General features: G+C 40.7%; 2 protein-coding genes, 1 non-coding gene and 1 pseudogene across 4 annotated transcripts; 1 reads left to right on the top strand and 3 right to left on the bottom strand.

The window, feature by feature from the left end:
• The first annotated feature begins 369 nt into the window (after nt 1–369).
• NIPSNAP2 (nipsnap homolog 2) lies at nt 370–31,241 on the top strand. Of its 2 annotated transcripts, XM_033110258.1 has the most exons (10): nt 377–550; nt 8,855–8,994; nt 9,077–9,122; nt 15,226–15,320; nt 15,662–15,732; nt 16,488–16,628; nt 17,556–17,587; nt 24,325–24,419; nt 28,827–28,910; nt 30,128–31,241. In XM_033110258.1, exons 1-10 carry the CDS (start codon nt 459–461, stop codon nt 30,190–30,192), a joined length of 861 nt encoding a protein of 286 aa, XP_032966149.1. In that variant the 5' UTR covers nt 377–458; the 3' UTR covers nt 30,193–31,241. The 2 variants fall into 2 exon arrangements, with proteins under 2 accessions (XP_032966150.1, XP_032966149.1); XM_033110259.1 differs by lacking the exons at nt 9,077–9,122; nt 15,662–15,732 and having other exon boundaries at nt 370–550.
• On the bottom strand, nt 11,466–14,084 carry LOC117025084 (potassium/sodium hyperpolarization-activated cyclic nucleotide-gated channel 2-like; annotated as a pseudogene).
• Nucleotides 29,637–29,740, bottom strand: LOC117025378 (small nucleolar RNA U13). Its single transcript, XR_004423591.1, has one exon. It is a non-coding gene; the product is annotated as a small nucleolar RNA U13 (small nucleolar RNA).
• A 3,997-nt stretch (nt 31,242–35,238) lies between the features above and the next one.
• PSPH (phosphoserine phosphatase) lies at nt 35,239–62,908 on the bottom strand. Its single transcript, XM_033109771.1, has 6 exons — nt 62,647–62,908; nt 40,650–40,808; nt 39,809–39,943; nt 39,208–39,353; nt 38,066–38,214; nt 35,239–35,715 (listed from the first exon to the last, which is right to left on the bottom strand). Exons 2-6 carry the CDS (start codon nt 40,787–40,789, stop codon nt 35,608–35,610), a joined length of 678 nt encoding a protein of 225 aa, XP_032965662.1. The 5' UTR covers nt 40,790–40,808; nt 62,647–62,908; the 3' UTR covers nt 35,239–35,607.
• Nucleotides 62,909–109,298: the final 46,390 nt, after the last annotated feature.

Below are 109,298 nucleotides of genomic sequence, written 5' to 3'. Positions count from 1 at the left end.
TGAAAAGGCACTATGTTTACAAAATTCGTAAGGTATTCGGGGAGAAGCCTGCCTCCCAGCTTTGCCCCCAAGGCCCTGGATTCCCCTAGCAACATTATTACTCTTTTCTTGTGGATCTTTCCACGTACGTTCAAGCCTTGTCCATGTTCCTTTTGCGCACCCTGTTCGGGGCACCCCCTCCTTTCGCTGGAGGTTATCGTCTGGAAACCCTTTTCCGGCTTCCAGCTCCTTTCTCGCGGCTGCCCGGCCTCCCTCGGGACGCGCTGCGCACTCTGCCGCCGCGGCGTCGCCCTGCTCCCCCTGGCGGCGGCGCCCAACACAGCGGCCGCGCGCCCCGCCCCGCCCCGCCCCGCCCCGCCCGGCCCCAGCCTTGGCCCGCGCGGCCGGGGGAGGGGTCGCGGAGACAGCGGCGGCGTCAGCGGCGGCCCAGGCGGTGGGAACCGAGGCGCCGGAGCAAGATGGCGGCGCGAGTCCTTCGCGCCGGCGGAGCGGCCTCGGCCGGCTGCGTCCTGCGGCGGGCCGCCCCCTGCAGCCTCCTGCCCGGGCTCCGGTGAGCAGCGCCGCCCTTTCGGGGAGGGGCCGCCGCGGGGCGGAGGGTGCGGGGTCCTCGGCATGGGTCCCCGCCCCGGTCCCGTTCCCATGGGGCAGGGCGCCCGCGCCGAGGCCGCGGTCTGCAGGGCCGAGGCCGGCGGGAGCCTCGGCGGGGTCGGAGTGCCTTTCCGGCTGGCTCAAGGTCACGGCGCGGACGGCGGTCAGCGCCGAGGCCACGTCCGCCAGCCATGCTGGCCGGGCCTGCGGGACCTTGACCCGCAGCCGTGGCCAAGCATCGGCGCGCAGTGGAGACCGCAGGCCCTGGATTCGGCCTGCCGGCTTCCGGCCGGGCGTGCTGAGAAAGCTGCTTGCCCGCGCAAAGCTTCGGTGTCGGCATAAGCAGTAGCAGTAGAGATACCACTTACCTCTTAGGTTTTTGTGAGGATGAATAACGCACAGTCCCGGGTGAGCCCTCATTGAAGGGGTGGCGGGGGTCAATGAGGACATCCCAGTACTAGGATGCTTTTGACGTGCATTTAAAAGTGGGTAGTGGATCAACAAGTATTTACAAGTAGGCGTTGGATTCATGTTTTAACTTTTTTTCTAACCTCAACAGATTAAACGTTCGATTTTCAGAATCCATCACTTTGACATAACCATGTTCCATTTTCAACATTAAAAAAAAAAAAAACCCAAAGTCCTTACTAACTTACAGATTTGCTTCCTTGTTTTCTTTAGATTGGGTAATTTAAATGTTATTTTTGGTTTTTAATTAAATAATGAGCCTCTAGAAAGTGCAGTTGACAATAATGAAAAAGTGAAGAAAACTACCTGTTTGTTAAACTTTTACTATGGGCCAGGGAGCTTTATATAATATGGCTTATTTAATTAAATCCTAGTAGTAGTAATCTCAGGTAAGTAATGGGATTCTGCCTTGTAGAGATGAGGTAGAACCTCAAAGGGTGAGAGATACATAGCTAGAAAGGGCATTTGAGGTCAATTTTGTCAGGCTTCAGACCCAGCACCCTTCCTAGGACTGATGCTCAACTTGTATTTCTAAATTTGATGTTTATGTTTTCAAGTTGATTAACAAATCAACCTTTTATTTTTATTGTTTTTTGAGCATCTACTGTGAGTCTTATTTTTTTCACACAGGTGATAATGAGCCCATGAAATTCATAGTTTTTTCTTTGAGCTGAGACTGAAGGTGTTCACCCAACATGATTACCTAAAGTGCCCAAGGTCACAAAACTAGGAAACTGGAGAATGAGACCTGGGTCTGCCCAGTACCCCAACTTCCTGCTGGCTCCAAATGCTCCTGACCTTGGAATTCATATCTCTGTCCAACCTATTGGCTCTTTGATTACTCTCTCAGGTCCCCTGTACCTTTTGACTAAAACTGCCTGGGCTCTAGTCTGCCTTAACTGTAGGTGTTCTTTAGGATTCAGTCTAGACCCAGTTAGTTATCTGATTTTATCAACTGTTGAATACAATGTCTTGGAAGCTCTGTGGAGCTGAGCGTAATAGCTATGGTCACTATCCCCAGGATGTCATGGCAGAGGTAAAAACCCAGACAGACTCACAGATTGAAGTAGGTACTGTGAGAGAAAATCCAGGACCCCACAACATGACATGGTGGAAGGTCTCTCCAAGAAGGTGATGTAAAGCTGACATCTGAAGGGACAGAGTGAATGAAAAGCCCGAGTGGGAAGGAATAAGACATGCTGGGAAACCCCAGAAAAGTCTAGGAGGCTGGAGCGCAGAGGTGAAGGGAAGACTGGCTAGAGGACAGGTGGCAAGGAGGCGGTGCCGATAATTACAAGGCTTGCAAGCCGTCCTAGAGAGTTTGGATTTTATTCTGGGAGCCATGGAAAACATTTAAACGTATAAACTCTCATGTGACATGATCTGAGCTACGTTTTTAAAAGATAAGTCTGACTTGTGAAAGGGGATAGAATCAAGGGTAATGACCAACTGGGTGGGCTGGGTGGATGGCCATGCCATTTACTGAGAGTCATCTGTTCCATAGGTATATGAGTGCCCACCATACGCTGGGTGCTGTTGGAAACAGTGAATAAGGCACACAAGGTCCTCACCACTGCCTGCTTACTCATAATTCAGAGGAGGAGGAACAGGTGTGGTGTGGGGGGACCAGTTTTGAACTGGGTAAAGTTTGAGATGGCTATGAGTTATTCACATGGAAAGGCCAAGTAGGCAGTTGACCTGTTTAACCTATGACTCCTCAAAGGACAAGTAACATTTGGGAGTTGTCAGCACATAGGAGTACAAAATGTTGGTAATAGATACATGAGTTTTAGTACACTGTTTTGTATTTGATTGGGATTTTTCATAATAAAATGTTTTTTAAAACCATAGGAGTGAGTGAGATTGCTGGAGGAGAGTGTGGCTAGAGATGGGGTACAGAAACAGACCCTGGGATGTGTCATTTACAGGCTGGATATAGGAAGAAGAAAGAGCTGCTAGTGAGGTCATTGTTGTATGACGTTGCCCAGGGAGAGGTATTTCAAGGAGGAGTGGTCAACTGTGCCAGCTGCTGCTTTAAGGTTAAGATGACAGAAGAAAACTGGATTTGCCAACAGGTATTGTGGGTAACCTTGTAAGAGCGATTTCAGAAGGACAGGAAGAAGTCTTGCTGGGAGACTTACTTGCCAGCACTAATTACTTAGCTCTGCCCAGTGCCAGGCCCAGAGTTCAAACTACTTAGTGGACATTAAGTGTCCCACAGCTGCTTGAGATGTTTATGTACCCAGAATTTAATTAATCTTCCTCCTCCAAAGCCTGCATACTCCTACTGGGTTCTCTCTCCCCAATGATGGAATATCTTTCATTTATTTAGTGACTCAGGCCAGAAACCTGAAGGTCTTCCCTAAGCCCATCCCCTCCCATTCCCGCCCAGCTCCCTCCAGCATGCCTTCTGTGGCTACCCCCCTAGCTCAGCTCTGGGCAGCATGCTCCCTGCCTTATTGCTGCAGTCCATCTGCCATGGCACCGCCGGGCTGCTTTTCACACCTAGAATTTTTTTGAAAACTTGCTAGCATTGCTCCGTGTACAGGGTAAAGCCCCACTGATAGGCCCGGTACACAAGAGCCTGACCACCCTGCCCCTTGCCCTCAGTCACCTCTCGCCATCCTCCCATACCCTGCTCTGCTTCACTGAACTCTGCTATTCCAGAAATGTGCCATGCAGTGTCGTGACTCCACGCCCCAGACATGTTCCCTGTGACTGGTATTACAACCTGCTTTGTCCGTCTTTCTTCTCCTCCAAAACAGCCAGAATGCCTCCACTGGAGTCCCTCTTGCTTCTCTCGGGCCAGGCTAACGGTTCATTCCCTTGAGCTCCCACGGTGTGTGTGTGAGTCTGCAGTGTCCATGGTCACTCTAGCTGTTTACTAATAGGTTTTTCCCCTGAGTCTGCACACACTAGGCGTCTGATTCATCTTTATAGCCACAGAGCCTGGCGCATAATGCTTATGCTATTTAAAGTATAGTGCTTTATGGAATGTGCTGCCCACACCTCACCCTCTGTAAAATGCCACATAACATGTATATGAATTGATAAAGACAGCTGATTATGGTGTTTGTCATTGTCATTAAAGACCCCCAGCCCCAATCTTACCACCCTGTCAGCTATTGCTATAGCTGCTTCTACCCCCTTCCATGATTCAACTTGGACAGCTAGATGACCGGGGCACATTAGGCAGTTTTGGTTACCTGACACTGGAAAGATTTCAGAGTTTGACAGTCAGTTGGGGGTAATGCTGGGCCAGACTGTTTTTCATTTGTCAGTTGCTACCCAAATTCACAAGCAAACACCAATCAGGGTCTTAATGTGTGGCCTGTAGTATTGACTACTTCTTAGGCTTATCTTTAGTTTACAAAACATTTCCATATCTCTGACCTCGTTTTACCCATTCTAAAGTACATCTCTTTGGTATTATTAAAACCTGGAACAAATGCTCAGATGGGGAGATTTGTGTTTGGAAGGCATCCCTTATTAGTAAAAATATTTTGAACTTCATAGATCTAGGTTTATATATTTATTTTACCACTTCTTAACTCAGGTCATAAATTGCCTCTCTGAGCCAATCTTTAACATTCGATAATACTTACCTTGCTAGATTGTTCTGAGGGCTACATGAGGTGACATGGACAAACTGTTTAGTCCAATGCCTAGCAGGGAATATGTACTTATTAACGTGTAATCCCCTTAAATTCTAAAAAAGAGAAAAATTATTTTGGAATTTTTCCCCCTCCAGGTTTTAATCTGCCGGTAATTGTTTATACGCTCTCATTTTATAAAGTATTAAATGCCATAGAAATTAAATATCAACATATGTGCGTATGCTTGTGTATGCATTTCTGGAAGGATACAGTAAAAACCATTAGTAGTACTTGCTTTGGTAAGTATTTCATATTTTAAATTCCCTAGAACTGATATTTTTAGAAACTTTCATGGTACCCCTTCCTTAATTGCTTCTAATTGTTATTCCTAAGCTCTCACAATTTATTTAACCAAAAATTTTAAACACAATTTCTGTTTAGTGAACTTAAAATCTAAAATAAAGAAAAACAAGAATTATACAAAGTTCCTCTAACAAATATTAAAACTTTCTACTTTGTAGAAATTTTATACACTAATTTTATATACTTGCCATTTTGCTTCATGCAAATTCTCCAAATGAATCGTGGTGAAATTTATTTAAGAATTTATTGACAAAATGTTTTTATTTTTATTGAAATGAATTTTAGCATGATTCATTTGGATAATTGCCTTCTTCCGAATGAGTTTATTTACATAATCAAAGAGTGAATTGAAAACAGAAATAAATACCATATGATTTTGGGTTTTGTAAAGGGCTAATAGTTTTTATATATAATTTATTTTAATTGTAAAAGTTTATTTATTGAAAAAGTAGTTTTAAAGACTTAATTTTTTAACTCCTTCTCTCAGGGATACCACCGTTAACACTTTCTTAATTCTATGAAATTTTAACATGGTAAAAGAAAAATAGAAGAATTTCCAACTTCTTTATACAAATGCCATTTAAGATTATATATTTGTCTCCACTTATTATAAGAAAAATTGCATGGCTCATATTAACTTATTTTGCTTGTTTTCTGTGAGCTTGCTGCTTTTTAATCTTTGAAGGATTTGAAAAAATACTTTATATTTCTTGATCATTATTTATAGAAATTATTAATTTTATATTTATATATTTTTTGTTTGTTTATTTGTAAGCTTACATCATTCAAAAGCCTTTTTATCTGATTTCTAGCTGTTTATGATGATATTCTATGATTTAGTTTTAATCAGAGAACCTCTTAGAGGGAGAAAATTGTAATGTTTGTTCATTAAAGCAGCAAGTCAATTTTTTTCCAGCAAAAAAAGAAAAAGGCTGCTATTCACTATTAGCAGTTCACCTTGTGTGTGTATTTATGGTACTGTTATGTGCCTGCTTTTACAACATAATATCTCTCTGAAATATGTGCGTATAGATCTACCTCAATCTTTTTGTTGTTGTTATTCATTAGTTTCAGGTGTACAAAACAGCATAATAGACATTTACACCCCTCACAAAGTGATAACCCCACCAAGTCTACTACCCATCTGGCACCATACACAGCTATTACAATACCATTGACTATATTCCCTAGGCTGTACTGTACATCCCGTGACTATATACGAGGTCTGACAATTAAGTTCACGAACTCATCCTAGAAAAAGTGCTCCACACCTCATTGCTAAATATCACTATAATCACCTTCGAAGCACTCCCCTTGGGAAGCTATGCACTGACACCAGTGCCTAGTCCACCCTTCAAAGCAATTTTGGAACTCTTTCTGGAATGGCCGTCAGAGCTGTCATTGTATTACCCTTGATGTCCTGGATATCATTAAAATGTCTTGCTTTCAATATTTCGTTTATCTTCTGGTAAAGCAGTCATTGGGAACTAGATCAAGTGAGTAGGGAGGGTGTTCCAATACAGTTATTTGTTTACTGGCTAAAAACTCCCTCACAGACAGTGTCGTGTGAGCTGGTGAATTGTCGTGATACAAGAACCATGAATTGTTGGCGAAAAGTTAAAGTTGTCTAACTTTTTCACGCAGCCTTTTCAGCACTTCCAAATAATAAATTTGGTTAACTGTCCAGTTGGTACAAATTCATAATGAATATTCCCTCTGATATCAAAAAAGTTTAGCAACATTGTTGCAACAAGTTCGCAAACTTAATTGTCATACCTTCATATATACTATATATATTTTTTAGTTATAGTTGACATTCAATATTATTTTATATGAGTTTCAGGTTTACAGTGCAGTGGTTACGCATTTATATAATCTATGAAGTGAACCCACGGGTAAGTCCAGCACCCATCTGACACCCTACGAAGTCTTTACAACATATTCCCCATACTTGTGTTTCACATCCCCATTACTATTTTGTAACTACCAATTTGTACTTCCTAATCCCTTCACCTTTCTCACCCAGTCCCCCAATCCCCCTACTATTAACCATAAGTTCTCTGTATCTATGAGTCTGTTTCTGTTTTGTTTGTTTATTGTCCTTTAGATTGTATGCATAAGTGAGATCATACAGTATTTGTCTTTCTCAATCTGATGTATTTCACTTAGCATAATATACTCTAGGTCCATCCATGTTTTTGCAAATGGTAGGATTCCATTTTTTTTTTTTATGGCAGAGTAATACTCCATTGTATAAATGTAACACAATTTCTTTATCCAATTGTCTGTTGATGGATATTTCAGTTGTTTCCATATCTTGGCTATTGTGAATAGAACTTCAGTAAATAGGGGTGCTTATATTTTTTTGAATTAGTGTTTTGGATTTCTTTGGATAAATAACCCAGGAGTGGAACTGCTGGATCATCATAAGGTAGTTCTATTTTTAATTTTTTGAGGAACCTCCATACTGTTTTCCAATTTGCAATCCCATCTACCTCATTTTTTTAAATAACTGCATTCTATTCTGATTTGCGATATTCCCTAATTCATTTGACCAGTCCCTTTAATAGATATCCAAATTGCCTGTACCGGGAACAAACTGGAAACAAGGCAGTAATGAATGTTCTTGTGCATTCAACTTTGTGTACTTAATCTAAATATAGCTGCCTGTAGACATAACTGCAAGTGCAATTATTGGGCCAAAGGCCTAACAGTTTTAATTTTCATAGGACCACACTGCTGTCTAGGGAGGTTACGCAAATGTGTAATCCCACTCACCAGCATATGGAGGTATGCACTGAAAAATAAACTCAGAGACACAGACAATAGAATGGTGATTCCAAGAGGGAAAAGTGGGCAGGAGGGGAATATGGTAATGGAAGGAAAGGAGACTTTGGGTGATGAGCACAGAATAGAGTACACACGAAAATAAAAAAATAAAAAAAAATTTTTAAAGGAAAACAAATCAGAGTACACAGATGTGAGATTAAAATTTTGTACACTTGAAAATTACATAATGTTAACTAATGTGACCTCAATAAATTTCATTTTTAGAGAAGAAAGAAAAAGTTTGTGGTTTAAAGTATAGTTTGTTACTTAAGTCAAATTTATCTTCACTTTCTGAAAGCATGTATAATAGAAATTGTTATGAGATAAAAATTAGCAAATTATGTGTTAATGAAGTTTGTATTCTTAGAGGTTTTATTTTTAGACATTTAAAAATCTGGATTTTAAGATTAATTTAGTTAAGGGTAAAATAAAATATTTTTAAACACAGAATTCATTTCCCTATATATTGCTTTCCACATTTTTTTATTCTGGTAAAGTATAGATAACATAAAATTTGCAGTTTTAGTCATTTTTAAGTGTACAGTTCAGTAATGGTATTACAATATTCACATTATTGTGCAACCATTCATCTCCAAAAAATTTTCATCTTCCCAAAATGAAACTCTGCCCTCAACCCCTGATAACCACCTTACTACTTCCTTTCTCTGTGAGTTTGGCTACTCTAGATTTCCATGTGTATATTTTCTAAGTCAAAAATTGCTTTGCAGGAGGGAAAACACAGCGGAAATTGCAAAGATAAACATGAGAACTCTGTTAGAAGAGCCACTTCTTTTACACTTCGCACCTGCTGTTGAGAGCACACATAATGGAAAGCAGAGGTTTTGTGGTATCCCAGGTTCTAGAACAGTGTCTAGAAGAGGTGCTCAAGGCATGTTTGCTAAATGGATTGATGACTTTATGAAAACAGTGTACTATGTGATACTACCTAAAGACACTGAAATGTTTGTACCTCTATTGAGACTCAGATTTTTGTATGTGTTATACCATAGGAGATTGACGTCTTCCAATAACAGACCTCGAGAAGACAGCTGGTTAAAATCCTTATTTGTCCGGAAAGTTGATCCAAGAAAAGATGCTCATTCTAATCTTCTAGCCAAAAAGGAAACAAGCAGTCTATACAAATTACAGTGTGAGTGATAGGTCTGCTGTCTTCATAGTTGACTTTTCTCCCTTTGTTCATAAGTTTATCATTGACTTTTCTTTTGTTTCAGTTCACAACGTTAAGCCGGAATGCCTAGAAGCATACAACAAAATTTGGTGTGTATACCAAACTGTCCTTTCCTTGGGGAAAAATAATGATTTTAGTATTTGTTGGTTCAGCTAACACTTGATAGCAGAGTGAGATCTTTGTTCTCTCTTATTAAGGCTGAATGTTCAGAGGCTGTTAAATTGAGCTCTGTGTGGGATTACCAATGGCATTTTGACGTTAGCACTCATACAGCTAAATCATTACATAAACTGTCAAACTCTAGAATGTTTCTAGACCCTTAAGGTTGGAAGGAACCTTGCAAGGCTGTCTAATCCATTAAGTCACCCAGTGCCTGACTCCTTTCTGTAGACCCTCCTGTCTCTGCTTCAATACATTCGTATATGTCCCATCTCTAGAGAGCTGTAGTGTTAGGAATTAGAACTCATGTCCCATGACCTCCATTGTTTCCAGTTTTACTTCTAAGTGGAACTGCCACATGGAAGTCCTGTGTGTATTTGAATTTTTCTGCCATTTCTTCCCAAATCTTCCATTTGCCAGATTCTCATGATTTGAGATCTATATGCTCTTATAGAATTCCTAAATTTTAAGGCTAAAGAGAAAATTAAGTGTATCAGTTCTTAATAGAAATAGTATTTTAATGATTAATTCAGAGCAAATATAATTTAAAAGCATTTATTTGCCTTTAACATCTGCTACTTGCATGGGAAAAATGATTTTTGTCACCAGAATCTGCGTCATTTTCAGAAGCAAAAAATCTGTTGTTTATTTTTGGAGGTGGTTTGTGAACTATTAACTCTCACTGCAGCACATTTCTCTTTATGAAAACATGCCCTAAAACAAAACAGGTGCTATTTCTAAATCTTCTCTCATAAAATGAAAGTATTTCTCTGTGCTGGTGTTGCCCTGGATTACCTTCCTGTCCTGTTGTTATTGCTTCATCTGCTGTCTCAGATTTCTGTCTGTTCATGTCTATTTGGATGTCTTGCTCTCCCTTCACACCCAACAGGTGGAGTTACCTTGCTCCTGGAGCTTCCTGTGTGTGTCACTCACCATGGTTTTATCTCACCCTTGCCTTAGTTCTTTGTGATCAGTTAGTTAGAAGGGCTATGCATTCCTCATTTGACAGGTACCTAGTTGTCTTTGCTTGTTTCCTCCATCTCCCTCTCCCGGCCTGTTGACCCCATTTCTAAGTAGCCTCCTTTCTTACTTCCTCCTGGGCTCCTAACCGCACCTGTACTCCACCCATCCTGCAGTCCTTTACCCCAAAATTTGCCAACTCTATCTGCTTGAGTTGTTTTTTCCTTCATCGTGGATTTTTTTTTCTCTGAAACTTTCAGCAACTCCCTGTTTCCAGTTCATAAAATCTTAACTCCTGCCTGGTTTGTAGGGGCCCCAATAATGAGATTCTCCCCAACCCATCAATTTCTGGGTACAGGTACTACCTATCTTACAACTTCCATTCAGGTCAGGCCAGGACTTCCAAGAGCATGTTTGGAGCCCCAAACAAAGAGGATTGGCTACAAGTCCATGTATGACTTCTGTATTGGTGAAAACCCCATGTCCCATTGTCAGGCCTCGGTCCCTTCCTGGAGCCCACCTGGATGGTTTGTACTATCTTCTTTCTTCCACATTGACTGACTCATTTCCTGCTCATGTCATATGGCAAAAAGGAAGCCCATTTTCATTTCCCAACCAACCATCTTTCCCCACCCCTATTTCCATGAATCCCTTAATTCTGAACATAAGACTTCATGAGCCAGTACAGTGACCACACCATGTGTATTTTTTGAGGAGTGGCATTTACTTTTATGGGTTTTTAGTGAGACAAAAGACCAATCTGACCTTTTCTCTGTTCACTATTTTTTTGGGGGTATGGGGGCGTCAGTGCTGTCGTTTATTGCACGGAATGGGGATGTGGGGTTAGTGGGGCGTGGGGGGCGTAGTGGGGAGTGCTGCTGCCTCGACTTGTCAGTACTTCCATAACGAAGGCAGGGACCCCCAGCCTCGCCCCCACACCCATGTGCAGCCGGAACTGCGAGCCCCTGGGTGCCAGGCACTGGAGGGCGCTGTGTGTGCCGGCTCCAGGGAGGTCACCGTGGGGGCGCATGGGTAGTGGCTCGGTAGGTTATGGCTTGAGCGTGATGAAGGAGTGGGAAGCCGGCAGGCCACGTATTGCACTTACACAGACTCTTCATCGGACGGAGGGCCACTAAGAGGATGGGGGCGGGCAGGACTCCACAGCCATCTTCTCCACAGCCATCTCCTCACCTCGATGCCTCTTAGGCATCGAGGTGAAGGAGCCCCCTCGCACGCTTGCGAGGCCACCGCTGGGGGTAGGGGTGATGTGGGTGGGCGCAGGGTGATGAGGGGGGACGGCGGGGGCTCGGAAGGGGCTGCCCCGCTGGCCGGTCCGCCTATCCAACTACAACTACGTACGGTATGACGACTCTGTGGCTTATGGGGCGGGTGGCCAGGGCAGCGCATAGCTTTGGTCTGAATGAAGGCCACGCCCCTGGCCCACCCGGCCGTGCAGCGAGAGTCACAAGTTGGACAAGAGGCGCGAGCGCGCAGAGTCCAGCAGGTCGAGACCTCTAGCGGCGCCAGGCGAGGCCAAGTTCCTGTGGTCCCGGCTGGGCGCAGCGGCCCCGGCGCAGGCCCCAGGCCTAGCGTGAAGCTGCTGACCGGATGCGCTGAGGCTGCGGGGCCAGGCCCAGGGGCACCATGGGGCAGTGAAGGCTGCGAGGCAGAAAGCGGGCGCCAGGAGCAGCTCAGGCAACACGCTGGCAGTGCGGGCCCTGCGCAGGGCGCAGCTGGAGAGCTAGGCGCGCCACCGAAGGGTGAAGTCCACGGCATTCAGGCAGTGGCAGGCGCACAGGAGGGGCGGGGGCTGGCAGTAGATGCAGGCCCCAGCGGGGCGGTGGCCGAATGGGGCTTCGGGGGCAGGCGGCGCACAAGGCGCAGCGAGCCGAGCTCCAGCGGCCCCACTAGCGGGCTCGCCACCTGCGGGCAGAAGCTCATGGCCATGGCTTGCTGAAATGTGGCAATGGCTCAGGTGACCTGCAGCAGTAGCAGCAGCAGAAAGACGCCGACGGGCTGGCCCAGTTCAGCCTGCTGCACCATCTTGCGGTCGTACTTGACAATCTGGATGATGGCATTCTCCTGGTTGTTGAACACCCCTAAGTGGAGGTCATGCTGGACCTTGTGCAGCAGGATGGAGTTCTTGCCGATGCGGTCCAAGCAGTTGATAGCCACGGTCTCGAACGCCCGCCACATCATGGAGTACTCCACCAGCACCTTGTTGAAGTCCACGCTGAAAGAGTACAGACGGCAGTAGGTGTTGGCTCGAGCCCTCGCTGTGCATCAGCCCGGCGTCAGCAGGCAGATCTCCCCAAAAGAGCCATCGGACAGCTTCATCTCCTTGTTGCCCTTGGTGAGCACGCTGACCACGCCGTGCTAAATGAAATACATCTTCTTGCCAGTGCTGTCCTCATGGATGATGATGTCACACGGCTGGAATACCTCGAATTTGAGTTTGGTCAGCATGGCCGTGAAAACGTTGGCATCAGCATTGGCAGACAATGGCATCAAGGCCACCTGCTTCCCGCAGGGGCCCATTGAGCTCACCCAGGACGCTGTCCTTGTCGAACATCTTGCCCTGGTAGCGGTGCTCGTAGTAGTCATGAATCTTCTGGCGGAAGTCGGTAGGCAGCTTGTGGAAGGACATGTACTGCTCCACCTGCTTGTACTTCTCTTGGTACTGGCGCCTCGAAGAGCCCAGCGACTGGATGAGGGCGGTGGTATGGCCGATGAACATGGCGTAGCAGGTGGCGCCCACGATCATACTCAGTGTCGTCAGCCAGATGTCAGTCATGCTCTCCAGCACCTGCCGCCCATTCCCGATGCACAGCATGTGGCTCATGGCATTGAACAGCATGGAGGAGAGCTCGCTCCACGAGTGGTTCACCATGCCGTTGGCGGACACCCAGCAGTTGCGCGATAAGTCCCAGGAACTGTGGGCAGCCGTCCCAGTGGCACAGCCGCAGCATCACACTGATGAGGTTGCAGATGCGCATGACCGCGTTCTCCAGGTCATAGGTCATGTGGAAGATGTCCTCCCATTGGTGGGTGTAGCGGATGAGGCGCAGCGGGCGGAGCAGGCTGAGGATCTTCGTGAAGCGCACGGTGCGCAGGGTGCGCGCCGTCTTGTAGACCTCGGAGTCGATGCCTTTCTCCTCGAGGAGGAAGATGTAGTCCACGGGGATGGAGGGCACAAAGTCCACCACAAACCACGTGCGCACGTACTTCTTGATCTTCTCGGGGTCCAGGATGATTTCGGCGTTGTCCTAGGTCACGATGCCCGTGCGGAAGTTCAGCACCAGGTCCACGAGGAAGAACGTGTCCGAGACCACATGGATCACGATCCAGGGGGTCGTGGTCTCGTCCTTGAAGAAGGTGATGCCCACCGGGATGACGAGGCTTCGCACCGTGAGCAGCATGGTGAAGTCCCAGTAGAACCTGAAGTCGCTGTCCGGGTGGATGAGCCGGGCCCCCGCCGACTTGACGTGCTCCTTCCTCCTCGCGGTCTGCGGCCTTGTGGCTGCCGAACAACCGCAGCGAGAGCTTGTTGACGCCCGGCTGCCGGAGCGCGCTGACCTGGCGCTGCGTGAAGCTGGCCTGGCTGCCGTGCGGCTCCCCCACCGGGCCCGCCTCCTCGCTGCTGGCCTCGTCCGCCCCACGGCACGAGAACTACACCTTGGGCCTCCAAGCCGGGCCCTCGGGGCTGCACTGAGGCTCTCCGCACCCACACTCGCAATTAGGGCTGCCCTTGGCCGTGCTTGCCACTCCCGGGGTGCCAGGGCTGCCGCACTGCTGTCGCGACTGCAGAGCCGGGCCAGGGGCGCCCCCCTCGGCTCAGGAGGACTGCTGGAGCTGCGCAGGCCCGGGAGGGGGTCGCGCCGGGGCTCTCCGGAGACCTCTTGCGCCCCGCCCTCCTCCCCGCGCGCGTCCATTGGGAGGCGGCCCCAGGCAGTGAGGAGGAGAGCCACAGCCGCTGGCCGAAGCCCCTCTGTTCACTATTAATACACACCCAGTCCTGGTACCCCGGCATCTGGTGGTGGTCACTAGCTTACTACCATTCAGTGTCAGCAAATAATTTGAACAGATTTCATTTCTGATCTTTGATATCCTTTCACACCAAGTCTGTATTGTACTTTTTCATCATAGTTTTCCTATTCAAAAGTATGCAGGCTTTAGCTTTTCTCTTGATGTGGCATAGTTATGTCTCTTCCCTTTGCTTTTCCCTGTAGATTAGAATCTGTGCTACAGGACGGTTTCCATGGAACCAAGCCCTGACACCTCTGTTAAATACATTGCCCTGACGTGTCAGTGCTTTATCTCTACTCCTGTACAGTTAATGGTGATGGACTAGGTGGTGTGTTCAGTGTGGGGTTATGTGATACCTCTCAAATCCCCTCGGTTGGTTGAATTGAATAGAATTTAATGTATGCTTTATGTTATATCTTTAACTTGGATTCTTCTGTCACGTTGGTGCCCTTTGGATCAATCAGGGTGGGGTCGCTTCCAGACTGTTGTGTTCTGGATCTGGCTTCTCCCCCTTAAGGCCACTGCGTTCTCTGTTCCTCTCACTTCTGCCTGGTTTTGCACTTTTGTTGTCTCCCCTGTCTTAAACTTACTTTCTTCGCTTTCTTATTTTTTCCATGTACTTTTTCTATTTTTCTAGTTCCATTTCCCTCATTCTTCCTATCTTTGAAACCAGCAGAACTTAGCTTTTATAAATATCACCATTCTTAAGTACTTATTTTCTTTCTGGAATGGCAAATAGTAGACCCATAGTATCTGGAATCTTAGAACCTTTGGCTCTTCTTTATCACTTTCATCACTGTACTTGAGTTGCTTATAAATGTTCTGGATAGTTGGGTGTATCAGAAACCTAAGCTTTTGATAAGTGGGATATCAGAACAGAATTCATTCAACTAAAAGGTTAATTCTTCATGTTTTATCATAAATATATTCTGAAGTCAGTTGTCAGAACACAGAGTAGATGGTCTTTTTCCTGTTACTATCTATCATGTGTTGTCCACCTGCTATAATTTTGTTGGCTGATTAGTGTTGCTCTTTCTTCTCTTTAAGTCAAGAGGTGTTGCCAAAGATTCATGAAGATAAACATTACCCTTGTACTTTGGTGGGGACTTGGAACACGTGGTATGGCGAGCAGGATCAAGCTGGTAGGAAGCCGAAGTCTTTGGAATAAACACTTATTCCCTTAAGCCTTTACTGTAACGACTTAAATAATATTTAACTTAAAGCTTGTTTTTATAATCAAGGCTTTCCAAGTTTCGGTCTAGTTTTATAGTTGAAGAAATTTCTCCAGTAATTCATTTCAAAGCCTCCTATTTTTATTGTTTTTAATGTTTCAATCTGTTATTGAAACTTTATCATGTAACTCATAGGCCAACACATGGCACATTTCAGTTTTGTACTGTGTTAACATTATGCATATCTAGACTATTTTCAAGGTAAGAGTATGAAGCTCTAAATTTATGTTATCTTTTAAAATATATTCCAGTCCACCTCTGGAGGTATGAAGGAGGCTATCCTGCCCTCACGGAGGTCATGAATAAACTCAGAGAAAATCAGGTAATGATTTTGCAAAATGTTTACTTATACTAATGATATAGTAAATATTAGTAAAGAATTAAGTGACTATTCTGTCATCAATTTTTTAAGCATTAGTAAGCTGTTTTTCGTAGGAAAACTTATTATTTGAACTCTTGACATTGTATTCAAATATGAAGTAACCAGTTGTAATACTATTAAAATAACAATTCTTATTGTAAAAGTCAGTTGTACTTTGAAATTGATAAGCTGGTACTTTGAAACTGGCAGGTCAGCATGATGGACACAGCCAGCCCTGGGTTAGCTAACACATCCCTGCTTTAGAAACCTTGGGCTAACTTTGCTATCCTGCCCCTCTCTTCACTAATAGGTGCATGTCAAACAACCACACCTGGTTAGGAAAGAAAACCTTTTGTATAGCTTCCCAGTCCAAATATAAATGGCTTTTGAATTATTTGACGTTTTGTAGTCTCTACCTCTATTATGCTGTCGAACACTGTTAGGAGAACCTAAAACGTGGGAAATTAAATTTGTTTATATTGTCATATAAATAAGTAGGATGACCCATGTAGTTCATCATCTAAACCCGCACACTTGAGAGTGAAAAGGAATGTAATAGTCATTACGCCAGCTTAACAAGATGTAAACTGGGATTGTCTCAGGCCACGTGGGGCCCTCTTGATAATAGTATTCTATCATAGAAGGGGCAGAAATGTTACTAAAGTGCGCTTATGTATAAATATTAGATTTCATCAGCACGTTTTTTTCTCTCAAAGGAATTTATAGAATTCCGGAAGGCAAGAAGCAACATGCTTCTCTCTAGGAAGAATCAGCTGCTGTTAGAATTTAGCTTCTGGAATGAGCCTGTTCCACGGTCAGGACCTAATATATATGAACTCAGATCGTACCAACTCCGAGTAAGTACTGAAATACAAGTTAACTGTCCCTCATTCTTCTGTGAAGAAGCATGAGCACCCCTTAGTGCTGACCAAAAAAGTTGAGTGTGCATTCTGTGATATATGAGGATGTATCTGGCATATTTTCACAGGCTTGTTTTCTCCCCTATCCAGTCCTTAACCTTGCTTCCTTTTTTTAAAATCTTAATTTCTCATTCCTTCTCTTCTGCTAAGCTCTCTCATCTTTTATAATCTTATACATAATTTGTATTATTTGACATTTTTCCATGTGGCATTTCTGTTTTTAAGAGGAAAGATCTAAAATGCAGGACTAAGTACAATATGTAGCATCTACGGTATTGTAATTGAACTAAAGCAACTAATAAATGTGTGATTGTTGAGTAAATTGTACAGCACCATAAGATTAAAAGGGAATAAATAATATTTTGTGAGACTTTTTAGATATTTGCCCACTAAGTGACTACTAGAACGAAAGCCCCAGATAGCAACATTATTAAAAGGAATACATATCAGTAGATCTCAGTGGTGTAACATTCACCATTATACTGGAAAAAAGAAAGTGATGTCCTTATTAAGTATAGTTAAATTAAACTTTTTTTTTTTTATTATTTCACAGTAAAGTCTGAATGGGTACCAAGAGTTTAATCATGACTTAAGTCATGGGCCTAACTGTGGTTATGATAACTATAATTTGAATGACTTACTATATATGTAGTCTGCCTATAGGAAGCCATAGAATATTACTCTCACTGTGGGATAGGTATGAACACAGTGAATAATATTTTTTTGTTATATTTTTTAATTTGTTACATCTCACATTATTAAAAGTTAAATTTTAAGTTAGTTTTGTCATTTGATATTTTTACACTGCTATTCCATATTTCTTCACAAAAGAACTAACAAACCAAAATCCAAATTTCTTTTCAGCCAGGAACTATGATTGAGTGGGGCAATTACTGGTGAGTATATTACTAAACGGTGAGTTTGTAAGTCTTGTTAATAGATTATATTAGGGCATAGTGTTAATTCTAGGAATAAAATCTGGGGATAATGCCATGATTTGATGCTCGACTGTTACTTTGTTTGACATTTGTATTATGAACATTTTAAAACATACAAAACTAGAGAGAATAATCCAATGGATCTCCCCCTTACTTAGCTTCAATAATTATCAACACATAGCCAATCCTGCTTAGGTCTAACTCCCCCAACCCAGATGATTGGGAAGTAAATCCCAGACAACATACCATTTCATCCATAAGTATGTTAGTATATCTCTGTAGGAGATACGGACTTTTTTTTAACAAAACCCAGTGTTGCATGAGGTTATTTCACATTCTTCTTCTTCACATTATGTTTTCTGAAATGTTGCTTTTGTCATGTAAACAAAGCAACACCATGATACCGTAGCTGCTTTTTTTGTTGTCTTAGTTTAAGTAACAAAATACCAGTTTTTCCCCCAACCAATCTACAGATTCAACACAATCCCAATCAAAATCCCAGAAGGCTTTGGAAATACAAAGGACCCCAAATAGGTAAAACAACCTTTAAAAAGAAGCACTAAGTTGGAGAACTTGAACTTCTCAATTTCAAAATTGACTACAGAACTAAGCTAATCAAAACAGCATGGAACTGGCATAAGGACAGGCATACAGATCAAAGGAATCGAATTGAAAGTCCAGAAATAAACTCACATATATGAGCAGTTAGTTTTCAACAAATGTAGCAAAGCAGTTCTATGGGAACAGGTAGTCTTTTCAACAAAGGGTGTGGAGACAACTGGTACCTTTGGAAAAAGATGAATTTAGACCCCTACCTCACTTTCTATACAAAAATTAATCAAAAATGAATTGTAGACTTAAGTGTAAGAGCTAAATATAAAACTTTTAGAAGAAACATAGGAGAAAATCTTTGTCACGTAAGGTTAGGTAATGAATCCTTACCTATATAACACCAAATCATGATCCACAAAAGAAAAAAACTGACAAAATGCAATTCACCAAAATTAAAAACTTTTGTAATTCTTGGTATATATTCAAAAGAATTCAAAGCAGCATCTCAAAAAGACATTTGCACACCCATGTTCATGGCAGTATTATTCACAGTAACCAAAATATGGAAACAACCCAAATACCCATAGACAGATAAAGAAAATGTGGTATTTACATATAATGGAATGTTATGCAGCCACTACAAAGAAAGAAATCCTGCCACATGCTACAATATGGATGAACCTTGAGGACATTATGCGAAGTGAAATAAGCTAGACACAAAGAAGAATACTGTATGATTCCACTAATACAAAGTATGTAAAATAATCAAAATCTTAGAAACAGAAAATGAAAATGTGGTTGCCAGGGGCTGGGTGGAGGAGAGTTAATGTTTAGTAGGTATAAAGTTTCAGTTTTACAAGATGAAAAAGTTTTAGAGATCTATTGCACAGCAATGTGAATATATTTGGCACTATTGAACTGTACAGTTGAAAATAACTGAGGTAAATTTAATGTTATGTTCTTTTACCACAATAAAAATAAAAATCATAAGTTAAAAATAATTTTTAAATGGGCAAAGGATTTGAATAGCTGCTTCACCAAAGGTGATATAGGAATGTCTAATGAGCACATGAAAAGGTGCCAAACATCCTTAGTTATTATGGAAATGCAAAGTAAAACCACAGTGAGACACCACTTCAGTCGGGTGGCTGTAACTAAAAAGACATGCAAAAGCATATGTTGGTGAGGTCGTGGATAAATTGTTACCCTCATACATTGCTGGTAAGAACATAAAATGGTGCCGCCACTTTGGAAAACAGCCTGGCAGTTCCTCAAAATATTAAGCATTGAGTTACCATATGACCCAGTCATGATTACGTACTCCTAGGTATATATACCTAAGAAAATGGAAGCATACAGCGATACAAACTCAGGCACAATGATGGTAGCATTTTTCATAATAGACAAAAAGTAGAAACAAGTTAAATGCTCATTAGCAGATGAATGGATAAATTTGCATATCCATATAATGGAATATTATTCAGCAATAAAAAGGAATAAAGTACTAATACATACTACAATGTACATGAACCTGAAAAACGTGCTATATGACAGAGTCCAGTACAAAGGAGCACATATTCTATGGTTCCATTTGTATGAAATCTCCAGAAAAGGCAAAGCTGTAGAAACAGAAAGCTTAGGGGTTGCCAGGGGCTGGGTGGGGACAGAAGATGACTTCAGATGGGCACAGGGATCTTTCAGCACAATGAGATTGTGGTGATGGCTGCACAAGTCTGTAAGTATGGTTAAAAAGCAGGGAATTGTACACTAAGGTGGATTGAATGGTGTATAAAATATACCTCTATAAAGCTGCTAGTGATATACCTCACTAAAGAAAATTTATATAAGAATCCAGGAATGATTCAAAATTAGGAAATGGGTTCATGTAACCCAGTCGAAGCTGGAAGAGATGCCCACACATGCTCGGGCACGTTTCCTCATGCCTTTGTTAAAGCATTTATCACCCCCGGCAGAATCTTCGCTTTCCAGTTGTATAACTGTACCAGGCCTGGTACACCCTCGGTGATCAGGGAATGTTGAATGGGTGGCAGGAACGAGTGGTTACATGAGGGAAAAAACAGGTCAATCACAGTTGCCAAAATAGTAAACAATCTGTATGCCTTAGTGGAAAAGATTATAGTATATTCATGCAGTGGAAGCTTACACAGCAGTTAAAGTAAATCTGGTCTGTTCCTGTCAATGGATAAATCTTGAAAACACCAAGCTAAGAGTTAGTTAAAGAACAATATGTACAACATGATGCCTTTTATGTAAATTTTTAGAAAGATATAACAAAAAAGTTATATAGGTAAGCTATTTAACAAGAGCTGTATAAAAAGATATAACTTATTTATGGATACATGTATATGAAGTAGAAATATAAAACCATGGGGGAAGACTCTTATCTTCAAAAGAGAGGTAACTACCCCCAAAGAGTTAACTGATGGGGGAAGGAAGAAGAGGACTGGTGTGAGGAGGAGTACAAAGGAAGCTGCAGTGTTCATCTCCTTTTGAAAAGATCTGAAGCAAATATAATAAAACATAAAGTATTAATGTTTTAAAACCTAGGTGATTGGAATGGTTGAAATATTTCTTAATTAAACGAAAAAAATCATCTTAATGTATGTTCAGAAGGCATTTGGTAAGGATTGACACCAGATTTATTAGGTACTAATTCCTAATTAAACACCTTAAAATTAGGAATACAGAATATTTTATTTAAATCGGGGGTTGGCAGACTTTTCTGTAAGGGACCAGATAGTAAATACTGTAGGCTTTATGGACCCTCCTGTGTTGGTCACAGTTACTTAACTCTGCTGTTTCAGTGCGAAAGCAACCATGGGCAATTTGTAAATGAGTAAGTGTGACTATGTCCCAACAAAATTTGATTTATGGACACTGAAATTTGAATTTCATAATTTTCATGTGTCATGAACTATTCTTTTGATTTGATTTTTCTTCAAACATTTAAAAATGTAAAAACTATTCCTAGCTCCTGGACCATAAAAACTAATTGCAGAGGGTGGGATTTAGCCCAAGGGCTGTAGTTTGCTGGCCCTGATGTAAATGATAAAACTATCCATCTCCATTTTAACAGCGTTAAACTTAATGAGGAAACACAGGAAGCATGCTCATTACCATTAAAACAATACTACCAACTTTCACCATTAGAGTTTTATGTTGTTTTTGGAAATCCTGACTATTGTAATAAGAGAAAAGACAAACAAGATATAATATAAAGCCTCAATAATTAAGAGAGATACAAGAATACATTATCGCCCATTAGTCAGCTGTTGACCCTTCGTTTCTTTATCTTTAAGTGAGAAACTGTGACTTACTTTCAACTTACATATGTTCTTTTTTCTGTTATGAAATTTCTCGCATTGGACTAGATAATTTTTAAGATCACTCTAGCTCCAAAAAAATGGTCCTGTGATCTTTATTTCTAATTAATTTTTTCTTGGGTCATCAAAGGTGAAAGCTAGAGTTTCTTTTAATTTGAAAACTAGTAAATAGATATTTGAAAACTAATAAATAGATATTTGATTGTATATGTGGGGAAGGAAAAATCATTTTCCTCTTACCCTTCTAAGTTCTGGCTGGACTCATAATCTAATGAACAAGAGAAAATGACCAAATTTATTATGTATGTATGTACCTAGGGGGGTCCATAAGAATATAAGACCCGAGGACAGATTGGGCAGTTAAGGCTTCTCTGCCTTCTTGAGCCAGGGAGAAGGATTGTGGTTTGGGATTTCAAAGGGCAGGAAGGCAATTCCCATGGAGATGAAAACAAATGTTTGGTAAATGTTTGCTGGACCATCTTTACCGACGATGACGGACACAGATGGCTTTGAACAGATGGGCCTTGCTAGGTTCCTCCCCATCTATTGCAGTTCATATTGCACTATACCGTGTTTCCCCGAAAATAAGACCGAGTCTTATATTAATTTTTACTCCAAAAGACGCATTAGGGCTTATTGTCAGGGGATGTCATCCTGAAAAATCATGCTAGGGCTTATTTTCCAGTTAGGTATTATTTTCAGGGAAACATGGTAGTTATCTGTGATGAGAGCTCCCTTCCTGGAGCAGGTCCTCTGTCTGAATTCCTTTACGCAGTTAGGGGGATGGTCAAAGATTTCTCCTGAGCCTTTCATTTCTTAAAAATAATCCACTTAAAATGTCCCAAAAGGCATATTTTGGGGTTGCAAACTCTGCTTTCATACACTCCTATTATAGGTATATCTTATTAAGGAGAGAGGGCTTACATATATAATTTAGTTGCCCATAGAGTAGGATCATCACTCAGTAGTTCTATTTTTGCGAATTAAAACTTGCCCACCATGGAATCCACGAGGAGGTTATTCTTCAGTTATTTTAAAAATTAGAAAGTCAGTTCAGCATTGAATTTATATTTTGGCACATAGGTAACTATTGTAAGATGGTGATCTCTTCAGCACATGCTTCTGATTACTACGTGCTAAGGCAAGTATGTTTTCTTTGCCTACTGTAACTGAATTAGAAAAATTCAGAATGAAATGAATAATCCTGATATTTGTCACTATCAGTGAAAGGTTTTTTCCTTCTGAGTAGAATTATAATGCACGTTAATGTGATTTGTTTAATTTCAGTAATTTACCAATCAGATTTGTAATTTTTGTGAAGATATTGATCATTCTAAATGCAAAGGTTAAGGAATTTAATATAATTTGGGGGTGACCCATGCGGACAATAGCAAAAGATCCCTCCTTGCCCAGAAAAGAACCTGACTGGGGGCCTGAAGCTGGGCCAAGGTGTGCAGAGTGGCCTTAGGGAAATGGCTTCATCACTCTCACCCAGGGGACCTGGGAGACGTTCTGATTCAGTTGCTGTGAAGATCACCTCCAGGAAGAGGACGCACTGGAGACTGGGACACTCGGACATCTTGTCCCTAGAGAGTGGAGACTTTATAGACACTAGTAGATTAGTATACTCGTTCATATGCTCCATCTCTTTTTTATTTATTTTTTGTGTGGCAGCCCAGCTCCAGGCTCTCACAGTCTTAGCTGTAGAGGGCGCAGTTCACTGGCCCATGTGGGGATTGAACCAGCGGCCTTCGGCATTAGGAGCACGGCGCTCCAACCGCCTGAACCACTGGGCCACCCCAGCTCTTAATTTTAAATGAGTTAGAATGAATTCATCTTCCCAAGTGCTGTCAAGTCGGACCCCGATGTGACAGACTTCAGGCCAAAGCCTGGGCAGCGATGATACAGATTTTTTCAACTTTGATTATAGAGAACTGCTTTCAGGAAGATAAACATTTTAAACATTTTTAGGGTTTCAGATGCATCACTAAATATAAAGTACCTGGAACAAATATGAAAGAAGATGTCCAAATTGAAGAGCTGAAACCTTTTGCAACAGGAAGTCTTAAAAAGGAAAGTTTAAGACAAATAACCAATTTTTAAGCAATGTAATCACAATTTCATGTTACACATGTAGACACAACATGTATACACACTTTCTTCTACCCATAGTACATAATGAATGAATGTCATTTGATACTCATTTTCCTAATGGTTTGCTCTGGTAAGAAAAAAAAGGCAGCTTCAGTTTGGTAGTGATGGTGTATTGCCAAAAAGCTCCACTTTGATGGCTCTGTGTTTCACAGAGGTTACAAAGCCCCTTTGTAGTTCAGAGAGTTTGTGTGTTTCTCAGATGTCACTGGCTGCTTTGAAGGTGTGCTGCCTTCATCTCTTAAACCCCATTCTCCAGGGGTGGTCCCTGTTTGCCTGTCACATTTTGATATCCTCCTATCCAGATTCCCTCACTTTCTCACAGCATGTTCTTGGAAAAGCAATTTTTAAGTTTACTGGTTTTGTCCTCTCCCAGTTTTCTTGATTGTATGTGAAGAATCAGCATTGCAACCCTGTATCCTCACGTTTTTATTTTAATAGTCACTAATTACTGTCCACTTCTCACAGAAATGGTTGGCATAGCTACAGAAAGGTCCATTTACATTTTACATACATTCAAATAATTATTGCATCTGATAATTAAAAACGATTAGTCATATTCTCAAAAACTTGCTCAGTATGGAGGAAATTTTCTGATTCTTTTTCACATACCTAATTCTATATGTGAACATTTTTTTTTTCTTACAGGGCTCGTGCCGTTCGCTTCAGACAGGACAATAATGAAGCTGTTGGAGGATTCTTCTCTCAGATTGGGCAGTTATATATGGTGCATCATCTTTGGGGTACTTGTATTTGTCCTTCATTTTTGCGTTACTGGAATTTCACGGTTCATCACTAAAGTTGTACCATACAGTAAAATGTATCTCAAGTCAGTAGTCTTAAACACAACTGCACTGTCTAGAACGGGAGGTCAGCAGCAAAAGTCCATAGACTCGTGGAACGTGGTAAGCTGATCATCCAAGTGGGGATAATGGTGAAAGAAATGAAAGAGGTGAAGTTAAGAGAGGGAAGATGCTAAAGCTACTGAGTGCCTTTCGCAGAGTGGTCCCTAACCTCCCTTTCTAAGTGCTTCCCGTTGTTCCCTCAAAGACAGTCCTGCATTTTACCCTGAGAGACAGCTCCCTGCACATGAACTTGTTGCCTGCCTGGGTCTAGTTCCATGGTCCCAATGGCCCTTCTCCTGCATTTTTCATCTCTGGTGTCCTTCAGGCCTGACTCAGATGGTCCCCATCCCACCCAGTGAATGTCACTCTCCTGAGCCAAGTTATCACAGCTGTGGCTATTTGTTTTTCTCTCCCTGCTAGAACAGGAACTGGGTCTCAGTAACAGCTTGCTGTAAATACTGCCTGAACATTATGGCCACATTTGTAAATGGTTATTAGAGTTTAAAAAGCATAACTTATTTCCGGACCATATCAGTTAACTAAGGTGTTAGTCTGACTTGTTTGGTCCCACCAAGCACCACACCCTGTCTGCCTGGCGTGTCAGCCTGTGAGGGTTACAAAGATAAGGTGATCTGTCTAATGAGGGATAGAGCAAACATGAATGGCAGGCCACAAGGCAGTGTGTGATCAGTACACAGGGAGTTATATTCAAGGTACTCCTAACACAGAAAGGGATATAAAGTTACCTATATTGGGGGGACATCAATAAAAGGTGGAATATTGGCAAGACGTCAGGATATAGATGGGATTGACACGTAAAGGTGGGAAGGAAAGCCTGGAACAGTGATGGAGACAAGGGAAATTACAAAAAAGTGCTCAGAAAACTACAAACATTTCAGACTGGCTGAGTGGTAGAATATCTTCCAGGGGTCTAAATCTGGGTAAGTTTGACACAAGAAAAGTAGTTTTTACATTGTGTTGCTGGAACACAGCACCCCAAACCTTCAAGGTGTGGCGAGGAGACCCCCCTACCACTCACTGCTTGGACCAGCTGCTCACATCAGCTGCACACACAGGGCTAACCTGGCATGTGGCGCCTGTGTCTTCTGAGGCAGAGGTTGAAGATCCCGCACCAGAGGATAGAGCTGCAAAGGAAGTGAGGGCAGCATTGACCTCGGGTTTTCTCACTAGCTGCCAGCTGACCTAAGTGTCAGTTGTAGGAAACAAATCTTTAAGAAATGTGTCCTGTGTCCCTGCCTTTTAAAATTATACTAAATCTAATTTAACCTTTATAGGTTTGAGGTAAGGGCATAGTTTTTATTTTTTAAATAGTGGATGTTCTGTCCAGAGGATATAGACTGAAAAGTCATACCTTTTCCCACTCCCTCCCTCTGAGCCTGGTGAGGCCTGAGCGTGGCTCCTGCACACACCCCCAGGCATGTTCTGTCCAAGAGTAAGCACAGGGATTGATGTGTCCGGCTCTGGGCAGAGGTCATGCGTGCATACGCTCCTTCCCATCAGTGCCACAGCTAGTCTGGGTAGGGACGCAGTGAAGGAGGCTGCGATGGCAGACAGGCCGAGACGAGCGCAGGGCAGAGTCCTTAGTTCAGCCCATGGGGCGACTCAAGACTTCACCGCAGAGGCAGGATAAGCCCACCAGGGTCCTCCACAACGCAGGTGCAGAAGCCGGGACAGCGTGGTACGTCAGTGTCCCAGAGTGGCCATGTGGCAGCACCTGTGTCTTCTCAGTGTACCAAATGTTCACTTTCCATTTCATACATTGTAGAAAAAAGTATGTAGAGTATGTAGACATGTAGAGATAGATTCTCAGTGCCTGCCTCTGAAACTTACCTCACTTTCCCACATTTTCTTAAACTACCAGCATTTAATATTAAAGCAAAATGAATAAAAATGATGAAAAAACTTCTGTAGAAAAGATCAGGATGGCAATATTTATCTAAGGCAAATGGAAAGTTCATAGAGCATAAAATGGACTAAAAAATGATTTTAAATGATGCATGTACAGTATTTTCTAATAACATCAGTAACTTATTAAATATTTTTAAAATTATGTAACCTTCTCCAACAAATTTAATGTACAGATACAGCCATTTTATAATTTCAATTAAATGCTTAAGCACTGAAAAAAAACAAAAGAAAGAAAAATAACCAGCATTTGCCAGGCACCTCTAGTCTGTTGATTACTTTACGCATCATTCTCTGAATCCTCGGAACCACCCACCACAGATGAGATACCGTGATTCGTAGCTGGTAATAAACCAAGCAGAACCCGCAGCTATTCCGCAGCTGAGATAGGCGCAGACCTTGGCATGTCTGCTTTCCAAGCACTTGGTGTCATCCGTCCTCGGGGCCTGACTCCATTCATACGTTTGCTCCACCACCGCGTTTGGGGCCTCCTGCCTTCAGTTTATGAACAAACTCAGGTGCCTGCCATCTTTAAAAGCCTCCTCAACCCAAGAGTCCATTGATGGATGAACTGATAAATAAAATGAGCTGTATACATATAATAGAATTAGAATCTTAATCAGCCATGAAAGGAATGAAATTCTAGTACATGCTAAATACAACATGGACGAATCTCAAAAACATGCTAAGTGAAATAAGCCAGACACAAAACGATAAATACTGTATGATTCCTCTTATATTAGGTACTGTGTTTCCCCGAAAATAAGACCTAGCCGGACAATGAGCTCTAATGTGTTTTTTTGGAGCAAATATTTATATAAGACCCGGTCTTATAGTAAAATAAGACCGGGACTTATATAATTAATATACTATAATACCGGGTCTTACTATAATATATATAAGACCGGGTATAATATAATATAATGTAATACCGGATCTTATAGTAATTTTTGCTCCAAAAGACACATTAGAGCTCATTGTCCGGCTAGGTCTTATTTTCGGGGAAACACAGTACCTAGAATAGGCAATTTCATAGAGACAGAAGGTAGAATAGAGGTGAGCAAGGGACGGGGGACATGGGGATTTTTTTTCAATGGATACAGAGTTTTAATTTGAGTTGATGAAAATGTTTTAGAGATAGATGCAATGATGGTGGCACAATGTGAATGTACTTAATGCCACTGAATTGTATATTTTAAAATGGTTAAAATAGTAAATTTTATGTATATTTGACCACAATAAGAATTTTTTTAATTAAGAAAACTAGCAAGGCCTCCCCAGCCTGTGCAAGGGGCAGCTCAGCACACAGTGCACCTGTCATCTGTCTGACCTCAATGACAACACTGGTGCTTGTCACAGGAATTGTAGTGGTGTTTTCCTTCTGGGGTTAAGAGGCAAAACATTTATTTTTCCTTCTATTTATCAGCACCTTCAAAACTTTATGTAATAAATTATACTCTGTTACTATTAGAGGGAAATTTTGTCTTTAGATGGTTAAATTGCTAGGCCTCCAAGAGTAGGTTTTATCCCAGGGAGAAGGAAGTCCCAAGGGGAAAACGTGTATCCCAAAACAGAAAGTAGAACTGAGGGAGGGAGCCCTGGGTGACCTTTCAGTCTTGACTGCGACAGACACTGACACTGTTGAGATGCCTAGCAAGCATCTCCCAGGGGAGTAGTTGAAAAGGTCTTGCCCAGTTTGGGATTCAGAAATCAAGGCAGCCAGGTGAGATACCTGTGAATTCTACCATATGACACGAAGGACTGATGGCTTTCACCATGCTCTCCCCATCACCCAGAGCACCTTTCTCTTCCATTCCTAAATATTGATGATACCCTTTTCAACCTTCAAGACCCACCTGGTCAAATCATACCTCCCAGCAGTTCTCCCAGGCTCCTCTCTGTTCTTATGTACTCTGTTCTTGACACCACAGGACTCAGTAGGGGCTGACATTTCTTTTACTTGTCTTTGTTTTCCACTGCATTGAACATTCTCTCACCCGGATCTTTGTAGTGCTTTGTAAATGTGGAACAGAATCTAATCTAATGTTACTCATCTGTGGTCTGGCAGTTTCTGGTTATGAATTTAACATGTTATTGAAGAAGTGCACTTGTTTTCTAAATGTATGTCTGGGATCCACTAGACTATAAAACTTAAGAGCTCCTTGTTTTTCAAGAGTGGATTGTTTTGCTTCTCCCAAAGGGCGTAACAATTTTGCTTAGAATAACTAGTTCACAGTTATCCCAACTTAGTACTAAATTCCCAAAGTAGTCTCTGAGAAAACTAGATGAGCAGCTGAGTCAGTATTAATAGATGTTCTAGTGAGAGGTAGGGCATTGTGTTTGGTGTAAATCTTTTTTCTTCTGTGTGGCTATTTTTAGCTTACAAGGATCTTCAGACGAGGGAAGACATTCGGAATGCAGCATGGCATAAACACGGCTGGGAAGAATTGGTGTATTACACAGGTAACATTGTAATAGGCATAAAATACTTTATTATTCTTGTCTTACTCTTTTATGATCTTTCCCCGTGCAGCTAATATGTATTTTTTTTAAAAAGTATGCTGCTCTAGATGGTAAATTACAACTTTGTGGGGAAGGAGGAAGTCAAATTTTTCTTTAATAGTTACATGACTTTATTCCAGTAAAGAAGAGTATTAATTCTTCTAAATATTTATGTTGGCTGGTACAGTTTTCAAACCCTTGTATGTTGTAAATTTGATGTCATTGCTTCTGTACATTGCTGCATTCTCTGAAAATTTATAACAAATTTTTTTTAAGCTTTCCCTGTCTCATCAGGATTGTTCACTCACAAAAACATTACAATACAGCAATTAAAAAGTAATTTTGAAAGCTGATGTGTTTAGACTTCCTGTGAGTTTGTATATACAACATACCTACACATGCATGTATAACCATGTACTTTTGTTAAAAAAAATCAGCTGATCACCCAGCAATACCAATACAGTAATAAATACCAACCATGTTGCATGTCACGTACATTTAAGCCCATGTACTACCAAGAAAAATCAAAGAGTAATTTGTTCTAGAAAATAGGTATTTTCATTCAAAAATGTCATAATTGTATGTGACTTTGTTGCTTATTCTTACACTTTCATCAGTTCCCAGAGGATAGTTTTACTCAGCAGTGAGTTTTTTTTGTTTTTTTGTTTTTTTTTTTTTTTCTTTTCACGTCAGACGGGTAATGTGCCGTTGTCGTAACAAGGTTTGTGGGAGGCACATCTCACACAAAAGCGTGAACACCCAATCATCACACTTATGAACTACAAAAGGATCGCAGCAGTGAGTTTTAAAGTACAGTATATCTGTTCATTTGTGTAGGACACAGTCAAATGCAATATTACTTGTTTTATATAAATTTTAGTTAGTTCAAAGAACCTTTTGAGAAAGCACCATTTTTCTCATAATATGGATTTTCCTAATTTCCTACAAGTGAAACACATCTGCAGACAGAATTTGTTTTAATAACATCTAAAAGGATGCTAACTATCATTATCTTGTCTGTTTCTGCCCCTGAAGTCAGTCCTACATATTCCAACATTCTGTTCTGTGCTTTCGAGCTCCACAGCTTCTGAACATTCTCAGCAACCTCTTTGCTAATGTGTATTTACCGTAATCTGTTTAGAAAAGAGCAAGCACAGTAATCTTGATCTTGTTTTCAGTTCCACTTATTCAGGAAATGGAATCCAGAATCATGATCCCACTGAAGACCTCGCCTCTCCAGTAAAGCTACAGAATTTAGATGTGCCTACTGTCACATAAATTTATGTGACAAGTATTTGTGATAAATTAATTTTAATTGTATATCAAGTGAAAAACACTGAAATGTAAACTGCTGTATATAGCTTATGAGAGACCTCTTTTCTTTAAAATTTACATAATTAGAAGAAAGGAAAACTATTCGTTTGACTGATTATAACCATACTCTGTAGTCCTCTTTGAAACATCCCTGTGTTTGTTGAATATACCTAAACCACCCTCTGAAAAAAGAGGGCTCAAATTAAAATTTGAAAAAGCTCTAAATAAGAATCTGGATATCCATGAAAAAAGTTAGGCATTTCGTTATAAAAAATCTGTTTTATAATTACAGATTTTTAGACAAATTTCTTGTATAAGGAAGAAATACAGATTTTATCATGTTTCTCTAGCAGATTTTTGGTTCTCAGACTAGGAACAAATTATGAGTATACCCAGTACCTGAATATGTTTTAATTCTACTCTCATTTTCAATCAGTCAGCCTGGTAAACAATGTGCGTTACTAAGCTGGTAGTGGCTGCCAGGGTCCATTTAATCAATAATTCAGTCTTCACTTAAAGAGGGTTGTGATGCCTCTGTACGAGAAAGGAAATGGCTTGAACCTGTGTATCATGTGATTGTGAGATGAACACCATGAATAGCACTAATTTTTGTTTGTAATATTTTTCTATAACAAAATGAGAGGCACTAGAAAAAGAGGTTTTATTTTGTGAAAATCACTCATGACCTCAGACATTCTCCAGGTCTCCACGATCATGTATGGGGGGTAGTGCATGTTCAGATTTAAATTGGCATCACCTGCATACTTTGTATAACTGTTTGACTTAGTTTTTTGAGTGTGCCTATTTTGTGACTGTAATCATATAAACATCCTGTTGAAATGAAAAATTATGTCTGACCCTTAAATAATTCATGTGTAAAAGTGTGAATAAATCTCATATCAAATGTCAGACTTTTACATGTGAATGGTTTTCTCCAAGAACATATAAAAGTCAATAAAATCCTCTTTTCACATTTTACGTGTTTGCAATCTTTTTTATGAACTTGTGCTGAGAATGACCCTGCTGCTCTTGAAAAATAGCTTGTCTCAATTCAAGTGTGCATACGCAAGTCAATGGAGTAAAACACTAATAGGCTCACAGCCTCTCCCTTGGGCCACGGAAGGTGTTTGGGGAACGGGCCCTGGTCACCAGCGCGCAGTGTCATGGTGTTTGGGGGTATGGCTGTCTGCATAACAGGCTCTTTTAAGCCCAGGCTCCTTGCCTGGAAGGCAAGTTTTTAAAGCATGTTCTGGAATTGCCCTTTCTTGGCACTGCTCAAAACAATCATAAATCTGGCTTCCAGGTCTTTCAAGTAATTTAAGAAAAAATGGTTTGTGTATACTATTAGGAGTTACTTCTTAATCATTGAGTACTTACCCTCTTTGGGGTTGATTCCTTAATCTATAAAATGGGGAGGTTGAATCCCATGATCTTTAAGATTCCTTCAGCTCTGAACTTCTATAACTGGTTCCTCTTGGTGCCCCGAGAAGTAGTACGTGAGGAGGAACCAGGAAGGGATAGTGAGAAACCACCAGGGAAATAGGAAGAAACTGAAGAAAGTGGGATGTCATGAAAGCCAAGTGAGGAAAGTCCATCAAGGATGCGCCTGCCTGTGTCACATGCTTCTGCGAGGCTGGATTAGATGAGGTCTGGAAACTGATCATTAATCTAGCTGCCGGGGGACTTTTGACAAGAACATTCTATTATTAAGCTAATTTATCAAATTATCACTTTATTTTAGCATTTTCTGCCAATTTGTCAAATCCTTTTATTAAACTCGGGTAGGAGAATGAATTATTTTATCCCACTATTAATTTTCACTGGCAATATTCAAAACTTCCAAATTCATTTTCCATTCACTGGGTATAACTCTGGTGAATATAGTCACCAGAATATATTCTTATATAAGCCAACTCACTTTTAATTATCCTTCATGTGATACCATCCTATCACGTGGGGCGGCCTGTGGGGTCTCTGGTCCCGCTCCCCACACAAGAACACAGGATGTGGTGAGGCCAAAAAGGAACACCCACGGAGCCATAGGTAGGGGAGTCATACCAGTATAGTCTCACTGGAGGCTGGATTCACACGACGTGTGACCTGCTGTCCGCTTTTCTGCCAACCAACCGATGACTCGACTCGACTCCCCAACGTAGCCGCCGCAGTTATATTAGTGGCCAATGGCTCAATGTTTACAGCTGACGGCCAACTACCCACAGCTGACGGCCACCTACTACCTGAGCCAGCACCTTTCCACATGAGGCCAAGAGCCTGGAAACTGCTCTCTGGGGCTCTGTCCCCACACATCCCTAGTACTTTTCAAAAGCCCTCTTAGAAACATACACTGTTCTCCTCTAAACGAACACTTGACAAAACCTGTTTCATTTCTCTTATTCTCAATTGCCTGTGAAAGATCCTTTTTCAGGTCTACATTATACTTTTTTATTTATTAAATTTATACTTTCAGTTTCTGGCTGGGATGTAGTAGATGTTCAATAATCGTGAGATGCCTCATGAATAGATGGAAGGAAGGAGGGGGAAAGTAAAAGAAGGAGAGAGGGAGAAAGGGAAAGAAGGAAAAGAAAGTATGGAGACTGTCAGTTCTAGTTAGAAAATACATGGGACTCAGAAAGCAAGGCAGTGTCTTTATTCATACCATTTTTGATTCAAGTTCTAGAAATCCTTGGAATAAGCTCAGTAAAAACAATTCAAAAGGAAGACAATAAACAGAAATATGTTCAGAATTGGAAACTTATCAGCAAAGTACTGAACCAATCCTCTAATACTAAAGCCCATCTTTTGTCCAGAATTCAGTGATCATTAAAAATGAAACCACTTGAATTTTTTGCAAAATGGACTTGTATCCTAGGAAGTAAAATTTCACCTACTGTATTAATATATTCTAACACTTGTGATCACAGTGTTAATAATAAGTTAATAATAATAAGCTTAGGATAGATTCTCCTGGCTCTATTAATGCAAATAAAGAACGTTGTGGAAATCATTCACCTGAGTTCCAGCTCTGAATGTGACCCGGTAGCAGTCATTAAAGTTTGTAAACTTGTTTCCCATCTGTTAAAAAGAGGACAGCAATATCTATTGCAACTACTGACCTCAGGGTTGGAGAATTACATGAGGAAACATGAAAATACATTGGAAAATGTGAAAATAAGCAGTGTGACTTGTGGTCAGTTCACTCCCCACGTTTTCTGAACCAGTCGTAAAGACGCTGAGGGTCACTTACTGAGGCGGACCACTTAAATCTCCGGCTACACTCCTGCCCGGGGTCTGGAATGGTACCCCTGCTTTGGAGTGGTAGCTGGGCGGGGCTCCCTAGAGGTCATGGAGAAACACTTGTAACCAGTAGAAGAGAGAGAATCATTACAGCAGCAAACAAAAGGAGATGGGGGTGGGGGTGGGAAATGAAGGCCATAGGGCTATCTTTTTTTTTAAGCATATACAAATTTTGAGGGACTTCTGTTTCAACTTAATGCCATGACAAATTTCAATTCTTAACTTTATGGCTCCCATTCTTAACTTTTTTCTTTACATAAGCGATGTTCACGATCAGCATGAAAAAATGGTGTCACAAGGATAGGAAACCATGTAAAACTGTCAACACTTTCTGAATCCTGTCCTATTGTAGCTGCATACATAACTCTTGGGTGAGTGGCTGTTTACAAGTGAGTCCAGAATTAGAAAAGCATAAAAGAGATGAGTGCAGTTGCTGCATCATTTCAAGCTCACCACTCCAACACAACAAAGGAGGGATTGTGAATGCTGCTTCTATGCAGCTTGCTAGGAGCTGGGGAGCCTGTGGACCAGAGGAGGGGTTGTATAACGGGTAACAAAGGCTATATGTGAGTATCAAGATTTCTCAGCAGATCAGACTCCTCGGAGCCAAATTGAGTGCACAGGCTCTGATGGGCTGTCAGCTTTTCAGTCCTCTGCCCGCCTACCCACCCGCCCGAGGAAGTCTTGCCCCAGCTCATGCACACTGCAAGGTGGCGAAGGCTGACGCAGTACGCAGGGTGCCTTACAGACCTGGCATGCCTGGTCCTGCCCGGAGCGTCGCAGTGCTGAAAGTACAAATGTCATAAAACAGCCTCTCGGAGAGCTGCCAGGAAGCATTCACAATTAGGAAACAAGTGCCTCGTTGTTTGTGATCTCATTTAAATGTTGCCAAACTTATTTCATATCTCGCCTAGAGAAATTATGATTTTGAAGGAAATTTGATTCATCTGATTTGATTATTGGCTAAATAATTTATCTGATTTGACCACATTTGATTATTTGGTTAAATCATAAATTTTTCAAATGTCCAGCCTCTTCTACTTAATTATCCATCAGCGTCCACTGCATGCCTCTTCCTAAACACGTGTCTTTATCTTCCCCGAGTTTTCCACAAGGGAGGATATATAATCTCATAATTTTATAGCATGTTCTGGAATTTCCCTTTCTTGGCACTGCTCAGAACAAATATGAACCTGGCTTCCAGGTCTTTCCAAGTCATCTGTAAGAAAGAAATGGTTCATTATGCTATTAGGAGTTACTGCTTAATTCATTTAGGGGAGAGAGCTCCCTGTGAGCCCCCTCCTTAATTCGAGAAGAGTAAAACTTGTTTTCAGTTATTTTACTTCATGTGATTATCAAATACCCTTTTTTTTTTTTTATGATCAGAACTTTTGTTTAAGGCTCTATTGTTATTTTTTTAAACGCTTTTGTAACAATTCCCTATAGGACAAATTCCAAGAGGTCATAAAAGCACTGCCATCTTTCTGGCCCAGAGCTTCACTCAGTAGGCACCAAGGAGCGGGTGTATTGTGATAAGCACTCCGCCCTGTGCTCAGAGGGGTCTCCACTTCACCTTGGTTCTTTGCCTCGAGGTTGTTTCTACACAAACACATTTGTATTTGACATACTGGATACTGAAATGCAGGATAGGCAGAATTGAAAGTTCCACAAATCTGTTCTGATACATGGATAAACTTTTATTTATATACCAAAGGGAAAACATATTCATTTAAAATTGCCTAATCCATATTTCCATTAGTGAGGTGTTTATTATTCACCTTTAAAAAGCTTCAAATAAAATAAAGCTAGGAAAATACATAAAGAATTCAAATTATAAAACTCTCCAGGTAATTAATTGTCATAATAATACTGAAACTACAGTATAGAAAAGTAATTTTCTAGAAGGCCTAACTGTAGTTTATTTATAAGTACAGATAATCAGTACCAAATTTATCCATTCAGTTGTAATACACAATTGGAAGCAAACAGTATCAAACTGTATAACTTTTAAAAATTAACCTGAAGTTGTTATGAACTATATAAAAATTGATTATTCTTCCAGCTCTCCCAAAAGCTCTACAAAATCAGTAATGTACCATTCCGCATTGTCCTTTACTTGTTGCCTGATCACATTTCCTCCAAATCCGATGAAAGCATCCTAAGGCGGGAGGGGAGAAGAGAAATAGATTAAAAAAAAAAAAAAAAAAAGATACAGCAGCAGCCAAGGGCATTAAGTTGTGTGCAGAAGAATAAACTGTGCAAACAGGTGAGCCCCACCTCACCGGGGAGCTCCCGAGGGTGAATGAGTAAAGTGTGCCACCTGCACATCCATTCACCTGGACATGTGGGAGTCAGAAGCATCGGAAGCCCTCTTAAAACAAAGACAATTTCTTACAAAATCACCAGGTGGTAAATGTCTACATTCTAAACTGTACAGCATTCACATCCAGTCCAGGAACTTCTAGAGGGAAGCTCAGAGAAGCCGGTGGGGCAGCAGAGGCCGGCGGGCCTGGGATCAGGGCTGAGCGGCACCCCCTGTGGTGCCCTGCATGGACCTGGGCCTCTCTCCCGGGGGCTGTTATCGGGGCTGAAGAGAGCACCACTCCAGTATCTGTTGACAGCACTCTACTTCTCACCATGGAGATTGTTTAAAGTTACATTCTTTCCTTAATTTCTATTAAATGATACCTTCTTTTACTCAGTAATTTTTTTGTTTTTGTTTTTGTTTATAAACAACAAATTTATTTCTCACAGATCACAAAGGCTGGAAGACTGAGATCAGGGTGCCAGTATGATCGGGTAAGGGCCCTTTTCCAAGTCTTTTAAAATGGTATTTTCTCTTTTTCTGCCAGGATATAGACACGATATACACTAATTTGGAAGTACAAAATTCTCTTATGTGCCCTTTGTCTTAATTTTTTCATACCACACAAGGGGAAAACATATAACTAGATTCTTATCTTCCAGGTAAATTTAGCCTCATAACTGAGCTACCTGCCTCCGTGGCAGCCCTTTCTACAGGCCAGCACCAACTCAGCTGTCCTGACATACTGACTCATTCCCTCTCTCTCCAGAAGATGACCTAATGGTAACACCAAAGTGCCTGGGGAAATGTGGGGTCTTCAGCAGTTGCTTCTGCCCACTCCCGCTGGCCCTGCCCACTGACCAGCCCAGGACTATGCCTAATACATCAAAATGCCCTCCCTCTGGAAACTGCCCCCATAAACCCTGCCAGGCCTTCATGGGGTGGCTGCTAAACTTCTTTTAGGTCACAGGTTCCTCTGACAACATTCCAAGGGCTATACACCTGCATGCATGGCACTGTCTCTTGATTTAGTCAGGCTATTTAAAATTTTGGAATATATATAAAATTATAAATTATATTTTGGAATTTATAACTTTGTCATATCTCGGCACTGAGATTGGGAGCTCCCTAAGAGAACTCCACATTTTGGGTCTATGTACTTCTCATTATATGAGCCCAATGCTCGTTACTTAGTCAACCCCAGTGTTGGCTGTGAATCATCTAAGAATAAGAATGCGTTATCTTAAACTGATTCAAATAATGTTAAAAGGATCCCAAAGGGGTCTTTAACCACTTTTGATTAATCATTTACAAAGGCAGTTGCTATTTCTGGATCGCAGGAAGCTAGTAGTAAAAAAGTTCACCACTATATATTTGGTTCAGTTTTTCTTAAGTTAGAAGGAGATGACAGAGGCAAAGTCCTATGTGAAGTGGACACATTTGATATTTAGGACACTTGCTGTATAGCATTTGTGTCTGCTAGTTGCAGAAAACAACATTCATTCAGAAGAATAAAAAAAATTTTTTTTAACTTTTATTTATTTTAAATGTGTTTTTCCAAGACCCATCAGCTCCAAGTCAAGTAGTTGTTTCAATCTAGTTGTGGAGGGTGCAGCTCACAGTGGCCCATGCGGGGATCGAACCGGCAACCTTGTTGTTAAGAGTACCGTGCTCTAACCAACTCAGCTAACTGGCTGTCCCCTAACATGTTTTAATATAGACATGTTATTGAACCTCCACGAGCCTCAGTTCCCCAGTCAGTAAAAAGGAGATAATACTTTACTCTATCAAGGCTGTTAGGAGGATTAAATGAGATAATGTATGAGGAAATGGTTTTGCAAATACAAAATGACATTAAAATTCTGATTAGTTATAAGAGCTGTATTATCATTATTTGAGGTAGTATTTGAGGAAATGAAGCCAAACCTTGTGAGTACACAGTTGGGCTAAGAGGTGGCCATACTTCAGGAACAAGGGGTTGTTGAAACTTTTAAAAGGTTTTTAGTTCCTTGCTTGCAAATTGTCGGGTTTCTAAAAAGTTAACTGATATATTGAGATTGAATTGGTTTTATTAATTGGTTTTTTTAATCTTACAGTGATATTTAGATTTTTGTGTTTAATTCTTCATAAATCTTACTGAATTCTAAAACAGCTGTCTAAAACAAAAGTATAACTGGAAAAAATTAGTACGTCTAATACATACAGCAGGAGGACAGGCTTCCATGTCTGTGGCTCCATCTCCAATCATGACTATTTTCTTAAAATGAAATTTTTCCTTTAAAAGTTTAATAACTTTTCCTTTCCCACCAGATTCAGCTGTTGGCTGCATCTCATCAAAACCCGCATATTCACCTTAAAAGAGTAGTTAAAGCAGTGTTAAAGATCCACAGAATTAGAACAATCAGGTCAGCTTTTTGTATAGATGATATCTTCACTTAAATGTCACTGAGAAAACTAAAAATGGCCCTCAGTGAAGTGACCAAGCCTGGACTTCCACACATATTCCTCAGAATAAACAAGCTTTGCTTTTAAATTACAACTTCAAGGTTACTCCTTTAAGTCATAAACATCTTGGGGGTAACCTAGTTTTATCCTCTAAACTTCCAGTGTAGTAATTCTCAAACATTGTTAAGGAGGCAGAAAACCATTAAACAGTAATATATGAAACTTAATATGTTAATATATAATGTCACCTAAGAGGAGATTCCAACTGATATTTGATCAATTATTTCCATTCTTACAGTAATTACCACACTCATTCTTTACTTCCTTTTTTAATGATCTTTATCTATAGACCATTCAAAAGTGTCTATTAACACATTTAAAAATTTTAAATTAATATTACTTGGTTTGAAGAATGTCAGCCATGCATTGACATAACTGATGACACCTTGAGATAATAGAAAACAACAGGTGTGGTTCTGTGATGGTCGTGAAAGGGGCCAGGAGGCATCTCCAAAGGCAGCTACAGTGCAATGACTTGCTAACAAATTAATTCTCCTTCCTGAGTCTAAATTGGTTCAAATACACAAGAGCTCTCATAAAACTGAAATATAATGCATAACAAAATAAGTAATGTAAGTTATGTAGAAACTAACATTTTACTAAGTGCAGAATTTACATACAGATAGATTATATAGATACTAAAGCTAGAAGAAATGATGACTTAAGTCTATTTTTTGGAGCAAAGGATACCAAGGCACAAAAGACATGAGTCAAAAGAATCCTTATCTCAATATTTGACCCTGATGCCTCCTTGCTTAACTTGCATTCCAAGAGACATTACTTAGGATACTGAAAACTAAAACTGATATGAAAGGGAAAATATTATCATTAAAGTCTTACCATTAAAGTAGAATTTCAGCCTATTAGCAAATACATTGGTTGATGGGATATTGAGCTTTGAAGCGACATGCTCTACAATGCTTCTAAAGCCACCAGATATTAGGAAAACTTGAACATTTCGCTCTTGTAGGCGACTTACTAGCTCCCTGCCAAAAAGAAATATAAAATACCACTGATTAATACAAAAGAGAACACATGAAACATGAAAAGGAAACTAAATATAAATACATTTTTTCTCTTGAATGCATTTGCCCAAGGTACATTGGACAAGGTATTGTCCTGGTGAATTAATGTTTTGTTTATGTTTTACTAAATGCACTTATAAATTAATGGATGGGGCTTGAGCACTTCAGGAAACCATTCCACAACTCTGTTCTGCCTTTAGACCTAGAAACACAGATGAAGAGGAGGCTTCAGCTGTTTCCTAGGGAGAGAGGGAAGGCAGACATGAACAGGATCAACCAGCCAGACAAGAACTTATGTAAGTGCCAAAAGAACCACACAGAAGGCAGTGTGAAAGTAATGGTGAGATACTCTCGGGAAAACATCCCCCAAAGTGCAGGTGCTAATAGGGAAACAACAGACCCGGGGCTCCTCTTACCTTATGCCAGGCGTCAGGTGTGGCGGGTGTTCTGCTATGAGCCTCTGCACCTGTTCTCTGGAAGGCCGGATCAGAGCTAAGCGCTCTGTGAGGGCAGCCTTGAATGGCACTGCCCCGCCCATGGCTCGGCGTGTCCTAGGAGAAAGACCTAACAATCAGGCCAGAACGTCAGCTGTTCTCCAATTCTACATGCCTAACCTCCCCAGCTCCTCACAGCATCCACCCATGAGGAAGGTACTGCCTAGAGCCCCATGTACAAAAGACAAGCTATGATGCCAGGGGAGCGAGGCCTAAGAATAAACTATTAAAGGTTTGCTTGAGAATCACATTAATGTTTTAGGGCTGTGTCAGTATCCAATGTAGCTGAACATGAAATGGCCTGTGAGCTGGTGATTGCCACATAGCACGAAGGAGGGCAGGAAGGCAGGAGAAGCTCTCATCCAGGCATCCATGGACTCGAAACCAAAACTAGCTTTCCAGCACACCACTAAGGCTAACTTTTATCCATGACACAAAGCACTGGACACTTGGAGAACCCACACAGGTCATCCTCTTCGGTTAGTGACAGTCATTGTTCCCCTGATGAAGCTAAGAGACTGTCTTATCCATATTTGTTTGTCAGAGCAACTTTTTTTTTTTGCCATAAATATTTGTGTAAATGATTAGATATTGTACACTACCAAATTCTGCTCTAAGTGATGAAAGAAAAAGCCTAGTGCCCATGTTTCATAACCAGAGACTAAAATCAGGGAATTATGGCTCTGATTCTGCGTGTCATCCAAAAGTCACTCTCTTTTGCAATTCTTTATCATTTCATAAAGTGAATATATACTGTCCCTACATTTCTGACACAGTATCTTCAACTCCACAGACTTTGGCCAGCTCGTCAATTCCTTCTTCTCTGATGACTGTGCTGTCAACATCAAAGCATACTGCGTCCGCTGAATAGAAGAGTTTCCTCAACTCTGAGTGGGAGACCATCCTTTGAAGAATTTTCCTCCTACAACAAAAAAGATAAGTATATTTAAAGACATAAAATATAATCATAACAAGCTCTAATTTTGCCTGCTAATACCAAAGCACTTTGATTTGTATCAAAGTCAGTGCAGCCCATATAAGCAAGCACTCATGGACTCATTCCCTTTTCAACACAAATTAAGCACCTTCTAAGTGTCAGGCTCTGGGGTTACAAAGATGAGTGAGACACAAACTCAGTCTAGTGAAGGTAACAATTTGTAAATATATTTGATGTTCAACCAGTATGCAAATGTTTTTGACCTAATAATACTAGCAATAAGGCTAGTACTAAAATAGAAATGTACATAAGATACTATGGGCACACAAAGAAAATGCTTAATCTTGTCCATGAAACAGGCCTTCCAGGAGGCAAAGGCATTTAAGCTAAATATTGAAGGGCATATGGCCCTTAGCTGGTTCTCAAAGGGCAGGGTATCAATTTGGTATCTGCTGGGAGTGGGAAGGAGGGAGATGGAGGCCAGGAGAGAGGGTGGTGACGGCAGAGGGAAGGCATGGACAAAGCCAAGGAGGGAGAATGATGGAAAACAGGCTGGAAGCTGCCAAATGGCTCAGCCCAGCCACCGGACAGTGCACAAGGAGTTCAGGTCAAGCGGGTCTCGGGCCAGGCTAAGGAGTTTGGATTTTAACTTCTAGGTAAGGGGAATCCTTGAAAGTCTTTATGCCTCAGAAGAGGCATAAAGAGAGGTCAGAGTTGAAAGTACACACTTGTTAGTCACCAGTGTTGAGGTGGTAACTGAAGGCATGGCCGGATGAAAGTCACTAGAGTGGAGAGGTTGGGGGGGGAAAGAGGGCTGAGGACAGAGCCCGAAGGAATGGAAGCTTCAAGTTAGGAGCCTGGGAAGTAAAATGAAAATAAGAGGTCACAGGAATACACTCCGGGAGGCCATGTCATCTTCTGAAACATCGTAATAATATACTAAATGCGTCCATCTGGCTGAGATCATAACTGGGGCTTATTTTTGGGGTAGGTCTTATTTTTGGGGCAACACAGTAAATGTAGGATCCCCTTACAAAGGCCAGGAGCTTTCCCTTTGGCCCCGCCTGTGCAGTCAGGCTCAGAGGCACTGGAGGTGTGTCCCTTTCTTCATTTTAATGCTAAAAATCATGCCCAGGGGTGAAGATTTAACATGCTAATGAGACATGGGATGCAAGAAGTATATAGCCACACAGGTGCCAGGAAACCTGCCTCTACATGCCTAGACAGTTCTTTTCCTGCCTAGCTCCCTTTAAAAACTCTGCCTCAGCCTCCCTCAGGAAACCGCCCGTTTATTCCTTTTCCTGGTGCTGGTTTCCTTGTGCACAAGCTTAATAAAACTTCCTATTTGCCTACATTGGTATCTGGCGATCTCTCTTGATTTCCATCCTGGAAGACTGCAGGGAGCCAAGGGCTCCAGTAACAGTCCCCAATCCCAGTATTTATTCTCAACATAACAGCCAGAGTAATCGCTGTAAACTGTAACACAAATCGTGTCACTGGTAGAACAAAATCCTCCAATGGCTCCTCATTTTACTAAAAGTAAAATCGCAAGTTTTCATAGTTACCTATAAGGTCTGCCCCCAACTCTGGCACAATCACCACCGCCACCACCATGCTCTTGAAACAGGGCCCGATTGGGACCCCCCAGAAAAGAGCACTTGCAATATCCCTGGCCTAGCCTCTCCCTGCCGTAGAGCTTAACAACTGAAAAACCTCCTCCTTGTGGTTTGAGCTTGAAAGGTCCCCTGTCCAGCTCCTTGCTTTTGATAATTACCCGGAAACTTGTGCTTGCTTATGATCACAATACACCTTGCTTAGGTTCACAATACCCCATGCTTACTGATCACAATCTCTATGGCCTCGCATTCTTTCCAGGTTACTGTCATCACTGCACCTGGGTTGACGACCACCACATCACCTGAGGGAAGAACCATCATGTAGCCTCTGAAGGAATGTCCAGATTTTCCCTTAAATATCCCAGGCTGGCCAGAGAAAGTTAAGGCAGTTTTTGAAAGTGTTAATCCGCTGCCTTCTCAGGCCACCGGTGCTCTGATAATAAACACATTCTGTGACCCAACTCCTGTGTCAATGTATTGGCTGAGCAGCACAGGGAGCACGAGTCCCGGACTCGTTTGGCCTCCATTACATGTGCAGACAGAAAACGGGCCACATGTTAAACCTAACAAGCTCAGGAGACTGAAAATAACCACGCAGGATGGCGTGAATATAAAAATTCCTAACTAAGGTGGGCCATTGTAGGAAGTCACATCCTTGGCCTGTAGCTTTCTTGACAAAGGTCAGTCTTCACCTTAAGTGAGGCTGTCTGTCCTTTTCTTGCATCTAAGATAACATACCCTTTGGAATGTCAGAGTAATCCCTTTTTTCAGAACCCCCAGGGGGCACAACCCACCACACCAGAGCAGGAAACTACAAAATTTCTCATTGTTATCTTGTTCCCCAAATACCATCTCTATGTGCTGTAAAATGCTATTACCTACCCTGTACCCACCAATGTAAAAGAAGTGTGTGTCTCTCCATTTTGCTTTTTATTCAATCCCAGAGATTTCCCCACTTTGCTTTCTCCCACCCCCTTAATCTACAACCAATGGATTTCATGTAACCTTCTTCCTTTGATTCTAATGCATGAAATAAGTTGCAAAACGGCCATTTTCCGGAGCATTTTCTCAATCCGTTGAGACTTTGCTTCCCGGCAACTGTCGTCCGTTTGGTTCAAATAAACTCCTATAAGCTTTCTCTTAAGCTGGATGGTTTTTCGTTGACACGTCTGACCTTATTTCCTACTCCTCGCCAATCTGCTCACACGGCCCCAATATTGCTGATATTCTTGCTGCTCTGCCAAACACACCAGGCAGCTGGTGTGCCCTCAGTGGGGATGCTCTTCACTCCAATAGCCACTCGGCCAACAACTCTCTCAACCAGAATTTGCCCAAATATCACTTCCTTCAGTGAGCCGAACCTGACGCCCCTGTTTATCACTGCAATATCCCCTCTCTATCATTACCCCAAACATTATTAATCTCCCTCTTTATGCTGTACTTTTCATTTTTTCTGGAATATCTATTATCTCCCAATGTCGACGAAAAAACATCCAGCCTAAGAGAAAGCTTACAAGAGTTTATTTGAGCCAAACTGACCGGCAATTGCTGGGAAGCAGCCACAACGGATTGAGAAAATGGTCTGGAAAATGGCCATTTTGCAACGTATACATTAGAATCAAAAGAGAAAATTTCCATTGGTTGTAGATTAAGGGAGTGGGAGAAAGCAAAGAGGGGAAATCTCTGGGATTGGGAAAAAAGCAAAATGGAGAGACACACTCTTCTTTTACATTGGTGGGTACAGGATAGTAAATAGCATTTTACAGCACATAGAGATGGTATTTGGGGAACAAGAATGACAGATTCTGTAGTTTCCTGCTCTGGTGTGGTGGGTTGTGCCCCCTGGGGTTTGGGAAAGGGATTATTCTTACATTCCAAGGGTATGTTATCTTAGATGCAAAAAGATGACAGACAGGCTCACTTAAGGTAAAGATTGACCTTTGTCAAGGAAGCTACAGGCCAAGGATGTGACTTCTGGCCATGGCCCACCCTTGTGAGGAATTTTTATGTTCACACCATCCTATGCGGTTATTTTCAGTCTCCAGAGCTTGTCAGGTTTAACATGTGGCCCCTTTTCCGTCCGCACTACTATATGATAAAATGTACTTATGTTTATTATGTATTGTCTATCTGTCGTCATTAGGATGTAAATGTCATAAGAGTATCTTTTATCAGCTTTCTTCACTGCTGGATCCTTAAGACTGAGAACACTACCTGGCACACAATAGGGCTCAATATTTGTTGAATTAAGGGAATAAATAAAGCTCAAATGCCATTTTCACTATCTCTCCCCGGAACTCCCACAGTACTTTATGTAGACTGTTTTCAATATATGGAATTCATCATATTCCAACCTATCTTAAACTTATTTATGTGCATGTCACCTCCAATCCTGGATTGCAAACTGTTGTGGATGGAAAAGGGGCCACATATTAAACCTGACAAGCTCAGGAGACTGAAAATAACCACATAATTTGGCGTGAACATAAAAAATTTCATAACTAAGTGGGCCATGGCAGGAAGTCACATCTTTAGCTTCCTTCATAAAGTTAATCTGTGCCTGTAAGTGGGCCTGTCTGTTGTCTTTTTGCACTTAGGTAACATCTTTGGAATGTCAGTAATCCTTTTTCCAGACCAGAGCTGGAAACTGCAAAATTCCTCATTATTATGCTGTCTCCTAATTACCATCTCTATGTGCTGTAAAAAGTGAACTGTTAACTATCCTGCACCCACCTATGTAAAAGAAGTCCCCATCTCTCCAATTTACTTTCATCCAATCCCAGAGAATTCCCAGCTTGCTTTCTCCCACCCCCTTAATCTATCACCAGTGGATTTCATGTAACCTTCCCTCCTTTGATTTTTATGTATAAAATAAACTGCAAACTGCCAATTCGTGGAGCATTTTCTCAATCCGTTGAGATTTTGCTTCCCGGTAATTGTTGTCAGTTTGGCTCAAATAAACTTTTATAAGCTTTCTCTTAGGCTGGATGTTTTTCATCGACATTTTTTAAGATCCAAAATTTTCCAAAATGCCTATTTTGAGCCTCTTTTGAGTGGAGGCTCAATTATTTTCTGAGGGTTGAATTAATAAACAAAATGATGTAACTGTTAATTACATACCCACAACTAATCATTTTTTAACTTTTCACTGCGGAAAATTTCAAATACATACAAAAATAATACATGAGAACTCCATATATTCATCATCCTGCTTCAACAATCGTAACAAATCCTGCTTCATCAACAACTCCACTAAAAAGGGTTCTGTACCCAATTACAACATGGGGGGAGGGGTGGTTCCCACACGTCCAAGAATTGCTTGGATGTCCTAAAATTCAACTCAATTCTGACACTATCCGCCCAGAGACAGCATCAGATTCCATAGGTTTGGGGTTCAGTCCCACAAGGCTGACCCCTTACCCCTACACACACACACACACACACACACACACACACACACACACACACAGACACACACACTTCAAGTGCCAATTGCAAGTCCAGGTTGTCACCTGTTCTGACAGACTGGCTATAGACTGGAGGTCCCAATGACCCCCTCCTTGGGTTTGATTAATTTGTTAGAGTTGATAAAAGTGAACTTTAAGATTTTAAGATTCTTAACCATAGAGATGGGAGGACTGTGGGTGGAGCTGGGCCCTTTGTTGGCTCTCTGGTCATGACTTCCTATTGAACTCTGTGGTGACTTCCGGGAGAGGGATGGGAATAAAGCGAGAAACCATGTTGGGTGCTTGCTTCCTTGTTCCACGTGGGTAGCCAGCGGGCAGTCCAGCTACGAGTGTGCTTGTACTCCTTAGTGATTCCCTTTCTTTTTCTTTTCCCAAATAAACTGTTTTCTTTTGGTCGGTTACCTGGAGAATTATTTTGCCAGTCGACAGAGTACACACAACTCAGAGATACATTTTATTTACTAGATTACCAGTTTATTATAAAAGGATACAACTCAGGAACAGCCAGGTGGAAGAGATGCACACGGCAAGGTATGTGGGAAGGGCAGGGAGCTCCCATGCCCTCTCCAGGGACAGCACTGTCCAACCCCAAGCTCTCTGAACCTGCCCTTTTGGGGTTTTATGGAGGCTTCATTATTACAAAGGCATGACTGATTAAATCATTGGCCACTGAAGACCAAACTCAACTTCCAGACCCTCTCCCTTCCCCAGAGGTTGGGGGTCAGGGACTGAAAGCTCCAAACTTCTAATCACACAGTTTGCTCTCCAGGCAAACAGCCCCTGTCCTTAAGTACAGTCCAAAAGTCACCTCATTTACATAACAAGAAACACCTTTATCAGTCCCATCACAGGAAATTCCAAGGGTAGTAGGAGCTCTGTGCCAGAAATGAGGACAAAGACCAAATATTTGTTTCTTATTATAAATCTAAATCACAATCTCACACCCACAAATGTCCACCTTCCTTCATTATCTCAAAGCAAATCATATCATCTCATACAAAAATATTTCAGTGTATATTTCTAAAAGGTAAAGACTTTTTAACATGGCCGTTTGCATTTTAACTACACTACTGTACCTGCCTGCACTCAGGTTTGGCTGCTGAGGATTCTAGAAACAAATCAGGTTAAGATTTATTCAATTATTTTATGTCCTTCATGATTTGGAGCCTCTCTGTTCACCAACCTGTTCCCCACTGCTCGTCTCCCCCAACAAATACACTGTGGATGAAAAGGGGGCCATATACGTGTAGGGCACAGCAGGTCCTACAAACTCAGAGACCAAAATTAACCACATAGGATGGTCTGAACATAAAAATTCCTAACTAAAAGCAGGTCATAACCAGTAGTCACATCCTTGGCCTGTAGCTTCCTTGACAAAGGTCAATCTTTACCTTAAGTGAGCCTGTCTATTGTCTTTTTGCATCTAGAACAACATGCCCTTGGAATGTCAGTAATCCCTTTTTCCGGTCCAGAGCAGGAAACTATAGAATTCCTCATTATTATTTATGGCCATGATTAGTATCTCTATGTGAACTATTAACTATCCTGCACCCACCTATGTGAAAGAAGTACCTGTTTCTGCAATTTACTTTTATCCAATCCCAGCAATTCCCGGCTTTGCTTTCTCCCATCCCCTTAATCTACCACCAGTGGATTTCATGCAACCTTCCTCCTTTGATTCTATGTATAAAATAAGCTGCAAACCACCATTTTGTGGAGCATTTTCTCAACCCTTTGAGATTTTGCAATTGTTGTCAGTTTGGTTCAAATAAATTCTTATAGGCTTTCTCTTAAGCCAGATGTTTTTTCTTCGACATCGGGAAGGTGCCAACTCGATAAATAAACCTTTCCTTATTCCAAACTCTGATCTATTGAATATTAAGTATTTGATGCACCGAGCACACAGGCCTTTAGACTACAACAACTATACAGAATCAGCATCATATATTCTCAAGTTGGAAGAAACCTCAAAGCCATCAGCTAGGTCTGGTCCCATGCCTTTTTCTGCAGGAACAATATCAATGTGTCCATTTCACAGATTAATTAATAAAGGTATACGGAAGTTAAATGCTTTACCCAAAGTCACACAGCTCCTAAGCGATGGCTAAAGAACTAAAATTTGGATCTCAAATGCACAGAGACAACATAAAAGAGGTAGATAAATTAATCAGAACTAAATAAGGTTAAACCCTGACAACAATATAATGTGGATCCAAAAAATGTCAAAGATTTTCATCAAGAATTCAGACCAAAGTTCTGCTAGCTAGACAACACAATGGATGATGAGTCACTAACAGTAAAAAAAGAAAGTCTGCACATTCTGAGACAGGTTAGTTAGCATGTTGTTAGGTAGACAGGGAGGTCCCTGGTGAAGTAAGCAAAAGGCAGCCATATCCTGAAACTCCAGGTTCTGGAATGTCTCCTTCACTCCAGGACAAAGATATAAGAATGCGCCTTGAGGTTAATAAGTTATCTCATAAATCTCTTTTGGCCACAAAGGAGCAGATCTGATAGATCGGGATGGGTTGTTAATCCCTTCAGGATGGGCAAACAGGACAAACCTGATGGATGAATTCCATTAGAAGGCACCAGCCCCCTTCTCCAAGCAGGCAAGGGAAGGTATAAAAGTAAGAACTTTTGCCTCAGTCACTGGGCAACCCGGTCAGGACCCCCTCTCGTTCTGAGAGCTGTGACTCTTTTAATAAACTATCCTCTTTTACAACTCTTCGCCTCTCCTTGGTCTGTGCTTCCATTCTTCGGTTTCACGAGACATAATCCCGACACTAAGAAAATATTCTACATCAATTCTTTGGGAGACGAGCAAACAGGTTTCATAAACTGTCAGACTCCCACCAAGCAAGGAACTCCAAGGAGCTCCATATCTCACACCCTCTATGGCTCATAAATTGTCCACTTGGCTCTTCTCTGCTTAGAATGCAGAGCAAACCCGGCCTCTGCTTCCTTTCGCACTTCCCATCCTGAACTGAAAAATGCTCAGCCTCCTTGTTCACTTCTGGGTCCCTCTTTTTTCATTGTCTCCACCAGGAGTAACACAATTCATACACACTGTTACCGGGAAATGATATTGAACCTCTACTCTTCTTCTTCTTGAAGGAATGAATTCAATCAAGGGACGGAATTTTGTTCAGAATAAAACAGCCAGAAGTTTATTAGTAAAAGAGAGTACACTTCGAGACATGGAGCGGGCTGACCCAAAAGAGGGAAGCAGCCTCTCCTTACACCGCTTGAAGGTTTTTATTTCTATGGATACAATTGCCCCCCACCCCTTCTTTTATCTCTCTTTCTCCCCCTGAGGTGCCTGGTCCTCTGGCATTTAGCAGGTATTTATTTGCTTTAGGGGAATGTGTAAACTCATCCCTTTGATTTAGGGACCTGTGTAAACACACCCCTTTGATTTAGGGGCATGTGTAAACAAATCCCTTTAGAGTATGTAAAAACCTGGAATCCTATTGGGCAGATGCCAGGGGTCTTGACCCAAGTAGGAGCTGCAGCAAGGGGCTTTCTAACCAGGGCTAAATTTCTCCTTCTGCTCATTTCTATCTATCTACCTACCCTGTCCATTCAAAATTCTCATAGCTTCAGGGGAAAGAAATCTACTGAGCTAAATTAAGTTGCTTCAAAGAAAACTGTGTTCATTAGAATTTCACACAAAAGAAAAATTGTTGCTGGAGAATGGACTCTGGTTCCCTCACATCTGGCCCTTGGGGGGCGAGAGGACAGGACTGGGGGTGAAAGAAATCCTGGTTTAGATATGGCAGCTCCAAGGCCCAGTACTGCCACTAAACACCTGCCTTCTGCAGCTCAGAACAGAACACCAGCCCGCCTGGCCATCTTGGAAAAGCAGAGCGCCAAATGATAAAGAAACCACCAATGACAACTCCTTCTCCAAAAGCAAGTTTTCTTTCAGGGCGAGCCTGAGAAAGTCTGACTTTGGAGAAGAAGATAAAAACTTCCTCAGCCAAACAAACTTTCTCCCAACTTCTCTATCCATGAGGTTTACAAGCGGCATCTCAGATCACTTTCACTGACTTCCCCTTTTGTTAGGATTGATCTTTTGCCTTCACCCGTGTAAGAACAAATACAAGCTGGTATAGAAATTGTGGAGGTCAAGCACAGCTGAGAGAACAAAGCTTACTAGACTTAGATGGACGTCACCTTAGCAGATTTGGTAGTGGTGAGACAGGTTAGCTAGCATGTTGTTAGGTAAACAGGGAAGTCCCTGGTAGAATAAACACAGGCAGCCATATCTTGGAACTCCAGCTTCTGAAATGACTCATTGGCTCCATGGCAAAAATGTAATTGCGCTCTGGGGGTAAATGGGTTCTTTTGTAAATCCGTTCCGGCTAGGCAACAGAGCAAATCCGACAGACAAAATCCATTACAAGGTGCCAACTCCCTTGCCCAAGCATGCAAGAGAAAGTATAAAAGAGCTTTTTGCCTTAGCCAGTGGGCATCCCAGTTTCGGGTACCCCTCTCGTAAGAGAGCTGTACTTTCATTTTAATAAAAATCTTTACTCCTCTACCTCTCCTTCCGAGTTCATATTCTCATTCTTCAGGTACATGAGACCACGATCTCTGGGCACCAGACACCAGAATCCTGTAATAATAGTGGCGAGTCTGTTTCAGACCCTCTAGGCAGTTGAAACAATGCACAATGGAGTCTGAAAAGCTTCTAGATCTGAGAGTCAAAATTACTCTCTGTAACTAGGACTAAGGTTCCTGGGCAATGTACTTATAGTACATTTTGTGACAAAAAGAACAACCATTCTTTGAAGAACCTGAGATTTTACGCATACTGCATAGGTTACAGAAGACAATTTTTTAAATTTAAGTGAGGAGTAAATGGCTAACTTATAGACAAACATATAACAATAACGACAACAACAAAAGATAAATCTAACTAACGTTTCTCTAGTGCTGGATTCCTAGGAGACACTCTTCTCTTCCAGCTTCTTTCCTCAATAAAAATGAAGCATCAAGTTCTGACTACAAAATTTTGTAAGAGAAATCATGTGAGTTTTGCAAGAGCAAGAAGAGCCTAGAAATAAAGTACAAGGAAATGAACATCAAGCTCCAGACACAGGAGAAGAAAGAGGAAGATGATCTGGCTTCACTCTCCCTCTTACTAGGACTGGAACAAAGAAGGGTCAGTGTTTCCTAAGACTGTTTCTTTTAGGACACAGTTAACTTCTGCCTCCTTCAAGCATTTCAGAGGAGTTGAACACATTATTTTCTGTGGCTTTGACTCTGTAAAAGCTTCAGGTCTGACTAGAAATCACCTACACCTGATTAACAGGGCACAAGAAGAGGAAAAGGGAAAAAGGATCTACTAGGAGAACAAAATGCAAATATGGAGAAGCAGACATAGGTACATTACAGACTCTACAAAACAGCCCCTGCTGTCTTCGAAATGAGGAGACAAAGGTGACAGCATTCTAAGATCAGAGAAGAGTACTGCTGCCCAATAACAAGGGAACAAAGCCAACAACTTTGAATTACAATCCTCAATTAAAACTGATAAAGATGCAAGATCTAGGAAGAAAAACAAAAGATAAAAGGAAATAGTTAAGGAGGATCTAAGATGGCAGAGTAGATAAACGCTGTGATTGCCTCCTTCAGTGACCACATTACAATTAGAACTAAATTATAGAACAGTCAATCTAGCTGAACAGAAGTTTTATAAGTATATAACGAAGAAGCCACATCAAGACTTGCAAAAAGAGAAAGAAAGAATTAAGAACACAAGGCAAGAAAAAGTCAAGGCGAGGTTGAAAAGGAAGGGAGCCAGAATGGAAATAAATAATTCACAAGGTTCAAATACAGTCCTTACAGAACTCAGAAAGGGCTCAGTGTACCCTTCCTCTCACCAGAGTCACATTGGATTAATAGTCCTGTGAAGAAGGACGAGTACAAGGTGTACCCAAAGCCCTGGGTCTAGCATTACTTTTCCCATTCTGCTGAGCATAACTGGCCTCTGCAAGTGTTCTGAATCCCACTTCCCTGTAGGCCAGGGAAAGTTGAAGCCAACAGAGCCTCCCCTAACGCTGCGATCCCAAGAAAGGACCTACTGCCTGGATTAGTAGGACAGCAAAAGTAATACTTCCAATTTGCTTCTTTACTATAGTTTACTCCTTCTCTTTTGATACCATTTACATCTAAAAGGGAATTTTTTTCATTATAAAGGCCTGCCCTGTTTCTCTTCTAATTTGGAATTCATACATTGCAACTTAACTTTTTTTTTAATTGGACATGTATTAAATCATTTGAAAATTTAAGAAGTCTCTTCTATTTTGTTTCATGAATATGAAAATAGCAGGACTATGATCATTATTATATTGAAATCCTACCTACTAGTTATAATAGAGAAATCTTATAATTCATATTCTTCCCTGACCTACAGTCTAATGCCAAAAATTAACTCAAAATGAATCCAGACCTAAACATAAAAGCAACGCAATAAAACATCTAAAACATAGGAGAAAAATTTCACGAATGTGATAGGCAGCCTCTAAAATGGCCCCCAGTGAACTCACTTCCTGATGTTCTAAACGCTTCTGTGAACCCCTGCCCTTGATTATGAGCCGGATTCAGTGACTCTCTTCCAGTGAATAGAATGAGGCAGAGGTGAAAGGATATCACTTGTAAGATTAGACTGTGACACAAATAAGTGCATGTATAACTGTGATATCTGGATAAGCACTGTGGACTGTGCCAGGGTCAGTTCCTTTGGGACATGGGGAAGAAGGAGTGCATAAGACTTCCCTGTATATTTCTTTGCAAACTCCTGTGAATCCAGAATTATTTCAAAGTATTTCTTAATAAAAATGGTTTGTTTGTTTACTTGTTTTTGAGATTAACTTTGAATTAATTTCAAAAACAAAGCAAAAGAATGTGGCTTCCATCTTGCCCCCATGCCCACTGTGCTCTAAGGGAAAGCAGATGCCATGTTGGTCACTGCCCTATGGAGAGGCACATGTGGCAGAACTGATGGGGCCTCCAAAAACCCTCAAGGAACTGAATCCTGCCAAAGACCATGTGAGTGGACTAGGAAGCAGATCCTGCCCCAATAAAGCTTTTAAATAAGTTGACTTTGACCAAGTACAACCTCTTAAGAGACCCTAAGCCAGAACCACCCAGCTAAGCTGCTCTCAGATGTTACACCCACAGAAACTGTGAGAAAATAAATGTCTGTTGTTTTAAGTTGCTGAGTTTTGGGGTAATTTGTTATATAGCAATAGATAGACTCTGGTGAAGGTGGCAGAGTAGGTAAACGCTGTGCTTGCCTCCTCTCACGACCACATCAAAATTGCAACTAAATTACAGAACAACCATCATAGAGAACCACCTGAAGACCAGCTGAACAGAAGTCCCACAACTAAGGATATAAAGAAACAGCCACAGTAAGACTGGGAGAGTGGTAGAGACACGAAATAGGATGGCGGTTAAGAATCAGGAGGGATATCTCAGCTACAGAGGTCCCCCGTGAAGAGGAAGGGGTCCCAGCCCCACACAGGGCTGTCTAGCCCAGGGCTCCAGTGCCAAGGAATAAAAGTTACCATACCATTGGCTGTGAAACCCAGCAGGAATTGCAGCTGAGTGAAATGGAGGGCTGCTAGAAACCTAGGTACTGCCGGTTTTAAAGGGACCACACACAACTCACTCACAAACTCACTCTCTGGGCTCCAACACTGGGGCAGCAGCTTGAATATCGCCAAGGACTACAAGGAGGAACATAATTGACTAACTTCAGGGTGAGGAATAGAGGCTCAGGGCAGCTCTCTCAGGAGACAGAAGTGCTGGCAGATGCCATTGTTCCATATTGAGCCCTTCCCTAAGCCAGCTGGCAGGCATAGGTGGGCACCAAACTGGAGCTCTCCATTAACTTGGATAGCACTGTTCGCCCCACCCTGGTGATTTTATGAGATTCCGCCCAACCGAATTTGCACACCCAAATTGAACCTCTTCAGCAGTTTTTCCACACAGGTGGCATTCCTTTCCTCATGCCATGGATCTTCCTAAAATCTCTCAAAGTTCTACAAACCACAAACAAACAGCACCTGGGCTCAGCATGCCCTGTACGTCTCTTGCTCAGTGGCCCCAACCCCGGCATTCCTGAAAGCCACCTCAGTTCATAGCCTAGCCTCTCCAAGGTGCCACCAAGCCAAGCACAGGCAGCAACCAACTTCATATCACTTTGTAACTCCTACCAAGTGTCCCTGGGCCAAGCACAGGCAGTGGCTGACCTGGGCCTGCACCAAAGACCCTCACAAGGGATCCCAGAATCAACAAATGTAGTGACCAGCTTTGGACCCCACCAGAGCACCACCCAACCAGCTGCATAAACAGCGCACCTGAAGGGTGGATGTGGCTGGAACCAGAGCCCTGCTAAAGCGAACTCCACTCAGTGGGGGCAGCCCCTGCACAACAGCTCGTCCACTGTAGTCACTGCCATTCCTTACAACCAGTCAGCCTGAGGGTCAATCCCACCCACTGACATGCCAACAGAAATCAAGGCTCAATGACAAAAGGAGGGTACACACAACCCACTAGAGCACCCAGATCAGGTAACCAAGAAGACTGCACCGCTGGGCCCCACAGGACACCTACTACATAAGGCCACCCTGCCAAGACCAGGAGGCATAGCAAATATATCTAACACATAGAAATAAACACAGGGAGTCAGCCAAAAAAAGGAAACAAAGAAACATCCCTAATGAAAGAACAAGACAAAACTCCAGAAAAAAACCTAAACAAAGTGGAGGCAAGCAGTCTACCAGATGCAAATTCAAAACACTGGGTATAGATATTCAATAATCTTAGAGGAAGAATAGATAAACTCAGTGAGAACTTCAACAAAGAGCTAGGAAACATAAAAATGATATACAAAACATTAAAAAAAAAACAATAAGAAGTGAAAATACAATAACTGAATGAAGAATATGTTAGAGGGAATCAACAGTAGATTAGATGAAACAGAGGATGGAATCAGCTATCTGGAGTAAAAGGTAGCAGAAAAAACCCAATTAGAACAGCAAAAAGAAAAAAGAATCCAAATAATGAGAACAATTCAAGGGGCCTCCTGGACAAATTCAAGCGTATTAACATTTGCATCATGGGGTTCCAGAAGGAGAAGAGAGACAGCAAGGAATTAAAAACGTATTTGAAGAAATAATGATGGAAAACTTCCATAACCTGGTGAAGGAAAGAGATATACAAGCCCAGAAAGTGCAGAGAGTCCCAAACAAGATGAACCCAAGAGACCCACACCAAGACACATTATAATTAAAATGCCAAAGGTTAAAGACAAAGAGAGAATCTTAAAGGCAGCAAGAGAAAAGTAGTTAGTTACCTAAAAGGGAGCTTCCATAAGACTGTCAACTGATTTCTCAACAGAAACTTTGCAGGCTAGAAGGGATTGGCACAAAATATTCCAAGTAATGAAAAGGAAGGATTTACAACTAGCAAGGTTATCATTTAGAATCAAAGGAGAGATAGTTTCCCAGACCAGAAAAAAACTTAAGGAGTTCACCACCACACAACTAATATTACAAGAAATATTAAAGGGATTTCTTTAACAATAAAATAAAAAATATGAATAAGAAAATATAGGAAAAGAAAAAATCCTCACTGACAAAGGCAAATACTTAGTAAAATCAGTGGTCAACCAAATGTAAAGATAGTACAAAGATTAAAAGGCAAAAGTAGGAGGATCATATGTAATTACAACAATAAATTAAGGGATATACACAAACACACATGCACAAAATAAGTAAAAAATATAATGACAAAAACATAAATGTGGAGGGAGTGAGGAAAAACTAGTGATTTTTGAATGTGTTTAAACTTAAGTGACCATCAATTTGAAATAGACTGCTATAAACATAGCGTGGTATATAGGAAACATGAAGTAACCACAAACCAAAAATCTAAAACAGATATACAAGAAATAAAGAGAAAGGAATCCAAACACAACACTATAGAAAGTCATCAATATACAAGAGAAGAGAGCAAGAGAATAAGAAAGGAACAAAGAATTACAACAACAACAACAAAAGTCAAAAAACAATAAAGTGGCAATAACTACATACTTATCAATAATTATTTTAAATGTCAATGGATTAAATATTCCAGTCAAAAGACACAGGGAGGCTAAATGGATACAAAAACAAGACCTGTACATATGCTGCCAACAAAAAACCCACTTCAGATCGAAAGACACACACAGACTGAAAGTAAAAGGATGGAAAAGATATTTCATATAAATGGAAATGAAAAAAAAAGCTGTGGTAGCAATATTCATATCAGAGAAAATACACTTTAAAACAAGGACTATAACAAAAGACAAAGAAGGGCATTTCATAATGATAAAAGGATCAATCCAACAAGAGGATATAAATCTCATAAACATCTATCCACTGATGTAACAGCACCTAAATATATAAAGCAAATACTGACAGACATAAAAGGAGAGATCAACAGTAAACAGTTATAGTAAGGCATTTTAACACCCTATTGACATTAATGGATAGATCATCCAGACAGAAAATCACAAAGCCTTAATTGATACATTTGACCAAATAGACTTAATTTACATTTTTAGGACATTTTATCCAAACATAGCAGAATGTACGTTTTTCTCAAAATCACATGGAACATTTTCCAGGATAGACTATATATTAGGTCACAAAACAAGTCTCAATAAATTTAAAAAGATTGAAATCATATCAAGCATTTTCACTGATTACTATGGTATGAAACTGGAAATCAATTACAAGAAGAAAACTGAAAAACACACAAGCACTTGGAAACTAAATAACTAAACAATAAATGGTTTAATAATGAGATCAAGGAAACAATCAAAAGATTCCTTGAGACAAAATGAAAACACAGTAATCCAAAACCTATAAGACACAGCCAAAGCAGTTCCAAGAGGAAAATTCACAGCAGTACAGGGCTCCCTCAAGAAACATGTAAAATCTCAAATACACAACCTAACTCTACATCTAAAGGAACTAGAAAAAGAACAACAAACACAGTCCAAACTGAGTAGAAGGAAGGAAATATAAAGATCAGAGCAGAAATAAATGAAATAGTCTAGAAAACATTAATGAAACAAACAGCTGGCACTTTAAAAAGGTAAACAAAATTGATACAACTTTATCAAGACTCATCAATAAAAAAAGAGAGATGGGCCAAATAAACTCAAACATGAGAGAAAAGTGACAACCAACACCACAGAAATACAAAGCATTATAAGGAATTCTATGAAAAATTAAATGTCAACAAATAATACAACCTGGGAAAAATGTATAAATTCCTAGAACTATATAATCTTCCAAGGCTGAATCAACAAGAAACAGAAAATCTGAAGAGACCAATAATGATTAATGAAATTAGATCAATTTTCAAAGAACACCCACAAAACAAAATCCCTGGACTAGACAACTTCACAAATGAATTTTACTAAACATTGAAAGAACTAATAACTATTTATCAAACTATTACAAAAAAATTGAACAAGAGGGGGGAAGGCTCTCAAACTCATTTTATGAGGCTAGCATTACCCTGATAGTAAAACTAAATAAAAATACTACAAAAAAAGAAAATTATAGGCCAATATCCTTGATGAACACAGATGCAAAATTCCTCAACAAAATAATAGTAAACTGAACTCAGGCATACATTTAAAAAAGTCATACACCATGATCAAGTGGGATTTATTCCTGGGATGCAAGTTTGGTTCAGTATCAGCAAATCAATTAACTTAAAACACCACATAAACAAAATGAAGGGTAAAAATCATATGGTCATATCAATAGATGCAGAAAAAGTATTTGACAAAATTCACCAACCATTTATGATAAAAGGTAAAGTGGGAATAGAGGAAACATATTACCTCAACATAATAAAGGCAATATAACAAACCCACAGCTAACATCATATTCACCAGTGAAAAGCTCAAAGTGTTTTCCTGTAAGATAAGGAACAAGATAAGGGTGTCCTTTTCACCACTTTTATTCAAAAAACATTTGTTTTTATTTAGTTTTACTATCAGGGTAATGCTAGCCTTGTAAAATGAGTTTGAGAGCCTTCCCTTCTGTCCAATTTTTTTTGTAATAGTTTGAGAACTAAGTATTAGTACTGGAAGTCCTAACGACAGCAGTAAGACAAGAGAAATAAATAAAATGTATCCAAATTGGAAAGTAAGAAGAAAAACTGTCATTATTTGCAGATGACATGATACTATATGTAGAGAACCCTAAAGATTCCACCAAAAAACTATTAAAACTGATAAATGAATTCAGTAAAGTAGCAGGATACAAAATTAATATTCAGAAATCAGTTGCATTTTTATACACCAATAATGAACTATCAGAAAGAGAAATTAGGAAAACAATCCCACTTATAATTACGTCAAAAAATAAAATACCTAGGAATAAATTCAACCAAGGAGGAAGTAAAACATTTGTACTCAGAAAATTATAAAAAGTTGAGGACAGACATTGAAAAAGATACAAATAAATGGAAGCATATACTGTGCTCCTGGATAGGAAGAATCAACATTATTAAAATGTCCATACTATCCAAAGCAATCAATAAATTTAATGTAATGCCTAGCAAAATACCAATGGCATTTGAATTAGAATACATAATTTCTAAAAGGTATATGGAGCCACAAAAGAAGCTGAATAGCTACAGCAATCTTGAGAAAGAAGAACAAAGTTGGAAGTATCATGCTACCTGAAATTAAACTATACTGTAAGACTACAGTAATCAAAAGAGCATGGCATAAAAAGAGATGCATAGATCAATGGTGCAGAATAGAGAGCCTAGAAATAAACCCATGCTCATTTGGTCAATTAATTTATGACAAAGGAGGCAAGAATATACAATAGGGTAAAGACAGTCTCTTCAATAAATGAAGTTGGGAAAACTGGACAGGTACATGCAAAAAAATGAAACTGGACCACCTTCTTACACCATATACAAGAATAAATTCAAAATGGACTAAAGACTTAAACATATGACCTAAAACTATAAAACTCCTAGAAGTAAACATAGGCAGTAAACTCTGACATTGCTCTTAGTAATATTTTTCTGATGTACTTCCTCACAAGGGAAACAAAAGAAAAAAATAAACAAGACTACATCAAACTAAAAAGATTTTGCATGGCAAAGGAAACTATCAACAAAACACAAAGATAACCTACCAATTGGGCGAAGATATTCACCAATGATACATCCGATAAGGGGTTATATCCAAAATTTATAAAGAACTCATACAACTTAACACCAAATTAACAAACAATCCAATTTAAAAAAAAAAATGGGCAGAGGACCTGAATAGACATTTCTCCAAAGAGGACATACAGAGACCAACAGACATATGTCACTAATCATCAGAGAAATGCAAATTAAAACCACAATGAGGTATCACCTCACACTTGTCAGAATGGCTATCATCAATAAATCAACAAACAACAAATGGTAGCAAGGATTTGGAGAAAAGAGAACCCTCCTTCATTGTTGGTGGGAATGTAAATTGGTACAGCCACTATGGAAAACATTATAGAGGTTCCTCAAAAAAATTAAAAATAGAACAATCATATGACCCAGCAATTCCACTTCTGGGTATTTATCCAAAAAAAATGAAAACATTAATTCGAAAAGATATACGCACCCCCATGTTCACTACAGTATTGTTTACAATAGCTAAGATATGGAAGCAATCTAAGAGTCCATCTATACATGAATGGATAAGGAAGATGTACATATATACAATGGATTATTACTCAGCCATAAAATAAGAATGAAATCTTACCATTTTGCAACTATCTTACCAATTACCCAACATAGGTCAGACAATTAAGTTCGTGAGCCCATTCTAGAAAAAGTGCTATATACCTCATTGCTGAATATCACTATGGTCACCTTCGAAGTACTCCCCTTTGGGAAGCTTTGCACCTATGCCAGCACCTAGTCTACCCTTCAAAGCAATTTTGGAACTCTTTTTCTGGAATGGCCAGAGCTGTTGTCATATTACCCTTGATGTCCTGAATGTTATCGAAATGTCTTCCTTTCGATATTTCCTTTATCTTCGGGTAAAGAAAGAAGTCATTGGGGGCCAGATCAGGTGAGTAGGCAGAGTGTTCCAATACAGCTATTTGTTTAATGGCTAAAAACTCCCTCACAGACAGTGCTGTGTGAACTGGTGCATTGTCGTGATGCAAGAGCCATGAATTGTTGGCGAAAAGTCCATGTCGTCTAACTTTTTCACACATCCTTTTCAGCACTTCCAAATAGTAAACTTGGTTAATTGTTTGTCCAGTTGGTACAAATTCATAATAAATAATCCCTCTGATATCAAAAAAGGTTAGCAACGTCGTTGCAACAAGTTTGCAGTTAATTGTCAGACCCTGTACATGGACCTATAGATATTATGCTAAGTGAAATAACTCAGACAGAGAAAGATACTGTACGATTTCATTTATATGTGGAATCTAAAAAGCAAAATAAACAAAACAGAAACAAATTCATAGATATAGAGAACAAATTGGTCACTGCCAGATGGGAGGGGGGCTGGTAGGATGGGTGAAAAAGGGGAAGGGATTAGGAAACACAAATTCCAATTATAAAGTCACGGTGATGTAAAGTAAAGCATAGGGAATATAGTCAATAATATTATATATTACTAATATATAATAATATTATATTATATAAAATATAGTTATATATAATAATGACTATGTATGATATCAGGTGGATACTATATTTAACAGGGTGATCATTCCTAAGTTATATAAATGTCTAATCAGAATGCTGTGCTGAAACTGTGCTGAAACTATTATAGTACTGTATGTCAACCGGAATTGAAAAAAAAATTTTTTAACTTAAAAAAGAAGAAGAAGCGGGCAATTCCTTGTAGGTAAGGGCAGCATAATGGCCCAAGAACTACATCATCTCTGGGCAGAAGGGAGGCATATACATATGAAACGCCAAGAGATTTCCCAAAACAAAATGTAATGCATTGTTTCATTTTCTGGTGGGAGTAATACTGACCCCATACAACTAAAAAATAAAAATAAATAGATAGTTAATATAAGAACCTTAAGGTAGGCAAAATTTTCTTACAAAACCAAAAAAGCATGAATAAGAAAAGGAAAAGGTGATAGATACAACTTGATCAAAATTAAACACTTCTGCCCTGAAAAGATACCATTATGGAATAAAAAGAAAAAGGCAAGCCACAAAATGGGAGAAAATATTCCCAATACATATATTTAACAATGTACTTGTATTCAAAATAAAGAAGTCTTACAACTCAATAGTAAGACAAACAACACATTAAAATATGATCAAAAGATTTGAATAGACATTTCTAAAAAGAAGATATGCAAATAAACTAAAAAGAAGAATGACTGAAATAAAAAAGATTGAAAATACCAAGTATTGAAGACATGAAACAATTGGAACTGATATCTTATACATCACTGGTGGGTTGTAAAATTATATAACCACTTTAAAAAACAGTTTGGTAATTTCTTACAAAGTTAAACATATAATTACCACAAGACTCAGCAACCTCACTCCTGGAGATTTATCCAAGAGAAATGAAAACATATTCATAGCAGCATTTTTCATGATAGCCCAAAACTGTAAGTTCCATCAACAGATAAATAGATAAACAAATAACTACTCAGCAATAAAAAGGAATAAATTACTGATACATGTTAAACATGGATAAATATAGAAAACATTATACTGACCAAAAGAAGCCAAACACAAAACAGTACATACAACATGATTCCATTCATATGAAACCTTAGAAAATGCACACAAAACATCTTAGAAAATAGCATTTTTTGTCAAATGCTCTAATGACAAAAATCAGATCAGCAGGGCTAGGAGTAGGGGGACCTGACTGCAAAGAGACCCTAAGAAACTTCTATAGGGGTAATGGAAGTGTTCTATTTTGGTGGTGATTAGGTGTTTATAAAATTGTCAAAATTCATCAAAATGTACACTTAAAATGGATGAATATTACTGCATTAAATTATGCATCAATAAAACGCTATCTTTAAAAAGTTACTAGGCATGTATCAAATCATTTGAAAACTGTAAACGTCCCGACTACTTTGTTTCACCAACACGAAAGTGACAGGACTACGGTCATTATGATGTTGAAAACCTACCAGGCAGTTGTAGTAAAATACAGAGATCTTGGATTTCATTATTTTCTTCCCTGATCCTCATTCCAATTCCGATCAACTATTTATGCAAGTAACATATAAAGAAAATAGAGTAAATAAATTTAATGAATGAAAGAATTATTTATTTAATTCCCAACTTGAAGCTGTATCTCCAGAACAATGTATCTGCTAAGTAAGTACTTATTTGAAATTCTAATGGGAAAGAAGACGACAAAGGCACACACTGCAACTCCAAATTTTGGAGATGTTCCTAACCTTGTATGGATTCCCTTATGCAGGATTGCATCATTCATTCATGTTGTCTGGTAATTGGCAGCAGTGGAATAAAACAAGTAAAAACTACACAAAAGTAAATCGATGAGAAGAAAGCCTTGAAATCCCACGAAATATTCTACCTATTCCGATTAAGAAAAATAAATGTAGAGTCACGAGGCCCTGGATGTGGAAAAGGCAGACCGGTAAATCAGAAAGTCAGGCACACGGAGAGATAAACACACGCGGGACTCACCCGGCGCTGCTCCTTCCGGGGCCGCCGCCACCCACTGCAGGGCCCGCGGCTGCGACTGCAGGCCGACCGCTGGCTCCCACGCTCAGGCGCGCAGCTCTGGGGGAGGCGACCAGTGCAGACCCGCAGAACCTTTCCTCACCGAACAATCCTATGAGATCTGCTGATAAGTCCCGGTCTGTTTTGCGAGTGTTTCATCTAAACTGGAGACTGCAGAGTGGAACTGGGAAGAAGCCCTTAGCCACGCCCCGGGGAGGGGCTTCCTGAGCCCGCCCTCCTGCTCCCTAGGCCTGGCGCCGGCGGACCCAGGCGGGGGCGGAGGCTTTCCTGCAAAGCCCGGAGCGCCACCATCTCCGCGTTGCAGAGGCACGCAGGAGCTACCGACCTCCAGAAGCGCTCCCCACCATCAGTACTCGGGGTTAGGGTACGTGAGAGAAAGGAGGTACCTCTGCACTGATTTTGCAACTAACGAAAACCCCTTGGGGCCTTTTTTGGCATTATGCTCTTGTAGAATATAGGTCTCGAGAACTTCAAAATCCACTCACATTCTCAACTATTAATAAAACGCAGAAAACCATGAATGATAAAGTGAGTCTTCGCACCCACCCTTTTTCTTTTTTCTCTTTGTCATTTTTTCTTCTAGGTGTCACATGCCCAGCTACTTTTATGTTGACTGCAGTAAATAAGAACTGATTTCCCCCAAACATTTACCTTTGGACACAGCTGGCTGGAGCTGGGCGGTGAGGCTCCACCCTAAACACAACCCGAAACCTCAGATGCTGACGGCTCTGCATGCTCCCTCCAAGCTGGTCACTCAGGCACAGGCGATGCAATTGCTGGAGCAGGACACGTGGTCACAGATTCCCTGCCCTTTGCTATAGAACCCTTCAAAAACACAATTCTATCCAGAAACAAGAGTCGTGGTGCTCCTTGGCCAGATGTGCTTTTGAAGTTCAATCTTGTTGGATTTCATTATTAAGAAAATGATTGCAGTTTTGGGGCACACCCAGTTTAATTTCTCTCAGATATGCCGGAAATGGTTCTGATTAAGGATAGAGAGGAAGAATTTTGATGTTTTGAAATATGAGGTAAAAGATTATACAATTAATGGGGGCGGGCAAACTAAGGGGCTCTAAAATAACAGTCTAGTCAAGAACCTGCTTATATTTTGTAGTAATTTAGAAACACGTCTAATAAAAGCATGTTAAACACCAAATATTTGTATGTAAGTATTAAAGGTAATTGAAAGTGTATTTAAACTGAAAAAGAAACCCAAGTACAATAAATGTGAAAGAGTAAAGTTCATTTCTGCTATTATTTATATTTCATAGATGTTTAACATTAAATAGATTTCAAATATATTTATACTGAATAAAATCTGTGAGCTACTCATGGCCCCTGTACTCACCTCACATTCATACCTGTATTAACACTTGTGGGCATGAGATGGCTGTAATTAGCTAGAGCACATACCACATTTAAAAAAAAAAAAAAAGTCCAGAGGAAGTTAAGGGGTGGTCACAAGATACCTGTAGCAATCAGGAAGTAATCTTTCGAGACAAGGCATAAAATATAAACAGATTATAATATGCTTTATTGTTGTTCTTCTGGAATAATGTCAAATAGCAAACATGAACCAAATACAATACAATATAACGAAGTCATAATAAAAACATTAGTAAATTATTTTGCAAAGCTTAATCATAATTGGTGAGTAAAAAGTAATATAAATAACACTAGTGTTCCTGAAAGGTTTTCTATAGATCACATTTTTATAAGCTAACAAGTTTTCTAATGAACAACTGTTAGAATCAAGTACTGTTTTTCTTTAAAAAGTAATTCAATGCTAATAAAATGGCCTTCTAAAATACAGGAGTACCCAGTTTTCGAATGTCTCCGTTGACGAACATTTCGGATTACAAACACCATAAACCCGTAAATAAATGCTTTGGTTTTCAAACACGTGAGGGGAGCTAATGCAGTGCTGATACATAAAGAGTTAAAATAAATAGAAGAAGTCTAAGCAGGGACTTGGTTAATCAGGAGGCACAAATAGAGAATTCCCAAGGGGAACTTATCTAAACTAAAGAAACAAGTAGAAGCCATCTGTCCTGGGAACAGGGATTTATCTGAAGCTTGGAGGACAGTCGAGGCCTAACATTAGACACTACAAGGTTACTTTACATTTGCTGTCTCAGTCTTCTGATGTAACCTCCCTGTCTTTGTACACATAACAGAGAACTGTAAAATAAAGCAGGGGCAGCCGTCTGATGAGAACTGCTTGCCCTCCCGATCCCATCTTTGTCTCTTGTCTTCTTTTTTCTCAATCCTCGCTCCCCACTTCAGGACCGTTCGTCTCGTCGGCAGGCTCCGACAAGTGGCGCCCGAACAGGGACCTGAATACTGGGGATAAAGTGAAGGACACCGCACGGAATTGAGACGCGCGTCGAAACAGGTAAGGGGTGCGGTGAGATACCATAGTCGGGAGTAATAAATTATGGGACAGGGAAACAGTAAACGGCTGTTTACCCATATGTTGAAGAGCATGCTAAAAGCTAGAGGAGTAAAAACCAGTGAAGCACAGTTGCTTAGATTTTTAGAATTTGTAGAACAAGTATGTCCTTGGTTTCCTGAGGAAGGGACTTTAGATATAGAAACTTGGGAAAAGGTGAGGGATCGTTTACAGGGATATTATGACGTTCTTGGGCCCTCTAAGGTACCAGTGGATCTCTCCACCTTACTTTTTTATTTTTTGTATTTGCTTTAATTTTTTTACTTTGATGCCTTTTTAAATTGGCATGTCTTTAAAGTATTTTTTTTCCCTTGAGTAAAAATGGGTGTGTGTGTGTGTGTGTGTAAACATATATATATATATATATATATATATATATATATATATATATATATATATATTTTAAATCATATTAACTTTACCAAGTAAAACCAAGCCATATTGTTTTTGAGCCAATTAAGAAAATTGCCATTTTTAAAGTGTAATATTTCAGGATGGTTAAACACACATGAAATGACTCAATATACTCTGGATTACTGAAAGAAAACCACCTTAAAGATTGTGTTGAAAGTTTTAGTGTTGCCTAAAAAGCAAGAGGACAGAGAAAAGGCAGTTGACTGGTAATAAGTAAGGAAAAAAAAAAAAAAAAGAAAAAGAAAAAGAAAAAAAAAAAAAAAGATGGAAAGAGAGTAGTTTTGTCTTAAAGTAAAAATGTCTGGTTGTGCCAAAACATGAAAGGAGATAGTAAAAGCTAAACTTGAGAGTATGTAGTAAGTTGTAGAAGGTTTGGGGGAAGTGAACTTTATTTGTCTTGGTTTATAATACCTGCAAATAATGGGTTTGATAAGAAATAATGAGGTATGTTGAAAATTTAACAATATTATATCAATTTTGGTGGACTTATTCATAATAGGAAAAAATATATGAATTTTTTACTGTAAAGTGTTTCTGTTCATATGAAATTATAGTCTCTCAGGGGGGAGGAAATAAAGCCCTCTGTCATGGCAGATTTAAAATGGCAATCACTTCAAGTAAATGTTAACTGTTATATGAACTATATTTGGCCAATAAAAAGATCCACTAGATAATCAGTGGCACGGGCCAGATCCAGTCCTAATTTGGGGACGAGGGCATGTTTGTGTTTATTCACAGAGTGATGGAGGAGCGCGATGGCTACCGGAGAGCCTGGTGCGTTTTGCTACAGACCCTGCTCAGAGCTTCAATGATCCTGAGCTCAGCTGATGGAACCACATATTGGACCTACGTCCCTGATCCTCCACTCCTGCATCCCACGGTGTGGGAAGGACCTGAGGTGCTCGTCGGAACCAATGATACTGCCTTGTTTACTCGCCCCTACTACACCCCAGATTTAACTTCTGTGCCTTACAACTATTCCGGCATGGGTAAGGGACTGCCCATATGTTTTATCAGGAGTACAAAAAATAACACTACGGGATGCATTCCTACATGGTCCAGACTCATTGAAGGCACGTACCAAAAGGTCATATTATGGGCTCCTTGTGATGGGATGAATGTTAGTTCCGTTGAAACTCCTCCACTTACAATTGACCCGTGTGAAAGAGAGACTCGTACAAGCAACAAAGCCGTTTTGTGGAGAGACTGCTACATCAAAGCCTGGAGATATCCCGTCCCAGGTTTTAATAGATCTTTATTGACTGGTCCGGAGGAAATGCGACAAACCAATTTCCTGGACACTTGGGAGTAGTAGCAGGGCTATGGTGGACTGGCTCTTATCCTCAACATCATATTTGGAAAATAGCAGGGGCATTACAACCCACAGCGTTCGCAGATAGTAGCGGCAACCTTACCATTAAACAACAAAATACTACTGCTTGTGTTAAGCCCCCACATGTATTGTTGATTGGCAGTATTATTATTAATGTTGTAAAAGATTCTCAGTTCAATGTCACTTGTAACAATTGTAAAATCAGTAGTTGTGTCACTTGGCTCCCCAAAAACCAAAGTGTTATGGTATTACACCAACCTTCCTTTGTAATGTTACCTGTTAATATTGTTAAGGTCCGGAATTGTCCCCCTCAGACAGACAGAGAACCCGCACAATAATGCAAGTCACACAGCGAGGTTTATTTCCAGCCGGCTGGGGTCCGAGTCTCTGCCCGACGCAGCGGGTTTTAACAAGGACCCCAAACACTTAAAGCCAAGGGGTTATATAGCATTTTCAAGGCTTTCCATAGCTTCTGAGAGTACTAGATAAACTTACAGGACTTACATAGCTTCAAAGAGTATAAGATTTACTACAGGACAAGGAGACCAGGAGTATAGGATAAGCTACAGGACTTCTAGTCTCCATGCTGCAACTGCCCACATCCTGGAATTTTATAATTATGTTGTTTCAGGCTAGGGGCTGTTAACCCTGACCTAAAGATAGCAGTTCACATGCTAACAGTCTCTTACAATATAACAAGGGAGTGGTATTCAGATAGGGGATATCAAGTGTTGGTTAAGCTAGAGACGGCTCTCTCGCGACCTGTTCGAGCACTAGGACTTATTATAGCTGGTGTAACTGCACTAATCATGCTCATAGCTTCCTCTGTAACAGCAGCTGTTTCTCTATCACAGTCTGTACAAACTGCTACTTATGTTAATGAACTATCTAAAAACGTATCCATTGCTTTAGACACACAAGACCTCATAGACCAAAAACTAAATGCCAAGATTGATGCCTTATATGAAATGGTGTTTTGGATGGGTGATGAAGTACAAGCCCTAAAGGTAAAGACAAGATTGTCTTGTCATGCAGATTACACCTGGATCTGTGTGACAGCAAAACAATACAATCAGTCTAAAACACCTTGGGAAAAAATTAAGAAACATTTGTTAGGCATTTGGCATCATGAAAATGTTACTCTTGATCTTGTTCAATTTCATAAAGAGGTCCTGACTCTACAAAAAGCTTCCCCGTTAAATACTGATGTAGCTGATATGCTTAACAAACTTGTTTCTAGCTTTCATAATGTATTTCCATCATACTCTTCTATGTTTAAAATCATGGCCCCTTTTTTGGTTCCCCTTGTGGTGATCCTCTTGATAATATGCCTCCTCCCCTGTATCTTCAAGACTGTGACAAGGACAGTCACAGATATTTATGGTGAAATCCATAAGATAAAACTCAGTATGGCTGCCAAACCAAAAAAACAAACACCCCTGTCTAACCCCTAAGGAGATCGGTAGCCAAAGACGGGTAAGGATTTGGTAAGAATGTACATAACCTAAGACAGGAACTGTTTGCTAGAGGAATGGTCTCCTATGACGGGTAAATGAACATGTCTGTACCAGCCGCCTAAGCCAGGCGCGATCTCAAAAAATAAAAAAAGGGGGAATTGAGGGGAGCTAATGCAGTGCTGATACATAAAGAGTTAAAATGAATAGAAGAAGTCTAAGCAGGGACTTGGTTAATCAGGAGGCACAAATAGAGAATTCCCAAGGGGAACTTATCTAAACTAAAGAAACAAGTAGAAGCCATCTGTCCTGGGAACAGGGATTTATCTGAAGCTTGGAGGACAGTCAAGGCCTAACATTAGACACTACAAGGTTACTTTACATTTACTGTCTCAGTCTTATGATGTAACCTCCCTGTCTTTGTACACATAAAAGAGAGCTGTAAAATAAAGCAGGGGCAGCCGTCTGATGAGAACTGCTTGCCCTCCCGATCCCATCTTTGTCTCTTGTCTTCTTTTTTCTCAATCCTCGCTCCCCACTTCAGGACCGTTCGTCTCGTCGGCAGGCTCCGACAAACACGCCTCAGAAGTCAAACATGGCACGAGGCTTCCGCTGAGTGCAAGATCCTGAGGACTAGCTGTCAGATGTTTTCCAACATTTCAGAATCGAACAGTCTTCCGGAACGTATTACATTCGAAAACTGAAATACCACTGTATAGTAAATTGGAACAATTACTCTAGAAAACACTATGGTATTTATTATTCAGTAACTTTGAACATGCATGTTTCTATGACCCAGCAATTCTACCTCAGGAAAGAAGTCGAAAGAAATTCTTGTACATGACTACCAGGAATCACATATAAGAATGTTCACAGCAACCCAAAAGCTTATAAAAGAGAATATAGGGGGATGGCCCAGTGGTTCAAGTGGGTGGAGTGCCTTGCTCCTAACTCCAAGGTCACCAGTTGGATTCCCACATGGGCCAGTGAGCTAAGATTGTGAACAACGGCTAAGATTGTGAACAACGGCTAAGATTGTGAACAAGGGCTCTCCCTGGAGCTGGGCTGCTGTGAGCAGCAGGAGGTCGGCTCTGAGCTACCATGTGCTGCCATGAGTGGCTGGTGGCCAGCGTGAGTGGCCGGCAGCCATCGTGAGCAGCCGATAGCCGGCAAGAGCTGCTGTGAGCTGCTGTGAGTGGCAGACCAACGACTGGCAACCGACTACCTCAGCCAGGGGGAGCGCAAGGCTCATAATACCAGCATGGGCCACGGAGCTGTGACCTATACAGCTAGACTGAGAAACAACGGCTTGAACTGGAGTGAGTGGGAGGGGAGGCGGAAGAAAGAGGGAAAAAATATTTTAAAAAAGAGAATATCATTTAATATCATAAATGATAATTCATAACATAAAATTCAGGATGGTAGTTAAACTCTGGGGACAGGAAACAAAATGAGGTTGGGAAGAGATTACATATAGAGTTCTCTAATGGTACTGATAGTGTTCCTTTACTTAAGGGGAGTAGGTATACAGATTTTTTTGGTAACTATGCATACATATAGATATATAATATTTTCTTCCCCCCCCCTTCTTCCTCCTACCCCCCGTCCAGTTCAAGCCGTTGTTTCGCAGTCTAGTTGTGTAGGACACAGCTCCCTGGCCCATGCTGGTTTTATGAGCCTTGTGCTCCCCCCGACTGAGGCAGTCAGTCGCCAGTCATTGGTCAGCCGCTCACAGCAGTTCACTGCAGCTCTCGCCAGCTGCTGGCTGCTCACGCTGGCCACCGGCCACCCATGGTGGCACACGGTAGCCCGCGGCAGCACACAGCAGGCCGTGGTAGTACACAGCAGCTCACGCCAACCTCCAGCTGCTCATGGAAGCCCAGCTCCAGGGAGAGCTATTGTTCACAATCTTAGCTTTTTAGAGGGTGCAACTCACTGGCCCATGTGGGAATTGAACCAGTGGCCTTTGGCCTTAGGAGCACGCTCCAACTGCCTGAGCCACCAGGCTGGCCCCATATAATGTTTTCTTATACATGTAAAATTTTAAATCAATACATTAAATACCAATACATTAAAATATAGTTAAAGAAAAAATGCAATTTAATATAAACAATGACATTCAAAATAAATCACATCGTGGAAATATGTCCAGATATGTATTAAGGATAAAGCAGGTATAGTGGACACAGCCCCGGAGAGCAGTTTCCAGGCTCTCGGCCTCATGTGGAGGGGTGCTGACTCGGTAGTAGATGGCCGTCAGCTGTAGCCAGTTAGCCAATTGGCTACTAATATAACTGCTGCGGCTACATTGGGGACTCAAGTCGAAGAGAGTCGTCAGTCGGTTGGTAGAAAAGCGGAGAGCAGGTTGCACGTCGTGTGAATCCAGCCTCCAGTGAGACTATAGTGGTGTGACTCCCCTACCTATGGCTCCGTGGGTGCTCCTTTTTGGCCTTACCGTATCCTGCGTTCTTATGTGGGGAGCAGGAGCTGAGACCCTGTGTGATACCCCGCATGACAAATGGCGCAGCGAGCAGGGTCTCTGGCATGACACATGGCGCAGCGAGCAGGGTACGGCGCCGGCCAAAGCTCCCCGAAGGGCCATGGAGCAGTTTGTGCGTATGAACACTCAATCTCAGGAAGACCAGGAGGAGCAGCTGCCGGAAAACTGGACCCCGGGGAGGGGTGGAAAGACGTGGAAGGTTCCCCAACCAGCATAGGCCAGAGAAAGCGAAGGTTGTTTCGGCCCTGTGGGCTGGGAAGTGCTTGCTGAGGCCCTCACCCCCACTTTGGGGAGGATTTGGAGCTCTCGCCCTGCAGAGAGGGCACACTGAGAGGCTAACGCACAGCCCTGGTGAATGACTATGGACTATGGGGAATGGGTTCCATCCCTAATTTAAGGGACCGCTTGACTGTTTGCTTGGGAACGTGCCACCATGTAGTGGGACTGGCAGATGTTTGCTTTTGTGTCTTGACCGGCCGCCGTGGAGAATATGTAAGAAAGACTGGCTGTGCCCAGGAAGACTGGCTGTGCCCAGAAAGTCTGGTGGTACCCTGAGAGCCCTGGCTCTGCCCAGAAGGACTGGTGGTGCCCTGAGAAACCCTGGCTGTGTCCAGAGAGCCTGGCTGTGTTCAGGATCTTGCATTCACCTCCAGGCTCCTCGCGCAGGGCCCCTCACAGAAGACGCTTGTCACATAGATTGTGAGGCGAGACTCTATAGGGGTGGAGTGTGGGGACAGAGCCCCGGAGAGCAGTTTCCAGGCTCTCGGCCTCACGTGGAGGGGTGCTGACTCGGGTAGTAGATGGCTGTCAGCTGTAGCCGGTTAGCCAATTGGCCATTGATATCACTGCCACGGCTGCACTGGGGAGGGAGAGTCGGTCGGTTGGCAGAAAAGCAGACAGCAGGTCGCACATCGTGTGAATCCAGCCTCCAGTGAGACTATAGTGGTGTGACTCCCCTACCTATGGCTCCGTGGGTGTCCCTTTTTGGCCTCACCATATCCTGCGTTCTTATGTGGGGAGCAGGAACACATAACCTCCGAAAGCTGCCGCGTGACACCCTGCATGACAGCAGGTTGCAGAACAATACATATAGTTTGATTTGCATTTTTGAACAAAGAAAACTCTGTCTATGTACATGTGTTTGTCTATGTACATATGTGTTGCGACCTGCACAACACAAGCAGTGGGAACAACAAGGGAGGCAGCGAGGGCTAAGTAATAATTAAAGAAATAAAGACACAGACACAAATATTGCAAGAAAGCCACAGAGGACCAAGGGACTCGCAGTCACAAGGGACTGGAGCCTCGAATCGGGTCCCCGTGGGTATTTATTGATTTTTACAATGGGCATTACGTGATTCTGGGCAGGGTCTGCAAACCTCTAACACCATCAAGACAATCAGCTTATGGCCAATACCCAATCATTGTGTTCCAAAGCAACCTATGCATGCCGTTCCCAGATGACCAATGGTGCGGTGTATCCAGCCCCGGGGGAGCAGGTCTCAGCATTATTTTCCCATGAGATAAACAGGGAGCGAGGTGGTTTCGCTCAATTACTGTTCCTTGCACAACAAGGTTCCTGCCACATGAGACATGCGTCAGCAGCCTGTGAGGGAACTTAGGAGGAGGAATTCCTCTAAGCCTTAGGGCAAACTCATGGGGGTCCCTGGGGTCCCGTCTGGCTTAAGTCGTCCCTCCCTAGAGGAAACTTACTCGTCTTTGACTGCAGACCCAGCATACTGGGACCAGGAGAAGAGACTTATTAACTCAACCCCTAAGGCAGACAACCCCGTGACCCTCTTTCCTAAGGAACAGTTGGAAGGGACAGACGGCTAGGCTGCTGTGTGACAACACATATGGTTATATATCTACGTCTACCTATCTTTATAAAAGGATATGGATTCAATAGTAGTTAACCCTGGGAAATAAAAGAAGTGAAGAATTTACCATTCTACTTTATTTGGCTTCATATTGGTTTATAAAGGGCTGGCCCGGTGGCTCAGGCGGTTGGAGCTCCATGCTCCTAACTCCAAAGGCTGCCCGTTTGATTCCCACATGGGCCAGTGGGCTCTCAATCACAAGGTTGTTGGTTCAATTCCTTGAATCCCACAAGGGATGGTGGGCTGCGCCCCCTGCAACTAAAATTGAAAGGACAACAACTTGACTTGGAAAAAAGTCCTGGAAGTACACACTGTTCCCCAGTAATGTCCTGTTCCTCTTCCCCAATAAAATCTTTAAAAAAAAAATTGGTTTAAAAACATTAATTATTTTTGTCATGATTTACAAACCAATTAAAACAAACGTCTGAGGGATGGAGGGATGGGCAAAATCAATGAAGGTGGCCAGAAGGTACAGACTGCCAGTTATAAAATAAGGTATGGGATATAATTAAAATGGGAAAAACTCAGTTTTCTCCTTCCTATGTAGGGAAAAAAGAACAATTCTTCCCTACTGTGTTCTTTACTACTCACACAAAACATTTCAGATCACGAAATGGGTGGATTTTTTCCTCTCACATCAAACAATTCTCTCCTACAGCTGAGTAGCAGCTGAGTGTGGGGACAGAGCCAGGAGTGCAGTTTCCAGGCTCCCAGCCTCACGTGGAAAGGTGCTCACTCGGGTAGTAAATGGCCATCAGCTGTGCTTGGATGGCCATCAGCTGTGGCTAGTTGGCCGTCAGCTGTAACCAGTGAGCCATTGGCCACTAATATAACTGCTGTGGCTACGCTAGCAGAAAATGGGGGCTAGCAAGAAGATGGTGGCTGGCAAGCACAGATTGCAGTTAGCAGGGCGGATTGCAGCTAGCAATTGAGGTTGGTTGGCAGAAAAATGGACGGCTGGTTGCAGATCACGTGGGTCCTGCTTCCTGTGTCTCCAACCCAGCCCCCAGCGAGACTATAGTGGTATGACTCCCCTATCTGTGGCTCCGTGGGTGTTCCTTTTTGGCCTCACCATGTCCTGCGTTCTTGTGTGGGGAGCGGGAGCAGAGACCCCGCATGATGCCCTGCATGACACTGGATATCATAAAATTTACCTTAGTTCTGACACTATCTGCCTGCAGCATCAGATCCCACAGGTTAAGGACCCAGTCCCACATGACTGCTCTTTTCCTCTCTCTCTCTCTCTCTCTCTCTCTCCACCAGTCACAAACCCAGGTTATCTCCTGTGCTTCAGACCAACCAGCTATAGACCAGAGATTCCAAGGACTCCCTCCTTGGGTTCAATTAATTTGACAGAGCAGCTCACAGAACTCAGGGAAACATTTATGTTTACCAGTTTACAACAGGATATGATAAAAGATACAGATGAACAGCCAGATGAAGAGATTCATAGGATGAGATCTGGGAAGGTCCCAAGCACAGGAGCTTCTATCCCCATGGAGTTGAGGCATGTCACCCTGTCGGTGTGGATGTGTTCACCTACCTGGAAGCTCTGCAAACTCCATACTCTGGGGATTTTATGGGGTCTTCATCATGTACTAAGCATGACTGATCATTAAACTCCATTTCCGTCCCTTCTCCCTTCTTAAGAGAATGGGGAGTGTGGCTAAAAATTCCAAGCAGATCATGGCTTGATCTTTCTAATGACTAGCTCTCATTCAGGAGCCCACACAGAGTTGCCTCATTAGAACAAATGACACTCCTATCACCCAGAAAATTACAACGGTTCAGGAGCTCTGTGTCAGGAACAGAGGTCAAAGACCAATATTAGAATGAAATTTTCTTAGTGTTCTTATCACTTAGGAAGTCACATTGGTTTTAGGAGCTCTGTGCCAGGAACCAAGGGCAGAGACCAATATATATTTTCTATAATCTTACAGTAATGTACAGGATAGTGACTATAGTTAATATTGTATTGCATATTTGAAAGTTGCTATAAGAGTAGATCTTCAAAGTTTTCATCACAAGAAAAAAATCTGTAACTATGTATGGTGACAGATGTTAACTAGACTTATTGTGGTCACCATTTTGCAATATATACAAATATCAAATGATTATGTTGTACACCTGAAACTAATATAATGTTATATGTCAAGTATAGCTCAATAAAAATAAATAATAAAATAAAATCTGAAAAAATAAAAAGATAAAGAAATGCCTCAGACTGCTAAGTCAAATGATAGGGTCTCAAAAGAAGTTATCTCAAGTTGCTAATTCGTCTCAGCCAATTGTGAAATCCTGTTCACCTCCACAGCTTCCCTTCTGCTTAGGGTGATCATGCATTTCTGATTTGACTACTGAGAGTGTGGGGACAGAGCCCCAGAGAGCAGTTTCCAGGCTGTCGGCTTCACGTGGAAAGGTGCTGGCTCGGGTAGTAGATGGCCATCAGTGGTAACCATGGAGCCATTGACAATAATATAACTGCCGCGGCTGCGCTGGGGAGTGGAGTCGAGGAGAGTCGTCGGTCGGTTGGCAGCAAAGCGGACAGCAGTTTGCACGTCATGTGAATCCAGCCTCCAGTGAGACTACAGTGGTGTGACTTCCCTACCTATGGCTCCGTGGGTGTTCCTTTTTGGCCTCACCACATCCTGCCTTCTTATGTGGGGAGCGGGAGCAGAGACCCCGCAGGCCACCCTGCACGACAAATGGCGCAGTGAGCAGGGTCTCCTGCATGACCAATGGCGTAGCGAGCAGGGTGTGGTGTCGGCCGAAACTCTCCGGAATATACTGGAGCAGTTTACACGTATAAAAGCTCAGTTTCGTAAGCAGGGTACGGGGCCGGCCAAAACCTACTGAAGCATGGTGGAGCAGTTTGTGCGTGTGAGAGCCCAACTTTGGGAGGCCCATGAGGAGCGACACCAGGAATGGGAGGCGCGGTCCGCCTGGGAGACTCAAGCCTCCAGATGGCACACGACCCTCTTGGCGGCGGACGGCGTTGCCTTCATTTTGGTGATCTGCTGCTGCCTTAAGCTCCAAGGGTTGTGGACATCTTACACCGAGGCCTCCACCCATTCAGACACCTGGCATGGTGAGCAAGATTCCGAGCAGGTAGGAATAGAGTCTGACTCTGGGCAGGAGGATGTATGGCCCCCACACAGTGTGTGGAGTCCGGTGGCCACTGTTCTCAGGAGTTGGACCCCCAAGGAGGGGTGGGAGGACATGGACGGCTCTCTGGCCAGCATGGAGAGGGCCTTGCAGGCTCTGGCTGAGCGGTTGCCAGAGGAGGAGAAGGCTACAGCCGGCCACGTGGGCTGGATGTTCCTCACGGCCTTGACTCTCAACACGGAAAATGCACTTAATGAAATGGCCCAGGTGCCGGACCAGGTGTCCCGGTTGGAAGCGCTGGAAGCTCAGGTCCGCCTGTTAGAAGAAGGGCCCCACAGTGGAGACTCTGAGGCAGAGGCGGAGGAAGCGAGTGGAGACAATGTAGCTCCCAACCCCCAAGCCCGGCCAGTCTTGAAACGAAGGGTAAAACATGAGCAACCTTTGGGCCCCGGGGGCGTTGCTGCCGGCAACACAGCTGTGACTGAGCTCACAACCTACACCCCTTACACTCCCACTGAGTTGCAGGAGCTGGGGAGGCGGTACAGACAGAGCCCTGGAGAGCCAGTCTCGGCTTGGCTATTACGTTTATGGGATGAGGAAGCAGACAACATTCTCTGCTCCCCAGGCGAGATGGAAAAGCTAGCCTTTGTGACAGTGCATCCGTCCCTGGGACAAAGGTTACAGAACTGCATAGGCTGGCCCACGACCAGGGCGACCATTCTCTAATGGAGTAGCTCACTGCTGCGGTACGCACAGTATGGGGACAGGCTGGCGAGCTGCCAGACACTGTGAGTCAATGGCAGTCGTATACGGAACTTATGCAAATCATCCGTGAAATGGGTATGAGACATGCTATTTTTAACCTTAACATGCAGGGGCCAGATGACGAGCTTTTTAAAGCCAGCATGAGAGATCTGCTTTTGGATACTGCACCTGCGAGTGCTTTTGGATCCTTGGTTGCTATTCTTACACCTTATGTAGGGTGACAGATCCATGAAGTTACAACTGCCATGGCCATCCTAGGGGATGTTAAAAGCCAGAGGTGAAGGAAGTTAAGACAGGAGGTCCGCACAGTTGAGACTTGGAAGCCCAAACCAAAGGTAAAGGGGCGAGGTCGCGGGCCTCAGACAGTAACACGGGCACGGATGTGGCGTGATCCTGTGGCAGCAGGGGTCGATCAGGAGAAAATAGACCGAAAGCCCAATGCATTCCTGCTGGAACTTTGTTCCAGTTGGGTCTGGAACAACAATTCCAGAGAAGCCTAAAGGAGAAGTCTGGGAAAGCGCGACCCGTGTCCCTCCTGGATTTCATGCAGCCGCTTGAGGCCAACTCCTTCCAGCTTGATTAGGGGTGGGGCCAAGGTACCCGGTCAGAGGGGACGAGCAGGGACTGGAGGCCCCACGTGGAACTGTCCATACATTGGTCCCCCTTCTAATGTGCAGAGGGTTTTGGCCCCAGTGGACACTGGCGCAGAACGCAGTCTTGTTTATGGGAACCCAGAACTGTTCCCTGACCAGCAATCTGCATTGATGGCTACGGGGGAAAGACTGTGACTGTGAAAGCCGTTTCCTTACCACTGGGTATAGGAAGGCTTCCCCCTCGTACCTACAAGGTTTATGTCTCCCCCGTTCCGGAGTATATTCTATGGATGGACGTGCTACACGGGCTCAGCTTACAGATGTCGGTAGGAGAGTTCCGTCTCCAGATCCGGGTGGTGAAAGCGGTGACACACAGGCATGCTCACCACACTCCTCAAGTGTTGCCACAGCCCTGGCACGTTGTTACAGTGCGACAGTGCCGCCTGCCAGGAGGGCAGGAGGAGATTGGTCATACAATATTGGAATTGGAGAAGGCACATATTGTGAGGCCGACGCACAGTCCCTTTAACTCCCCAGTATGGCCTGTCAAGAAGCCAGATGGGACCTGGCGAATGACGGTGGACTATAGGGAGTTAAATAAGGTGACGCCACCCTTGCACGCTGCAGTGCCTTCAATACATGATTTAATGGATCGTCTGACTGTCCGCCTGGGGACATATCACTATGTAGTGGACTTGGCCAATGCTTTTCTCTCCATTGACATTGCACCCGAGTGTCAAGAGCAGTTTGCTTTTACTTGGGATGGGAGGCAGAGTCCTTCCGCAAGGATACTTGCACAGCCCCACTATCTGCCACGGGCTCGTGGCCCAGGGTTTGGCACAGTTGGATCGCCCATCCTCTGTGGCCTTGTTTCATTATGTCGATGATATTCTATTAACATCAGATTCTCTTTCTGATTTAGAGCAAGCAACTCCCTCCCTTCTCCGCCACCTGAAGTCACATGGCCGGGCAGTGAATGAGGAAAAGGTCCAAGGTCCTGGCTTATCCGTCACATTTTTGGGTGTTGTGTGGTCGGGTAAGACAAAGATTATACCTGAGGCAATTATTGATAAGATACAAGCCTTTCCCCAGCCAACCAAGGTCTCCCAACTGCAGACGTATTTGGGTCTGCTAGGATATTGGCAGGCGTTTGTACCCCATTTAGCACAAATGGCAAGGCCCTTGTACAATATGATAAAAAAAGGGGGCCTCATGGGATTGGACAGAGGCTATAAAGCAAGTCTTTGTTGCCACAAAAAGGGCAGTGCAGCAGGCACAGGCTCTGCAAGTAGTGAACCCTGGCCGCCCATTTGAACTTGATGTTCACGTAACCCAAGAGGGGCACAGATGGGGCCTCTGGCAACGGCAGGAGCATCTCCGGTTGCCAGTGGGATTTTGGTCCCAATTATGGAAAGGAGCGGAGGTCCGCTACTCTCTAATAGAGAAACAGCTGGGCACTGTGTATGCAGCCCTAGTGGCCACAGAAGCCATCACAGGAATGGCACGGGTGTTGGTTTGAACAACATATCCCGTCCAGGGGTGGGTCCATACGTGGACCCCAGACCCAAAACAGGGGTGGCACAGACCACCATCCTCGCCAAGTGGGGTGCCTACTTGGAGCAATGTAGCACCCTTAGTTCAAGCCCTTTGAGGACAGAGCTACAACAGGTCCTGGGGCCTGTGGAGCTTGTAACCCAGGCTGAGCCAAGCACTCTGACTAGAGGGAAGGACTTGGAGCCCTCGCCCTACAAAGAAGGATGGTCCCCAGTACCTGAGGATGCCTGGTTTACCGATGGTTCTAGCTGAGGGGCTGCAGCTGTTTGGACGGCTATTGGTGTGCAGCCCAAAACAGGCACCATTTGGTTTGACACTGGGACGGGCCAGAGTAGCCAGTGGGCTGAGCTACGGGCTGTGTGGATGGTAATCAGCCACAAGCCTGGACCCCTAGTTATTTGTACTGACAGCTGGGCGGTGTTCCAGGGCCTAACGTTGTGGCTCCCTACATGGAAACACCAAAACTGGTTGGTAGGACACTGTCCACTGTGGGGTCAAGCCATGTGGCAGGACCTTTAGGACCTAGGGCAGAGAAAGGAGGTGACCCTAATGCATGTCACAGGTCACTCCCCCTTAGTGTCCCCAGGTAATGATGAAGCAGATGCCCTAGCACGGGTCCGATGGTTAGAACGGGTTTCTGCCACTGATGTGGCCCATTGGCTGCATAGGAAATTGCAGCACGCTGGAAGCCAAACCATGCGGCAGGTGAGCAGACGCTGGGGTCTGCCTTTTGAAATGGCAGGCGATAACAGATGCCTGCTATGACTGTGCCGTCTGTGCGCAGATTAGCCCCCAAAGGCGGAAGCTCCCCTGGGAGACACAGCAGATTACGCGAGGGAGGGTGCCCCTCACTCACTGGCAAGTGGATTACATTGGACCTCTGCGTAAGGCCCGCAATGCGTATGTGTTCACAGCAGTGGACACTGCTACGGGGTTGATGTTTGCTTGGCCATGACCGGCTGCGGATCAGCGGCATACAGTGTTCGCTCTTACACAGCTGTGCGCCCTCTATGGGCGCCCCTAAGTCATTGAAAGTGACAGGGGTACCCATTTTACGAGGCAAGAAGTGCAGCGCTGGGCTGCCAGGATGGATGTACAATGGTTGTTTCATACCCCATACAATCCGCAATCAGCTGGCATGATTGAACGCTAAAACGGCCTTCTAAAGGAAGGCCTCCGGGTGTCAAAACCCCCTCCCATGATGCGTGACTGGGCCTCACATCTATGGGACATCCTGAGAGTCTGGAATGAGAGGCCACGGAAGGGAGGGCCCGCACCAGTAGAAGCTCTGCTACATCGGACAGCCGCTCCCATTCAGTTACAAGTTACCACCAGTGAGACTCTGTTAAAGCCAGCCTATGGCAGAAATGGAAACATTTTGCTGCCAGCACCCACATGCTTGAAAGCAGGGGAACGGCAGCAATGGACTTGGCCCTGGCAGGTCAAAAGCCCCCACTGTCGGTGGTTGGGCCTGATTGGGGGGCCGGTTTGACTCATGATTTGCAAGTGACGCCAGGGTGGTGGCCGAGTGGCCACCGCAAGTGACTGTAGTATACGGAGGTCCTGATACCGGGATGATTTTGTGGGGAACCTCTGTGCTGTCACTATGGCCTATTATGGGGTCCCCTGTTCTGTTACATGTTGAAACTACACAAGGGACCCCAAGCACTGCCATAAACGTCTGCTACCACAAACCGGGAAAAATGCCAGTAGGCAGCGACCCTCCTTTCCCAGGACAAAAAGCTAGCGTGTATCCTCCCAGATTGAAGGGATTTGCCATTGTTGGTTCCTAAGACTACTGTTTCTTTCAGCCCATAGGTGCCTATAGACTAATACGCCACAGGGACCCTCGCGGAAGACGTTTGTCGCATAGATTATGAGGCGAGAACCTGTAGGGGTGGAGTGTGGGGACAGAGCCCCAGAGAGCAGTTTCCAGGCTCTCGGCCTCATGTGGAAAGGTGCTGGCTTGGGTAGTAGGTAGCCGTCAGCTGTGGCTGGTTGGCCATCAGTGGTAACCATTGAGCCATTGGCCACTAATATAACTGCCGTGGCTATGGAGAGAAGCTGAGGAGAGTGGAGGAGAGTGCAGGAGAGTCGAGGAGAGTCGGTCGGTTGGCAGCAAAGCAGACAGCAGGTCGCACGTAGTGTGAACCCAGCCTCCAGCGAGACCATAGTGGTATGACTTCCCTACCTATGGCTCCCTGGGTGTTCCTTTTTGGCCTAGCCATATCCTGCGTTCTTATGTGGGGAGCGGGAGCTGAGACCCCACAGACTGCCCTGCACGACAGAGAGTTAGACAAAAACATGCTGAAGAGGTTGCTGGGTGTGGGGACAGAGCCAGGAGTGCAGTTTCCAGGCTCTTGCCCTCACGTGGAAAGGTGCTCACTTGGGTAGTAAATGGCCATCAACTGTGATTGGATGGCCATCAGCTGTGGCTGGTTGGCCGTCAGCTGTAACCAGTGAGCCACTGGCCACTAATATAACTGCTGTGGCTACGCTAGCAGCAAAAAAGGGGGCTAGCAAGAAGATGGTGGCTGAGCTAGCAAGCACAGATTGCAGCTTGCAAGTGAGGTTGGTTGGCAGAGAGAAGTGAACGGCAGGTTGCGGACAGTGCGGCTCCTGCTTTCTGTGTCTCCAACCCACCCAGCAGCGAGACTATAGTGGTATGACTCCCGTATCTATGTCTCCGTGGGTATTCCTTTTTGGCCTCACCATGTCCTGCGTTCTTATGTGAGGAGTGGGACCAGAGACTCCGCATGACATCCTGCATGACACTGGGAAAGCTTTTGCTTTCCCAATATTGCTGGCCTAAGTTCCTTCTTATTGCTTCTTGCCTTAAATATTAATGAAATGACTGAAAGTATAGCAATCATCTTACAATCATGAAGAAAAATCAAAAGAATGATAGCAACCCAACTATGAAATGATTGCACCACTGTTCCCAATACCAGCAGCTACCCATCTCAAGACTTCTTTTTTTTTTTTTTTTTAAGAAAAATAAACTCTTAATGGTTTAATTCAGTGCGGTTGAGCCTTCTGTTATTTGCAAATAGAAGGAGGGGGGGAACTGAATAGAGATTTCAACTCCTTCCCATCACAGAATAAACAGAGTTTGTCATTTGAATCGTGCCAAAGTAGAGGGGTTTGGTAGACATCTTAGGCATTCTACTAAAATCCCAGAAGGACCACAGATTAGAAGTAAATATTATGTCCCAGAACAAAACTAAGGGCTGAGGATGGAACTAAAGGACCAAAGCCTCAAGGAGTTTGTTTGCGAGGTCGGAGGCAGGGGAGCACTGGGGCCGACATGGGTGTTGGCTCAGCGTGGGGAGCTGGGTACAGAGTGGCGGGACTTCCCGTGTGTCTGCCAGATGACCCCATGAAGACCTCTCAGTGGTGACCTAACAAACTATAACATCAGGGCACCACGAGTACAAGGCAAGCATCAGTATTTTAACTTCCTGATAGAACAAATGGAATACTCTTCAAAGGAAGTTAGATTCCAAGTCCATAAAATGTATCATCCCAAATGTCCGACATGTAATGAAAAGCCTTCCTAAGAAACAGGAAGATGAAATCCATAGTCAAGGGGAGAAAGGTAATCAATAGCAATAGACTGCAAGACAACAGGGCCGTTACAATCACCACCCAGGACCTTAAAGGAATGAAGCTAAACACAGTCATAGGCCTGAAGAAACACAGTCATAATGGACGCCCAGACACGGAATCTCAAGAGGAAATGGAAAAGAAAGAACTGAAAAATACAATCGCTGAAATAAAAATTTGCTAGGTTTGTTTAATAGCATGTAGGAGACTAAAAAGTGAAAGGTCAGTGAACGTGCAGCCAGAACAATAAAGAGCAGAGAGAAAAAAAAAAAAAAACAGAAGAGTAAAATAAACCCAAAGAAAACAGAAGGAAGAAAATAATATTAGAGCAGAAATCAATGAGATTGAAAACAGAAAATAGAGAAAAATCTATAAAACCAAAAGCTGGTTCTTTGAAAATATTAATAAAATTGATAAATCTCTAGCAATATTGACAGAACAAAAGAAGAAGACACAAATTTCCAATATAGAAATGAAAAAAGAGATATCACTGTAGACCTCACAGACATTAAAAGTATAGTAAGAATATCCTGTGAACATACTATGCATATAAATTCAACTTTGATGAAATGGACAAATTCCTTTGAAAACCATTAATTACCAAACTCACCCAATAGGAAAGATAGATAACCTGAATATTCCTATATTAATTGAATAAATTTAATCTGCAGTTCTAAAAGAAAAAGAACCTTTTGGAAAATAAATGTCCAGGCCAAGATTGTTTTAGGAGAATTCTACCAAACATTTAAGGAAGAATTAACATCTGTTTTACACACTCTCTTCTAGAAAATAGAAAAGGAGAAAACACATCTCAATTTATTTTATAAGGCCATTATTACCCTAATATCAAAACTAAACAAAGAGTACAAAAAAAGAAAACTACAGATCAGTATCTCAGGAACTTAGACACAAAAATCCTTAACAAAACATTAGCAAATCAAATCTAGTAATGTATAAAAAAAAAATTGTACACCATGACCAAGTGAAATTTATTCCAGGTATGCAAGATAAGTTCAACTTTAGAAAATCAATCAATGTAACCCTCTATATTAACAATCTGAAGAAGGAAACCCACATGATCCTATCAATTGATGCCGAAAAACCATCTGACAAAATCCATCTATTCATGATAAAAGCTCTCCACAAATAGCCATAAAAGGAAACACATAAAACCTATAGACAGCATCACAGTTAATGAAGAAAGTATGAATGCTTTATCCCTAAAATCAAGAACAAAACAAGGATGTTCACTCTCACCATTCCTATTCAACATTATATTGGAAGTCCTAGGCAGTGCAATAAGGCAAGAAAAAGAATAAAACTGTCCTGTTTTTCTGATGACATCATTATCTACATGGAAATCCAAGGGATCTGGAAAAAAAAACCTCCTACAACTAAAAAGTAAGTTTAGTAAGTTCACAGAATGCATGATCAACATACAAAAGTTAATCACATTTCCACACATTAGCAATGAACTATTTCAAACAAAAATATTTAAAACAAGATAATTTACAATACCTTTAAAAAAAGAAGATACAGAAGAATAAATTTAATGACATGTTCAGGTCTGCAGGCCTACATTTTGAAAGCACTAATGAAAGAATTCAAAGACCCAAATAAATACAGAGGAATATCATATTTATGAATTAGATTACTCAACATACTAAAGATGTCAAATCTTTCCAAACTGATCTATAGATTTCTTGCAATTCCAATCAAATTCCTAGCATATTTTTATAGATATAGACAAGCTAATTCTAAAATGTAAATAGATGGGTGGAAATCTATTAATAATTAGCTATAACAATTTTGGAAAAGAAGAATAAAGTCAGAGGAATCACAGTACCTGAGTTTAAGACTTACTATAAAGCTATAGTAATCAAAACAGTATGGTATTAGAAAAGACTAGACACATACATCAATTGAGCAGAATAAAATCCAGAAACAAACCCAAACAAATATTACCAATTGATTTTTTTACAAATGAGTTAAGACAATTCAATGGAGAAAGGGTGTCTTTTTAACAAATGGTATTTGAGCAAATATGCAAAAAAAAAAAAAGCTAATGAGGCTCAACAACCTACACTTTACACCTTCTATAAAAATTAACTCAGAATGTATCATAAATTTAAACAAAAACACAAAACTATAAAACTTAAAGAAAAGAAGTGTAGGAAAAAATCTCTATGACCTGCTTTTTGGAAAATAGTTCTTAGATGTGACACTAAAAGCACAATCTAGAAAAGAAAAAGACATGATAATAAAGTAAAGCTTATGCTCTGCAGATGTTTAATGGGTATAGAGTTTCAGAATTACAAGATGAAAAATTCTGGATATCTGGTACCCATAGCAATGTGATCATACTTAGTGCTACTGAACTGTATACTTAAAAATGGTTAAGATGGTAAAATTTATGTTATGTGGTTTTTGCCACAATAAAGAAAAAACCTAATGCTCTGCAAGACACTACTAAGATAATGAAAATAAAAGCGACAGAGTGGGTGAAGATATTTGTAAATCATATATCTGAATTGTATAAAGAACTCTCAAAATTCAACAAGTGAAAAATGAGCAAAAGATTTGAAAAGACTCTTCACCAACGAGAATGTACAGAAGACAAATAGGAATGTGAAAAAATGTTCGACGTCATTATTCATTAGGGAAACACAAATGTAAACCACAATGAGATATAACTGCACACCTATTAGATTGGATAAAATAAAAAATTCTGACAAGCAAGGATATAAAAAAATTGGACTTGTGTACATTACTGCTCAGAATATAAAATGGCACAGGCACTCTGGAAAACAATTTGGCAGTTTCTTATAAATATAAATATACATTTACCATATGACCAGCCATCTCACTCCAAGGTGTTTACAGAGAAGTGAAAACTTACATTCACACAAAAATTTATACACAAATATTTATAAAAGCTCTATTCATTCTCACTGCAAGCTGGAAAACATTTCAAATGTCCTTCAACAGGTGAATGGATAACAAAGTATTATATTGACACAATAGAATACTACAGCTATTGATACAGGCAACAACTTGGCTGAATCTCAAGGCATTATGTTGAGTGAAAATGCCAGTCTCAAAAGGTTACATGTGATATGATTCCATTTATAGGATATTGTTGAAAAGACAAAACTATAGTGGCAAAAGACACGGATGAAAAGCAAGAGGAGGGTGTGACTACAAAGGGATAGCAGGAGGGAGTTTTTGCATTGATAGAAAAATTCTCTTGATTGTGGTGGTAGTTACACATGTCTACATGTAATAAAATTCACAGGACCTGCACAACGAGAAAAAGTCAATCTTACTCTATGTTAAATTTTTTAAATAAAATGAGGCATATATGGAAAAGAAACACGAGATTCAGAGGGCCAACATTAAAATAATAGGTGTTCCAGAATAGAAAAAAACAGAGGGTAAGAAATAATCAATTAAATAATTTAAGAAAATTTCTGAGGAGGTTTGTTTCCAGATTGATATGGCTCACTGAGATCCCAATAAAATTGGTGAAAATATCTTCACACCGAAGCACAACATTGTAAAACTTCAGAATACTGAAGACAATAAAGATCCTATAAGGTTTCAAAGAGAGAGAGAAAGGAAAAATAGGCCATACACCAAGGATTAGAAAATTGGAATAGTTTCTGATTTCTCAAAAGCAACACTGGAAGCTAGGAGACAATAGAGCAATGCCTTCAAAATTCTGAAAGAAAATTATTTTCCACCTAGAATTCTATACACATCCAAATTATCAAGCCAGTGTCATGGTAAAATAAAGACATTTTTAGAAATTCATAGTTCCCCCCACCTTCTTCCACCTCCCAGTCCCCCACTCAGGTTCAAGCCGTTGTGTCTCAGTCTAGTTGTGTAGGACACAGCTTCCTGGCCCATGCTGGTATTATGAGCCTTGCACTCTCCCACCGTGCCCCCGCCCCAGGCAGTCGGTTGCCCATAGTCGGTCAGACAGCAGCTGGCGGTCAGACAGCAGCTGGCCGCAACTTACACCAACCTCCAGCTGCTCACAGCAGCCCAGCAGCTGCCAGCTGCCGGACACTCATGGCAGCACACGGTAGCCTGAGGCAGCACACAGCAGCTCACGCAGCCCAGCTCCAGGGAGAGCCCAGCTCCAGGGAGAGCCGTTGTTCACAATCTTAGATGTGGAGGGCACAGCCCACTGGCCCATGTGGGAATCCAACCAGCGACCTCGGCGTTAGGAGCACAGCGCTCCAACCACCTGAGCCACCGGGCTGGCCCGAAATTCATAGTTTTAAGAAATGTATCTCCCATGCATACTTTTCTTGAGAGGTGCTCTAGGAAATGAAGGAGTAAGACAAAAAAGACAGAATAAAATAAAGTAGACAGGAGGTTCAATACAGAAGGGAGGCTAAAGAAATCCTCAGTATGATGATGAAGGGAAATCCTATGATGACAGCCATGCCACAGCAATAAAGGACAACCAGTTCAAACTGGAACAGAGGGTTTGGTAGCAAGTTCTTCAGGAAAATAAAATCAATGTATCTGACTGTCTTGATATATTTATACAAGTGACAAAGAGTTTGGAATCGAATTAATGTTAAAAAATTCATCAAACAAAAAAAGAAAAGTAATCATAGATTACTATATGAGCAAGTATGAATAGTGTTGTCATGGTCATAATAACAAACACTGAATGTTAACGTAATCAAAATTATGATCTAACCTCACTGCATTTGCAGGATGAAAGATAGGAAGTATGCTCAAATTTAGCGAAAATGAGGGGAGAAAGAAAACCTACTAAAGCATGATCTTCCACAGTAAGGTGAATAATACCTAAAACTGAAAAATTAAGCAGTAACAATGCAAATAGAGATCCACACAGAGACTGGAGGAAAATACCAAAATAATTAGCTAAAAGAGGTAAATGTTGTTGCTTCTGTGGAGAAGAAAATGTAGGAATAGAGGGAAGTCATTTACATTTGTGTTAACAACTCTTGTATAATTCTCTCAAGACAGAGAATTGTACTGTAGGTACAAATGACATTGGTAAAAATTAAAACAAACAAGTTGGCACTCCTCCTATTTATCTGTCAGAAAAGCAATATAAAGTTTTACTCTAAAATGCATTTTTTTCATTAATTTCAAAACTCGCTTTCTAATTAGGATGATATTTATCTCCATCCACTCTACCCCAGACCTAATTTAGGCTCTTTTTATTGGTTTTATTGGTTTCTCTGCCTGTAGTCTTGACTCCCTCACCTTGATTCCCACCTTACACATTACTGCTAGAAGGAACTTTCTACAGACAACTCTAGTTATATCACTGGTGAGTTCAAATGTTTCTGTAGCTCTTTAAGGATCAGATTCAGGTATTTTAGGATGCCATGCAAGGCTCTTTATGATCTGGCCTCTAAGCTGACTAGCTTCATCTCCTGGCACTTCTCTACATTGCTTCACCATTCCCAGAAATATCTAAGTGTTTCTGTGTTTCTGAGCCCATCATCCATTCTCATGCTTCTGAGACTCAGCACATGTGCTCTTCCTTTTATTCTACTTTAACATGATTTCCTTATTCAAAATCAATAATAATAATAATAATAACCACCAAAGAAGAAATAGTCATACGTACATGAAAAAAGTCCACTTGAGATTAGTAAGAAGAATACAAATTCAAACAAAATGACATACTAATTAATATACACATAAAAATGTAAATAAAAAAGTGTTAGTAAAGGTGGGGAGGGGTTGGCTAAATGGGCAGGAGCAAATTAGTACAATCTTTCTGGATAGAAATTTAGAAAATGCTCATGGATTGGAAGAATCAACATAATTAAAATGGCCATATTTCCCAAAGCAATATACAGATTTAATGCAATCCCCATAAAACTCCCAATGGCATTTTTAAAGAAATAGAACAAAAAATGATCAGATTTGTTTGTTTTTTATGATTACAAAGGACCCCGAATAGCCAAAGCAATCTTAAGAAAAAAGAACAGTGCTGGAGGTATCACACTTCCTGAATTTAGCTTGTACTACAGGGCTACAATAATCAAAACAGCATGGTATTGGCAGAAAAACAGACACTAGAGCAATGGAATAGAATTGAGAACCCAGAAATAAACCCCCATAAATATGGACAGATATTTTTTTTTCTTTTCTTTTTTTTTTTTTAATTTATTGGGGTGACAACTGTTAGTAAAACTACATAGATTTCAGGTGTACAATTCTGTATCACATCATCTATAAATTACATTGTGTGTTCACCACCCAGAGTCAGTTCTCCTTCCATCACCATATATTTGATCCCCCTTACCCTCATCTCCCAACCCCAACCCCCTTACCCTCTGGTAACCACTATTGTCTGTGTCTATGAGGGTTTTCTTTGTTTGTTTGTTTTTTGTTTTTGTTTTTGTTCTTTTTACTTAAACGTTTATCATTTATATCCCTCACACTGTGGACCCCCCGCCCCCCATACACTCTCTCTCTGACATCGCACCGAGCCATCCCATTTCCACTATCTCCACTCCCAATGCTGTACTCTGCCTCTTGTAAATGTATACATACCTATATATACATATATATATATATAATATTATAGTTGGCATTCATTATTGTTCAGCTTCAGGTGTACAGGGCAGTGATCAGGCATCTACATCTTCCCTGAGATGGTCTCCCAAATGGGACACGTGTCTATCGGATACCCTACAAAATCTTTACAACATTATTGATTACGTTCCCCAGATTAATTTTCAAAACCCCGTGGCCATCTTGTGGTTACTGATTGTTTTCTAATCCCCTCACCTTCCCCCTTACCCCCACCCCCCCGCCCATCAAGCAACCCTCAGTTTTTCCTCTTTGTCTCCAAAACTGTTTCTGATTAGTTCATTCACTTATTCTTTTCTTTAGATTCCGCATATAAGTGAGATCATATGGTACTTATCTTTCTCTGTCTGACTTATTTCACTTAACATAATGTTCTCTAGGTCCATCCATGTTGTTGCAAATGGTAAGATTTCTTTCTTCTTTATGGCTGCGTAGTACTCCATTGTATAAATGTACCACAGTTTCTTAATCCAGTCATCTACCGATGGGCATTTCGGTTGTTTCCATGTCTTGGCTATTGTGTATAGTGCTGCAATAAACATAGGAGTGCATAAAGATTTTTGAATTGGAGTTTTGGATTTCTCCGGATAGATACCTGGGAGTGGAATTACTAGATCATAGGGTAGTTCCATTTTCAGATTTTTGAGATACCTCCATACTGTTTTCCATAGTGGCTGCACCAATCTGCAATCCCACCAATAGTGCACAAGCGTTCCCTTTTCTCCACATCCGTGCCAGCACTTGTTGTTTGTTGATTTATTGATGATAGCCATTTTGACTGGGGTGAGGTATCTCATTGTATCTCATTGTGGTTTTTATTTACATTTCTCTGATGGTTAGTGAGGTTGAGCATTTCTTCATATGTCTGTTTGCCATCTGTATGTCCTTTTTAGAAAAATGTCTCTTCAACTCCTCTGCCCATTTTTTAATTGGGTCGTTTGTTTTTTTGGAGTTGAGTTGATTGAGTTTATTAATAGATTTGTGATATTAATCCCTTATCAGATATATCATTGGCAAATATCTTTTCCCATTCAGTAGGATCCCTTTTTGTTTTATTGATGGTTTCCTTTGCTGTGAAAAAACTTTTTAGTTTGATATAATCCCACATGTTTATTTTTTCTCTTACTTCCCTTGCGCGAGGAGATATATCAGTAAAAATCTTACTCCGGGTAATGTCTGTGAAGTTTCTTCCTATATTTTCTTCCAGGTATTTTATGGTTTCAGATCTTACATTTAAGTCTTTAAGCCATTTTGAATTTATTTTTGTATATGGTGTAAGGAGGTGATCCAGCTTCAGTTTTTTGCATGTGTCTGTCCAGGTTTCCCAGCACCATTTATTGAATAGACTGTCTTTACCCCATCGTACTTTCTTGCTTCCATTGTCATAGATTAAATGGCCATATAGGCATGGACTTATTTCTGGACTCTCTATTCTGTTCCATTGATCTATGTGTCTGTTTTTATGCCAGTACCATGCTGTTTTGATTACAGTAGCCTTGTAGTATAATTTGACGTCAGGTATTGTTATACCTCCCACTTTGTTCTTATTTCTCAAGATTGCTGAGGCAATACGGGGTCCTTTATAGTCCCATATAAATTTTAGGATTATATGTTGTATTTTTGTGAAAAACGTCGTTGATAGTTTGATAGGAATTGCGTTGAATATGTATATTGCCTTAGGCAGTATGGACATTTTAACTATATTAATTCTTCCTATCCATGAACATGATATGTGTTTCCATCTATTTATATCTTCTTTCATTTCTTTCTTCAGTGTCTTATAATTTTCTGAGTACAGAACTTTTACTTATTTGGTTAAATTTATTCCCAGGTATTTTATAGTCCTTGGAGCAATTGTAAATGGGATTGTTTTTTAAATTTCTCCTTCTGATGTTTTATTATTGGTATATACAAATGCAACTGATTTCTGAATATTAATTTTGTATCCTGCTACTTTACTAAATTCATCTATCAGCTCTAATAGCTTCTTGGTTGAGTCTTTCGTGTTCTCTATATATAGTATCATATCATCTGCATATAATGATAATTTTACTTCCTCCTTACCGATTTGGATGCCTTTTATTTCTTTTTCTTGTCTGATTGCGGTGGCTAGAACTTCCAGCACAATGTTGAATAGAAGCGGAGATAGTGGGCAACCTTGCCTTGTTCCTGATCTTAGGGGTATGGTTTTAGCTTTTCCCCATTGAGTATGATGTTAGGTGTGGGTTTGTCATATATGGCCTTTATTATGTTGAGATATGATCCCTCTATTCCCACTTTCTTAAGGGTTTTTATCATAAATGGCTGTTGGATTTTATCAAATGCTTTTTCTGCATCTATTTATGTGATCATGTGATTTTTTTTTTTTCATTTTGTTAATGTGGTGTATCACATTAATTGATTTGCGGATGTTGAACCACCCTTGCATAGCAGGGATGAATCCCACTTGATCATGGTGTATGATCTTTTTAATGTACTGCTGAATTCTGTTCACTAATATTTTGTTGAGGATTTTTGCATCTGTGTTCATTAGAGATATCGGCCTGTAGTTTTCTTTTTTTGTGGTGTCTTTGTCTGATTTTGGGATCAGGGTGATAGTGGCTTCGTAAAAAGTGTTTGGGAGTCTTCCCTCCTTCTGGATTTTTTCGAAGAGCTTGAGGAGAATAGGTGATAATTCTTTTTTGAACGTTTTGTAAAATTCACCTGTAAAGCCATCTGGTCCAGGGCTTTTGTTTGTTGGGAGATTGTTGATTACTGATTCAATTTCCCTGGTGGTAATCAGTCTATTCAGGTTTTCTGTTTCTTCTTGAGTTAGCCTTGGAAGGTTGTACGCCTCTAGAAAATTGTCCATTTCTTCCAGATTGTCAAATTTGTTGGCATATAGATGCTCATAGTAATTTCTAAAAAATTTTTGTATTTCTGCAGTGTCCGTTGTCACTTCTCCTCTTTCATTTCTGATTTTATTAATTTGGGTCCTCTCTATCTTTTTTTTAATGAGTCTGGCTAAAGGTTTGTTGATTTTGTTTATCTTCTCTAAGAACCAACTCTTGGATTCATTGATCTTTTGTATTGTTTTTCTGGTTTCTATTTCATTTATTTCTGCTCTGATCTTTCTTACCTCCTTCCTTGTGCTCCCTATGGGCTTATTTTGCTGTTCTTTTCCCAGATCCCTTAAGTGTGAAGATAAACTGTTGATTAGTGATGTTTCTTGTTTCCTTAGGTAGGCCTGCAATGCTATGAATTTCCCTCTTAGGACTGCTTTCGCGGCATCCCATAGATTTTGGGTCGTCGTGTTTTCATTTTCGTTTGTCTCGAGATATCTTTTGATTTTTTCCTTGATCTCCTGCTTGACCCATTCATTATTTAGTAATAAGCTATTCAGCCTCCATGAATTAGTGTGTCTTCCAGTTTTTTTCCTGTAGTTCATTTCTAATTTCAAAGCACTGTGATCAGAGAAGATAATTGGTATGATTTCAATTTTCTTAAATTTATCATGACTTGTTTTGTGGCCTAACATATGGTCTATCTTGGAAAATGTTCCATGTGCACTTGAGAAAAACGTGTATTTTGCAGCATGGGGGTGAAATGTTCTGAAAATATCGATTAAATCCAAGTGGTCCAATGTATCATTTAAGGCTGTTGTTTCCGTATTGATTTTCTGTCTGGAAGACCTGTCCCTTGTTGTCAGAGGTGTGTTGAAGTCCCCTACTATGATAGTGTTACTGTTGATCTCTGTCTTTATGTCAGTCAGTACCTGTTTTATATATTTAGGTGCTCCTATGTTCGGTCCATAGATGTTTACTAGGGTTATGTCCTCTTGTCGGATCGATCCCTTTATTATTATATAGTGCCCATCTTTATCTTTTAGTATGTTCTTTATTTTAAAGTCTATTTTGTCAGATATAAGTATTGCAACTCCAGCTTTTTTCTCATTTCCGTTTGCATGAAATATCTCAATCCAACCCTTCACTTTCAGCCTGTGTGTGTCTTTAGATCTGAGGTGAGTCTCTTGTATACAGCATATACAAGGGTCTTGCTTTCTTATCCAGTCAGCCACCCTATGTCTCTTGATTGGAGCATTTAATCCGTTTACATTTAAAGTGATTATTGATAGGTACATAGTTATTGCCATTTTTAAATTTGTAATTAGATTGTTTTGATCTTTCTTCTAATTACAGAAGTCCTTTTAGTATTTCTTGCAATGCTGGCTTGGTGGTAATAAATTCCTTTAGCTTATTTTTTTCTGGAAAGCTCTTTATCTCTCCATCAACTTTAAATGATAGCCTTGCTGGATAAAGCAATCTAGGTTGTAGGCCTTTGTTTTCCATCACTTTGAGTATCTCCTGCCACTCCCTCCTGACCTTCAATGTTTCTGTAGAAAAGTCATTTGATAGTCTCATGGGAGTTCCCTTGTATATAAAACCCTCTGTCTTTCTCTTGCTGCTTTTAGGATTCTCTCTTTGTCTTTAAGCTTTGCCATTTTAACTATAATATGTCTTGGTGTGGACCTGTTTGGGTTTATCCTGGTTGGAACTCTCTGCACTTCCTGGGCCTGTATGTTGGTTTCCTTCATCAGGTTGGGGAAGTTTTCGGACATTATTACTTCAAATATGTTCTCAATCCCTTGCTTACTCTCTTCACCTTCTGGTATTCCTATGATGCGTATGTTGTTGCGTTTGATGTTATCCCAGAGATCTCTTAAGCCATCCTCACTGTTTTTTATTCTTTTTTCTTTCTGTTGTTCTGTTTGGGTGATCTCTGCTACCTTGTCTTCTAAGTCGCTGATTCGATCCTTGCTTCATCTAACCTGCTGGTAATTCCTTCAAGTGAGTTCTTAATTTCGGTAATTGTGTTCTTTAGTTCTAACTGGTTGTTCGTTATGATTTCTACATCCTTCTTTATGTCTTCTCTAAGCTCCTTAAACATTCTTTTCACCAGTGTTCTGAACTCTGTCTCTGAAAGGTTGGTTACCTCTGTTTCATTTGGTTCCAGTTGTGGAGGTTTCTTATGTTCTTTTATTTGGGACGTGTATCTTTGTTTCCCCATTCTGGCTGACTCTCTGTGTTTGCTTTGATGTATTAGGTAGATCCCCTGGAGTTCTTAGTTCTTGCTAGGTTATCTTATGTAGTATGTGTCCTTTATATTTGACTTGCACTACGTCATTCTTCTCCTCTGCGTGTGCTCCAAAGGTGACTCTTGTGTTGTTTATATTGTCCTGTTCAAGAAGATCTTTAATTGATTTTTGCTCGTGAGTAGGTGGGGTTAACTCCTAGGCTGACTCGTTGTAAGACTTGGCTCTGCTCACCGCAGGGCGTTCTGCTGTATGAGGGTTGACCACTTAAATGTGGTTTGGCCTCTATGGGCTCTAGTGCCTGCAGAGAATTCCCTCTGGTTGTGTGACTTGTAGGTCAAACCTGGTAGAACTCTGGTTTGGTCTGGAGTTGGCCTCTGGGTATGTTGAATCTTGTGCCTCTTAAGTTGGGCCTTGGTAGGGCAATTTCAGAACAAAGCAAATCACCAAGCACAACAACAACACAGAAAAAAATCAAATACATTCACATGTAAAAAACACCCGATAACCCCCACTCGACACAGGCAAAGATATCAAAGATATAAAGACAAAGCAAAACAAAACAAAACAAAGCAAAACCAAAAGCAGCGCCAATCTTGGCTTAAGCCCACCAAGTAATGTCCAGGTTGTCCTCTGCTGTACCAAAGAGCCCCCTGCTTATTGCGCAGGTAGAGCCGGTCACTTGGTGCCCAGAGTGACTTTGGAACTGCAGATTTAAATGCGTGGGCCTGAGGGGTCTGGATGATAGTTTTTACAAAGTCAGTGCAGTTTCTGCCCTTGTCTGCACATATGCACACTGAGAGTAGCACCACCAGCCCCGTGTCCAGTACTCCTGAGTCTTAGGGCACTTCTTCAGTGTGCGTGTGTATGGGAGTGGTGCCGATGGGAGATTTCTGAGCTGCTGAAAGCCCAGAGCTGCGTCTGCCGCTTACTGCTGATCCCTGGGAGTGCCTCCGCAGTGTACTTGCCCCACCCCAGGCAGGCCAGAAAGGGTGGGGGCTGGGGGTGGAGAAGTCTCTTCTCTCCTAGCCCAGCCAAAATCACACTCTTCTCAGCCTCTTCTCTGGGTCAGAGCTGCCTGTCAGTCTTCCCAGAGCCTGAGCACTACTAGGGCTCCTCTGTAATCTGACACTACTCCTCAGTTCAGGGGCCAGTTTAAGTCTCTGGAAGGGCGGGGATAGGATTGGAAGAGTGGGGGGAGGGGCCCAGGGATGGAGTCTGTGTTCTTTGTCTGCCCTAGGGCCCACTAGCCGCCCTCCCGTTGGGAGAGATCAGCTGTGGGACGCAGGGAAAGAGCCCACCTCCTGGATTTTGTGTTCTCTGTTCCGCCCTGGGATCCCGTGCATGTTTGGCACAGCGGGTGCCACTGCGGTTTTCACCGCTGCTGCCGCAGCCGCCACCACCGCCGCCACAGGCCGGGATTTCCCCGCCGCCGCCAGCCTGGATTCCACCGTGGGCCCACGCGTTTTCATTCTGTTCCCTTCTTCCTTCCTTCCCCTGCTTGCCCAATTAGCTCACCTTCAAGTAATCCTTCCATGAGTCTCTTAGCTGTTCTGTGTGATGAGCAAAGAGTTCTTTGATGGGTTATAGGTCTCGTTTGTAATAAGATCCGGAGGAGAACTCAGAAAGTGCGCCCCGCTGCTGCCATTCCTATGGACAGATAATTTTTGACAAAGAAGCAAAAAAACATACAATGGAGAAAAGACAGCCTTTTCAATAATTGGTGCAGGCACAATTGGAAAGCCACATGCAAAAGAATGAAACTGGACTGCTATCTGTCACCATGTACCAAAATTAATTCAAAATGGATCAAAGACTTATCCATTAAATGGATTATAAGACCTGAAACAATAAACTGCATAGCAGAAAACATAGGTACTAGACTTATGGATCTTGGGTTCAAAGAACATTTTATGAATTTGACCCCAAAGGCAAGGGAAGTAAAAGCTAAAATAAATAAATGGGACTATATCAAACTTAAAAGCTTCTGCACAGCAAAAGAAACCATCCACAAAATAAAGAGACAACCAACTGAATGGGAGAAGATTTTTGCAAACAGTGCCTCCGATAAGGGGCTAATATCCAAAATATACAAATAACTCATGCAACTCAACAACGAAAAAACAAACAACCCAATTGAAAAATGGGCAGAGGACCTGAAGAGAGATTTCTCCAAAGAGGACATAAAAATGGCAAATAGACATATGACAAAATGCTCAACATCACTAATCATCAGAGAAATGCAAATGAAAACCACAATGATATATCACCTCACCCCAGTTAGAATGGTTATCATCAACAAGACAAATAGTAGTAGCAAGTGTTGGAGAGGCTGTGGAGAAAAAGGAACCCTCATACACTGTTGGTGGGAATGCAAACTGGTGCAGCCGCTATGGAAAGCAGTGTGGAGGTTCCTCAAAAAATTAAAAATAGAATTACCATATGACCCAGGAATCCCACTCCTAGCTATCTACCCAAAAATTCTGAAAACATTTATCCATAAAGACATGTGTGCTCCAATGTTCATTGCCGCTTTGTTTACGGTGGTCAAGACATGGAAACAACCAAAATGTCCTCCGATAGATGAACGATAGTCGGATAAAGAAGTTGTGGTATATATACACAATGGAATACTATTCGGCGGTAAGAAAAGATGAAATGGGACCATTTGTGACAATATGGATGGATCCTGAGAATATAATGCTAAGCGAAATAAGTCAGACAGAAAAAGCAGAGAACAATATGAGTTCACTGATACGTGGTACATGAACCAAAAACAACAAAAAAACAAGACAAACAAATGAGAAACAAAAACTCATAGACACAGACAATAGTTTAGTGGTTACCAGAGGGTACGGGGGGATGGGGGATGGGAGATGAGGGTAAGGAGGGTCAAATATATGGTGATGGAAGAACTGACTGTGGGTGGTGAACACACAAATGGGATTTATAGATGATGTAATATAGAATTGTGTACCTGAAATCTATGTAACTTTACTAACAATTGTCACCCCAATTAACTTTAATTAAAAAAAAAGAAAGAAATTTAGAAAATGATAAATTTCTAAAATGTATATATCTTGTGACCCAATTCTATTTCTAGGAATTTATCTGAAGAAAATTATTTTAAAGATTTATTTACAAGAAATTTTATAATAGCACTATTTATAATAACAAAACTTTGAAAACAAACTAAAAATAAAATAATTAGAATGATTAAATGTCATGTGTTTCATGAATATACAATATTCAGTGAAGTATGCATTCATTTATGCTGGCATAGAAATACATCTACTGATAAAGATGTTTATGATATTCAGTAAGTAAAAATGTATGTAAGACCTAGCTAAACTCAAGAACACCATCAATCAACGGGATTTAATTGACGTCTATAGACTACTTCACCCAACACATTCTTTTCAAGCTCACATGGAAATTCACCAAGACAGGCCAAATTGTACACCAAAAGACATACCTTAACAAATTTAAACAATAGAATTCATATAACGTCTCTTCTCAGACCACAATAAAATTAAACTAGAAATCAATAACAGAAAGATAACTTTAAAAGTCCCAAGACATGTGACAATTAAACAACACACTTCTAAACAACACATGAGTCAAAGAACTCTCAAGAGAAATTAAAATATTTTGAACTAAATGAAAATAAAAACACAACTCACCAAAATTTGTTAGATGCAGTAAAAGTAGTGCCTAGAGGGAAATTGATGCCATTGAATGCATATTTTAGAAAAGAAAAACAACTGGAAATCAATAATCTAAGTTTCCGACTAAGGAAACTAGAAATAGAAGAGTAAATTAAATTCAAAGTAAGCAAAAGAAAAAAAATAATCAAAACTAGAACAGAAATCAATGCAATTGAAAACAAGAAATCAAAGAAAATCAACAAAAGCTGGCATTTGAAAAGATCAATAAAATCATTAAGTCCCTAGCAAAGGTAATTAAGAAAAGAAAGAGAGGATACAAATTATAAGTATCAGAAATGAAAGAGGGGACATTATACATCCCATGAACACTAAAAGAATACTATAGGAATTTTATGAAGAACTCTATACACACAAATTTGATAATCTAGATGAAATTGATCAATTCCTAGAAACACAAAATCTGCCAAAACTCACATAAGAAGAAATAGACAATATGAATAGGCCTATACCTGTTAAAGAAGTTGAAGCAATAATTAATAAGCTTCCAAAACAGAAAGCACCAGGCCCAGATGGGATCACTGGTCAATTCTACCAAACATATAAGAAAAAAATTAAACCAATTCTCTACAAACTCTTTCAGAAGATAAAAGAAGAGGGAATACCTTCTAACTCGTTATATGAGCCCAGCATTACCCTAATACCAAAACGAGACAAAATGTTACAGGGGGGAAAAAAGCTAAAAACCAATATCTCTAATGAACATAGATGCAAAAATCTCAACAAAATATTAGCAAATTGAATCCAACAATGTATAAAAAGAATTCTATATCACAAACAAGTGGGATTTATCCAAGGTATGCAAGGTCAGTTCAGCATTTGAAAATCAATTAATGTAATCATCACATCAACAGGCTAAAACTTACATGATTATATCAATATATGCAGAAAAAGTATTTGATAAAATCCAACACTCATTCATAATAAAAATGCTCAGTTAACTATGAATATAAGGAAACTTCCTCTACTTGCTGAAAATCTACAAAAAACCTACAGCTAATATCATACTTAATGGTGTGAGAAACTAGAAGTTTACCCACTAATGTCAGGAACAAAACAAGGATGTTCCCTCTCACCACTCCTTTTCAACATCATACTAGAAGTCCTAGCTAATACAATAAGGCAAGAAAATAAAATAAAAATTATACTAATTGAAAAGGAAGAAATACAATTGCCTTTGTTTATAGATGACATGTTCATCTAAGCGGAAAATCTGACCAAAAAATTTTATCAAAATAACTCCTGGAACTAATAAGCAATTATGGCAAGGTTGCAGGATATAAGGTTAATATACAAAAGTTATCTTTTTCCTATATAGTAGCAATGAACAAGTGGAATTTGAAATTAAAAACACAATACCAATTACATTAGCACACCCAACAATAAAATACTTAGGTATAAAACCAATAAAATATGTATAAGATTATATGAGGAAAACTATAAAACTCTGATGAATGAAATCAAAGAAGTACTAAATAAATGGAGAGATAATACCTGTTCATGGATAGGAAGACACAATATTGTCAAGATGTCAGTCCTTCACAATTTGGTCTATAAATTCAGTACAATACAAATCAAATCAGAATTTCATCAAGTTATTTTGTGGGCATAGATAAACTGATTCTACAGTTTATATGGAAAGGCAAAAGACCCAGAATAGCCAACACAATATTGAAGGAGAAGAACAAAGTAGTAGGATTGACACTACCTAACTTTAAGGATTACTGTAAAACTATAGTAATCAAGACAGTGTGATATTGGTGAAAGAACACACAAATAGATCAATGGAACAGAATTAGAGAGCCTAGAAATAGACCCACATAAATATAGTCAACTGATCTTTAACAAGAGGGAAAAGACAATTCAATGGAGCAGGGATAGTCTTTTCAACAAATGGTGGTGGAACAACTGGACATTCACATGCAAAGAGGAAGAAGAAGAAGAAGAAGAAGGAGAAGGAGAAGGAGAAGGAGAAGAAGAAGAAGGAGAAGAAGAAGAATCTAAATACAGACCTTACGCCCTTCACAAAAATCGACTCAAAATGGATCATAGACATGAATGCAAATTGCAAAACTATAACACTCCTAGAAGGTAACACCGTGTTTCCCTGAACATAATGAACATAAGACCTAGCCAGATCATCAGCTCTAATGCGTCTTTTGGAGCAAAAATTAATATAAGACCCAGTCTTATTTTATTATAAGACCGGGTCTTTATAATATAATATAATTAATATAATATAAAACACTGGGTTTTATATTATTTTTTACTCCAAAAGACGCATTATTGCTAATAGTCCAGCTAGGTCTTATTTTCGAGGAAACATGGTATAAGGTAAAACCTAGATGATGCTGGGTATGACAATAACTTTTTAGATACAACACCAAGATACAATCCATGAAAGAAATAGTGGATGAGCTGGACTTCATTAAAAATGAAAACTTCTCTGCAAAAGACGGTGGCAAGGGAATGAGAAGACAAGCCACATACAAGGAGAAAATATTTGCAAAAGGCGTATCAGATAAAAAAAACTGTTATTCAAAATATACAAAGAATTCTTAAAATCAGCAATAAGAAAACAAAGAATCCAATTGAAAAATGGGTCAAAGATCTTAAGAGATACCTCATTAAAAAATATATACAGATGGCACACAAAATAAGCACACGAAAAGATGTCCCACATCATATGTCATCAGAAAAATGCAAATTACAACAACAATAAGATACCACTAAACAGTTATTAGAATGGCCAAAATCTGGTACACTGACAACACCAAATGCTTGTGAGGATGTGGAGCAACAGAAAGTCTCATTTATTGCTGGTAGAAATGCAAAATGGTACAGCCACTTTGGAAGACAGTTTGGCGGTTTCTTACAAAATTAAACATGGTCTGAACTGTACAATTCAGCAACTGTGCTCCCTGATATTTATCCAAATGAGTTGAAAATTTATGCCCACACAAAAATGTGCACATAGATGTACCCATATTTTCCCTGTATTATGTGCTCCCATATATAATGCACACCCACATTTTTGGCCCAAACTTTCAGGGATAAAATCTTTCGTTTTAATTTTTCAAATTCAAATTTTTATTTGTTTACATTTAGGTAGTTGGTTTTTGTATTAAAAAGGAATTTTAGCATTTTTTTTATCATATTATGGTACAAAGCAATTTTATGTAACAAATAATTACAAAACACAAGAACAGATACAAGGTACAAGAAATGTTATGTACCGGTAACAAATTTATGATATTTATGCATCATAGAAGGCCAAGAACTCTTCATTGTTAGTTCACCGTAAGTTCAACCAAACCAATTATCATATTCCAGGGTATTCTTTTGCATATGGATATCATTATTGATTTCTAGAGTTACCCTTTTAACTCATTAGCATAAATGAAAGAATTAAAAACATTTTTATAGATACAGAACTAGTACTAACCGTGTATAATGCACATCTTTATTTTTCCCTCACAAATTTGGGCAAAAAAGTGTGCATTATACACTGCAAAATATGGTATATAGCAGCTTTATTCATAATTGCCAATAGGTGGAAGCAACCAAGATGTCCTTGGTAAGTGAATGGATAAATTAACTGTGTGTGGTACAGCCAGACAATGGGATATTACTCATTGCTAAAGAGAAGTGAGCCATCAAGTCTGAAAAGAGATGGAGAAACCTTAAATGCATATTAATAAGCGAAAGAATCCAACCTGAAATAGTTATATACTGTGATTCCAATTGCGTGACATTCTGGAAAAGGCAAAACTATGAAGACAGTAAAAGGATCAGTGATCACCAAGGTTTGCAGGGCTGGGGGGTAGGGTAGGGAAGGAGGATGAATTGAATAATCAGAGCACAGAGGATTTTTAGGGCAGTGACAATACTTTGCATGATACTATAATGATGGATACAAGTTATTTTTGCTCAAACCCAAAGAATGTATAACACCAAGAGTGAATTCTAATATAAACTATGGATTTGAGTGATTAGGATTTGTATGTCCATCAGTTGTAACAAATGTACCATTCTGGTGGGATACATTGGATAATGGCTGTGTGTGTGGGGCGAGCAAAGGGTATATGGAAACTGTACCTTCCTCTCAGTTTTGCTGTGAACCTAAAACTGCTCTAAAAATAGTCTTTAAATATTAAAAAAAAGTAAATTATAGTAAAATACATAGCATAATTCCATTTTTGTAAAAAGAAAAATACGTAAATATATGTAAATTTTTCTATAAATATATATTAAAATATTAAGAATGGTTGACATTTTTTCTTTATGTATATTGAAATGGAGGTTTGTTTTCTTTTTCCCTTTATGCTTATCTATATTTTTGCTTATTGTATTTTCAGAAAGCATGTATTACTTTTACAACAAAATCAGGTTTAGAGTTTTTAAAGATAAAATTAAAATTATGTACATGAATTTCCATAGACATATAAAGTATATATACATTTAACTAAAAGAAAAATGTCAGATTGGAAACATACATTGTCTATATATATATATATGCATATATATATATTATGACAGATGTTAAAGTACAGTCAGGAAAATTAAAACCATTCTGAGCATTTACAATAAAAGAAAGTTAATACAGATAAACGATTACACATTTAATGAAAAATCTGAGAAGCCTAACAGGGTATGGTGAATCAACTCAGAGATTAACAAATGCAAGAAGCCATTCCCAGCTGGGAAGATGGTATCACCGGGCACAGGATCATCTAGTAAAAGCTGGAACCACAGTGATCTGCCCAGTTGGAGTGGAGCCACAGAGGAGATATACCCGAAATTGCCATCTAAGCATGGAGGAGAAATACCCTGGTTTCCTATTTCCTCCTTCAAGGCTTTCTCTTCTTGGTCAAACCTAGCTAGAAGCCAGCTGACACAGGAACTTGGGAAAAATATGCATTTTATCTAGGTGTCAGACCCCTGCCATACAGAGCAGAGCACAGGAAAAGCAAGGAATAGATATGATAAAAACAGTCCAAGGATCAGCACAGATTATTTACAAAAAAGGTCTACAAATAAATAAGAAAAACTGATTCCAGTAAAAAAAAAAAAAAAGGGCAAAGCACTTGAATATGCAATTCACTAAAGGCCAATAAAAAAAAAAGTTCTAATTAAACTAGTAAAGAAATTTTTTAAAAATCAGATATGAATTTTTTCACAAATGGGGAAAGATGAAAAAGGTTGATAAGGGTGTGGGAAATGGGCACTTACTGGAATATAAAGCCATGCAGCTTTTCTAGTTCTAGTTGTTTATCCCAAAGACCTCAGTCAATGTACAAATATTTCTCTTCCGGGATGTTCATTAGGTTATAAGTGAAACAATTTATGGCATATACATACATTGTACAATAGAATATAGCATAGCCACTAAAAAGGATGGTGTATATCTATATTTATTGGCAAAGAACTTTTGGACATGTTATTAAATAAAAAAATGCAGGACACAAAACAACATATACAATATGAACTTACTCATGTAAATCTGTGCATAATTAAAGGATATTTGGAATGTTTACCAAAATGCTGAGTAGTTGCCTCTCAACGATTTTCACTCTTTTATTCTCTTGTATTGCTTGAATTTTCTACATGATTGTGCATTATCTGTGTCACCAGGGAAAATATAAATCTACAAGGTGTGATCAAACAATACAATGAATGTTTAAATAAAAATAATTTTATTACAGTAAAAGACACATTGCCATTAATACCTCTCAAAATACTTCCCTTCGCTTCGAACCCACTTATCCCATCACCTTGCCACTTTCTGAAGCAGTTCTGGAAGTCCTCGTCCGTGAGTGTCTTTAGTTGTACCTGGAGTGTTTAAGGGAATCAACAGCAGCAGATCCTAGAAAGTACCAGCAAAAATAGACTCCCTAAAATGAGAAGTTCATGACAAAGTGAAAAAAATTAGTTGTTTCCTCAAAGTGAAACAACCAGAACAGAGGTGGAGATAAGAAGAACTGAGGTTGGGCTGAAGTTACAGGGAGCACAGTAGAAAGAGGAAGTACAGAGTGTTCACAAGAATGTCTTGGGAAACTCAGATATGGTATATCTCAGAAAGTAGATGAAATGCCCACCTGAAAGGTAGGGACTATGTTACCTTTGTGCAATGACTAGTGATGATAACATAGAGAACAGATATGGGAGCAGAAGCCCTATGGGGCCAGTTTAGAACAAAGAAGAAAAGGAAACAACGCTACACAAAAACCACAAAGAAGAGCCACATTGAACGAGACAGTCTGACTGGCAGTCAAAGCATTGTGAAGCCTTGAAAACTGGTTTGGTCCTTCTTGCCCTTCCTGCACAGAGGACCCTTGCAAATGGTTGGTCCAGGAAAATACAATTCATTTAATAATTAATTTTAAAAAGAAAGAAGGAGAAAGTGACAAACATTTTTGTTATAAGTTGAATCGTGTACTTCCGAAATTCAAATGTTGAAGTTTTAGCCCCCTAGTATATTCACAATGTACTATATTTGGAGATAAGGTGATCTCTAAATCATGTCTTTAAAAAGATGAGTAAGCACAATCCTATTTGCTTATGGGAGAAGGCTGGTATTAGAATTATGATGGATTGTTAGGAGTGGTACAACTATTTCAGAAACTTTTCAGGTTTCTGACTAGTAGTTTGGAAGTGTTATCAGTTTTTTTGTTTTGTTTTGTTTTCGGTTTTTTGTTTCTATTTGGAGAATAAAAAGAAGCAAGAAACATAGTGTTTACAGCCACAATGGGAATTTCAGTAAAGTGCTTTATTAAGGTAATTTTAACCTCAGAAAGGGATATGAGACATATTGCAGCCCCAGCATTTCCTCACAAGAAATGTTCTCCACTATTTATCTTAGCATATTAGAGTTACTCTTTGGTGTCCTTTGAAATATGAGCAAATATTGATGTACTCCAGTCATTCTAAATTTACGGTGGTTTCCGAACCATGCCATACTGTTTCTGACCCCCGCCTTAGCACGTGAAATTGTTTCTGCCTGGAGAATATTTTCCTACTATATCTCCTCCTTCATTTTGTCCAACGTTCTTTACTCAGACTTCCCAGCTCACTTCAAATGATCTCCCTTAATTCCAAGAAGTAACTTGGGGTACTGACACACACTTTGTAGCCAGTGTTTACTGAGTGATTCCTATATATAAGGCCCTGTACTAGGTAGGAGCTGTAGAGGAATAATAAAATTACAATACTTAATTAATTAATAATTAATTAAATGAGGTCTTTAGATTGAGCCCTCATCCAATCTGATGAAGGTACTAGTAAAAAGAGGAAATTTGGATGCATGGGGAGATACCAGAAATGTGAGTGTGCACAGAACAAAGATCACGTGAGGACACAGTGAGAAGGCAGCCATCTATCTGCAAGCCAAGGAGAGAGGCCCCAGAAGAAACTACAGCTGCTAACATCCTGAACTTGGACTTCTAGCCTGAAGAAAATAAATTTCTATTGTTTAAGTCATCCAATCTGTGATATTTTGTTATGCAAACTAATACAACTTTTTCATACAAAATTACTATAAAAATGGTAGAAAAGAGGGAAACCTTACCCATAGGGAAAAAAATGCTGTGATTGATTATACATTCTACCTTGATATCTAAAAACACATTGAATTGCCTCCATCAAGGACAAATAATTTTTTTTTTTTTACAAGTGTGGGAATTCAGGGAAGATATGACAAGACAGGAGGAGATAAGATGAAATGCAACTCCAGGAAAGAAGTAGAAGAGGGAAAACCAAGAAATGAAGATGAAGCTAAAAAGAACACAAGTAAAAATAGATACTGTGTAAAACACGATAATCAATACAGAGAATAAAAATGAGAAAAGCAAACAATATAAAATAATGAAATAGAATTAAAGTGAAAATTATAGTTATAGAAGATAGGGAAAGGAGATCCAAAATATGCAGAATCAAAATTCCCAAATAAGGTAACCAAAACATTTGAACAAAATAACTACTTACAGATATATCAATTAAAGCTACTGGGTTTCAAAATAAGGTTAGAATCATTTGGACTGCCAGGAAAATAGACAAAGTAACTTATAAGGGGGAAAAATATAAGCTGACCTGACACTTTTCCACAGATGAATTTAATGTCAGAAAAACATGGAGCAATAACTAAAATAGTGTTTCTCAAAGTGAGACCCTTCAACCAGCATTAGCATCACCTGGGAACTTACTAGGAAGATCAATTCTTGAGAAAAAAAAAAATCAATTCTTGGACCCAACTGCAGAATACTACTGAATCAGAAAGTGGGATTGGGGCCTTGTAATCTGTGCTTTAACAAGCCCTCCAGCTGATTCTGACCAGGATAAAGTTACAGAAGCATTGATCCATAAGACACTCAAGAAAACAAAGTATGAGCCTATGATTTTTTTGTTTTAACCAAGCCAAACCATCACTCACATAAAGGCTATAAACAATAGTTTTGAATGTATAAGAACTCTGGGAATGTTTTTCCCATGGGAATGTTTTGCTTGAGGAAACTACTAATGAAAAAATTCTACCAACCAATGGATGACAAAGGAAGTTTCAGCAAAGAACAAGCAGGAGCAATTTAGGTACTGTGGCAATATATATATATATATATATATATATATATATATATATATATATATATATACATATATATGTATGTATATATATGTATGTATATATATATATATATATATACACTTTGTGGCAAAATTTATATATATGTATACATAAATGTTATATACCTAACAATATAAAAATGATACTATAGAAATTTAGGAAGGGAAATATTATAGAAGAAATAGAATAGGGTAAATTTTTGCTGATTGCTTCATTTATAGTAGCTGAGAGTTAAAGGTATTATTTAAAACATATTTAACAGTGTAAAGGTAATACTAAGAAAAACATTGTTAACTAAAATCAGAAGATAAAGAAAAAATGAATAGACACAGTCTAAAAATTTTTGAGGATTAAATAAGGCATATCCATCAACATCATCACCAGAACAAAAATATAAAGCTTCAGAAAACTATAAATATGCATGCATATGCACATACACAAACCAAAGCAAGTGGGCAGTACAGTAAATACATACACCAAAAATGTCAGATTTCAGACTAAATATTTCTGTCATTTTAATAAATGTAAAGGAGCTTGAATCACTTTTAAAAATTTTTTTATTAGTTTCAGGGGTACAAAGCAACACAATAGTTAGACACTTAAACTCCTTATAAAGTAATAACCCACCCCCTGAAACTACTACCCTTCTGACAACTTATATAGCTATTACAATACCATCGACTATCTTCCCTATGTTATACTCCACATCCCATGACTATATATGCCTATATATTTAGTTATAGTTGACATTCAATATTATTCTACTGCAGCTTCAGGTGTATAGCACATTGGACACAGTCTATGAAGTGATCCCCCTAATAAGTCCAGTGCCCCATCTGGTACCTTACATAATCTTTATAACATTGTTGATTATATTCCCCATACTGTATTAACTACCAATTTGTATTTCTTAATACCTTCACTTTTTCACCCTATCTCCAACCCCATTCCCATCTATCACCCTGGTAGATCTAATACCTATCTGGCACCATACCTAGTTATTACAATATTGTTGACTATATTCCTTGTGCTATACCCTATATTCCTATGACTACTATGTAACAACCAACTTGTACTTCTTAATCCCTTCCCATTTCACCCATTCTAACCTCCCTCCTGTCTTAAATAAGTCCCTTTAAGATTCCTTGTAGCACTGGTTTAGTGGTGATAAACTCCTTCAGCTTTTCTTGTCTGGGAAGCTCCTTATCTGTCCTTCAATTCTAAATGAAAGCTTTGCTGGGTAGAGTCATCTTGATTCTACGTCATAACTTTTCATTACTTGGAATACTTCCTGCCAATCCATCTGGCCTGAAAAATTTCTGTTGAGAAATCAACTGACAGTGTTATGGGAGCTCCCTTGAAGGTAACTAACTGCTTTTCTCTTGCTGCTTTTAAGATTCTCTCTTTGTCTTTAACCTTTGGCATTTTAATTATGATATGTCTCGGAGTTGGCCTCTTTGGGTTTATCTTGTTTGGAACTCTTTGTGCTTCCTGGACTTGTATGTCTATTTCCTTCACCAGATTAGGGAAGTTTTCTGTCATTATTTCTTCAAATAGGTTTTCAATTCCTTGCTCTCTCTCTTCTCCCTCTGATACCCCTGTAATGCAAATGTTGGTACACTTGATATTTCCCAGAGGCCTCTTAAACGTTCCTCAATTTTTTGTATTCTTTTTTCTTTCTGCTGTTCTGGTTGGGTGTTTTCTGCTACCTTATCTTCTACATCGTTGGTTGGATCCTCTGCTTCATCTAATCTACTGTTGATTCCCTGTGATATATTCTTCATTTCTGTTATTATTCCCTTTATTTCTGACTGGTTCTTTTTATGTTTTCTATCTCCATTTCTATGCTTCCTATCTCTCTGTTGAAGTTCTCCCTGAGATCATTGAGCATCCTTATAACCAGATAACCAGTGTTTGGAACTCTGTCTCTGATCGATTGCTTATCTCCATTTCACTTAGTTCTTTTTCTGGAGCTTTGTTCTGTTCTTTTATTTGGGGGCATGTTTCTTTGTCTCCCCATTTTGACTGCCTCCCTGCGTTTGTTTGTATGTATTAGGTAGGGCTGCCATGTCTTCTGGTCTTAGTAGAGTGGCCTTATGTAGTAGGTGTGCTGTGGGGTTCAGTGGCACAGTCTTTCCGGTCACCTAAGCCAGGTGCTCCAGGTATGTCCCATGTGTGGGTTGTGTGTGCCCTCCTCTTGTAGTTGAGCCTTGGTTGATAATTGTACCTCAGTGGGAGGGCTCATGGGTTGTGAGAACTGGCCTTGAATACAGAAGAGTTGTTATGCAGGGGCTAATCCTACAGAGCAGGATCTGCCTCAGTAGGGCTCTGGTGCCTGCTCAATCCACCCCTTGGGTGTGTCATACTTGGAGGCAGCTAGGTAATGCTCCAGCTCGTTTTGAAGCTGGCCACTGGGGGCGCCAGCCCCAGGACCACCTTGGAGGGGATTTGCTGTAGGTCAAGTTTAGCCACAGCCCATGCTCCACCTGGGGCCAACCAGCAGGAGTCATAAAGAAATCCACAGATGGCTGCTACCTATGCTATGCTTCGCAGTGCCTTGAGAGGCTAAGCCGCAAATCAAGGCCAGCTGCCGCTGGTGCTGCTCTTAGGGCTGCTCAGCCAGAGGCACAGGACACACTTAAGCCAGATGCTGCTTATCTGGGTTCCGTGAACCTTTGAGTGACGCTAGGAAAGTCTGCAACTTGAGCCAAGGCAAGTGGTCAGCACGAAAAAGCCACTGGAAGTGACCTGGGTGTGCCCAAAAGTTAAGTGGGGCTGGGTCTCGAATTGCCAGGGCATGGCAAACATTCGGAAGTGACTCAGATATAGCGGCTGCCTGCGTCCAGAAGAGAGGAATGGGGAGAGCTCAGCAAAGAAACAATGGCCTCCACCAGCTCCCCTTTCCAGGAGAAAGCTGGCTCTCCATCCT

The sequence above is a fragment of the Rhinolophus ferrumequinum genome, chromosome 7 (assembly GCF_004115265.2).
Source record: "Rhinolophus ferrumequinum isolate MPI-CBG mRhiFer1 chromosome 7, mRhiFer1_v1.p, whole genome shotgun sequence".
Lineage (NCBI taxonomy): Eukaryota > Metazoa > Chordata > Mammalia > Chiroptera > Rhinolophidae > Rhinolophus > Rhinolophus ferrumequinum.
Note: the sequence above shows the minus strand (reverse complement) of the source record. Positions and strands in the feature narration are given on the sequence as shown.

What these genes read in the sequence shown, in the direction of transcription:
- NIPSNAP2 (XM_033110258.1), top strand. Translation starts at nt 459, where the DNA reads ATGGCGGCGCGAGTCCTTCGCGCCGGCGGAGCGGCCTCGGCCGGCTGC. An exon ending in AGCCTCCTGCCCGGGCTCCG is followed by an intron (nt 551 to 8,854) that starts GTGAGCAGCGCC and finishes GTTATACCATAG; the next exon opens with GAGATTGACGTCTTCCAATA. An exon ending in AGAATTGGTGTATTACACAG is followed by an intron (nt 28,911 to 30,127) that starts GTAACATTGTAA and finishes TCTTGTTTTCAG; the next exon opens with TTCCACTTATTCAGGAAATG.
- PSPH (XM_033109771.1), bottom strand. Translation starts at nt 40,789, where the DNA reads ATGGTCTCCCACTCAGAGTTGAGGAAACTCTTCTATTCAGCGGACGCA. An exon ending in GCTGAAATTCTACTTTAATG is followed by an intron (nt 38,215 to 39,207) that starts GTAAGACTTTAA and finishes TACTCTTTTAAG; the next exon opens with GTGAATATGCGGGTTTTGAT. An exon ending in TGGAAGCCTGTCCTCCTGCT is followed by an intron (nt 35,716 to 38,065) that starts GTATGTATTAGA and finishes CTCCCGCCTTAG; the next exon opens with GATGCTTTCATCGGATTTGG.